Below are 143774 nucleotides of genomic sequence, written 5' to 3'. Positions count from 1 at the left end.
GTTGGGTATTTGAATCTACAATTGAATCAATTTTCCACTGACCAGTACCCAGGTGCATATGTGGATGCGAGCGAGGTTGGTGACCTCGACCTAGTGTCTTACACAGTTTTATGCGCTTACATCAATTTTTGAAAATAGTCCTCAGAATAAAACTCAGGTTGGGTATTTGAATCTACAATTGAATCAATTTTCCACTGACCAGTACCCAGGTGCATATGTGGATGCGAGCGAGGTTGGTGACCTCGACCTAGTGTCTTACACAGTTTTATGCGCTTACATCAATTTTTAAAAATAGTCCTAAGAAAAAAACTCAGGTTGGGTATTTGAATCTACAATTGAATAAATTTTCCACTGACCAGTACCCAGGTGCATATGTGGATGCGAGCGAGGTTGGTGACCTCGACCTAGTGTCTTTCACAGTTTTATGCGCTTACATCAATTTTTGAAAATAGTCCTCAGAATAAAACTCAGGTTGGGTATTTGAATCTACAATTGAATAAATTTTCCACTGACCAGTACCCAGGTGCATATGTGGATGCGAGCGAGGTTGGTGACCTCGACCTGGTGTCTTACACAGTTTTATACGCTTACATCAATTTTTAAAAATAGTCCTAAGAATAAAACTCAGGTTGGGTATTTGAATCTACAATTGAATAAATTTTCCACTGACCAGTACCCAGGTGCATATGTGGATGCGAGCGAGGTTGGTGACCTCGACCTAGTGTCTTACACAGTTTTATGCGCTTACATCAATTTTTGAAAATAGTCCTCAGAATAAAACTCAGGTTGGGTATTTGAATCTACAATTGAATAAATTTTCCACTGACCAGTACCCAGGTGCATATGTGGATGCGAGCGAGGTTGGTGACCTCGACCTGGTGTCTTACACAGTTTTATACGCTTACATCAATTTTTAAAAATAGTCCTAAGAAAAAAAACTCAGGTTGGGTATTTGAATCTACAATTGAATAAATTTTCCACTGACCAGTACCCAGGTGCATATGTGGATGCGAGCGAGGTTGGTGACCTCGACCTAGTGTCTTACACAGTTTTATGCGCTTACATCAATTTTTGAAAATAGTCCTCAGAATAAAACTCAGGTTGGGTATTTGAATCTACAATTGAATGAATTTTCCACTGACCAGTACCCAGGTGCATATGTGGATGCGAGCGAGGTTGGTGACCTCGACCTGGTGTCTTACACAGTTTTATGCGCTGACATCAATTTTTAAAAATAGTCCTAAGAAAAAAACTCAGGTTGGGTATTTGAATCTACAATTGAATAAATTTTCCACTGACCAGTACCCAGGTGCATATGTGGATGCGAGCGAGGTTGGTGACCTCGACCTAGTGTCTTACACAGTTTTATGCGCTTACATCAATTTTTGAAAATAGTCCTCAGAATAAAACTCAGGTTGGGTATTTGAATCTACAATTGAATAAATTTTCCACTCACCAGTACCCAGGTGCATATGTGGATGCGAGCGAGGTTGGTTGACCTCGACCTGGTGTCTTACACAGTTTTATACGCTTACATCAATTTTTAAAAATAGTCCTAAGAAAAAAACTCAGGTTGGGTATTTGAATCTACAATTGAATAAATTTTCCACTGACCAGTACCCAGGTGCATATGTGGATGCGAGCGAGGTTGGTGACCTCGACCTAGTGTCTTACACAGTTTTATGCGCTTACATCAATTTTTGAAAATAGTCCTCAGAATAAAACTCAGGTTGGGTATTTGAATCTACAATTGAATAAATTTTCCACTGACCAGTACCCAGGTGCATATGTGGATGCGAGCGAGGTTGGTGACCTCGACCTAGTGTCTTACACAGTTTTATGCGCTTACATCAATTTTTGAAAATAGTCCTCAGAATAAAACTCAGGTTGGGTATTTGAATCTACAATTGAATAAATTTTCCACTGACCAGTACCCAGGTGCATATGTGGATGCGAGCGAGGTTGGCGACCTCGACCTAGTGTCTTACACAGTTTTATACGCTTACATCAATTTTTAAAAATAGTCCTAAGAAAAAAAAACTCAGGTTGGGTATTTGAATCTACAATTGAATAAATTTTCCACTGACCAGTACCCAGGTGCATATGTGGATGCGAGCGAGGTTGGTGACCTCGACCTAGTGTCTTACACAGTTTTATGCGCTTACATCAATTTTTGAAAATAGTCCTCAGAATAAAACTCAGGTTGGGTATTTGAATCTACAATTGAATAAATTTTCCACTGACCAGTACCCAGGTGCATATGTGGATGCGAGCGAGGTTGGTGACCTCGACCTGGTGTCTTACACAGTTTTATACGCTTACATCAATTTTAAAAATAGTCCTAAGAAAAAACTCAGGTTGGGTATTTGAATCTACAATTGAATAAATTTTCCACTGACCAGTACCCAGGTGCATATGTGGATGCGAGCGAGGTTGGTGACCTCGACCTAGTGTCTTACACAGTTTTATGCGCTTACATCAATTTTTGAAAATAGTCCTCAGAATAAAACTCAGGTTGGGTATTTGAATCTACAATTGAATAAATTTTCCACTGACCAGTACCCAGGTGCATATGTGGATGCGAGCGAGGTTGGTGACCTCGACCTGGTGTCTTACACAGTTTTATACGCTTACATCAATTTTTAAAAATAGTCCTAAGAAAAAAACTCAGGTTGGGTATTTGAATCTACAATTGAATAAATTTTCCACTGACCAGTACCCAGGTGCATATGTGGATGCGAGCGAGGTTGGTGACCTCGACCTAGTGTCTTACACAGTTTTATGCGCTTACATCAATTTTTGAAAATAGTCCTCAGAATAAAACTCAGGTTGGGTATTTGAATCTACAATTGAATAAATTTTCCACTGACCAGTACCCAGGTGCATATGTGGATGCGAGCGAGGTTGGTGACCTCGACCTAGTGTCTTACACAGTTTTATGCGCTTACATCAATTTTTAAAAATAGTCCTAAGAAAAAAACTCAGGTTGGGTATTTGAATCTACAATTGAATAAATTTTCCACTGACCAGTACCCAGGTGCATATGTGGATGCGAGCGAGGTTGGTGACCTCGACCTAGTGTCTTACACAGTTTTATGCGCTTACATCAGTTTTTGAAAATAGTCCTCAGAATAAAACTCAGGTTGGGTATTTGAATTTACAATTGAATGAATTTTCCACTGACCAGTACCCAGGTGCATATGTGGATGCGAGCGAGGTTGGTGACCTCGACCTAGTGTCTTACACAGTTTTATGCGCTTACATCAGTTTTGAAAATAGTCCTCAGAATAAAACTCAGGTTGGGTATTTGAATCTACAATTGAATAAATTTTCCACTGACCAGTACCCAGGTGCATATGTGGATGCGAGCGAGGTTGGTGACCTCGACCTAGTGTCTTTCACAGTTTTATGCGCTTACATCAATTTTTGAAAATAGTCCTCAGAATAAAACTCAGGTTGGGTATTTGAATCTACAATTGAATAAATTTTCCACTGACCAGTACCCAGGTGCATATGTGGATGCGAGCGAGGTTGGTGACCTCGACCTAGTGTCTTACACAGTTTTATGCGCTTACATCAATTTTTGAAAATAGTCCTCAGAATAAAACTCAGGTTGGGTATTTGAATCTACAATTGAATAAATTTTCCACTGACCAGTACCCAGGTGCATATGTGGATGCGAGCGAGGTTGGTGACCTCGACCTAGTGTCTTTCACAGTTTTATGCGCTTACATCAATTTTGAAAATAGTCCTCAGAATAAAACTCAGGTTGGGTATTTGAATCTACAATTGAATAAATTTTCCACTGACCAGTACCCAGGTGCATATGTGGATGCGAGCGAGGTTGGTGACCTCGACCTAGTGTCTTACACAGTTTTATGCGCTTACATCAATTTTTGAAAATAGTCCTCAGAATAAAACTCAGGTTGGGTATTTGAATCTACAATTGAATAAATTTTCCACTGACCAGTACCCAGGTGCATATGTGGATGCGAGCGAGGTTGGTGACCTCGACCTAGTGTCTTACACAGTTTTATGCGCTTACATCAATTTTTGAAAATAGTCCTCAGAATAAAACTCAGGTTGGGTATTTGAATCTACAATTGAATAAATTTTCCACTGACCAGTACCCAGGTGCATATGTGGATGCGAGCGAGGTTGGTGACCTCGACCTAGTGTCTTTCACAGTTTTATGCGCTTACATCCAATTTTGAAAATAGTCCTCAGAATAAAACTCAGGTTGGGTATTTGAATCTACAATTGAATAAATTTTCCACTGACCAGTACCCAGGTGCATATGTGGATGCGAGCGAGGTTGGTGACCTCGACCTAGTGTCTTACACAGTTTTATGCGCTTACATCAATTTTGGAAATAGTCCTCAGAATAAAACTCAGGTTGGGTATTTGAATCTACAATTGAATAAATTTTCCACTGACCAGTACCCAGGTGCATATGTGGATGCGAGCGAGGTTGGTGACCTCGACCTAGTGTCTTACACAGTTTTATGCGCTTACATCAATTTTTGAAAATAGTCCTCAGAATAAAACTCAGGTTGGGTATTTGAATCTACAATTGAATAAATTTTCCACTGACCAGTACCCAGGTGCATATGTGGATGCGAGCGAGGTTGGTGACCTCGACCTAGTGTCTTACACAGTTTTATGCGCTTACATCAGTTTTGCAAATAGTCCTCAGAATAAAACTCAGGTTGGGTATTTGAATCTACAATTGAATAAATTTTCCACTGACCAGTATCCAGGTGCATATGTGGATGCGAGCGAGGTTGGTGACCTCGACCTAGTGTCTTTCACAGTTTTATGCGCTTACATCAGTTTTGAAAATAGTCCTCAGAATAAAACTCAGGTTGGGTATTTGAATCTACAATTGAATAAATTTTCCACTGACCAGTACCCAGGTGCATATGTGGATGCGAGCGAGGTTGGTGACCTCGACCTAGTGTCTTACACAGTTTTATGCGCTTACATCAATTTTTGAAAATAGTCCTCAGAATAAAACTCAGGTTGGGTATTTGAATCTACAATTGAATAAATTTTCCACTGACCAGTACCCAGGTGCATATGTGGATGCGAGCGAGGTTGGTGACCTCGACCTAGTGTCTTTCACAGTTTTATGCGCTTACATCAGTTTTTGAAAATAGTCCTCAGAATAAAACTCAGGTTGGGTATTTGAATCTACAATTGAATAAATTTTCCACTGACCAGTACCCAGGTGCATATGTGGATGCGAGCGAGGTTGGTGACCTCGACCTAGTGTCTTACACAGTTTTATGCGCTTACATCAGTTTTTGAAAATAGTCCTCAGAATAAAACTCAGGTTGGGTATTTGAATCTACAATTGAATAAATTTTCCACTGACCAGTACCCAGGTGCATATGTGGATGCGAGCGAGGTTGGTGACCTCGACCTAGTGTCTTACACAGTTTTATGCGCTTACATCAGTTTTTGAAAATAGTCCTCAGAATAAAACTCAGGTTGGGTATTTGAATTTACAATTGAATGAATTTTCCACTGACCAGTACCCAGGTGCATATGTGGATGCGAGCGAGGTTGGTGACCTCGACCTAGTGTCTTACACAGTTTTATGCGCTTACATCAATTTTTGAAAATAGTCCTCAGAATAAAACTCAGGTTGGGTATTTGAATCTACAATTGAATAAATTTTCCACTGACCAGTACCCAGGTGCATATGTGGATGCGAGCGAGGTTGGTGACCTCGACCTAGTGTCTTACACAGTTTTATGCGCTTACATCAGTTTTTGAAAATAGTCCTCAGAATAAAACTCAGGTTGGGTATTTGAATCTACAATTGAATAAATTTTCCACTGACCAGTACCCAGGTGCATATGTGGATGCGAGCGAGGTTGGTGACCTCGACCTAGTGTCTTACACAGTTTTATGCGCTTACATCAATTTTTGAAAATAGTCCTCAGAATAAAACTCAGGTTGGGTATTTGAATCTACAATTGAATAAATTTTCCACTGACCAGTACCCAGGTGCATATGTGGATGCGAGCGAGGTTGGTGACCTCGACCTAGTGTCTTACACAGTTTTATGCGCTTACATCAGTTTTTGAAAATAGTCCTCAGAATAAAACTCAGGTTGGGTATTTGAATCTACAATTGAATAAATTTTCCACTGACCAGTACCCAGGTGCATATGTGGATGCGAGCGAGGTTGGTGACCTCGACCTAGTGTCTTACACAGTTTTATGCGCTTACATCAGTTTTTGAAAATAGTCCTCAGAATAAAACTCAGGTTGGGTATTTGAATTTACAATTGAATGAATTTTCCACTGACCAGTACCCAGGTGCATATGTGGATGCGAGCGAGGTTGGTGACCTCGACCTAGTGTCTTTCACAGTTTTATGCGCTTACATCAATTTTGAAAATAGTCCTCAGAATAAAACTCAGGTTGGGTATTTGAATCTACAATTGAATAAATTTTCCACTGACCAGTACCCAGGTGCATATGTGGATGCGAGCGAGGTTGGTGACCTCGACCTAGTGTCTTACACAGTTTTATGCGCTTACATCAGTTTTTGAAAATAGTCCTCAGAATAAAACTCAGGTTGGGTATTTGAATCTACAATTGAATAAATTTTCCACTGACCAGTACCCAGGTGCATATGTGGATGCGAGCGAGGTTGGTGACCTCGACCTAGTGTCTTTCACAGTTTTATGCGCTTGCATCAATTTTTGAAAATAGTCCTCAGAATAAAACTCAGGTTGGGTATTTGAATCTACAATTGAATAAATTTTCCACTGACCAGTACCCAGGTGCATATGTGGATGCGAGCGAGGTTGGTTGACCTCGACCTGGTGTCTTACACAGTTTTATACGCTTACATCAATTTTTAAAAATAGTCCTAAGAAAAAAACTCAGGTTGGGTATTTGAATTTACAATTGAATGAATTTTCCACTGACCAGTACCCAGGTGCATATGTGGATGCGAGCGAGGTTGGTGACCTCGACCTAGTGTCTTACACAGTTTTATGCGCTTACATCAATTTTTGAAAATAGTCCTCAGAATAAAACTCAGGTTGGGTATTTGAATCTACAATTGAATAAATTTTCCACTGACCAGTACCCAGGTGCATATGTGGATGCGAGCGAGGTTGGTGACCTCGACCTAGTGTCTTACACAGTTTTATGCGCTTACATACAGTTTTGAAAATAGTCCTCAGAATAAAACTCAGGTTGGGTATTTGAATCTACAATTGAATAAATTTTCCACTGACCAGTACCCAGGTGCATATGTGGATGCGAGCGAGGTTGGTGACCTCGACCTAGTGTCTTACACAGTTTTATGCGCTTACATCAATTTTTGAAAATAGTCCTCAGAATAAAACTCAGGTTGGGTATTTGAATCTACAATTGAATAAATTTTCCACTGACCAGTACCCAGGTGCATATGTGGATGCGAGCGAGGTTGGTGACCTCGACCTAGTGTCTTACACAGTTTTATGCGCTTACATCAGTTTTTGAAAATAGTCCTCAGAATAAAACTCAGGTTGGGTATTTGAATCTACAATTGAATAAATTTTCCACTGACCAGTACCCAGGTGCATATGTGGATGCGAGCGAGGTTGGTGACCTCGACCTAGTGTCTTACACAGTTTTATGCGCTTACATCAGTTTTGAAAATAGTCCTCAGAATAAAACTCAGGTTGGGTATTTGAATTTACAATTGAATGAATTTTCCACTGACCAGTACCCAGGTGCATATGTGGATGCGAGCGAGGTTGGTGACCTCGACCTAGTGTCTTTCACAGTTTTATGCGCTTACATCAATTTTTGAAAATAGTCCTCAGAATAAAACTCAGGTTGGGTATTTGAATCTACAATTGAATAAATTTTCCACTGACCAGTACCCAGGTGCATATGTGGATGCGAGCGAGGTTGGTGACCTCGACCTAGTGTCTTACACAGTTTTATGCGCTTACATCAATTTTTGAAAATAGTCCTCAGAATAAAACTCAGGTTGGGTATTTGAATCTACAATTGAATAAATTTTCCACTGACCAGTACCCAGGTGCATATGTGGATGCGAGCGAGGTTGGTGACCTCGACCTAGTGTCTTTCACAGTTTTATGCGCTTACATCAGTTTTTGAAAATAGTCCTCAGAATAAAACTCAGGTTGGGTATTTGAATTTACAATTGAATGAATTTTCCACTGACCAGTACCCAGGTGCATATGTGGATGCGAGCGAGGTTGGTGACCTCGACCTAGTGTCTTTCACAGTTTTATGCGCTTGCATCAATTTTTGAAAATAGTCCTCAGAATAAAACTCAGGTTGGGTATTTGAATCTACAATTGAATAAATTTTCCACTGACCAGTACCCAGGTGCATATGTGGATGCGAGCGAGGTTGGTTGACCTCGACCTGGTGTCTTACACAGTTTTATACGCTTACATCAATTTTTAAAAATAGTCCTAAGAAAAAAACTCAGGTTGGGTATTTGAATTTACAATTGAATGAATTTTCCACTGACCAGTACCCAGGTGCATATGTGGATGCGAGCGAGGTTGGTGACCTCGACCTAGTGTCTTACACAGTTTTATGCGCTTACATCAATTTTTGAAAATAGTCCTCAGAATAAAACTCAGGTTGGGTATTTGAATCTACAATTGAATAAATTTTCCACTGACCAGTACCCAGGTGCATATGTGGATGCGAGCGAGGTTGGTGACCTCGACCTAGTGTCTTACACAGTTTTATGCGCTTACATCAATTTTTGAAAATAGTCCTCAGAATAAAACTCAGGTTGGGTATTTGAATCTACAATTGAATAAATTTTCCACTGACCAGTACCCAGGTGCATATGTGGATGCGAGCGAGGTTGGTGACCTCGACCTAGTGTCTTACACAGTTTTATGCGCTTACATCAATTTTTGAAAATAGTCCTCAGAATAAAACTCAGGTTGGGTATTTGAATCTACAATTGAATAAATTTTCCACTGACCAGTACCCAGGTGCATATGTGGATGCGAGCGAGGTTGGTGACCTCGACCTAGTGTCTTTCACAGTTTTATGCGCTTACATCAATTTTTGAAAATAGTCCTCAGAATAAAACTCAGGTTGGGTATTTGAATCTACAATTGAATAAATTTTCCACTGACCAGTACCCAGGTGCATATGTGGATGCGAGCGAGGTTGGTGACCTCGACCTAGTGTCTTTCACAGTTTTATGCGCTTACATCAGTTTTTGAAAATAGTCCTCAGAATAAAACTCAGGTTGGGTATTTGAATCTACAATTGAAGAAATTTTCCACTGACCAGTACCCAGGTGCATATGTGGATGCGAGCGAGGTTGGTGACCTCGACCTAGTGTCTTACACAGTTTTATGCGCTTACATCAATTTTTGAAAATAGTCCTCAGAATAAAACTCAGGTTGGGTATTTGAATCTACAATTGAATAAATTTTCCACTGACCAGTACCCAGGTGCATATGTGGATGCGAGCGAGGTTGGTGACCTCGACCTAGTGTCTTACACAGTTTTATGCGCTTACATCAGTTTTTGAAAATAGTCCTCAGAATAAAACTCAGGTTGGGTATTTGAATTTACAATTGAATGAATTTTCCACTGACCAGTACCCAGGTGCATATGTGGATGCGAGCGAGGTTGGTGACCTCGACCTAGTGTCTTACACAGTTTTATGCGCTTACATCAGTTTTTGAAAATAGTCCTCAGAATAAAACTCAGGTTGGGTATTTGAATCTACAATTGAATAAATTTTCCACTGACCAGTACCCAGGTGCATATGTGGATGCGAGCGAGGTTGGTGACCTCGACCTAGTGTCTTTCACAGTTTTATGCGCTTACATCAGTTTTTGAAAATAGTCCTCAGAATAAAACTCAGGTTGGGTATTTGAATCTACAATTGAATAAATTTTCCACTGACCAGTACCCAGGTGCATATGTGGATGCGAGCGAGGTTGGTGACCTCGACCTAGTGTCTTACACAGTTTTATGCGCTTACATCAATTTTTGAAAATAGTCCTCAGAATAAAACTCAGGTTGGGTATTTGAATCTACAATTGAATAAATTTTCCACTGACCAGTACCCAGGTGCATATGTGGATGCGAGCGAGGTTGGTGACCTCGACCTAGTGTCTTTCACAGTTTTATGCGCTTACATCAGTTTTGAAAATAGTCCTCAGAATAAAACTCAGGTTGGGTATTTGAATCTACAATTGAATAAATTTTCCACTGACCAGTACCCAGGTGCATATGTGGATGCGAGCGAGGTTGGTGACCTCGACCTAGTGTCTTACACAGTTTTATGCGCTTACATCAATTTTTGAAAATAGTCCTCAGAATAAAACTCAGGTTGGGTATTTGAATCTACAATTGAATGAATTTTCCACTGACCAGTACCCAGGTGCATATGTGGATGCGAGCGAGGTTGGTGACCTCGACCTAGTGTCTTACACAGTTTTATGCGCTTACATCAATTTTTGAAAATAGTCCTCAGAATAAAACTCAGGTTGGGTATTTGAATCTACAATTGAATAAATTTTCCACTGACCAGTACCCAGGTGCATATGTGGATGCGAGCGAGGTTGGTGACCTCGACCTAGTGTCTTACACAGTTTTATGCGCTTACATCAGTTTTGAAAATAGTCCTCAGAATAAAACTCAGGTTGGGTATTTGAATCTACAATTGAATAAATTTTCCACTGACCAGTACCCAGGTGCATATGTGGATGCGAGCGAGGTTGGTGACCTCGACCTAGTGTCTTACACAGTTTTATGCGCTTACATCAATTTTTGAAAATAGTCCTCAGAATAAAACTCAGGTTGGGTATTTGAATCTACAATTGAATAAATTTTCCACTGACCAGTACCCAGGTGCATATGTGGATGCGAGCGAGGTTGGTGACCTCGACCTAGTGTCTTACACAGTTTTATGCGCTTACATCAGTTTTGAAAATAGTCCTCAGAATAAAACTCAGGTTGGGTATTTGAATCTACAATTGAATAAATTTTCCACTGACCAGTACCCAGGTGCATATGTGGATGCGAGCGAGGTTGGTGACCTCGACCTAGTGTCTTACACAGTTTTATGCGCTTACATCAGTTTTTGAAAATAGTCCTCAGAATAAAACTCAGGTTGGGTATTTGAATTTACAATTGAATGAATTTTCCACTGACCAGTACCCAGGTGCATATGTGGATGCGAGCGAGGTTGGTGACCTCGACCTAGTGTCTTTCACAGTTTTATGCGCTTACATCAATTTTGAAAATAGTCCTCAGAATAAAACTCAGGTTGGGTATTTGAATCTACAATTGAATAAATTTTCCACTGACCAGTACCCAGGTGCATATGTGGATGCGAGCGAGGTTGGTGACCTCGACCTAGTGTCTTACACAGTTTTATGCGCTTACATCAGTTTTGAAAATAGTCCTCAGAATAAAACTCAGGTTGGGTATTTGAATCTACAATTGAATAAATTTTCCACTGACCAGTACCCAGGTGCATATGTGGATGCGAGCGAGGTTGGTGACCTCGACCTAGTGTCTTACACAGTTTTATGCGCTTACATCAGTTTTTGAAAATAGTCCTCAGAATAAAACTCAGGTTGGGTATTTGAATTTACAATTGAATGAATTTTCCACTGACCAGTACCCAGGTGCATATGTGGATGCGAGCGAGGTTGGTGACCTCGACCTAGTGTCTTTCACAGTTTTATGCGCTTACATCAATTTTTGAAAATAGTCCTCAGAATAAAACTCAGGTTGGGTATTTGAATCTACAATTGAATAAATTTTCCACTGACCAGTACCCAGGTGCATATGTGGATGCGAGCGAGGTTGGTGACCTCGACCTAGTGTCTTTCACAGTTTTATGCGCTTACATCAATTTTTGAAAATAGTCCTCAGAATAAAACTCAGGTTGGGTATTTGAATCTACAATTGAATGAATTTTCCACTGACCAGTACCCAGGTGCATATGTGGATGCGAGCGAGGTTGGTGACCTCGACCTAGTGTCTTACACAGTTTTATGCGCTTACATCAGTTTTTGAAAATAGTCCTCAGAATAAAACTCAGGTTGGGTATTTGAATTTACAATTGAATGAATTTTCCACTGACCAGTACCCAGGTGCATATGTGGATGCGAGCGAGGTTGGTGACCTCGACCTAGTGTCTTTCACAGTTTTATGCGCTTACATCAATTTTTGAAAATAGTCCTCAGAATAAAACTCAGGTTGGGTATTTGAATCTACAATTGAATGAATTTTCCACTGACCTGTTCCGTTCGTCACAGCAGCGACGCCCAATATTGACGCAGCGTCGACTTTGAGAAGACAGCGACCCGCAATGCTATTAAGCCGGCCGGCGAACGAGAGCGTGCGAGCGGAAAATTTGGAACGAAGTACAGTCGCGTATAAGATCTCGAACAGTGTAAAGCGTTTTCAAAAATAAAGTAGAATTAAGTGTTAATGTGTTAATTAATTCGAACCGGTCTTTATTAATACAGTCCACTTCCGAAGATCCATCCATCCAAGGGAATCGTAATCCAAGGACACTTCCGTGTCATTCCAAAGTTTACGACGATTACCCTCCACCAAGTCTTATGGTCCATTGTTACGGAACATAAATTGGTCCAGTCGAACCGGATCGGAATCCAGCCATCGAGAGGCTACCAACGGAAGGACCGGTATCCATCCACGAGAGGTCTCCAGTAACACGGAGGGCCAAATCCATCCCGAAAGAACACGTTACACATCTTGAATCCGGAAATCATCTTTTTCTACTGTTTTCTACACTACCCATTCGGTGGTTCGACAAGTGACGCCATTTTGAAAAATTCAAACAAGACGAACGTGGTTCGAAAAGTGACGCCATTTTGAAAAATTCAAACAAGACGAATCAAGAGGGTGCTTGCTCAAAGTGGTACAGTTGCGTCGGCGTTAGAGTTGCGAATCAGAACAATGTTTTCCGTCGCGATTATAGTGTGGTGAAAATAGCTTTGAACATTTCCGGAGCGAGTAACCTAAGAGTCTGGATACTAAATCCACCGCGAGTGCCTGACAAAGAGTTTGAACATTTCCGTAAAAAGTGATTGAGAGTGCCGAATAATACATTTATCGCGGGCTACGTTGCCGTTTAGAAGAGTAGCTGAAGACTATATCGAAAATGCCGTTGGAACATTCTCCGGTGAAGCAAGTGCAAGGAGAGCAGGTACAAGAAAAGCAAGTGCAAGAGGAGCAATCGGAAAACGTACCGATATTGAATCAATCGCAATTGCCTCCTCCTCCAAGCGGGCAAGGCTCAAGATCTGTTTCGTCCGGTTCATTTCATGGATTCACTTGGGAAGAGGGAGTGACACCGGAAACGATGCAGAAATTGAGAGGATTGTTCCGCCAAAGAAGCCACGCCGAGCAAAAGCTTGTGCGGATTCAACTCACCTTGCGAGACCAGAGAAATTTGAAGTTGGCCCAGCTGCAATGCACGAAGGAAAAACTAGTGGCGATCTATACCGAGTTCAGCCACTTCCATAGCGAAATCATGGCATTAATTCCTGACGAAGCTTCCGATGAGCAGGACGAAATATACTGTAGCTTCGAGGATCGTCACAGTGAATTGTCCAATCGTGTCCAGGAAATGATAAATTATTCTACTCCTCGAGAACCTACGAACTATTCCATTCCTCAACCACAAGTCATCATCCAGCAGCAACCGCTAAAAGCGCCAATACCTACGTTCGACGGCAATTACTCCAATTGGCCCAAATTCAAGGCGATTTTCCAGGACTTGATGGCGCAGTCGGGTGATTCGGAGGCGCTAAAACTATACCACCTGGATAAAGCGCTGATTGGATCCGCTTCAGGCATACTGGATGAAAAGATAATCAACGAAGGTAATTATCAGCAAGCTTGGAAAGTTCTAACGGATCGGTACGAAAACAAGCGTGTGATTGTCGAATCGCATATACGAGGATTGCTAAATCTAAAGAGAATGTCAAAGGGGACATTTAAAGAACTGGACAACCTGCTGAGCGAAGCAACCGGTCACGTTGAAAGTCTACGGTTCCAGAAACAGGAGCTGATTGGGATTTCTGAACACATCGTAGTGTACCTCATCGTAACTGCTTTGGACGATTCAACGCGAATGGCTTGGGAGCGCACCCAGCAGAGAGGAGAGCTTCCGAAATACGACCAAACTATTTTCTTCCTCAAGACGAACTGCCAAATCTTGGAACAGTGTGAATCATCACGAGCTCTATCTCAGCCAACAATTCCCAAGACAAAAGCCATGTCAAGCATTAGCAAGATGCCACCGCTAAAAACAAATGCAGCCACCACAAGCTCCAGTACCTATCAAGCGTCGTGTCAAATCTGTGGTGGTGGACATTTCAACTTCCAGTGTGAAACGTTCAAGCAACTAACTGCCACACAACGGGCAGAAAAGGTACGAGCAACTGGTTTGTGCTACAACTGCCTCCGCAAGGGTCATCAGTCGAGAGAATGTACGTCGAGCAAAACGTGTCAACGATGCAGCAAAAGACACCATACCCTCCTCCACGAAGAAACCGGACGGAACAACAGCCAAGAGGGCAAAACAAATGTCGCTTGCCCACAGTCACCTCGAATCGTCAATCAAGAAGCTGCTATTCAACCTCCTGTTCCGGTGGTGGATCAATCCGTATCCACTACTTGCTCAAGTAACTATGTTCCAGCATCGAAGACCGTTCTACTGCTCACTGCAGTCGTCCAAGCCATAGACAAACATAACCGACCACATCCGTGCCGAGTTTTACTTGACAGTGGGTCTCAAGTAAATTTCGTCACTGAGGAAATGGCAAACCGCCTTGGTGCTCCTAAGATGCAAGCTAACGTCCCAATCACAGGAATCAACGCTTTGAGAAGCCTAGCTCGGGATAAAGTCTTCATTAAATTTCGATCAAGCTACGGAGGTTTTCAAGCAAATATTGAGTGCCTGGTTACTCCCAAAGTGACTGGTATTATTCCGAACGTAAGGATCGATTTTGATTCATGGAAACTTCCAGAAGGCATCCAGCTCGCCGATCCACGTTTCTTCCATCCAGAAAAAGTCGACATGCTTATCGGAGGAGAGCTTTTCTTCGATATTTTGAAGCCTGACCACTTTAGCCTTGGTACGAATCTTCCTCAACTACGTGACACTCATCTAGGATGGGTGGTAGCAGGCGTGATAAACGAGCCGTACATTTCCAATGCGGCAATTCAACATGCCAACGTTGCGTCAATCAACACCATTGAGAAAATGATGCAACAATTCTGGAATATGGAGGAAGTACCGGATGTGTCTCCCTTTTCACCCGAACAACTGTCTTGTGAAGCACATTTTATGTCAACATACGAGCGTAATGAAACCGGCAGGTTCGTGGTGAGATTACCCTTCAAGGACAACGTAGATCTGCTAGATAATTGTCGTTCTCTGGCATTAAAACGATTTCTTATGCTGGAGAAACGCTTAGAACGCAATCCGGAGCTAAAGCAATCATACTGCGAATTCATCAAACAATATGAGGAACTTGGCCACTGCCGGAAATCAAGGAGGCTGACGATCCACCGAATTTGAGCACCTACTACCTTCCACACCATGCTGTTCTACGACCGTCGAGCTCAACCACCAAGTGTCGTGTGGTATTCGACGCTAGTGCCAAATCGGAGACGTCTAAATTATCGCTCAACGAAGTGCTACAGGTCGGTCCGGTGGTGCAAAACGGGATATTTTCCATTACGCTGCGATTCCGTAAGTACTTTTATGGTTTTTCAGCGGACGTAGAAAAAATGTACCGACAAGTGCTTATGGCGCCAGAGGACAGACGCTTTCTTCGTTGCTTCTGGAGATCTGATCCTTCCCATTCTCTACGGGTACTTGAGTTGAATACGGTTACATACGGTACCGCGTGCGCGCCGCATCAAGCAACGAGGTGTTTGGTGCAGCTAGCTAAGGATGATGGCGCTGATTTTCCTATCGGTGCTCGCATTCTGAGTGAAGACTTTTACGTCGATGATGCCCTGTCTGGTGCCAACACTATAGAAGAAGCCATCGAGTGTCAACGTCAACTAAAATTTCTTCTTGCTCGAGGTGGATTTCACATCCACAAATGGTGTTCAAACTCGAACGAATTCCTCGAACACATACCACCAGCCGATCGTGAAAGGAGGGTTCCATTAACCGAATATGGACCGAACGAGGTGATAAAGGTGCTTGGTTTATTGTGGGATCCTAACGTCGACGTCTTTTGATTGCTAATCCACCTAGCAGTTGTATTCCGAAAGATAAGCCAGCCACAAAACGAGAAATTTATTCTGAGGTGGCAAAGTTATTCGACCCACTTGGGCTTTTCGCGCCGGTTATCGTTATTGCCAAGCTATTGGTACAACAGCTGTGGAGAACGTCAGCAGGATGGGATGATCCAATCGACAAAACATGTCAAGAAAAATGGTCTGTTCTTCAAGTGTCGCTGCCAGAACTTCAACTTATCAAGGTTCCACGATGTGTTGCATTTCCTGATAGTGTCGCTTATGAATTGCATGGCTTCGCTGATGCATCAAATGTGGCTTATGGTGCGTGCATCTATTTGCGAAGCATTTTCGTTGATGGTTCTGCACGATTGCGTCTTTTATGCAGCAAATCAAAGGTCGCTCCATTGCACGATCTTTCCATTCCACGGAAGGAACTTTGTGCTGCCCTTCTATTGACGCAATTAATCGCCCAAGTGATTCCTGCGCTCCAGATGCCTTTTCGAAGAGTTGTCCTTTGGTCGGACAGTACAATCGTTTTGGCTTGGCTCAAGAAGCCATTGGATCAGCTTCAAACGTTCGTGAGGAATCGGATTGCGATTATACAAACAGAGACCAAGGAGCATGAATGGAATTATATTCGTTCGGCAAACAATCCCGCCGACATCGTTTCACGAGGGCAGCTGCCGGAGGACTTGAAACAAAACATCCTTTGGTGGAATGGTCCACATTTTCTGGAGGAGTGCACATACGAGGTCGACGAAGTTGAAGAAATTCGCGAGAACAATCTTCCTGAGCTTAAAGCTCATGTTGCAACGCCTGAAAGTAGCTGCGACCCTTTTCCATTCTTCCTGCATCATAGTTCGTTTAGGAAAATCCAACGTATCATGGGATATGTTTTGAGGTTTATCAGCAACTGCCGGGGTATCCGGACATCGAATCCGGTGAAACAAATTCATCTCACTATCGTAGAACTTCGTCAAGCATCAGAAGCAATCGTGAAGGTGATCCAGCGTTTGCATTTCGGCGATGAAATTCAACGAGTGGTTTCCAAACAAACATGTAAGCGTCTTGGCAACCTGAGTCCAGTGTATGATAACGGCTTACTACGAGTCGGAGGGCGATTGGATCGCTCTAAATTGCCGTTTGCATCGAAGCATCAACTCATTATTCCCGACAAAGATCCTGTAATAAAGAAAATGATAAGTGCGTTGCATGTAGAACATCTCCACGTTGGACAAACTGGTTTAATCAGTGTTATTCGCCAAAGATACTGGCTCCTGAACGCGAAATCTACTGTGCGACAAGTCGCTCGTTCCTGTGTCAAATGTTTTCGTGTTAATCCTGTTGAAATCAAGCAGCTGATGGGGAATCTACCGTCGTCAAGAGTCGTGCCATCACCACCTTTCGCTGTGACTGGGGTGGATTATGCAGGTCCGTTCCAAGTGAGACAAGGTTCACATCGTCCGATGCTGATGAAATCGTATGTTGCGGTTTATGTATGTATGGCGACGAAGGCTGTGCATTTGGAAATTGTATCGGATTTATCAACTGATGCCTTCCTGGCGTCATTAAGAAGATTTGTTAGCAGAAGAGGAATGGTACAGCAAATACATTCGGACAATGCTACTAATTTTCACGGAGCGGAGAATGAACTACATGCGTTATACCAGCAATTCCAAGACCAACAAGTGGTGAAGAAAATCCAACAGTTTTGCCAAGTTCGGGAAATCCAGTGGCAATTCATTCCACCGGACGCACCAGAGTTCGGTGGTCTCTGGGAAGCAGCAGTTAAGGCGACGAAATTCCACCTGAAGCGCATAGTGGGCAATGTAAAACTCACGTTTGAAGAAATGGCGACTATTCTGACGGAGATAGAAGCTATTTTGAACTCTCGTCCATTGTTCAGTTTGTCCAGTGATTCATCAGACCCACAGGTAATTACACCAGCTCATTATTTGATAGGTCGACCCTTGAATGCTCCAGCCGAGCCATCCTTGGAAGATATCAAGGTCAACCGACTTGATGCTGCCATCTGCATCTGCAACTAATGCGTGAGCATTTCTGGCGAGCGTGGTCTAGGGACTACCTCAATACTCTTCAGCCACGTAAGAAAAACCTACATGTAACAACAAATCTGCGGCCTGGAATGGTAATCCTTCTCCACGATAAGAACCAACCACCGCTCAGTTGGAAACTGGGCAGAATCACAGCTGTGTATCCAGGTGATGACGGCTTAGTCCGAGCCGTTGACGTATTCAGCAATGGAGCAACCTACCGCCGGCCCATCAACAAGGTTTCAGTTCTTCCTATTGAGGACAACATCGTCTCTTCTTCTGTGCCTAGTTCTGTTGATACGATGTCTCAACCGGGGGGAGAATGTTCCGTTCGTCACAGCAGCGACGCCCAATATTGACGCAGCGTCGACTTTGAGAAGACAGCGACCCGCAATGCTATTAAGCCGGCCGGCGAACGAGAGCGTGCGAGCGGAAAATTTGGAACGAAGTACAGTCGCGTATAAGATCTCGAACAGTGTAAAGCGTTTTCAAAAATAAAGTAGAATTAAGTGTTAATGTGTTAATTAATTCGAACCGGTCTTTATTAATACAGTCCACTTCCGAAGATCCATCCATCCAAGGGAATCGTAATCCAAGGACACTTCCGTGTCATTCCAAAGTTTACGACGATTACCCTCCACCAAGTCTTATGGTCCATTGTTACGGAACAGACCAGTACCCAGGTGCATATGTGGATGCGAGCGAGGTTGGTGACCTCGACCTAGTGTCTTACACAGTTTTATGCGCTTACATCAATTTTTGAAAATAGTCCTCAGAATAAAACTCAGGTTGGGTATTTGAATCTACAATTGAATAAATTTTCCACTGACCAGTACCCAGGTGCATATGTGGATGCGAGCGAGGTTGGTGACCTCGACCTAGTGTCTTTCACAGTTTTATGCGCTTACATCAATTTTTGAAAATAGTCCTCAGAATAAAACTCAGGTTGGGTATTTGAATCTACAATTGAATGAATTTTCCACTGACCAGTACCCAGAAGCATATGTGGATGCGAGCGAGGTTGGTGACCTCGACCTAGTGTCTTACACAGTTTTATGCGCTTACATCAATTTTTGAAAATAGTCCTCAGAATAAAACTCAGGTTGGGCATTTGAATCTACAATTGAATGAATTTTCCACTGACCAGTACCCAGGTGCATATGTGGATGCGAGCGAGGTTGGTGACCTCGACCTAGTGTCTTACACAGTTTTATGCGCTTACATCAGTTTTTGAAAATAGTCCTCAGAATAAAACTCAGGTTGGGTATTTGAATTTACAATTGAATGAATTTTCCACTGACCAGTACCCAGGTGCATATGTGGATGCGAGCGAGGTTGGTGACCTCGACCTAGTGTCTTACACAGTTTTATGCGCTTACATCAATTTTTGAAAATAGTCCTCAGAATAAAACTCAGGTTGGGTATTTGAATCTACAATTGAATAAATTTTCCACTGACCAGTACCCAGGTGCATATGTGGATGCGAGCGAGGTTGGTGACCTCGACCTAGTGTCTTACACAGTTTTATGCGCTTACATCAATTTTTGAAAATAGTCCTCAGAATAAAACTCAGGTTGGGTATTTGAATCTACAATTGAATAAATTTTCCACTGACCAGTACCCAGGTGCATATGTGGATGCGAGCGAGGTTGGTGACCTCGACCTAGTGTCTTTCACAGTTTTATGCGCTTACATCAGTTTTTGAAAATAGTCCTCAGAATAAAACTCAGGTTGGGTATTTGAATCTACAATTGAATAAATTTTCCACTGACCAGTACCCAGGTGCATATGTGGATGCGAGCGAGGTTGGTGACCTCGACCTAGTGTCTTACACAGTTTTATGCGCTTACATCAATTTTTGAAAATAGTCCTCAGAATAAAACTCAGGTTGGGTATTTGAATCTACAATTGAATAAATTTTCCACTGACCAGTACCCAGGTGCATATGTGGATGCGAGCGAGGTTGGTGACCTCGACCTAGTGTCTTACACAGTTTTATGCGCTTACATCAGTTTTTGAAAATAGTCCCCAGAATAAAACTCAGGTTGGGTATTTGAATCTACAATTGAATAAATTTTCCACTGACCAGTACCCAGGTGCATATGTGGATGCGAGCGAGGTTGGTGACCTCGACCTAGTGTCTTACACAGTTTTATGCGCTTACATCAATTTTTGAAAATAGTCCTCAGAATAAAACTCAGGTTGGGTATTTGAATCTACAATTGAATAAATTTTCCACTGACCAGTACCCAGGTGCATATGTGGATGCGAGCGAGGTTGGTGACCTCGACCAAGTGTCTTACACAGTTTTATGCGCTTACATCAATTTTGAAAATAGTCCTCAGAATAAAACTCAGGTTGGGTATTTGAATCTACAATTGAATAAATTTTCCACTGACCAGTACCCAGGTGCATATGTGGATGCGAGCGAGGTTGGTGACCTCGACCTAGTGTCTTACACAGTTTTATGCGCTTACATCAGTTTTTGAAAATAGTCCTCAGAATAAAACTCAGGTTGGGTATTTGAATTTACAATTGAATGAATTTTCCACTGACCAGTACCCAGGTGCATATGTGGATGCGAGCGAGGTTGGTGACCTCGACCTAGTGTCTTACACAGTTTTATGCGCTTACATCAATTTTTGAAAATAGTCCTCAGAATAAAACTCAGGTTGGGTATTTGAATCTACAATTGAATAAATTTTCCACTGACCAGTACCCAGGTGCATATGTGGATGCGAGCGAGGTTGGTGACCTCGACCTAGTGTCTTTCACAGTTTTATGCGCTTACATCAAGTTTTGAAAATAGTCCTCAGAATAAAACTCAGGTTGGGTATTTGAATCTACAATTGAATAAATTTTCCACTGACCAGTACCCAGGTGCATATGTGGATGCGAGCGAGGTTGGTGACCTCGACCTAGTGTCTTACACAGTTTTATGCGCTTACATCAATTTTTGAAAATAGTCCTCAGAATAAAACTCAGGTTGGGTATTTGAATCTACAATTGAATAAATTTTCCACTGACCAGTACCCAGGTGCATATGTGGATGCGAGCGAGGTTGGTGACCTCGACCTAGTGTCTTTCACAGTTTTATGCGCTTACATCAATTTTTGAAAATAGTCCTCAGAATAAAACTCAGGTTGGGTATTTGAATCTACAATTGAATGAATTTTCCACTGACCTGTACCCAGGTGCATATGTGGATGCGAGCGAGGTTGGTGACCTCGACCTAGTGTCTTTCACAGTTTTATGCGCTTACATCAAGTTTTGAAAATAGTCCTCAGAATAAAACTCAGGTTGGGTATTTGAATCTACAATTGAATAAATTTTCCACTGACCAGTACCCAGGTGCATATGTGGATGCGAGCGAGGTTGGTGACCTCGACCTAGTGTCTTACACAGTTTTATGCGCTTACATCAATTTTTGAAAATAGTCCTCAGAATAAAACTCAGGTTGGGTATTTGAATCTACAATTGAATAAATTTTCCACTGACCAGTACCCAGGTGCATATGTGGATGCGAGCGAGGTTGGTGACCTCGACCTAGTGTCTTTCACAGTTTTATGCGCTTACATCAATTTTTGAAAATAGTCCTCAGAATAAAACTCAGGTTGGGTATTTGAATCTACAATTGAATAAATTTTCCACTGACCAGTACCCAGGTGCATATGTGGATGCGAGCGAGGTTGGTGACCTCGACCTAGTGTCTTACACAGTTTTATGCGCTTACATCAATTTTTGAAAATAGTCCTCAGAATAAAACTCAGGTTGGGTATTTGAATCTACAATTGAATAAATTTTCCACTGACCAGTACCCAGGTGCATATGTGGATGCGAGCGAGGTTGGTGACCTCGACCTAGTGTCTTTCACAGTTTTATGCGCTTACATCAATTTTTGAAAATACTCCTCAGAATAAAACTCAGGTTGGGTATTTGAATCTACAATTGAATAAATTTTCCACTGACCAGTACCCAGGTGCATATGTGGATGCGAGCGAGGTTGGTTGACCTCGACCTGGTGTCTTACACAGTTTTATACGCTTACATCAATTTTTAAAAATAGTCCTAAGAAAAAAACTCAGGTTGGGTATTTGAATTTACAATTGAATGAATTTTCCACTGACCTTCTGCGTTGTTCTCGACTGAACTCCATTCGCTTATTGTTTCCATTGGTGGCGTCGATCTACAGTGAGATACTTCCAGGCACACTCCAATCGGTCTGCCACGGATGCAATTGGTGGCCATACTCGGCAGAACACCCGAATAATTCCCCGCAAATCCATGATTGTGTTGTAAAGATCCATCGTTTCAATGTTGGCTCGAAACTTCTGTCATTATCTTCTCGTAGGATTTCGGTTTGCTGCTCCAATGCGAAGGATTTTTCCTCCAGAAATCTTACCAACTCTCGCAGCTGCTGCCGTTCGGTATCTGCCGTATTGAATCGTTCTTCAGTTTGTTTAATTTTCAACACAATTGTCACGGAAGCGATTCCTTTTCTTTATCACTCGCGGGGAACCTCTTAATCACACGCGGGAAATCTCTCGCTGCTCCTCCACTAGATGAGACGGATTTCATACTGGAAGTGCTGGAATTTGCTGAGACCGACATCTTAACCGGAACTATTCTGGTTTTTTGGTCGTAGGTTTTCTACAGGGAGGTGCTGTATTACTAACCTTTCCCATGTTCCGTAACTTTGTGTTCTTTCTGACCGGGTTATACCAGGCACCTGCGAAATACCTGCTGAATTTAGATTTAGAAACTTCATCACGAAAAAAACCGTCGTAAAAAATTTTCTCTGGACTGCGGTGCAACGTTTTTTTTTTAAATTTACGATTTTCATATGTAAACAACAATTCGGAAATTCGAATTGCTGCACGAACGATTAAAAACAAAAAGTTCTCACATACACCAATGTACATCAGTGTAAGATTTGCAAAATGACAGAAAAACGATAAGTTATGCAGAATCCGAGTATGGGCGCCTGACGGCGCCCCCCCATTTAAAATACACGGGGACCAAAATCCGGGTGAAAATTTTCCCGAGGTGTAAAGTTGCCTTTAGGTTTTTATATGGGGTGGTTGCGTAATTTGTGAACAGCCCTTACTATAAAAATAACTTGAGAACGGATTCCAAATTATTTTTGTTAATTTTGACATTTCTCTCACATTCGCGATCTCGCTTTCTGCTTTAAAAAATCATGCTGAAGATTGTGCAACATTCGGCTTCAGTTTTTCAGTGAATAATACAACCTAATTTGCTACCAATTGAAACAAAATTTAATTTATAAGATTGTATCTGCTGTCCCCTTATTGAGTGATGCATTCTGACTTATCCCCACATTTGCATACACCCGAGTGCAATCGATTGATTGACCTGCTCAAGAATTGCCACACGGAGGTAAGATAAAACGCTAGTTACTAGTTGCGGCCGCCAAAGCTATAATGTTGGAATCTTGCAGCATAAATACGCCAAATTCGTCGGATTTTGTAACGATTTTAACGACCAAGTCCTCGATTGTCTGCGGAACGAGCGAAAAGAGCACAGCAGGAAGAACCGGGAGCAAGCGCAGGAGAAACAGCGTCTGGTACAGGAGCGTATGAGGCAGCTCAGAAAAGAGGGTGATTCCGGGAATACCGTGTAAAGATGATTGATTTGGAAGGTAGTGTATCATTTAAAAAAAAAAAGTTTCCGCGCTATTCACAATATAAAACGCCACAGGTTACTATTTTACCGAAGAGCCGCAAATCATTTGCGGCGAAACAGTTCGATCGATCGTCGCCGATTTCGTGGAAGATTATCCCTCAACTGTCGATCGCTTTTATACCCGTTATTACTATGTGCACCCGGGAAAGGAGAACGAACCGCATCAGGTGCTGTTCCACTCCAATCGCATCTGTTTGATTGGCTTGGCTCCGGAGCACGTAGCGTTCCAGAAAGGCATCAAGACGGTTACGTTCGAAGTGGGCAAGATCGATCGCAGCGAAAACCAAGTAAGTGGAAAGAAAAAAAGCGGGGGGATGATTTTGCAGATGGATTCCACATTGGCACTTATCACCTGTGAGGACGGCAGTGTGTACAAAGTGCGAGGTTGTGTTCAAGGGAAGTTAGTAGAAGTTAATAAGCGGGTGGTTGAAAATATAGATTTGCTCAGAGGTGAAGGAGATGGGTACGTTGCGATTGTTATGCCTAAACCGGAACAGTGCAAAGCGATTAGATGTAAACTATTGTCCAGAGAACAGTATGTAGAGAAATATCAATAGACGAATTATAGAGTTCTCATTTTGACACGATATATATTGTATTCGATAACAAAGAAAGCCAGTCTAATATGTAATAATATCACCCGCTCCTGAATGTATTCGATTATTCATCCATTACATTATGGTCTAAGGGGCCCTCCTTAGCCGTGTGGTAAGACGCGCGGCTACAAAGCAAGACCATGCTGAGGGTGGCTGGGTTCGATTCCCGGTGCCGGTCTAGACAATTTTCGGATTGGAAATTGTCTCGACTTCTCTGGGCATAAAAGTATCATCGTGTTAGCCTCATGATATACGAATGCAAAAATGGTAACTTGGCTTAGAAACCTCGTAGTTAATAACTGTGGAAGTGCTTAATGAACACTAAGCTGCGAGGCGGCTCTGTCCCAGTGTGGGGATGTAATGCCAATAAGAAGAAGAAGAAGATTATGGTCTAACACTCTAAAAAATCATCACGTCTTATTCACGTGAAAAATCACGTAACTCGTCTGTCTTGAACAAACGACGATTGTTACGTGACGTTAGTAATGCTCACCTGGAATTCACGTAACTTTTACTAAAAATCTTGGTGAATATGACTGTATACCCACGTAAACAATTTTAGTAAGATTGTGTTAGTGTGATTGCAGCTTCGGCATTTGCGGAAGACCTGCATTGTAAATAAACTAGAATGAATGATACATAACCTAAACATAATGAGGCTTCGCGGAGGTAAGTGATATTTTCCGTACCTGCATTTTTCCTCCTTGGAAAAAATCAACGGAGGTTGGATAAAATTTATTAGAATCGTGGAAAAATGATGTGAAAGAAATAGAAGCTGCTTGGAAGTCTAGAGCTACAGTTTTCCGGTCGCGTTAGTATAAAATTTGTAGTCTACTTTCCACTACTTTTTGGTTAATTACGAGCGGCAATATTAGCAATTTTCGAGCCAAAAATTGGTTTTAAAATTCTCAGCGATTCCTTTTGACATAATTTCTCAACAAATCTGATAAATTCCATTCAACATCCGCCGATAACTTTGTTTTTCTTCAACAGTGTTTCTGCAATAACTCCAAAGCGCAATGATCAAATGACGGCATTTCAATGTATCAATGCATCAACAACGTGGACAATATTCCCTTTTATAGGAAGTCCCTGTTCATGTTTGCATTCATTCCAAAATCACTATATTGCAATACATTTCCAAACATGTAGTGGTTACCTGCTGATTTGTAGCTTTCACTAAAATTTCACGTAACCAGTACGACCAAATCACGTCAGGTTCACCTGATCAAACACGTAACTGCTTTTAAGCTTCTCGTCATTAGTACTGGAAGATCCAGTCAGAGTCACCGGATAAATCACGTAACTCAATGGAACTAAAATTTGTTCAGGTTACTTGTCATTCAGGTCACTCTTACGTGAAAAGTATGGTGGATGAGAACCACATTTGTTTTCAGGTAAATATGACGTGAAGATTTTTCAGAGTGAAAGCAATCCAAACTGAAACAAATAATACAGTCAAACCTCCATGAGTCGATGTTCCATGACTCGATATCGACTCATGGAAGCAAATTATGCCATATTAAAAAATATTTTCTGGGCTACTCTGATGGTCCCTTCAAACAGCTTGCCAAGGATTTCCTATTCCACATCTCGATATTTCCATGAGTCGATGGTCCCTTCAAATTGGACTCATGGTGGTTTGACTGTATGACCGTATTCTTTGTTACTCCGCGATTGACTTAAAGATCTCATACAATTATTTATTTAGCAATCTATTTGCAGTGAAGGTACAAGTGAGGAAAGCTTATGCCTAGCGGTAAGATGCACGGCTACAAAGAAGGACCATGCGGAGGGTGGCTGGGTTCGATTTCCGATGCCGGTCTAGGCAATTTACGATTTGGAAATTGTCTCGACTACCCTGGGCATAAAGTATCATCGTGTTGGCATCATGATTTTGGATTTCCGTACAAGAATCTGCTACAACCTAGATTCCACAGAACGTCATTTCATATCACGTCATATCACGAGCCGGTTACAGCGTGCCTCCGAATGTTTACGCAGGTGGAGAACTTGTCTGATCGGGCTGACGAGGTCTCCTCCTCAGCAAACCCAAGCCCAAGAAGAAGAAGAACAGCACCGAGAGGTATTACAGCAAAAACTACTCAAGTGAGCAGCCAAGACGATAAAAGTGAGCATCAGCAGATAAAGGAGCAGAAGCAGCAACAACGTGACAAACCGCAACAGCGGTTGCCAACGAGCCACGGGTGGAACATGGCTAAACAACAGCCGAAGATTCTTATCGCAAAGAGGTGGGCAGAAGAGCTCCACGAGTTCGTCGATAAGGAACACAACGTGCACAAGAACATCAAGGAGCTGGTGTTTAAGATCCGGAAAGTCCTCGGGTAAGCAATGACAGATTGGAAGAATCTGACGCAGAGAGCAGAAAATGCCGAGAGCGAGCTGACTACAGCCAAAAACGCCCTTTTATCAGCGGTGCCATTACGGGAAACACCTGGAGGACTTGGCAATAACGGAGAAAAGAAGCTGGGGCGGCTGGAAGACACACCGGTCTGTGAGCCTAAGAGGAACAGATCCTCGCCAGGAGACGAGCGCCCAGGATGCTCCAAAAAACTAAGGGAGGCTCTATGCAAACAAATGGCTGCCGCACAGCCGGACCAAGCCGGTGACGGCAACTTAGAGACCTCAGGGACAGCCCTGGCAGGTGGTCCAAAAGAAGACGAATAATAGCCGCAGCAAATTAGACGAGCGGAAAAAAATCACCAAAAGGAGCGTGAAGAAGAACGGTGAAGCACTTGTGGTGAAGACTAGCGAGGAAGGGTATTTGGAGGACCTGCGAAAAATGAGGACAGCTCCGGAACTGAAGGACTTCGGCGCAGATGTACAGAGAATCAGGCGCACAAGGGCAGATGACATGATCTTTGAGCTGAAAAAGGACTCCAAGAATAAGAGCTCATCATATAAGGAGCTAACGGAGAAGGTTGTGGGCGATTACCACGGCAGACAGGTAACTATCGCAATGAAGGAGCAAGTCGAGTTAGGCGGTGGTGACATAACAATCCGACTAAGAAGGGCTCCATCAGGTACGCAGATCGCTGCTATAAAGCTTCCGACAGATGCTGCTACGCACCGCCACTTTGAACGATTGATCAATTTATCCGGATGCTGAATAAGGTAGAAGAGGAACTTATCGATAGGAGTCCAGTCGTCATTGCTGGGGACTTCAACGCCTGGGAAGTATACTGGGACAGCCTTTTCACTAACCCTAGAGGTTGGAGTCTACTAGAAGCACTTGCCAAGCTCAATGTAGACTTGATTAATGAAGGTTCGACGAGCACATATCGAAGGGATGGCAGTGAGTCTATCATCGATGTTACCTTCTGCAGTCCTGCCTTAGCAAGGAACACGAACTGGAGAGTCTATACGCATAGCGACCATCAAGCGGTCCTATATTGTGTCGGAGGGAGGGTACAATCGGAACCCCGCGAGAGTAGTATCAAGGAGTGAAAGTGGAAGACAGAGCGCAATCTGCAAAATCTGTATGCAACCATGCCGAGAAAGGTACAGCCACGATAAGCACGTAGGCCAATCTATTGGTGGAATGTATCGTATGATTGCCGAACTCCGTCGCAGATGTTTTCGAGCAAGGAGGAGGATACAGAGAGCACACAACGACGTAGAAAAAGAAGAGAGCAGATCAGTGTTTAGGGTGGCTAAAGCTGCTCTTAAGAAAGAAATCAGGCTCAGTAAGGCAGCTTGCATGGAAGAGCTCTGCCACAACGCGGATGCTAACCCATGGGGGGATGCATACAGGGTCGCTATGGCTAATATTAAAGGCCCAGCGATGCCGCTAGAGAGAAGCCAAGAAAAACTTTAAACAATTATTGAGGGACTGTTTCCGCATCACGAATCATCAGTCTGGCCTCCCACACCGTTTGGTGAGGCCAACACCAGTAGAGACGAAGCCCGTGTCACTAACCATTAATTGGTTACGGCAGCAAAAATAATAAACACTAATAAGGCTCCGGGACTAGATGGTAAATATCCCCAATCTAGTTTTGAAAACGGCGATCCAGGTTAATCCGGGTATGTTTCGCACCATATTCCATAAGTGCATAGACGAAGGAAACTTCTCCGATTGGCGATTGCGGAAAAGTTAGTACTGCTGCCAAAGCCGGGCAAGCCACCCGGAAAACCATCGGCTTACAGGCCTATTTGCCTGCTAGACACGGTTGGAGGGTCATCCATAACAGGATGGCGATCCACACAGAAGGTGTAAACGGATTATCAAGCATGCAGTTCGGGTTTCGGAAGAGCAGGTCCACAGTTGACGTCATTCGGATAGTCGTCGAAGCAGCTGAAGCAGCCAAGAAACAAAAGAGGAGAGGAATCCGCTACTGCGCTATGGTAACCTTAGACGAGAAAAATGCATTTATCAGTGCCAGTTGGGAAGCAATAGCCAGCTCCCTACACAAGATGAGAGTTCCATGGTACTTGTGCAGAATCCTGAAGAGTTACTTCGAGAATATGACGTTGCTCTACGAAACACATGAAGGGCTGAAGAGAATAGGCATAACAGCGGGTGTCCCCCAAGCCTCCATCATGGGACCGACGTTGTGGAACGTGATGTACGATGGACTATTATGATTACGGTCGGAGAAGTCACCATCGACTTGAAGCTAGAGGTAAAGCACCTTGGAGTAAAGATCCACGACTGGCTCAATTGCTTGCTTTGCGAGAAGGCAACTAAAGCGATCACAGCGTTGACCAGAATCATGTCAAACAGTTATGCGATTAGTAGCAGTTAGAAAAGACTCCTAGCCAGCGTATCTACGTTATAACGGGTCGGCCAGTCGCGTTTCCGGTTTAGAATTGGGCGGCTTATGCGCCACTCCTGGTAGGAGACCGCCCAACGAGTTTTTGTTGCCCGGCTTGAGACCTTCTTAGGGGAAGGGTCACTTTTCTTAAAGAGAAAGCTGACTGGCTAACCTGCATACGTCCGTCGTACTTCTCGTTTCCGAGCGGACACAACTAATTCCAAGAGATTTCCCAAATAAATTCTTCCGATATTCGGCCTGGAACCAATGTCATTCAGGCGGGGGTTTTCCTCATCGGACCAACCCAAAAATGTTACCCGTTTCACCCGTCCAAGATTGGAAAGCGGTCAGAAGCCAGAATCGGGCTGACTACCCAGTAAACACACCAAATATTCACTAACAAACTACAAACGACCGCAAAGTGACATAAATTCTTCACAAGACATCAACTAAATACATTCAAACAGCGGATTTTGAACCGGTCTAACGGTTTCGATCGAGATAATTCTTTCGGCTCTGATCCCTCCCATACATGAGGCTCCAATAAAGGTTTACATGGATTTTATTGCATTTATCTCTTCCCTCTGAGCTATCTGTGTGTGCTACGAATCTTCCTCCTCAAGCTGACTCCGACAATCTTCTCTGTACTCACTCTCGCTTCTCACATATACGGTGAGCTTCACACGGGAGCCATATCGAATTGGCTAAATACGGACTCACGAAACAAAAATTGTTGTGCCTCTACTGGGTCACATGGCCATGGACTACACAAACAATTACGCATGCATTTACTCACGGTTTTTACTAGCGGGTTTGGAGTGGACCTACGGATAGGACCGGAGCTGCATTGCGCACTACTCCGGGCCAGAAATCACGCCGACGGACGACGTATTGCGTCGATGTTGTGGTCACTCACTCCCTCATTCGGTGCGCGGGCTTACGCATGGGCGCGGTACAAGCGTCCGCTCGTCTCCTGGCGCGCAAAGCAAATTGTTGAGGCGCCGTCGGTACTCGCTGACGATGATGACGACGACAACGGCGATCTGCTGCTATGCGGTTGGAGGAACGATGCAAACTTGATTGATGTTGATTTGCTGTTGTTGCTTAACGGTGATTTGGCTTCGCCTGCCAAAGGTGCGAAAATGACGGTACGCAACCTTCTCCGGCCAAGTGTACCCCGGGAACTTTTGTAGCCGATGCGTGGGGTCAAAAGACGGTCTTATCACGGATGTAGTGTGTCGGCTGCCTTAGCTGCCACGGACCATTTAAAACAATTCACAAAAGCACATACGCACGAGGTTGGAGAAGTTGAAATTTGCGAACCCGAGCATCAAAAGAATTTATCCACGAAATCCCCCAAAATCGTGCATCTCATTCCCACAGACGATTCAAATTAGCCAGTAAGTTTGCTCGCTAAGAATCGTGCCAAGCGTGGAATGCCGGACAAGCCAAAGGTCAACGCAACTTCAAAAGACCGGCGTGCGGGTCGTTGGCCGCAAGCCACGCGCTACTTTGGCGTCATGATGCGCTATATGCTGGCTAAACCCCATGTGTTTCTTTGATAGCTGACTGTAGGGAACTCATAAGACTCAATTCTTAGCGTAGGTAACTCAATAGCGTACTTTTTCTAGACCATTCTTGCGGTGATGCAACACAAAGATTTATTTCAAAAGACGCAACTGGACAAGCAAAGTTTTATAATTTAAATAAATAACAAAATAAATATATTTACAAAGATAAACTAAATATTGAAATAAATAAATCTATATACATAAAAATGAATTTCTGTCTGTCTGTGCCTTATAGACTCGGAAACTACTGAACCGATCGACGTGAAAATTTGTATGTAGAGGTTTTTGGGGCCGGGGAAGGTTCTTAAGATGGTTCGAGACCCCTCCCCGCTTTGGAAAGGGGGGCTCCCATACAAATGAAACATCAATTTCTTCATAACTCGAGATCTAATCAGAAAATAAATCAATTTTAGGCGAAACGAAGTTCGTCGGGTCTGCTAGTAAATAAATAAATATGGCGTACTTGCTACAACGTCAATACTCAGATACCGAGCTCCTGCCTGGACGGCTGGTGTAATCACATTCACAAGGAGGAATCTGACTCGGCTCAATAGCACCTATAGGCTGATGACCATGTTGGTAGCAAGTGCATATCGTACCATATCGATGCATGCGGTTTGTGTCATAGTAGGAATGACCCCCATAAACATTTTATTGGAGGACTGTGAGTGCTACAGGCTGCGAGGAACGGTTGGTGCTCGCATGATTGCGAGAGCCGATTCGATGAGAAAGTGACAGCTAGCTTGGGACAGTAGCTCGAAAAGAAGGTGGACATATCGGCTCATTCCGAACCTGCCGTTGTGGCTGGACAGAAAACACGGGAAAGTCAACTTCTTTCAGACACAATTCATGCCACGGATGTTTCAGGAAGTATCTGCACAGATTCGGACACGCAGAGTCCGTCCTTTGCCCGACCTGTCCGAACTGCGAGGAGACACCGGAATACGTGTTTTTCGATTGTGCTCGATTCAGAACAGAGCGAAGTGTGATTTCAGCGGGCAGCACTTGTAATATAAACCCCGAGAACATCATGCAAGAAATGTGCAAGAACGAGAATACGTGGAACGAAATAGGCAGAGCGGTAACGCAGATCATGTTGCCGCTGCAGCGAAAATGGCGTGAAGACCAGAGGGCATCTGGAAGCGATCACAGTAGCACGGTCGGTTACGGGAAAGCTTCCGCCGTCGGGAACTTCCCGTCGGGGTAGGATGAATCCGCCGGCGTGGACTATCTGAGTAAATCGCGATCGAGCTGGGAGCCTAATGGCTCAATATTAGGTACAGAAGATTGGTTTCGACGAGTTTCCGCCGCCGGGGAATTTCTAGTCGGAGTAGGCTAGATCGATCGTCGGATACTAGACCGAGAGAACTAAATGCATCAATGATGCAGTGGTGCTGAATGGCATGAGGAAAAGAGACAGTGAGCGTGGAAGATCAAGAGACGCGCGAACCGAATAAAAAATGCTTCGATGAGAAAAAAGCAGCGAACTAGCTGTGCTTGCTAGAGGCTGAAAACATACAACAACAAACAAATACAAATACAGTTTTGAAAAACAGTTTTGACGAAAAAAGTTTTCGCGGGTAAAAGGTTCATGTACAAAACCACAAAGACTTAATTTCTTTTAGTTGAATTCGTCGCGGAATCCTGTCCTTTTGTTCCTTATTGAACAATAATATCGGACTAAGGGTTACAAATTATGGCCAAAATACATTTTTTTAATGTACCTATAGATGTGAGCCAGCCTAGGGCTGAAAGCCTCTGAAATAAAGACAATAATAATAATATAATGTACCAAAGACACCATCACCGCTAAGTTCATCAATCAGGGTTTTGTTAATCAATAAATAAAAGACCTGGTTTCGATGATATTCAATCTTTTATTTCTGATCAACTGGGCTGTTACAAGAATATTTGTAGTGTTACAGTAGCTCCATGCACAAATTGCAATTGTAAATGCTGACACGTTTTGACTGATGCGTTTTCATCTTTCTATACTGTTTTGTATACATATGTATTATGTATTTAATGGCTGATAGTCGGAAACAAACGTAGTTTCAAATGGCTGTTATGAACAAAAATGGCGTCTCCCTCGTTGATTATAGTGCACCAACACCCAGCATGTATGTTCATCAAATGAAGAGGTTATGTCTTGCTTATTATTTTTTCCTCAGCCTCTCGCAAGAAAATCAAATATGACTAGAATACGTTGTTCATGACACATGTTTCCAAAACATGACTAAAATTCGAGGATACCGTATTTTTCGTATTGTGTTTCCGTTTTTATCATGAAAATTCGAATGATGGGAATAAATCCTACGTTTCTACAGAACAAGAAAGTATTATTAAAATAACATAAGCTCGTTTCTCTAATGCGTTGCTTTGAATGATAGGTTGCAATTTATATAGATCAATCATTCGTTCACTTTCATGTGAGCAATTTGTATTCGTGGCACATATGTGTAATGCTCGCTTACTCGTGCACTACGCCTAAAGTTAAACAGATATATAGGTATCGCAACGAAACAAATGTGTATGACAATTGGAAACAAAAATTCAACGATTGCACGTGTATGAAAGAAACAATAACATCGAAAAGGTAAACATGGGCGTAGGGTGGAGTGGTGGGTGTTTTGGGCGAGATACTCGCCACCCACATCCTCGTATCACACTCAACTGCTTGATTTTCCTCGACCGAAATCAGTAGTTGGCGATGGGATTTGCAGCTTCTCCAACGCTGCATCGGCCATCTTCTTGTACTTGCCGACCAGCTCGGGCAGGTCGTACGCGATGGCAATGTCCAACTTGTTGATCGGACACCCACGGAAGTACGTGCACGTCTCGGACAACTTCTGGAACTCGTACAGCGGGTTCAGGTGGAAGAAATCACGGTATACGTCCGGATCCGGCAAGTCGTAGCGGGAGATGTTGGTTAGCGTGGACAAGCCCTCATAGATGTGGTACTGTTGCGGGTTACCGATGATCTGCTCGGAGATTTGCTTTTTGTTCGCGAATAGGGTCTTGTGGTTGTAGTAGGTCGTAAGGTAGCAGTCAACCATCTTGGCGTGATTGCGCACACGAACCTGAAAAAAATATGTTTGTTTGTTAGTTCAAGGCTGTATGTTAAAATGGTGGAGATCTTACAGCAAAACGACGTGCACTGGCGATCTTATTTTCGATTCTCTTATCGATGGCCTGGCCTAAGTCGAGCAGGAGAGAACGTTCCTGAGCTTGCAGAAGACGCACTGGTGCTCCGGTTTCGTAAGGATTGGACCACAAGGAGACGGTGTACATCACTGGTGGCTGCGCAGAGGACATCAGCGGCGAAATGTTCCAAATCAGGGCACCCTGGACACGGAGCAGCTCTTCCGGTTTCACTTGATCAGCCTTATTGAGTAGAATGCGGGTCTGTAGGGGAAATTAAGTATTGTTATACAAAAGTGTTACGACTGGAGAATTTGATGCTATGTTGTATGGCTTTCTCAGTCTAATTTAGTCAAAACGGTTAGTTTTGTTTTGTAGTCGTGCGCAAAAGCAAGGTTTTCTAAAGTCCCTAGTCCAGAGTTTAAACAAATCAAGTAACGCAAAACGACAGATAGCTTCACCCTTGAAAAAGGGCAAAATGTACAGGCCGAAACGTCGGACAATACAAAACTAACCGTTTTGACTAAATCAAACTGAGAAAGCCATACAAAATAGCATTATCTATAGTGTAGAATAGTTTATACTGTTTCGTTTGTACTGAGTCTTACCTGATATTCTCTTCCCTTGAGTTGATCCAAAATGGCTTCAGTTTCAGGTCCGACATCGAGCTTGGAAGGATCGTATACCAGGAAGATAATGTCAGCCCTATCAATAAACCACTGGCAGGCATCGTTGAACGGGAAGTACTGGGAAACCTGCTTACGTACTTCAAGAATTCCAGGAATTTCAACAATGTTGACCTGTAAGATAGTTAAAGTTCTTTGTTAGAATCTCTACATTAGGTCTACAATTGGCTTCCTTATAAATTGTATAAAGTGTTTTATACTAGGATCGCTTACAACTAGTTTAGTAACGCGGTTTTTTACATATAGATTTTGATCTTCGCAAGCGGATTTTTTTTTGCACCGGTTCTTTAATCGTAGGAATAGGAACTTAGAAGAATTACCACGAATAATTCTTTTGATTTTCAACTGCAAACGCGAATACTGGAGTCTGCGCGAATTATGCTGCCCATGATTTCATAGTTGACGTAATAACCTTTGCACTTTGGGATGTATTTCGAATAATTTAAGGTCAAACTTTGTAAATTTTGAACATTTCAATCCGTAAACACTTAACCCTTTCAGGCCCAAATTTTTCTAAGCGATATTACGTAGTAAATAACGGGCTTGGTGGTCATATGGCTACCGCTTCTGCCTCATACGCAGGAGGTCGTGGGTTCAATCCCAGGCCCGTTCCATTCCTCCTACTTTGTATCTTATCATATATTTCTCATGTTCTAGCAATCGCTAGAACTGGAAATGGGCTTTCATACCGTTTCCATCTTCTATCCATATACCTACAACAAGTTCTAGCAGGTAACTGTTAGAATTCGGAATGAGCTAAAAAAAAAGCTCGTTTCGGCATCCAATTAGAATATACTCCACCCTTTCATTACTATCACATTGGCAACCCGTTAACCAAGACGAACCTCTGCCGTAAAACCTAACCCCAGATTCCAATAAAAATCCGCAGGAACTCGTGGCGAGTGCAGAGGTGTTCTCGGCTTGCAGTGGGCGAGTGACTGCATCATCAATTCCTTCCCATTCCCGATGACCGTGAGGACGTGGCCAGCGCCGTTATCGACCATCCAAAATACTAGAGCTCTCGGACTGTGCACATTGAGGTTGGAGAGCAAATCCCATGCTTCCATCCATTGGTTCCCTGTGCAATTGCGATTGTTCTGGTCGATCACGGAGTAGCAACTACGAATTGCACGGTCATCATGCTCATGCTCAAATTTTTCTAAGCGATATTACGCAGTAAATTTGATATGTTCCATTGGTTTTTGTGAATAATAAAGGAGAAAAGACAAAACAAGTTGAAACATATTTTTTCGGGATGTACTAGATCATCCAAACTGTCCTTGAGTTCAGAACTTACGATCTACAGCCACGACACTAAATTTTTTCGCCACTAGAAGCTTGGATATGTATTCAACTATATCCATAATATATTTTTGTAGATCAGGAGACATGGTTTTGGGATATTCTGGGTCATCCAAACTGTCGTTGAAGTCAGAACTTGCGATCTACAACCACCACTCAAAGTTTTTTCGTCGCTCCAAGCTTGGATATTTATTCAAGCATGTCCATAACATATTCCGGAAGATCAGGAGACATGGTAAGCTGGTTTGGGGACATCCTGGATTATCCAAACCGTCCTTGAGTTCAGAACTTGCGATCTACAGCCACCACTCTAGCTTTTTTTGTCGCTTCAAGTTTAGATGTGTATTCATCCATATCAATGATACATTTCTGAAGATCAAGGGACATGTTTAGATGGTTTTGGGATATACTGGTTCATCAAAACCGAACCCACCCACGCAATGCAAAACCACATATGGAAGCAGCGAGCCCCCTTCTTTCATTAAATTGCGCTGTTTGCACGTTTGTTTGAGAAACTACATAGGTGCATGCACTTTGAACACCTAATATGGAGTACTGCTTACAGTTTCCGGACTGGAAGTGCCGAGGTGTTGAGTTTTACAAAAGACTATTGAATTGTTTCGAAGAAAACGAAAGATTCGTTGCCTATTTGTTCAAAAACAGTTTATTGTTGTTATCTCGAAATTGTGTAAAATAAATATATGCAGTTTCTCAAACAAATGATTCATTTAGAAACTTTGTGTGACGAAAGAGCTAAAATTGCATCTGTAGATTTTCTCGAAATCAAGAATAGCTTGGAAGCCTCATATAATCTCAAAAAATATCTTACGATATCCGTAGGTGTAGTGGATATAATTGAATTCATATTGAAGCTTTGAGTACCGCAAAGAGCTTCTAAGAAACTGTCAATCTCAAGTCACGAACTCAATGACAGTTAAGATTGCCCAGAATATCTCATAACTAACTTACGATATCTGTTGACCACCCAAGAGAGGTAATGGATATAATTGAATGTATGTTGAAGCTTTCAGTACTAAAAAAAGGTTTTTTTTTGCAACTGTAGATCTCAAACCCCGTTTCCAAAGACAGTTTGATTGTTCAGATTATCTCAAAACTATTTTACGATATTCGTTGACTTGCCGGGAAGTGTAATGGATATAACGGAATGTATATTGAAGCTTTGAATACCGAAAAAAGCATCTAAGCAGCTGCAGATCTGAAGTCCCGAACTCAAGGACGGCTTGAGTTCCTGGGAGGTGTAATTAATATAACTTAACGGTTATTGAAGCTTTGAGTATCGAAAAGAGCTTCCAAGCAGCTGTAGATCTCAAGTCAAGAGTATGATGTTCGATTTTATACAACCATTTTTCAGTTGGGGTCATATATGACCTCATGGGGCTGAAAGGGTTAAATGATGGAATGGAATATGCAAGGATTCGATGTTGCAGCGGTTGATTTACCCTAATAAACGCTTTATAAGTCAAATTCGCTAAAATTTTAAATAGTTGTTGGGCAGTATGCGATCTATGTATTTTTTTAAAATTTTCGACGCTTTTTCTTTAGTTGAGAACTAATAATAAGGTAAGACAACCCTATGGTGAATACCCTCATACATTTCATTCACGATTCATGATATGCTCAGTTCAACTCCGGAGCAAGGGAATATACCTAGCGCCGGAAGAAAGACGCATTATCTCCCAAAGGTTACTCAGGCTTGACCTTTCCGGACACCTCCGAAAGTAACCTAATTGACTCCCAAAGCGCTGTCTCTGGCATGAAGGAAAGAGCTGGCACTCCACTTCAGCCACCACAAATGGCTCCAATGCGCAACGTTTTCACAGAGGAGACAATTCTGCGGCAATGAGAATGTTGGTAGCAGAACTCTTAGCCAATTAAGGTTCAAATTACCGTCATTCAGTCATTGACGAGAAAGACAGCCACGTGATCGTTCCACTCCCAGTAATAAAACCACCCACCGAGGAGAAAAAGCATTCTGCAGCTGGATGGGGGAAGTATTTCTGTTTCAAATCTACATCATCCAATAGCGAAGACATAATTATATCCGGTGAATGCTTCATTTGGTATACAACCAAAATTCGCTTTAGTTTAAAAAAAAAACTGCCTTTTGCACCATTTTTTTTCCAAGAGGGTAAGTCGACGATTTACTCTCGCACGCTCTGTTATATATAAGAGAGCATGAGAGTAAATCGTCGATTTCCTCTCTTGGGACAAAATATTGCAAAAGGCAGTTTTTTTGAAAACTAAAGCGAAATACAACCAAATGAAGCATCCACCGGATATAATTATTAACGCATTTGCCCAAAAGTACACGCGGCGCTCCCCAAAGGAAACGGCGCACCGCGCTTTTTACTGCCCGTATACTCGCTTCTTATGGGGAGATTGCATTGCGACGTTTCCTAAGGTGCGGTTGTTGCTTTCGAAAGGGAAACGCCGCGTGGAATCTTGTGCAAATGCGCTTTTGGAAACATTACAACAGCCGCGTGGTGTATCGTATTAATAGCACCCTACAATATGTCTTCGCTATTGGTTTGTAGTTTGGTTGTCTTCGCTATGATGTAGTTTTGAAACAGAAATACTTCCCCCATACAGCTGGAGACTCCTTTTTCTCCTCGGTGCACAGTGTTTTATTTCGTCATTTTCACGATCGAAATTCAAAAACTCGAAAAGTGTTGATTTTGGATATAGGGTTTGTTCACAGAAGTTTCAAGATATTTAGGAGCGCATCTTTCGATAAAAACAGTTTGATGATTAATTCCCCTGAAAGTGAGTTGAGAAAATTATTTTTCCACCAGAATGAGATAGACACGTAGTGTCTTCGGCAAAGTTGTAGTAAATGTTAATACGAGCAACTTTGCTGAACATCCCGAGTTTCTATCTCTTATATATAACAAACTTAAGTCGTTTTATGTAAAAACCCTTAAAATCTTATTTTTCATTCTAACTTTTTCCAATGATTTTTCCCATTTTCCGTCTCTTCTACAAAGTTGTTAAACAAGCAAAATTACATGTTTTTGCTGAACATTGTAACATTTCATCTCACATACAACAAAAGTTATCTCTAAATAATACATATTTTTAGAGGTATTTCCACTTGTGATTACAGTAATATCCCGATTTTGTCACCCCCTGGTGAATTTTGGGGTGATAAAACAGGGTATGTGACAAAATTAAAAAAAAAAAAAAAATTTCATTTTTTTCAATTCATTCCACAAATATGAATCATTTTATGCCTTGGAAAGGCCAAATGCGTGAACGGTACCCATTATTTCTTGTCGAAATTTTTTGAATTTCGATCGTGAAAATGACGAAATAAAACACTGTGCGGTGGGTGGTTTTATTACTGGAGTTCAGTGCGTGATCTCTCTTGTTTCGGACAGCAGAACGATCGCGAACGGTCGGCCGAATTATTGTGTTCTGTATTGCGCGGCCTGTAATAAAATTAATCAGTTCAGTGCGTGATCTCTCTTGTTTCGAAGCGGGCTTGGTAGTCATATGGCTACTGCTTCTGCCTCATACGCAGGAGGTCGTGAGTTCAATCCCAGGTCCGTTCCATTCTCCTACTTTGTATCTTTCTCTTTATTTCTCATGTTCTAGTAATCTGCTAGAATTGGAAATGAACTTATAGAGCTCGTTTCCTTCATCCTTCATCCAAATTCCATCAGTTACCTTCTCTATCACATTGGCAGCTCGTTCACCAAGACGGACCTCTGCCTCTCCAACCTAACCCAGAAATTCCAACAAATTCCGCATGAACTCGTGGCAAGTGCAGAGGTATATTCGGCTTGCAGTAGAGATGGGCAAAACAGCTCATTGCAGTGAGCGGATCTGATCCGTTCAGCTCATTGAAAAGAGTCAGCTCCTTAGATCAGCTCTTCAGTTCTTTAATGCTACATATATTAAAACATAATTGTTAATATTATTAATTTAATTTTAATTATCGTTGAAAAATTTGAAAAATTTATGTCATTCATTTATTTATTCATTCATTCATCATTTATCTATTTACCTCACTTTGAAATTTTTAAAATGTTAAGCTATAGTGAGGTAATAATTTCTATTGAAAAACCGACAATTTTAAACTAATAACATTTATTACGCTTTTTCTGACCTAGACGGTCTTGAAGTCTAGGAGTTCATTTAGAATCATCACATTTATTTCTATACAAAAACTAACTCAACATTATTTTCTATTCATAACTCTAAGTTACATTTTGTTGATAACGTTTCTCAAATCGGTAATTTGAATAATTCAGTCCCTAGTCTCTGATATGTATATGAACCATATCACGTGTCATAAGTTTTCTCTTCATACTGGGTGCAGTAGCCTTGTTTGCGCGCGCGGTTATAACCATGCGTAGTTGACATTTCCATACAAGCGAGCCCATTCATCTATATTGGTTCCCGAAATGCGAGAGAACTTAGAACAAGAGAGTAAAAAAATTCAGAGCACAATGCTACAAACAAACCGAGTGCACATGTAGCAGTATGCTGGCGGGAAAACCCGTCGCAAGCAAAAGATCCGCTCCGCGCAAGACACAGCTCCCAGTTCGGTTCGTTTGAACCATACGGTTCGCTCGCTAGAATGGGTCGCGACTGATCCGAATCTAGATCCGTGTCGCACGGATCTGAGCTGGTAGCGCAGCTCTCGCTTCCATGTCACAGCAACTTCGAGCTGGACGACGACATGAGCGGAACTGAGAGTTGTCCGGATCTTCGGATCTTTTGCTTGGTACGGTTCGTTCGCAACCGCACTACTAGGTATCTTTGGTGTGTCTGTTCGTAGCGCCGAGCATGTGGGTATGGGTTTAGAAATAGATGGCAAGCTAGATTATTTTTGCTTGTGTGTTTCTTATTCCTCTCTGCAGCAGAAATGATTTCTGTTGCTTGGCTAGATGGTGCTGTCGCTTGGCTTGATGGTGCTTGAGGTACAAATAATAAACGATCAGCACGTGCGCGGTACTGGACTGGAATGCTCATGCAAGCTCGCATGTGTTGTGTACCGCGAGCGTGGTATTTTCGTTTGTGTTGTACAAAATACAACAGCGCGCGTACTCGAGTACGTACGCTCGAGGGAGTTTCTCTAGGCGCGTGTTTGACAATGATTTCATCAATTTAAAGTGAGCTGCTGAGCTGGGGTTCTTTAAAAAAGATCCATGGGTCATCAGCTCAATGTAAGGAAGCGAATCTTTCGAACAGCTCCTGAGCGGAGCGCCCATCTCTAGCTTGCAGTGGGCGGGCGAGTGATTGCATCATCATTTCCTCCCCCTTCCCTACATTGACTTGCATTCTGACGTGGCAGGCGCCAGTATGACCTAACAAATGAGATCACCAGCACTTGTACATTGAAGATGTGTGCTAGTCCCAAGCAAACAACTGTTGGTTCCCTGTGCAAGAACAGCTGATCTGGTCATAATGGAGTAGCAACTACGAGCAGTCAATCAAGCTCAAGCTCAAAGCTCGGTGGGTGGTTTTATTACTGGGGGGTGGAACGAGCACGTGGCAGTCTTTCTCGTCAATGACTGAATGACGGTAGGGGAAGAGGCCCCAAAACGCCCACCATTCCCCCCCCCCCCCCGGGGGGCAAAACGACTTTCGGGTATTTACTTATACAGGGGTTAGACAAAAAGGTTGAGATAGGCAAAGTTTTCTCGAAGTTCAAGTCAGCATAACTTTGCGTAGAATGATCCGATTTTGATTAAAATGAGACCATCGGACGCGGGAACTCTTCTAGTAAACCTGAGATTGATTCTTAGCCACCGGAGATGTTCCGGGAGATTTCCTAGGGTACGTTTAAGATGCATTTTTTCCACTGCAAAATGATAGTGTCGACTGCCACCCGTATAGCAGGTTCCAAGGGCCTTCGAGGAGGAGCCGGTTTTGACATCATCTGGAACCATGCTGGGTGTCAAAATTCATGTTTTCCCAAGACGATGAATATAGGATCATTACTAAAGATATATTTTGAGAACTGTTAGACTCTCTGGCCAATTTGTAACCCTTAAATGCGCAATGTTGTTTTAAAACAACAAACCGAAAATATGTTTAATGTTAATGATTTCAATGATTATTAACGTTAAAAATATTTCCGGCGATTTCTAAAAAAATCGCTTTGCGCCTTGATAAAATCCAGTTACAACATTTGAAAGATAATGGCTACTAAGAACAAAAATGTATCATAATAAGTTATAAATATCACAATATGTTTAAATTATGTTAACTTTTTGTTATGCTTTTCTAGTCGGGTTCCGCTTATGGGTCCTGGGTTTATTTTCGCCGTTGACTGCTTTGGGGACGTTGTAACGTAACTTTAGTCAGCATATTAGTTCTAGTTTCTGGGGAAAACATAAAACATGATGGCAGTAAACGTCCAATCAAATGACAAGCAGAAGAAAAAATGCATTTTTAACATACCCTTGGAAAACCCGGAACGTCTCCGGTGGCCAAGGACCTATCTCAGATTGTGCATGGGGATAGTATACTTGAAGAGTTTCTACGCAAAATTATGCTGATTTGAACTTTGACAAAATTTTGCCTTTCTCAACCTTTTTGTCTAACCCCTGTATTTACCATGTTTGAGATAGCCTTAATAAAACTAGACGTGATATTATGTAGGTTAGGCGAAAAAAGTGTCAAAATAATAGATAGGAATGTAGGAAAAACTGAAATTTTCCATATTTTGATGAAACATCTAACATTTCGGCAAGGCAAAACGCCCTAGTGGAACTATCCTACAATGTACTCGCGTCTCCACGCACTGTCCATACCAGAATGCTGATGCGCCGACGCCTGGTTCGTTGTTCCCTAAGAGCTGCCGGCTAAAAGGCGTTTTGCCTCATGGGTTTTCCGGCAACGAAATATTACCACTTTTTCGAAATGAGAATATTATCAATACGATTGAGATTTTCTCTAATTTTAATATGGCATCAGCTAGCTTTATTGTTTAACTGTTTCGTGAGGTAGAAACACCCACGAAAATCGTTATAGTTAAGGCATAAAAGCAGTATATGCTTAGCTAGGGAATATTGCCCCTCCTTCCCCTAATTTGAGCCTAAATGAACATAGAAAGCATGAACGCAGGTTTACGAATGACATCACCACCTCAGACAGCCTTCTCAGCATCTGCAATATCTTCTCTGGAAATCCTGCCGCAGCTTGTACCGCTACCACGTACCCACCGAGAAAGCCGCTTTTGGTCCTGACCGATTCAGCCAGTGTCATATTCTCACTGCAGAGCGAGTAGACTAAGCTCCTCTGGATACAGTACATTCTGGTGAACCAACGCCAGTACACGACGTTTGCTTATATTCCATGCCAACGGCGACGTTTCGCGACGATTGTTCCTCTGGTGGACACATGTAACATGCTCGCAAGATTGTAGAGGAGTTAAGCAATGGATTTTTCAGACAAACTGTCAAACAACCATGGCTCCGAACTTCCCGAGCAGTGTTGTTTTTGGCCACAGAAGAAATAACTATCAAAATGTAAATTTTAACTTGAAGCTACTAACGAGACGAGCTACCCTTGGGTTGAAAGTCTCGCAATAAAGGCAAAAAAAAAACTTGAAGTTAATCGAATCGGTGAAATGGTTCGCAGCTTTAATTAAAATTAGTCATTTCTGACAGGCAAACGTTTTCAAAAAGGAATAGTTAAAATCAAGGAACGAAAAGAGTGAAAAGTTGTTTCAAGTGGAATCTGGAATCCCAGTCCCCCTGTCCGAGATATCACAAGCAAGCTGGGAGTGTCATCTAAAGCGGATAGCTTTCTGCACAGTAATAAAGGAGATTCGGATCCCCCGATGCTATCTCGGCCGTGCGAGGTCCGCCGAAGTTGATCCGCTGGAAGTGCATGCATATATCTTCACCGATGCCAGCGAACACAGCTACGTACGGCTGCATCGTATATCTACGAGCGGTCGCGTAAGAAGAAATGCACTGCAGTCTGGTGATGTCTCGGGCAAAAGTGGCACCGATAAAACGTCAGCCGATTCCCCGTCTTGAGTTGATGTGAGCCAAGCCGTGCTGGGCACTCACTCCTACAACATTAGCCGAACCGTTTTCTGGACCGATTCCAGCACCGTGTGCAGCTGGCTCAATTCCGACCAACACCGCTACAAGCAATTTGTTGCTTTCCGGGTCGGAGAAATCCAAGTTGACGAAGGTGACAGATTGGCGATGGATTCCAACGCAGCTCAACATCGCAGACGTGATGATAAAGTGGGGGGAAAGGAGATCCGCCGTTGCAAAGCGAAGGTATTTCTTTCCTGTATCGGTTGCAAGAAGAGTGGCCATCGCAAGAACCAAAGAGACGGAGGTAGAAGCGAGATTGGTTGTACTGTTCCACGAGGTGATCGACTCCGAACCGATTTCCCGCTGGACGAAACTGTTGCGGGTGACCGCCAGCGTATTACGGTTTATCGCCAACTGCCAACGAAAGAAGAGGGGAGAGCCGACAGTGACCAAATGAGCAACGGCAGCTGATTGAAGCGACTGCAGTAAACTACGCGTCGGTGATGGCTCCACTCGGGCAAGAAGAGCTCCAGTAAGCGGAAACGATTCTCTTGCGACAGGCACAACGGGATAGTTTTGCGGACGAGATGAGTGCGCTAACGAACAACCTAAAGCGCCAACTGGGAGAACGAATGCAAAAGCTTAAAAAGGGTAGCCCGGTATGCAAAAGCCGGTACTGGACGACGAAGGCGTTCGGCGAATGAACGGCCGGCTTGCGAACTCCGAGGAGAGTTCCTTCGACAAGAAGCACCCGATCATTCTGTCACGGTTCCGGTGTCCAGCAATACAGCAAATAGTGAGCAAATGCGTCTGGTGTAGAGTGAACAAGTGTCGGCCACGTTCACCGAGGATGGCTCCACTTCCCGTCGAACGAGGCACGTCTCATCGTCGGCCATTCAGCTCCGTCGGCGTCGACTGCCGACTATTTGGGCCCGGTGGAAGTTACAGTTGGGCGGCGTAAAGAGAAGCGTTGGGTGGCAGTTTTCACTTGCTTGGCTGAGTCGTGTCAAATGGGCATCACCAGTTTCCAAAGTAAGTTTGGCAGCCCAAGTCAAATATTCTCAGACAATGCCACTTGCTTCCGCGGAACGAACAATAAAATGATCAAGATGGAGCAGCTCGACTAACGCCTGGCATTTCATTCCGCCGGGAACCCCACACATGGAAGATGTCTGGGAACGGATAGAGCGGTCGGTGAAAGAGGCAATGCGGACACTCGACGATACAAGAAAGCTGAAGGACTAGATCCTGGTGACGACAATGACAGAAGCGGCTGACATGATCAACACGCGTCCACTGACCTACTTGCCGCAGGACTCGAACGACAAAACGGAAGCACTAAAAAGGGAGAAACGCAATGGAGTGCGGCAACGGAAAGGCAAAACGGCAAGCGGTTTGTCGACGGTTTGTACTAAAAAATTCCGCATCATTGCCGCAGTTGCAAAACGCAATGCATGCGGATTTGCCGGACAGGTTTCATATGACGTTTCAAGTTTTGAAGAAATTCTTATTTTTTTAAAAGATGATTTTAATTATTTCTAGAGACGATTTAATTTCAATTATTTAAATAAACTTTTAAATTAATTCTAGTTGATTCAGTGACTGCTTTAAATATATCAGAACCTCGATCAGAACAGTAGGAATACTATTTTTTGATGTCTTGAACCGCCGGAAGTTCCTGCAGGAATTCCTCCGGAGGCTCAGAAGTGTTGTAGAAAATTCCGATAAGGAAGCTCCATCACCAATTTCTCCAGAAGATCCACCACAAATCCCTTCGAAAGTTCCTTCAGGAATTGCACTGGAAGTTCATCAAGCAATTATTCCGAAAGTTTTTGCTGAAATCGCTCTGGATGTTCCTCATCCAGAGAGAAATCCATAAATTCGGAAAACTTCGGAAGTTCCTACATGAAGATTCTCCAGAAATTTCTTCGGAAGTTCCTTCAGGAATTCCCCAGGAAGTTTGCCTAGGAATTCCTCCGGAAAATCCTCCAAAAAGTTCCCAGGAAGCTTCGTTTCGTTGTACTTAATTGCGATGAAAAAAAAAAACACTAATTTAAGTACTCCGGAAGGTTCTCCATATTCTACAGAAAGTTCCACCAGGAATTCATTTGGAAGTTTCTCCAGCAATTCCTTCGAAAGTGCCTTCACAAATTCCTTCGGGGTTCCTCCAGCCCTTCTTTCGGAAGTTTCTTCGGAAGTGGTTCCTGAAATTGTTCCAGGAATTCCTGCGGAAGTTCTTCCAGAAATTCCTCTGGAAGTTCCTCCATGAATTTCTCCGGAACCTCCTCCAGGAATTCCTCCAGAAGTTCTTCAAGATTCCTTCGGAAGTTTCTTCAGTAATTCCTTCGGAAAATCCTCCAGAAATTCCTTAAAAAGTTCCTCCACGAATTCCTCCGTAAGTTCCCCCAAAAGTTCCTCCAAGAGTTCCTCAAGAAATTTCGCATGGAGTTCACCAGGAATTCCTTCGAAAGCTCCTCCACGAATTCCTCCAGGAATTCCACTGGATGTTCCTCGAAATTCTTTTGAAAGTTCCTCCAATAATTCCTTTAGCAAATCCTTCAGAAATTCCTCCAAGACTTCCTCCGGAAATTACTACAGAAGTTCTTCCGGAAGTTCCTCCAGGAATTCCTCCGAAAGTTCCTCCAGCAGTTCATCCGGAAGTTCCTCCAGGAATTCCTCCGGAAGTTCCTGCAAAACTTACTTCCGAAGTTCCTTCGTAAGTTCTTCCAAGAGTTCCTTCGAAAGATCCTCCGGAAGTTCCTATAACAATTCCTCCGAATGCTTCTCCACGAATTCCGCCAGGAATTCCTCCGCAAGCTCCTCAAGATTCTTTCGGAAGTTCCTCCAGTAATTCCATCGTACATTCTTTCAGGAATTCCTTCAGAACTTCCTCCAAGAACTCCTCCAGAAGTTCCTCAAGATTTCTTCAAAAGTTCCTCCATTTTTTTTCTTCGGAAGTTCCTTCAGGAGTTCCTTAAGAAGTTCCTTCAGGAATTCTTTCTGAAGTTCTGCAAAAATTACTTCGGAAGTTCCTTCGTAAGTTTTCCCAAGAGTTCCTTCGAAAGTTCCTCCAAGAGTTCTTCTGGAAGTTCTTCTAAGAGTTCCTCAGGAAATCCCTACAAGAGTTCCTCAAGAAGTTCCCAATGGGGTCCACCAAGAATTCCTCCGAATGCTCCTCCACAAATTTCTCCGCAAGATCCTCAAGATTCCTTCGGAAGTTCCTCCAGTAATTCCTTCAAGAGTTCCTTCGGAAATTCCTACAGAAGTTCTTCCGAAAGTTCCTCTAGAAGCTCCTACGGTAGTTCCTCCAGAAATTCCTCCGGAAGTTCCTCTAGATTCCTTCGGAAGATCATCCAGTACTTCCTTCGGAAGTTCCTTCAGGATTTTTTCAGAGGTTCCTGCGAAAATTCCTTCGGAAGTTCCTTCGTAACTTTCCCCAAGAGTTCTTTCGAAAGTTCCTCCAGGAGTTCCTCCGGAAGTTCCTCCAGGAATGCTCCAAAAGTTCCTCCAGGATTTCCTCTGGAAAGACCTCCCGGAATTCCTCCGGAAGTTCCTCCTGAATTTCCTTCCGAAGTTCCTCCTGAATGTCCTCCGGAAGTTCCTCCAGGATTTCCTCCGGAAGTTCCTCAAGGAATTCCCCCGGAAGTTCCTCCAGGGAATCCTTCAGAAGTTCCTCCAGGAAATCCCCCGGAAGTTCCTCCAGGAATAATTCCGAATTTCCCTTGGAAGGACCTCCCCATATTCCCCCGGAAGCTCCTCCTGTATATCTTTGGAACTGTAAGTTATCCTTGGAATTCCTTGAGGAACTTCGAGAAGAATTCCTGGGCCATTTCAAGTTTGTATGGAAAATAGTATGAGAAATTAAGCGGAAAGAGAACCCACATAGCTAAAAGCATTAGTTAGGAGCTTTCACTCGCTATACGAGATATTTCTTTGCAAATTCGACAACTTAATGTTCTTGAAAATCTCTGCCACCTTTCCTCTTCAAGTTGCTGTATAATATTTTTTTCCCGAAGGGAATCCAAAATTTCAGAAGCAGCACAATGTTGCAATTGCAAGAACATTAAGTTGTCGAATTTGCAAAGAAATATCTCGTATAGCGAGTGAAAGCTCCTAACTAATGCTTTTAGCTGTGTGGGTTCTCTTTCCACTTAATTTCTCATACTATTTTCCATACAAACTTGAAATAGCTTCTGTTCTGTCAGTTTTTAACCAAATCAGCTCAAGTTTCCAGACGACATTAAGAGCACGTAATATAGGTATCAAATGAGCGTAGTAGAGCAACATAGATTTTTCAAACCACCCTAGCTCGGGTAGTGCCCAAGGACATGGACCATCCCACCACTCCAGAGTTCCGCTCAATAGAAAAATATTTGGCCATCGTCAAGAGAGTTGATTCATATTAAGTAATAGCTATATGTACCCGGCTTTGCTCGGGACTGAAAGTTAAATTATGCAAATAAAATGTCTAATGCTGAAGCACGAAACCGACAGAGGTAGATTTACCGTGCATCGAATTCTATCCATGTGTCGATCTATTTTTATGTATTTCTATGGCCCTTCTACCTTTTCAATAAACATCTTTCAAAAACAGAGAATGTGTGTGCCAAATCTGGTTGGAATTGGTCCTGGGGGTTGGAAGTTACACTGAATTGCTCGTTTTCCAAAGACAGCCCCTCCCCCTTTCCCAATGACCATCCAGTTTAGCCGCATTACACATTTTCATGTATGACCAATTTTTGATTGCAGTGACGTCGCGTAATACAATTTTTAGCTGTTATTTTTATTTTTAGCAATTTACAGCTTAAATGAAAAATTGAATTAATAGAGTCGTTGAAGCTTATGAAAATCTATAGTTCTTCTTCTTCTTCTTATTGGCATTACATCCCCACACTGGGACAGTGCCGCCTCACAGCTTAGTGTTCATTAAGCACTTCCACAGTTATTAACTGCAAGGTTTCTAAGCCAAGTTACCATTTTTGCATTCGTATATCATGAGGCTAACACGATGATACTTTTATGCCCAGGGAAGTCGAGAAAATTTCCAACCCGAAAATTGTGTAGACCGGCACCGGGAATCGAACCCAGCCACCCTCAGCATGGTCTTGTTTTGTAGCCGCGCGTCTTACCGCTCGGCTAAGGAGGGCCCCAAAAAATCTATAGTTATTCTATGCATTTTCGTACAAAAAATCCCTAAATTTAAACCCAGTGCACAGGTAGATTGAGGTTAGGGAAACGCCACTGTTTAATTGCAATACCTGGCCTTAACGCGAAAAGTATATGAAAATTAGTGAAACTTTAATGGAATTGATGGAGTTCCTGCCTATCATGAGCCTGGATAGGCGTTGATTCATTCCAGTCCTATTTCTATAAAAACGAATGCCAAAATCGTGAGTTCTACATGGGATCCAAAATCTGAAGTAGAATCAATCAGAAGTAGAGACTGCCTTTAATGAATTTAGAGTTTCTGAAACCCACCTGATGATTATACTTTATTGCATCTGTACATATGACATGTCAACTACTTGTACGGCAAAGAAATTTTTAATCGTTTTATCTCTTGGGTCGTCTGTAATATATTTTCAATTTCTTTCAAAAGTGCTTAAAAATAGATGCTCTTGTGCGGCAAAGCTATTTTGGTTTCGTTTGGTCTTTTCCTTGCGTGTACCGTGCGCCGTAAGTGTAGATGACCGCCATAGTGGAAGTGTAAATGCCAACGTTCGCCTCCCAGACGCACGCCACAACAACAGCTGCTGCTGGCATGTTACTACACAATGTTGAATTGCGAAATCTCGCATAACATTTCAAGCAATGTAGAATAATCTTCATGTAATAATATTCATTAGAACCAGACCAAACTGGCGGCGCGTGACATTCAGTACCTGAAGCATTTTATAGGTTAGATGGCTCACGACACCATTGTAACATATTATACTTTGTTTTGAATTTTTCTAAAGCGATCCTAATGTTGGATATAGCATTCGCCCTACTTACCCGTTCAAGAAGTTTGTTTGGCAGCTTATGACCTCGCAGACGGTCCAAAAGTCCTTGGCCGAATTTCTGCAATCCGGAGAAGGTCCAGTCGGCAGCCAGCTGAGTTCCATCCAGCACTTCTGGTTCGTCACCGTGCATTAGAATGTTGAAATAAGCTGGGGATGGCTCCGCACCTGCAATGATAATACACACAGTTTACTTTTCATGCTATTTCGAATTATGTACAAAGTTACTTACCAGTTCGGACTGAATTCGGAGTGTATTCGTTGTGAGTAAGATAGTTCAGAATAGTGGACTTTCCACCGCTCCATGGGCCCATGAATAGAACAAGCGGCTTGGAGAAAATTTCTGGATCGCCAAAGTGGCGATTACTGAGATCACGGTATTTGTACAGAGTTTCCAGCGGTTTGATGGCGGTGTCATACGTTTTCTTCAGATCGCGCAAGATAACGTCAGCGACTTTCTGGAGGGCTTGTTCCTTTTCGGTAGATTGGTCGTTGATGTGTAGCAATTCGTAAATGTGCGAAGTATCTCTAAGGTTCGATGGGATTTCGTACTCCTAGTGAGACACGAAGAACACACAAACATAGTTGAGGAAGGAAGTGAAACAGTTATTCGACATTATTGAAAAGAGCGTGTTTATGAAAAAGATAGAGAATTATTTTCATTACCAGTAACAGGTCTTCCTCTGGGAGTGGTTCCGATTCTTCGACACTTTCTTGTGAAACAACTTCCACAGTATCATCCGAAGCTGGCACGGCCTCTTCAGGTGTAGTTTCTACCTTTTCTGCAATTTCTTCGCTGACTTCTTCTGTGATTGGCTCGGACACAGCCTCAGCTTCCTCTGCTGATTCTTCTGCGGTAGTCTCTTGAACTAGTTCGGCACTTTCTGGCACGACTTCTGCAGTTGATTGGTCATCTTCAGTAGATGCAATTTCGTCAACTGCAGCTTCTTCAGAAGCAAGTTCTTCCACCGGTACAGTTGGCTCTTCAACAACTTCTTCTGCCGCTTCGGTGCTTTCTTCGATAACTTCTTCACTCGGTGCAGTTGGCTCTTCTTCAACTTCTGGACTAGCTTCATCAACGACCTCTGGGCTTGCTTCAGTTTCTACTGCAGCTTCATTATCAACTTCGGTCAACGGTTCCTCCTCGCCTTCCTGAAATTCATTGTCAACTTGTGATGTAAGTTACATTGTTTTGAATGGGGATGGATTGGTTGTACTATTCATGGTTTTGATTCCCCACCCCGCCAAAATCGTTCGGTGACAGGTTATTCACAGGTCGAGGTAAGGTAACATGGTCAAGGTTTTTAATCGAGTATCGGGGTTTAATTCTATACCTCTTCCTCGGCACTAGCTGTTGGTTCGTCGTCATCATCGATATCTTGTTCCGTTTCTTCGCTCAACGTTTCGGACTCATCCTCTTCATCTTCTGCTGTTCCTACTTCTTCTTCCTCATCATCGTCATCGTCGTCAGTCTCATCGTCATCTCCACCCTCATAATCTTCGTCTTGTTCAACGTCCTGCACAATTGATCGCAGTCATCAACACAATCCGAGTTTTGAATTGTGTTGATAACTGTACCTGATTATCATCTTCATCCTCATCTTGATCCTGATCCGTTTCGCTACTAGCCTCAATATCAGCGTCATCTTCTTCCTGAGTATTTTACAAGTAATTTCATCGCGTTGTTTCTACCACAAATATTGCAGAAAGCTTTACCTGTTCTACACTCAATGTATATTCCCCATCTTCATCATCTTCCTCATCGTCTTCAGTGAGGTCTACATCGTCTTCCTCATCTTGATCTAAATCTTCGTCGTCTTCCTATGCAACAAAACATTGACAGTAAAGTCCTTTAACAAATTTATCAATCCGATCATCAGTGTATGATCGTATTGATTGAATTTCGTTAAACAACAGTACCTGTTCAGTGCTCAAGGTTTGATCATCCTCTTCCTCGTCATCTACCTCAGTTTCTTCGTCATCTTCAGTCTCATCATCTTCCTAAACAACGTAATATAAACTATAAGTTTTCCCATACAGTCCACCAATTTTTCAAACCGTATTATGAAAATTAATCTTAATTCGTATTGAAAAACTTCACCTGTCCATTTTCGTCAAAATCATCTTGTTCCGCGTCATCATCCTCCTCTTCATCACCTACCCCATTTTCTTCTTCCTCCTCTTCTTCTTCCTCTACCTCTTCTTCTTCTTCATACTCTTCCTACACAATAAATTTCAATCAGATCTTGTTCGCAAGTTTTCCACCAGTAGTCTTGTTGGTAAACATGTGAACATTCTTTACCTCTTCGCCGCTCAATGTCGTTTCATCGTCTTCTTCGTCATCGGCATCGTCCTCAGTCTTGTCTTCGTCGTCTTCATCCTGTAAGCATAGCATAGATGTCACATTATGTCCAGTTCACAGTAATTCTCGCTACCATAATTTGCCGCACAATACCAAACATGCTGGACGAGCTCTCACGATTCCTTGCCTACCTTGGCTTCCCCGTTTTCGTCGTCGTCTTGTTCTGCTTCGGCATCGGCGTCTCCATTTTCCTCGTCCTCAGTGGCCTCTTCACTTAGGGTCGCATCTTCTTGACTGGTTGCTGTGTCGTCATCCTCTTCGACAGCTTCTTCGCTAAGTGCGGCCTCTTCATCAGCTTCCTAAAGTTTACAGCGTCGAGTCAATATGGGAAACATTCTTGATCGTCAAAGTCAAACAGTAGCACAACATTGTTCCTTGGTCATGTTATATATCAAATTAACAATTGATAAAACTTTGATTGAGCGTTAGATGAGTTGATAGATAGAGGCACACAACACGGTTTTGGCGGGGTATGGAGTTATCAGAGATGGCTAAAGATAGTTTACGCGTCAAAAGTTAAAGCAAGAAGATAGTAATTCGTGGAATGACATCCGGGATTGTAACCTGGAAGAATCGTGACTCAGTACAATGCAGAAGGAGTAAAAAGTTCAGACTTAGGACACATGAAGGGACAAAAAGTACAGAATTACACTAAACGAGGATCACTGGTAGAAACGGTTTGCAACCATTTTTTCAAATAAGTTACCTCAACTTCGGCACTTGTTGCTTCATCCTCTTCTACTTCTTCGGTGACGTCTTCTTCGGCGGCCTCAGCTTCCTGTTCCTGACTCTCGGTTACAGCTTCATCGGCTTGTTCATCATCTTCTAGTTCTTCTGCCTCCTCTTCAGCATCCGCTGTTTCTTCTTCAGTTACTTCTTCTTCTTCTTCCTCGGCATTTTCCTCACTTCCCTCGGCGGGTTGTTCGGTGGAATCATCGAATAATGCTTCTTGCACCTCCTCCGATGGGGTCAGCAGTTCGGGTTCGGGAACGTCTTGCTCAATACTGGTCTCCTCGGCGGCAGTGTTGTCTTCCTCTTCTTGGCTAGTTACGTCGATCGGTGAATATGTACTGCTCGCTTCTTCTGTCGCTAATTCCTCTTTACTCGTCGGCTCTGTTTTGTATTTAGAACATATATATTATAAATTCAAGCAAAAACTTTCAAACTTTGTTCCGTACCTCCTGTCCTTAGTTCGTGTAATGCTTTTTCGATGTATGGCCGGCATTCATATTCTGTTGGGACTTCTGCTTTAACTTTGTAGTCTGTTTGAAACATTAAAAACACGTTAGCGGGAAAATTAAAGTGTAACAAATCAATATTATTCTTGATTTAAATCAGTGAATGCGAAACTTTCAAAAAGTTGTTTTTTAGGTCCATCCCATTTGGATTAAATAATCTATTCCTTCCATTTCCAATATTTCTACTTACATTGTAACCACTACATGTGGATCCTAAAATTAACCCTACGAAAAAAATCAAAGAAAATTCAGGTGGTACCGTGCTGCGCCCTTTTTCCGTTCATCTAAGACACTGCGCTATGTTCAAAAACTCTAAAAAATAGCCGTTTTGTATTTTGAAGCTGCAATTTTGCTACATAGTGTAATTTTCTGGGGCCCTCCTCAGCCGTGCGGTAAGATGCGCGGCCACCAGGGTTTTCAGAAATTGCTCTCACGAACAATGATAAAAGAGAGGTAAAAACTGTTCCGAATCATAACAAGCCATGATAACAAATTTATAAAACTTGTATACAAGGGCGAAAAAACAGAATCGGATAGGCAGCCCCCACAGAAAAATGGTGATTCTCGCTTTGTTTTTGCCCCTTTCGTGTTGGTTACTGCACAGGTGTGTAGAACAAGTTGAAATGCATCATCAGAGTCCGTGCTCCCCGCATTTGGAGCTTTCTAAAAGAAATTTATCATGGGGTATAGCATCCCGGATCAGTTCTCTATCATGACAGCTTGCGAAAAAAAGTTTCTCGCGGTATGCTACATATCGTATATGTATACAGAGATGATAAGTGAGAGACTTGCTCTTTCTCTTTAGGATTCAATCCCTGGCGGCTACAAAGCAAGACCATGCTGAGGGGTGGCTGGGTTTGATTCCCGGTGCCGGTCTAGACAATTTTCGGATTGGGAATTGTCTCGACTTCCCTGGGCATTAAAGTATCATCGTGTTAGCCTCATGTTATACGAATGCAGAAATGGTAACTCGGTGAATGGCTTAGAAACTTCGCAGTTAATAACTGTGGACGTGCTTAATGAACACTAAGCTGCGAGGCGGCTCTGTCCCAGTGAGGGATGTAATGCCAACGAAGAAGAAGAAGTTTCATTTTCTATATACAATTGAAAATAAAATATGTTGGGATGCATTCATAAACTGCATAAGGTTAACCGCTTTTTACAAAGATATGGAAATACTAATATATTTCAAAAACTTTCAAGTCGAGGCCATGTATACAGATCTCAAATCAGCCTTTGGCAAAGTTAATCACGACATACTGCTTGCTAAATAGGAAACAGTTGGATGTTCTTCAAGGTTCTGCAACTGGCTTCGTTCCTACCTAGTGCAACGTCAAGTAACCGTAAACATAGGAAACCACTCATCTCGTTGCTCCGGCTCCGGAGTTCCCCAAGGAAGCATGTTGGGTCCATCCTTTGTGCTTCAAAGCACTTTACTGCTCATTGGTGTGCTCTCATTTGGAATTTGCTTCTGTTGTTTGGAATCCTTATCAGGCCGTTTGGAAGCTGTTCAGTCTCAGGCCTGGTAGCGGGTCACTTTTTAGTGACTTGGACATTTTGTCGGGTAAGTCACTAAAAAGTCTCTTTTTTCCGACCTCAAGTCACTAAAGTCACTTTTTCTCGCAAAAAGTCACTATTTTCAACTACAGTGAACGTTCGCTAATTGGGGGTTTTCTAGTTGGGGCGCTTTTTAGTTGGGGGTTCGCTAATTGGGGCGAAACCCAATTAAAAAGCAGCTAAACGTCAGAATGTGATGTCAAAAACGCGTTGACGTTTTGTTTCCGTGTTTGGCGGGATCGATATTTTCTGGCGCGTAAAATTTTCTTTTGTTCAATGCAAAAAGTAAACAACATTGACGCTTGTCAAACCGCCCCAATTAGCGAACGGCATTCGCTAGTTGGGGTGAGGTCGTGCCCCAATTAGCGAACGATCACTGTATTTTGGTACTATTGACTATTTTTGAATGAAGCTTAATGTATAAGTCGGATGATGCTTTGTTCATGGCGGAAATGAAATTACGGATCTTGGAAAAAAGATCGCTCTGAAACTTCGCCAGCCATTTTACTCGCTGCTCTTACTGGCATTTCACCAGTAGCTAATTGACCTTTACCGTCAAAAATTTTAATTTGCTCTATCGATTCTTTATTTTATTTAAAGTCAACTTTTCCAAAGAACCCCAATTTTTTGACACCAGTATTTTTTTAAATTTAAAACAAAATATTTAAAAATTGCTGTTTTTCCAGATTGGGCTAACATTCGCCCGATTTTGAACGAACAGCGGGAGAATTTTTCAGACCGGTTCACACGTGCAGCATTTTTTAACTTTTGTTTTGGATTTTTAAAATAGAGAGAATTGAAAGAGAGAGAAAGTTGACCTTAAATAAATAAGCCAAAGAATCTATTGAGACAATAAAACGAGATGCAATTTTTGACGGGAAAAGATGTAGATATTATATAAAGAGAATAAAGTCTCCTTAATTTTGAAGATTGCATGCGCTGAGATACATCGAAAATGAGAAAAGTGGATTAAGTCAGTCCAATCTCCTCTATCAATTGCTCTATTGCGGTTCAGATTAATCTTTTCAATTTTAGATATTCTTCCTGGTGCTTCGGGAAAACCAATAGTTGATGTAAGGCTTGTTATTTAGTGCATACCTAAAACAAACATGCTTATCATATTTTTTTTATAACAAAAAATTGTTTTATCACAAACCTCGTGCATATCATAGAGACGTAACTGCATTAATCCATTGCTCTTCGATGTTTTCTTTTCATCATTGTAGCGAATTGCGGTAGTTTGCCGAAGATTTAATGGTTTGGTGTGATAAAGGATGATTGTATCTTGCACCAGAAGGTCGAGCGTTCAATTCCAGGTCTGTTGTAACTGAATTTTCATAATTTTTGTTTCGTTTTCTACCAAAACGATCGGTACTGATGTTCCTTCCGCACTAAAAATTCCAAAAACTTCCTAAACCTATAGCAAATCTGATCGTTCAGGCTAATCCAGTGATCGTAATTTTCACTCATTCTCACGAGAAGAGAATGCTCATTCACGCAGATTTTTGCCTAGAAATCATTTTTCGGGGAAGAAAAACAGGTGTTATGAGTGATAGATAACCATGTTTCGCTCACATCCAGTGGCGTAAACGTTTGATTTGCTCGCAGGACTACTCATAGTTTCGAGTAGTCCTGCCTTTGACTGAAATTTGATGAAATTTCCTTGGGATGAAAAGAGAGGGCAAAAGTTAGCGTGCACGATTTTTGTTTCTTTTCTGAGTTATGAGAGAGTGGTGAGTGAAAGATGGTTTCCGCCACAAATTACGGAAAAAAAAAACTCTCCCTCGACCCAAAAACGCTTAATTTCGATTAGACGATTGCAACTGAAACTATGAAAGTCACTAATTGAAAGTCACTATTTGGTCTTTTTTTTCGTCAGCTTTGGTCACTAAAGTCACTATTTTGGGCGGCATTGGTCGCTACCAGCCCTGATTCAGTGTTCAGCATAAGTTGGTCCGCAACGCACTGCGCCAGCTGCCTTGAAGGGACCCGCTCAATTTGCGTATCGCTGTCGCCTGGTGGAACTGGATACCCTTAGTAAACGAAGACATGTGGCGCAAGCAGTCTTCATCGCCAAAATTTTGCTATCAGAGTACGACGTGCCGGACGTGCCCGATTAACTAGCCAGGATTCAATTTTACGCACCTTCTCGAACACTTCGGCCTAGAGCTTTGTTATATGAGCCAGTAAAAAGCACAAACTACGCTGCTAGTCGCCATGATTCGCTGTTTCAAGGTTCCGTTCAATTCGATTTCAACATCAGCGCTCCAGGATTTCGGCAACGTTTGCTACGATTTTACATCGAATGACGCATCTTTAGTTTTAATTCTTAATGAAGACTACTAAATCAGAAAAATAAATTATACAAATAAATAAATAAATAAAATATCATCTTCCAAACTCAGATGTACAGGCAAAAGTACAGATTGATAGTTTATAGTTCCATTGAGATACGGCAGAAATTAAAATATTATATATAGGAAGTGGATTTTAAAAAGCGAGCGGCGGACAATTTTCGTTACTATTTGAATCAAACTAACTTCTGTCATTTGAAGAGAAAGGGAAGAGTATCAGCATTGAAGAGAGATCAGTTTCTACGCTGATACTCTTCCCTCCCTCTCCTTTCCATTATGAAAGCAATCTTGAAAATTTTGTTTCTGGTCAATCATTGACCGAGATTACCATTGCCTAAAGCTCAGTAAAGAATCACAGTGAAAATAATTCTTATGCGTGATCCATTAAGCTTGTTGCAAATAACCAATTCATTGAAGTCGAACATCTAATTTGAATTATTGAATAACAATAATCCTGCTCGAAGGACCATTATATTGAATTACCGAACCCTCGTCAACATAGACAGATAAAATTAGAGTGCGCTGCCATAAACGTAATTAGGCTCAAGCAAACCTAGTCGTCTGGAATCTTGACTGCACAATTCATAAAACAGCTCAAAGTTTTATTAAACATGTTATTACAAACCTTTTTGGTTAAAAAATTTATACTGGCAGAGTTCAACTGATGCACAATAGTACACGCGACCCACCAAACTGAATAGATGGCATTTTTCGTGTAAGTTAATAAAATAATTTCTGCATTAATTCCTGTGGAAACTTCTGAAAATATTACTAAAGGAATTTTTGGAGGAATTCCTTTAATAATCCTTAGAAGAATTTCTGAACTAATTTCCGGAAGAAATTAGAAATTTCCGAAGGAATTTGTGATATGTTAGTGAAATTGGAAAGCAACTCCCTTAGGAGGTTTCGAAGGAGTTTGGTAATTCTTTTGCGGAGGACTTTCCAAAAGAAGTCCTGTTGAAATTTTAAAATGAATTCCTGGCATAGTTTTTGATGGAAGGATTTCTGAAGGAATTCTAAAAAATAAAGGTGTGCCTGAAGAATGTTTTGGATGACTTACTGAATTAATTCCTGGGTTTTTTTTTCCATAGAATTGTTTAAAGTATTTACAAAAAATGTCTAGAAGACTTTCCAAAGAATTATGGATAAATTTATGAAATAACACCAGGATGATTATTTCAAGATTCCCTGCGCATAAAAGTATCATCGTGTTAGCCTCATGATATACGAATGCAAAAATGGTAACCTGGCTTAGAAACCTGGAAACTGTGGAAGTGCTTAATGAATACTCGCTTAACTTTTCAAAAGGACCTAAGTAACATTTTTTTCATGAATTAATTTGAATACTGCAATCAATAGCTTTCATGTTGTTCTGTTGATTGCGCTATTCAAATTAATTCATGAAAAAAATGTTACTTAGGTCCTTTTGAAAAGTTAAGCGAGAACGAAAAGAATTCCCGGAGGAATTTCGAAACGAAAGAAATTTAAGTTAAGAGTTTCTAAAGGTATTCTCGAAGTATCCAAAGAATTCTTAAAAACAAAATATCCGGAAAAACTCCTCCAGGTGTTTTTTAAAAGTTTTCCTCAAGGTACTTCTGAATGAGTTCCTAAAAAATTCTAAGGAATTTCAAAAGAATATCCAAAGCGTTTTCCGAAGGTTTTTACAGTAAAGCAGTAATAGAACGCTAGTGGCGCTGTAACCACAGACAAACAGACGTAACAGTTAGAACAATTTCCTGAAAAATTCATCGCCCAGTTACTTTATCACCATCTCGCGTGCATGTTGCACGAAATGTTATTTAGTACGACAATGTCAACAGAAGGCGCTAGTGTGAGATGTCAAATCCAAAGGTAAACGATACGCGCGCCTCTAGGTGTGAAACGAGTAATCAGTTTAGTTTAAAACGACCGTTCAAAGCATGGGCGATGGAAATTTCATCAGTGTTACGTCTGTTTGTCTGTGCTGTAACCATCGAAACTATTCTGCGAAATTATTCAGATTACAATTAGATTATTTATCGTAATAAATATCGTGTTGAAGCTGAGAAAGAAAATTGAATGTATGGGGATGACATCAGGTTGTTGTTTATCATGATATTTATGATCACAAATGGCGTAATCTGAATAGGCTATAACTTGGCCGTTCGACACTTAAAGTACCGGTACCTTGGCTGCTAGATCCAAGCAAACTAGATTTTGGTCACAAACTAGGACAAACTAGATGTTGGTCACGCGAACAGGTATAAGGACGTTAGGCATGAGTACGTTAGGCATAAAGGATGTTAAGCATAAAATGCCCAAAAAAATAGCCCAAGACATTAAGAAGGTATTATGCCTATCGTCTTTATGCCTAACGTCATGGATCCAGCAATCTCATATTTTTGCATCAACACATTTGTTGAAGGAGTTTTCGTAAGAAGTTTTGAATATTTCCGGAACATTTCCTTAAGAAGTTTTCTTAAGTTTCTTTAAAAAAAAAACAGCTGATATAAAATTCTAAGAAATTTCCGAAAGAATTCTTAACCAAATTTCCAAAAAAAAATCCTAAAAAAAAATCAGAGCAATATCTGAATCAATCTGCAAAGTGTTTTATAAAGGTATTTCCGAGGGATTTTCACAAAACATTTTCGAACAAACACCTAAAGGAATTCAAAAAAAATCGTAAAGGAATCGCCAAACACATCTCTAAAGGAATTACCAGATCATTTCCTTGAGATGTTTTCTAAAGTTTTAGCAAAGAAATTAAATCCTGAAGGAGTTCTGAACCGATTCTCAAAATCCGAAGGATTTTCCGATGGAATCAATGGAGAAATTTTTAAAGGAATATCTGGAGAAATTTCTTAAGTAATTTACAACATTGTTTTCGTGAGGCCACCAAAAAAATCTTTAAAAAAATATTTTTCGCAATTTTTACTTTTTTGAGGTAAAATCTATATATGGCACGTTTGTTTTTACCTGGAAATTTATGTAAAACACCTGGAACAAGGAAATTCAGTGGATTTAGGCCATCCAGAAAAAAAAATTGAAGAATATCCACGTGAAACAAACCTTATAAAAACCGCCATGTGGATTCAAGCCACCGCCAGCTGAAATGGTATATCTATTTTGACACTTTTCGTAAACTATCGAGAACGTTTTCTTCTATCTCGAATTGATTTTCATTTGTATTTCGTATAAACTAATACGTATACCCTTACTGCACCAATATTCTCAACTCACCTTACAAATGAATAAAGAAGCAGAAAATGACTAGATTTTCACAGATCCAAAAAAATATTGGCAAGAATGGCGCTTTCGTTATAATATTGCCATATGTCTGTCTCAATAATTCTTATTTATATTAAAAATGAATTTATATACAATCTCGAAAAAAAAAGAAATATCACATAGCTTAACCGCTATAAACCCTAATGAGATGAAGACAAACCGTTAATTCTTCGGTGACATTGAAATCGAGGCAGATCATCAAATTTCCATACCAAGCGAACAGAGCGTGTGAAAATAGATTCAATAAGCTACACCCTGTCACATTCTCGAAGCTCACAGACGACGATGTGTTCATCCTCATTCTGCTCCGGTAGCCGATGAATGGATCCCAGAATTAAACGCGGATCTATGTCAAGAGCATGTTGCACGTAAGCGACGATTTTGTGAATTTTGCTAAATCCGATGGAGTATCTACGGACGCAGATCATGAACCGGTGACCTTGACAAGGCTGTTGTAGCTGCGACGTATGCACCGCACCGGATGCTGGGCCGCCCACGTGGGCTTTGGCGCTACAAAATATAGAACTTCAAATGGATTGTCAACGTATTAGGTAATTCGAACACAAGTCCCGTCGTACAATGCGGGTGTTTTTAGATTATAAGATTGACAGTCCGTATTTTTTGCCAAGAACTTTTTATTTTTAAGTGGCGTCGCATTCAAGAAATGCGCCCAAAATATTTGACATTGTGCCGTAGTCAAATGCATCCTTTCTGCTGGCTGAGTTTCGTTCGTTTTCCCGATTTTTCACGTGGATGTGGAACAAAAGAAAGTGAACAAATTGTTTGGATGTTGCTCACAGAACGAAATGAAATCTGCGAATGCTAGTTTACGGTGATCATAGCCATACTTCGCTGGTTGACGGTTTGTTAATTTTAGAAATGAGCTGTTAAATGAGCAGCACATAAACGTATTTTTTTTTAAAGATTCGATAATATCAAATGTGCTTAATTGACAAATACTACTATTTCCAAATACCAGTTGCGGTTTATCAATCAAAATATTACAGTTCTGCTTTTAATTTTACTAACTTAGAGTAGAAGATTGTAAGGAAAACAGAGCGTAAGAGAATAATTTAGTATCAAACGGTACTTTGCCAGCATATGTAGCTATGTAGGTAATCGCAAATCTTCTTCCATTTGGTATTGTACCAGAGTCAAAATAAAGAACCATTTTCGCCGGAATAATGTCCGACATTATGGATAAAGTTTTCACTAAATGATTATGACACGAAAAATTACAAAATAAAAAAATGTGACACGGACTGTTTTGAGCTTCAACATATGGTCCAATGTGGTAAATAAGGTGCTGATAAAGTGGATTCACGCCTTCTTATTTAACACATTGATCAAAATGCTCAGAACGGTGGGTGCAGTTGACCTCCACAAACGGCAAATCAGAGAGTAGCTCACAGGCAAGCTGGCAGTCATTACCGCTCGCGGAAAACTCGATACCGAAAGACACATCAGTGCTGTCCAATGAGCAGCTCGAAGTAGCTCGAAGTTGTTCCCGTCCTGCTCGTTCTTTTTTGTCAACAAATGGACATGAGCAGGACAGGGAGAAACTTCGAGCTATTTCAAGCTCTCATTGGACAGCACTATCAAATCACCACAAAACATGTTCAGATAATCCATAGGATTCGGATACGATAACTTCTTCATTCTCCACCAAGAAACATAAAAGATAATTCTCGCGCTTAGGATAGGGTCGTAACTGCATTGATCGATAACTTTTCTTCGGTGTTTTCTTTTCATAAATGAGGCGAATCGCGGTAGTTTGCCGAAGATTTGAAGGTTTGATGTGACAAAGGATGATTGCATCTTGCACCAGAAGTAACAATTACGGTTGTAGCTTTTGAAACAGTTGAGTTATTGTCGATGAGTTAACCCTCTCCTGCCCATGGTGTCTGTGGGGCACCATCGAATTTTGCACCTTCTAACCTACATCGAATTGTTTCAACAACAAAAAGGAATATTTGACACATCTTTATGGTTCCATTAGACTGCAAATATAATCAATTTTGAGTACAAATAGTGAAAATATTGAAAACAATCAATTAACTATTGGTTTATAATCAAAAACTTTTTTGTTCGTTTTCCACTAATTTTGGCTATGCCAAATAACTTTTGTTCTAGCATTTTTCTCAAAGATGATTCCTTCCTATTGAAATCTTTGAAAAAAGTCGTGGGTGGGAAAGGGTTAAAGTTAAAATGGATGAAGAGAAATCGATCAATACAGTTACGCCATATGATTTTAAGAGCGAGAATTGAAAAAAAAATCATTTTATAAAATTTTCAACGTCCTTCATTGTTGTCACATTATTAGCTAATCTTATAAGAACACCATATAGCCTTTGCCATAATAGGAAACAAAATGCTAATGCATGCGACATGCGTTTCTATTATGGATTTTGCGATTTTGAAGGTTTTCACTATTGTTTCAGGATCAGAAAGGGGAACCTTTAGTTTGTAATAATAACACCATTCATATGCCTTCTATTTTTTAAAAATTAGTTGTTCTCAAGGCACACCAACCCTATCGACTGTCCTGCTCTGCTAACTAAGCTCAATCTGTACGCTCCAAAGAGGCCACTCCGTCGACGCGATTTTTTGTACCTGAACCCACGAAGCACAGACTATGCCCGAACCCATTCATGAAATCAGCCAACAACTAAACAAGTTCTTCGACCTATTTGATTTTAATGTATTTCGTCAACAGATACGTATTTCGAGCCCATTCATTAAATCAGCCACCAACTAAACAAGTTCTTCAACCCATTTGATTTTAATGTATTTCGTCATCAGATACGTATTTCGTCAATCGTCTAGACTAGCACATGCGTCTAGAGTCTAGACGCATGTGCTAGGGAGTGTGGGTTCGATTTCCGTCTCGATAAGAAGGAAACTTTTCATGATCGGAAAATTCTCCACTGGTAGCTCACAGGCTGTTATGTGTCATGTCCGTTGTGTCATGCTAGGTGTTCACTCTGTACGACCTCTGGTCGAAGACGGTGTTCCTGTCTTTTTGCCTTTAGCGTATACTAAGTATACGTAAAGGCTATAAATCACTCCAAAACCGAACTTTTGATAGAAGGCTCGGAGACCCATAGTGTTATCGACTCAGCTCGACAAATTGAGGTGATGTCTGTATGTGTGTATGTATGTGTGTGTGTACAAAAATGTGAGACACACTTTTTTGTGCTCAGCCTTATCCGATTGCAACAGGTTGCATTCGACGCGGAATCCGTCCTAATTTTTCGCTATTGGAAATTGGCCCAATCGACCATTGCGTTCCGGAGTTATTGACAAAACATTGTTTTTTCCCCATTTTCCCAAGTCCCTTGGATAAAAAAATTTCAAAATCGATTTTTTTTTCAAAAACTGCTGCAATTTCAAAATCTGCTAAGAAAAGCCCGTTCGTTCTTTTAATCTGGACTTGATCACAGCAATCTTGGATCATCGTTCAGAATTTTCATTTGGCTCTTGAACTCTGCGTTCAGTTCTTATTTTTGAACGCGTTCTAAATATCACGTAAGTGAAATTGAACAATCTGATGCCTTTATAAAGTCTTATTTTTTTAAATATTGACGTATTATGTTTATATAACAAAGACTGAAATTAATCATAATTCAATTAAAGTAAATAGACTTATAATTGAGAGGCTTCAGTCAACGGTTAATTCAGAATTTCAAGGGAAATTAAGAAAATGTTATGTAGCTTTGTGCTTTTCGTAATAAGATTATGGAAAATGACTCAGAACATGACGTAGGCCAACGTTCTCGTGGTAAGGCGGGGCTTAGAATTTGAGATCATGGAATTTTAGCTGCTCATCCGAAAAATTTTTTCCCGATCCTTAATACACGAAAAAAATGACTCAAAAGGACTACAAACAGTGGAATTGAATTGGATAGGACTAACTCGTGTCAACGACAGGTAAAATAGCTTCCATTTTTGAACAGCAGCCCTTCTTCCAGTACTTTGTATTGCTGTCTGAAGTACTTTATCTCTACACATGGCTGTAAATACCAAATTGTTTCGTAGAAACTTTGGCAGCTTTAATCGACCTATTCCATCGGTAATTATTGGCTGATTGTCCTTGGATTATGAGATTTGTAAATGGCGTGGGTCAATTATTCGCCCTATTAAATAGCATTCCGTCGAAACATGGTCACCAATCCGTAAGCAATCGGTACTACCGCCTTAGTATAGTGATTGATCAGTCAAATCCTGAGTTGAATTCTATAAGAGAAGACGAACGAGGATGTTGTTCTAATAACAATAGTGTTTTTTGGTCAAGGATGGCGGATTCTCATTTTATTTCTATCTATCTTTATTTGTATAATTGAAAATTGGCAACGTGTTAGTTAAATAATATCTATACACTATAAACGTGTCTTATGAAAGCTTTTCCTCAATCTTATTATTTGAATCATGATAATAAGTTTTGGGAAATCGTGGAACTATTTATCTGAAAGAAGAGTATATATATTATGTTTTCGTCAATGAATAGATGCATGATTAAAACCTGTAGACAAAATGTAGACACTTGCTCGCGTTAATTTTTCATATGTATATTATTGAGTTCGATAGAATGCGGAAATGAGCCGAAACCTAATAGTGGTACCGATATCAAACTTACAAACCGCTAAAATGCGTAAGAGATTCAAAGCATGAAAACTTTACAATGGCATCTAAACAAATCATTTATTTTCTGTATTAAAACATGAATTAGATAAAATCAGAAGAACGCAACGGGTTCTTTTTCTTCACACATTTTCTCGAATCTTGACTTGCAGGAAACATAAATTTCCACCAAGTTCCTAAACTATTTATTAAATAAAAAAGTCAATAATAGTTTTTTTTGTGCAATTATTAAAAGATATATGGTTTAAATGGGAAGACACATGTTTATGGACTCTACTTGAATTATTTGGTTTAATCTCAGGGTTTGATTACATAGCGGGCGAACAGAAGACCGGAAGCAGTGGTGTGAACGAACTGACAGAGCGAATAACAAAGTTCATACTGTGTTCAAGCAAAGCCTCCTTGGAGTTCAATTTTTTGAACGGAACACGCGTGCTGTTTTTATGATCACGGGTTCAGTTCAATATTTTTGAACGCAAACTGAACGCGTTCAAATGCAACACTGATTGAAACATCATGTCTGTAGAATAGATTTAATGTATCTGAGGATAAGAAAACTGAATTATAAGCAGGGCAGATAATAGTCATTTTTGTCGTACGAAGAGAGCGAAAAAAAATACAGTCTTCGTCATAACATAGCACGACGTAATACCTATTCGGATTCTTCGCACCGCATGCCTGCCACGAAGATAGTCGCGCAGCCAAACGTCATGACGATTTCCGCCGTCGCTTCTTTACACAATTGATTACACGTCATTATTGATGGATTGGTTGAAAACATGATGGCGTCCCAAATATACAAATAGTGGGAACCTTTGTAATATAAATGTCTTCTTCTTCAGGGGCATAACATCCCCCACTGGGACATTGCCGCATCGCAGCTTAGTGTTCATTAGGCTCTTCCGACAGTTATCAACCGCGAGGTTTCTAAGCCAAGTTACCATTTTTGCATTTGTATATCATGAGGCTAACTTTTATGCTCAGGGAAGACGAGAAAATTACTAACACGAAAATTTCCTATACTGGACCGGAACCCGAACCCAGCTACCCTCAGCATGGTCTTGCCTTGTAGCCGCGCATCTTAACGCACGGTTAAGGAGGGCCCTCATAACATTTATAACGCCTTCATACGTTACTTCAAATTCATTATTTCAAATGATTAATAAAAATCTTCGCATGACAGCTGCCGCTTGAAGAATAATGGTATGAAGTCTTTATTCTTCGATGTTGTCATGACGATTTGGTTGCACGACGAAAGCTAATACAGTGCGCGTCATCGACAATGCATCGAGTAGCAATGAAGACACTACAACTCGTCGCTACTGTGGCATTTGTGTTGCGACGATGGCTATTGTCGGCCCTTTTTGAGCGATTTTGTTACACTAGTCAACAACGTTTCACTCCCTTCAACCATTTTCCGTTTACTTAAAAGATTTTTCCAACACGTCCAGTTTTTGAGGAAAACGTGTTTCACAAAACTACGTATTTCCTTAGAAATTTGGTTTCTTTGCTCTGCAAAGCTGGATTTTGGCTTCTCACTTTGAGCATAAAGTTTAAATATCGTAGAATAGGCTTTGCAGAAGTTATATGGTTTATTAGATTTGATTTGGCACGTACATTTGTTGTGAAAATTAATTTTATTTATTTAGTGGCGGAATTGGCCTGTGCGGTATATAAGAGTCTTCTCCATTCGGCTCGGTCCATGGCTGCACTTTGCCAACCACGCAGTCTACTGAGGGTCCGCAAGTTATCTTCCATCTGATCGATACACCATGCCCGCTGCACACCTCGCCTTATTGTGCCCGTCGGATCGTTGTCGAGAACCATTTTCACCGGGTTACTGTCCAACATTCTGGCTACGTGCCTGGCCCACCGCAGTCGTCCGATTTTCGCGGTGTGAACGATGGATTTCTTGTAAAAAATCGGAATTTAATTCACAAAAGTACGTATTTTCAAAGAAATTTGCTCTGCAAATCTGAATATTGGCTTCTCACTTTGAGAATAAAGTTTAAATACGTAGAATATGCCTTGTAGAATGTATATGGTTTGTTGGATTTTATTTGGCAAGTACGTTTGTTGTAAAAAATGGACTTTTTTCACAAAAGTGCGTATTTTCAAAGAAATTTGGTTTCTCTTCTCTGCAAAGTTAAATTTTTTGATTCTCACTTTGGAAGTTTGGCTTGTTGGATATTCCTTAGCACATAGATTTGTTGTGAAAAACGGAATTCAACTAACAAAAGTACGTATTTGCCTAGAAATTTGGTTTATTTACTCTACAAAGCTATATATCGGTTTTTCAATTCGAGAATAACATTTGAATTTCATAGAATAGACCTTTTAGAATGCATGTGGATTGTTGGATTTTATTTGGCACGTACATTGATTGTAAAAAACGGAATTAAATTCACAAAAGAAAGTATTTGTTTCTCTGTTCTTCAAAGCGGAATTTCGGCTTTTCATTTTGGGATTAAAGTTTGCATTTCATAGAACGGGCCGTGCAGAATGCATATGGGCTATTAAATTTTATTTTGCACAACTCTTGTGCATTCTTCAAGGCTCATACTTTGATATTCAAACTTTGTTCAGACAGTGAGATACTGACATTCAGCTTTGCAGAGCAGAGAAACCAAATTTCTATGAAAATAAGCACGTTTGTGTATTAAATTTCGTTTTTCACAACAATTGTACGTTCAAAAAAAAAATCCGACAAGGCCCATTCTATGAAATGCAAACTTCATTTTCAAAGTGAGACGACGAAATTCAGCTTTGCAGAGGAGCGAAGCCAAATTTCTACGAAAATACGTTTTTTCGTTTTTCGCAAATGCCGAATAAAATCTAACAAAACATATGCATTCCGCAAGACATATTCTACGATATTCAAACTTTTTACCCAAAGAGCAAAGCCGAAATATTGCTTTGTAGAGCGGAGAAAACAAATTTCTATGAAAATACGCACATTTGTGAATTAAATTCCGTTTTCACTACAAATGTACGTGCCAAATAAAATCCAATAACCCACATGAATTCTGCAAGGTCTATTCTACCAAATTCAAACTTTATGCTAAAAGTGAGGAGCCGAAATTCAGCTTTTCAGAGCAGAGAAAACAAATTTCTATGAAAAAAAGGAACTTTTGTGAATTGAAATCTATTTATCTAAAAAACTGTACGAGTTACAGAAATCTGAATATGTATCTGAATTCAGGCTAAACAAAATCTATTGAATACATTTAAAATGGTTGAAGGGAACGAAAAAAAATATCGTTGGATAGTGTTATGTTGCTATAGAAACTGCACACATGTAGGGCGAACTTGTTGGAAAAGATCCATGTACGCAAAAAATAGTGTAATTTTCCGCGTCTCGGACAAAGAATCGAACTCACCTCAGCTGAATTGGCAATCCTACGCCTTTGCTCGCAAGGACCCAGTTATATTATTTCAGAAAATATTTCCAGATTATATTATGGAAGCCTGATTATATGGTTGATCACTGCGAGTGACATTCAACGGCTCGATTCTCCCAAAGTGTTATAGAGATATCGAGAATTTGTTATTTTCGGTGCGTCTTTTTGTGCCAAATGCATACAATTGTACCAACTGCAAACAGTTGGGGCAAATGTTTTAACAAGCAGATAAAGAAGTGCTGCCACCAACAGGCTACAAAATGTGCTTATTGTGGTATGGATCTTTCCAATGGTTTGCGAGATTGTCCAGTGTACAAATAGCGTACACAAAAATTGAAGCGCTCCAAGCAGTATGCGGAAATGGCAAAGTCGCAAGACACAACCGCAACTGCCAACGCAACGGTCGCTATTTCAACTGTGATTTTTATGATGTCTTTTTCATTGATGGCCATGGATGATACTGCCCAAGTAACAATTTCAAGACTTCATTGATTTATTTAAGTTTTTTAACGGCTTTATCGCAGCTTTGATCAATACTGCGAGATTAGCCTTATTGGAAGACTTGTAGCTATCTTCAAAATCATAATAAAAAGTTCAATAAAACCACAAATGTCAAATGCTGAGCTTATTAGGGGCCTAATGATTATCTTGAGGACTCTAATAAAACCAATTTTGAAAACTGTCATAAAACCGAATATATTGGTCTAAGACTTATCTTACGCATAACCTAAATAAAACTTAGTAGTTTTAATTAGGTTTATAATGGTATTGAACAAGAACATAATGTTTATGTTGAACTTGGTGAACTATGGTCAATCGAATGGCTAAAAACAGATGTTTCTGTTCCATGTTCCCCAAATATTTTAAACAAAGAACATAAAAAATACATAAATTTTCCTAACTGAGCATTCGCATATTTAAGATTTTGTTGTTTATTGGTCAAATTCCACTTCTGAAAATGAAACAGATATTATGATTCCAGTTGAAAATCAAATTTCGAAGTCGCGAAAACCGATTTTATTCGCGTTCAACTTATAGCGCATCATTGCGCAACTGGTGTACATTATTTGCAACCAGATGCGCTGTGATGAAACTTGCGACTAATAGGAGAAAGATTGATTGTCGTAAGTTCAAAAATTCGGTTCTGAGCTGCATATATAATAATAAAAATCAAGCGAATATAGAACGAACATGAAAAAAACTAATCGTAAGGAATCGATTGCAGCAACTTTCAGCAAAATACTTATTATATTTGAAAGTTATGCAAAATGTTATTTTGGCCGTCAAAATTGCCCATAGTGTAGTAGCAGCCATGCTGGTAAGAAAAAATAATTTTATATCGGCGTAAATCTTTTGCAAAATCTCTTGAAATGCAGCGATTATTATTAATGACAATTACTAATAATCGCTGCATTTCAAGATGATTTTCACAATTTGAAGCACGAGAAATGTTTCCTTGCAAATCGGAATGCCACCAGAGGAAAAGGCAGCATATCAATTTATTATCTACACTAATTAATTGGTCGTAAATCACAGTATTACGACGGCGCACTTGAAAAAACTGATTTTCTTACCTGTTTTCACCAGAAATTCGAACGCGCAGAAAAATTTGCAAGCACGCGAACGAATTCTGGGCATCCAATTTCCAATAATTGAATACCTATTATTTTCATCCATGCCCGTGATGTTGTTTTTAATTTCATTCTTCCATTTCTATGATTATCCTTTTTCTTCAAAACAATAACAAATAGCTCCACGGAAAAAAAATTCCCTTTTTTGACAGCGGTTTTATGGAACTCTTATGAATAACCTTAAACTTGTTTCTAAGACGATCTCAAGAGTGGTCCACTTAGTCATAACATAATCTTGTAGCGGTTATCAAGAGGCTGTCATGTAGATTTGAGTTTTATTGCTAGTCTTGAAAATTTACTCTCCAAAACTGCTAATAGAGTATGATAAAACTCAAAATGTTACTTGGGTGCGGAGGTACACGTCAAGGATGTTATCGATCATTTAGTAATTTGCGTTCGAACATTTATTAGTTTGTCAATAACTCATTCCAGAAGCTGAATTTTAAAATGTGTTGTATGGTGTATGGTAGTTGCAGCATCTTAAACTAAATGATTGGAATTTTGTTATCACTTAAGTCTGAAATTATAGATATAATCCGTTGCTAGTGGAATTCAAACAACGCAACATCAGGCAGAGTTGTAGAAAAACCTTCGCACTACAAGTCCACCATACAACACATTTTGATATTCAGCTTTTGGAATGAGTTATTGACAAACTACTAAATGATTGAACGCAAATTATTAAATGATCGATAACATCCTTGGTACACGTACATAAAAGAGGAAGAAACCATCTTTCCCGGGATTGCGTCATAAGAAAACAAAAGTCGTACCTAAAAGCTTGCAAAAAATTGACTGTTTCGAAATCGATACTGCATTGCTTCTCTTTAGCTCTGGAGTAATTCAACATGAGCTTATACATTAAGAATACGGGTAATAAAGTCCAGTCTTGGAGAAGAATTTTATTTATTGCGCAGGGCACTCCAGTCTTAGCCCGAGAAATAAACTAACATTATTATTTAGGGAAGATGCATTAATTACATAACACAACCATTGAACCAGTGGAGAATTTTTCGTTTTACAAAAAGCTTGGATACAGGGTGGCCACCGAACCGGGAAAAACGGGAAAAGCGGGAAAAAGACGGGAAATTGAAGTCACCGGGAAAAAAAGCGGGAAAAACCGGGAATTCAGGACATGTACCGGGAAAAAAGAAATTTTTCGTCAAGTTTAATTCAAAGCTCTTCGAAGTTTTCATTGAAGCTGATAGAACAAAGTGATTTATCGTTTAATATTTATTATTCTGTCGCATTCGAGCTGAATGATTATATTGTAGATCCAGTTGAAAACCGAACTGAGCTCTCGCGATAATCGCATTTTCTCCCATTTCCAAGTGTCGCAACTGCATCGCGGGTGGTGCGCAGGATGGCGCACGGCTATGGCATAGATGCGCACTACTCGCGATGCAGTTGCGACATCCAGAAATGGGAGAAAATGCGATTGTCGCGAGAGCTCAGTTCTGTTTTAAACTGGATCTTCAATATGATTTTAGTGCATGGCGTGTGTGTGTAAGGTACAAAAATTAAGTACACAGGATTCTGTTTTTATACGATTTTTTTGCTTGTAATTTTGATCGTATGAGTTCAATTTTCCACCAAAGTCTTTGAAACATGTTTCAAAAAATCCTAAGTAATTCAAAGAAAAATCACATGGTAATTAATATGTGTTAAACATTTAGGATGAGTGCAAAATTGAGAAAATGTAAATTGTGTAAAAACAGAATCCATTGTAGATCTTTTCCCAAATCCAGTTTATGTTGTCAATGGATCGTTTTAATATCAATTTCGAGTGACTTATATTTAAAAATTTGGTATTTTTTTGATATTTTATGGTTTTTTCTGTAATATTTCAAAAAGTAAAACATCTTTATTTTAGTATTTTTGCACAACTATCCTCGCAACTAATTTTATAAAATAGATGGTTATGAAGGTAAAGGATATCTCTATGATATTTTTCAATTTGTTCCACGGAAAATAAGGAATAGGTTCCTAAACTTACTTCTAACTGTGTAACTTTACTATGTGCTGAAAAATCATATGTGAATATTTACATTATGTGGAAGATGTTGAATTGAAAATTTAAAAGCACCAGTCTTGTGTACTCAGGGTCGTGGGTACATAATGTACATATTCACATCTGAGTTTTCAGAACGAAATAATTATGTTGATCAGAAACAAGTCTTCAAGTGAAGCTGTGTTCAAATTAGTTGTTGTATTATTCTGTTTTTCTTAGAAAAGCAATACCAATCACTCTGGAGATGTTATACACTGCTTTACTTCTTAATTGCTAAGTTAGTTCTCTTAGTCCTCTAAGTTAAATTATCGATTTAATTTTTAAGAGAGAATAATGTCTTTGCTCACATAATTTTGAGATAATTTGAATATTCTCATTAGTTTCTCAGGAAGATATTTTTTGAAATAGTCTGTATAAGGTCAAACCGAGAATGCATTTCGCATAACACGTTGTTGGTAATTTAATATATTTATTTCAAAGGTTCGATACAAATGATCAGTTGCTTCTATACAAAACTAACCTCCGGTTTGGTTAGAGAATAAAACACCTAGTTAAAGTTCAAAAACTGTTACCGTATTCTTTTCAAGTAAAATAAAAACCAGGAAAATTTGACGAAATGTATCGGGAAAAGCGGGAAAAAACCGGGAATTTGAATATCGAATTTCAGTGGCCACCCTGGGATAGCTAACCGCGGCACATCTGATAACTTGTCGCAGCGGCACACCCGAACAGGAATAAAAAAAGCTACATGTTATTAAAAAAATCATAATTGTAAATAATTTTTGAAAGAGCAAATTTTTAGCAAATTAGTCCTATGACACCTAAATGGCATTTTTCAACACTGGCATATTGGATTCTGACATACACCCGATTCTGTTTTTACACGGCCGTGTAAAAAAAAAATCCCATAATTTTTTTTGCAAAGTTGCTCCATTTTGCATAATTCGTCTAAAAATAATGTTAATGTTTGACTCCATTGGTAAACTGTGTCTGACATTTCGACTATACGAGTTCTCCAGTGTAGATAAAGTAGGCATAGATAACTGAGCTATTAATTCCAGACGTCCACGTGATAATGCGTCTTTATGTACCCGTAAGGATGTATGAATGACGGTGCTCGACCTTAGCACACTTCGCGGTCTCAACGCGATACGTCTATGGTTGCGATTTTTGTGCGTCACTTCCTGTTGATTTCGACCGGAAGCCCGCTCTTGTAGGCTTGTACTTTATGACATATCGAGTCCCACACATATTGTAGAGAAGACGCATCTCATACACAATCAAACATGATCACATTTGAGGTTGCTGCAATCAAATCTATTTGAGGTCTGCTGCTGGGGAGTAGTGGATGCCGTCCGCTTTCAAAACCATCCTCAGAAAAAGGATATTCTTCAGCGGATATTTTTTTTTACCATTGTGACACAAATTCCGAACACTCGATTTTAAATGACCATTTCAGTTTCATTCGCGTAATTCTTTGCATAGGATCATTAGTTCAAATCATTGAAAATTTCAGTTTTAGGGTGCTAAAAAGCCATAGTGTGGAATATGAGTCATGTTTGAAATTTGAGTCAAAACGGTATCTTCGATTTTGTGCAACATATTTCGAACAAAATGTGCAAAATGAACAAAATAAAAATGAAAAAATGAATAAAATAAAAATTAAAAAGATAAACTCTGTTTTCAAAATATGTAAAAAGAAAAATGTGGCATTTTTTCCATATAAGACACAGCTTTCATATGTGCTATAAAATTAATAATTATTTGTTTAACAAGTGGTCCGGGTTCAGCCAAATCACACCAAGCGCCAATGAAAAATGTCCTATTTTTTGCCAAACTTTACATGTAACATATTCACTTCATCATAAATCCCATCGGACATCGCTCAACGCCATAACTGAGGATCTCCTACAACAAATGTACAGCAAATTCGTTCCGTTTTCCGTCAGTCAAAAAGCCGCTTGGTGCGGTTTGGCTGAACCCTGACAAAGCGCCAAAAAGATTATTTTTCAGCACGTGCTGTGAGTTTACTCGACGAAATGCATTATTTAGCTAATAAGAAAACCTTTTGAATAAACACATAATAATCACTTGTCATAAGACGAGTTTGTACAATCCCATTTAATTCCACCACTTAATTCTACCTTGACAGATACGTATTTCGACCTCAACAGTAAGGCCGTCTTCAGTGTCTCGTACTTGACTCGACTTAGTCGAGTGGGAATGGAATGGGATTGTACAAACTCGTCTTATGACAAGTGAAGACATTCCACTAAAAAGCTCAAAATAATTTTCTTAACATAATAATCCTTTTTTGATTAATTCCGCAAAACATTGTGTAAAATATTAAACTCTGGATAATATTTAAATATTAGTTATATTTTGGAAAAAAGCATCAGAAACATGTCATTGAAATATGTCAGACAAACGACAATGTCAATATGAAAATGAGTGTTCGGGATTTTAATCAATATAGTACTATATTATTATAGATATATTAATAATAAAGTTCGCTTAATTCAGATAATTACTATTGCTAAATGGCTTGATAGTCTAGTGGGTTTCGCTTCTGCTTCGTAAGTTCAGGTCTTGCCTCATCATTTTCCTACACCCAACCAGCGCATGGCTGATTTTAATGCAGTTCTTACAGAAATTGTAAAAACTTTTGGTATCTACAATTTTGGAGGATTTTAAAACATCCAGTGTTTTGAAATCTAACATTTTCTTTTTTTTTTGATGCCGTATCTGTATAAAAAGCTTCAATTTTTTTGCATTAAAATCTTGCCGAACTATATATGCCAAAGTTTTATATGTAAAATAATTGCAAGACTTGTTTTCTTGGATTTAAATGACACTTTAATCTATCTGGATCTTATTGTTCTACCTATTGTTTCCTATTGTTATACCTTCCCTACTAATTATTTACAATTTATCTTTGACAATCGCAAGGACAAGGCAGAATAGATCTGGGCTGTTATAGAATGTTTTGCTTCCATCTAAGAGGGCAAAGTTCCTCTCAAAATCATTAACTATTGTAACGAACGTGACTTGATGTTACCACCATACAGTTACATACAGGTTACGAAATTGTGTGAACCGCATAATGCCAATATTTCTTTTTCATCACGGGTACACCCTACTAACAGATCAAAAATAAACCTGTTGATCACCTGTAGAATAACGCCACCAGTTGCCTATGTAACCCTTCTGGCATAGTCGGAGCTCCATTGGTTTCATACCAGACATAAGTAGTTTTAATCTTGACGACAGACGAATCCAACAGCAAAGTCGTCGCGGGATGTTAAAAATAATTCGCTAACCTTACTCACTGTCATTGGTTAAAAAGGAAATCACCAAACCCATACGTACGTTCCGTTGCTATTGAGTCTCGGTCTTTCGTAGATAGCGCCCACCAAAATTTTATACACACAACGTTGCGATCTATCTTCTAAGAAGATCAGCTGAATTTTTCCAACCATTGCATAATTCGATTATATAACGTTCGTGGCTTTTCATACGTCCATACTTCCGTTGCACTCTTAGTTGCGGGTTCCTCGAAGGACGAAAGACGAATCCATCAATATCTGTTTTATCTTCTTCCCCACCAAGATGGTCGTCGATGCACCGACACGATATTTTCGAATCGCACTCACTGATTTACTATCGGAAGAATTTCACTTTTCTTATGAACCTACCGTGCACCGACAGTGTGAATAGTGCAAGTCCTAAAAGGACCCACACCGATAACCGCGCCATGCTGGAATTCCGTTTTTGCTATCCACCGTCCGTGCCAGTGCCTTATGAGGAAAGGCTTTTTTCCTATTTAAGGGTTCAGCGTGAAGAAAAATCAGAGGAAAATCAGTATTTTCATCAGATACCCGAGTCACACTGCCGAGATTTTCAGGCTCAAAACTCTCACACTGTCCTCCGCGCGCGCACACACCAGCGCGAGGTAGGAAAATGGTCAAGAAATAAACGGAATCGTATCGCAAAAAACACTCTATTTTTCTCTCAATCGTCGTTTTCTTCTTATATTTTCAAGATTTTTCCGTTATAATTTTTCGTAATGTCGTTTTCTTGTTCCTGAAAGGAATTCGGCTCCATTCGCACTTTTCTTCTCTCAAAATAAAATGAAACCATGCAAGAAACACATCAATCGGATCACTCACTATCACATTAGCGTTTCGAAGTTCCGTTAATAAATTAATCAGTCTATTGGAAAAGGTTCGTTGTAATGCTGCACACTGCAAAAATAAATTTCCAGAAAATCAAAAATCAAATATATTAATTATACTATGACAAAATGTTCACTAAATCTAGCGGACGAATCAAGTGGAAACTCCCGCACGACCTCCACCTGGCAGAAAAGCTCGGCTAATTGTTGGTGCGGTGCAGATATTTGCTCTGGCTCAAGTCACTTTTGCAGAATTACGTGTACCTGCTCGGTTTGGGGAGGAAAAATAGTGAGAGCGCGAGAAAACCTCAATTCGGCAACCGGGATCTTCGTGAGACTTTCAAATTTACTGGGAAAAATATTATCTCCACCGCATCATATCTCACAGAAGATACCAACTGCGATAGGGTGGTCGAACCATGAAAAGGTTGTTATTGATGGCGCAAGGAAGTGAATAATAGTTCGAGTCCTGAGGAGTTCTTTCAAAACTCGTTATGAACTAAGAATGATTGATTATTGTTCTTGTCTGTCGTTTAAGTTGGTATTGAAGGGTGTCATGTTAACAGCAGTATTGACTAGCCAAGTCTTTACGCGATCTTGTCAATACGTTGTGGGTAGCTTGTTGGGAGGACATTTAATAGCTGAATTGTGTTTCAACCGAGAATAATAATCAGAAAATTTAGGATTTGGTGTTACAGAAGTTGTACCACGAACCGTAATACATATAGAACTCTACAAGAAACTATTGTCAGGGATCTAAATTACAAGTTTGTAACCTACACATTTGACGAGTGCATTAGAGATTTTAAACATAAGCTACTTCAACCTTTTCAGTTCAGAACCACCCTGATTTGCCACGCAATCCATCCAAAAGATTTGTTCGTAACTCGGGAGGAGAGCAAATAGTTATTTTTAACTGAACACATCACCCTCCCAGTGCGCACACTTTCGCCCTCGCACATTTTCCTCCTTTATGCGAGATTTTCATATACGGCCAGACAAACTTTGCGATGATCTTATCGATACGCTCGAACTTAGCTGAGAAGGGTTTAGGTCCGCCAAGTACAAGCATTTTTTTATATTGACCACGTCTTTCTCAAACTCAATCGCGCTCAAACTCTTCATGCGTGTTCGAAGCGTATCAGCATTTAACAACCTAAGTGCACACTGTCAATCAACCTGTTTGAAAACGGAACCACAACACGGCCGAAGTTACTAACTGTATGTACACACCGAACGACGAGGAGCGGATGATGGTCTATCCCGGTCCAATCCTAAAACGAAACAGAAAAACTCTCGGGAAATTGGAGGGCGCCTGCTGACCAAAGTATAAAAGTGTCATTTCCTAAGCTACGCTTAGTAAAGAATGTGTCTGTGGGCACTACGTGCGTTACGTTACGAGTAATCATACATAGGATGCGCGCCGGTTGAGAGCGGCTTCCTGTGATGACTTGTTTGATGACGTCCCTCAAAGTATCGTCCTCGGTAGAACTGCGTGGGTGATGTGTCATTCTCGATCAATATGATCGCGAAAAAGACCATCTGCTAGGAATGTGCTTATGTACGATAAAATTTGTTGTGTCTTTCTTTCGTTTTACAAGGAGTGTAATGAAAGGTTTATCTACGATCCAATTATGATCATTCGTAGGGAAACGAATTTGAGATGCCGCTTTTCAATGTGTAATAATTATTATAATCTGTTTTTTTTATAGAGTTTTGGCACTCCATAGTGAAAATGCTGAAAACATTAACCTATTTCTTGCGATATTGAGATAAGGAAAATTAGTCGACATTCATCCAGATTTCATTTCGTGTACTCCGATGATTATTATCTACACTTTAGTAGCTAAAGACCCCATTCGATTTTGGAAACACAAAAGCACATTTTACTGAAGTCGTTTTTTTACACGGGTGATGCATACCGCGGAAACCAGGCAAATTGAAAAACCGTGTATAAAAAATCCGCCTGAAATAAAATGCGCTAATCCAAACCTGTCTTCAATGGCTCATATTCCAAATGGAACTTGGCCTGATTTGGCATTTCTTCGGTTGTTAATTCATTTGTCGTAAGACGAGTTTAGTACTGTTCCATTTAATACCACCGCGTTGTTAACTTCACAGATACGTATTTTAACCTCAACTGTAAGGCCGTCTTCAGTGTATCGGACTTGAAGTCGAGTCGTCAGTCGGTAATTCGTTTTTCAACCGATTTTCTTATCCATCTCTTCTAGTTTCTGGGCATTACAAAATATTGTGTCTAGGGGTGTTCAATTTTTCGCTAGAACTGTGGGAGTAAAGCAACGGATTTTTATAAAAAGCAATTTTCATGATATACTCATAATCTATACATCTAATGATGATGGAAATATGGACATAATATATGAAAGACATCAACTGCAACATAGGAACATATTTTGAGCATCACTTATATGCATACGGTGGTAATTCGGTGCTTAATGAAACCGCCTTATACTACAGGGTGTATGAAACTACAGAAAATATTTAAAAGCATGTTATCTTCTTTGAACTCTGTGTGTAAACTATACAGGAAAAATGTATTATAATAAACAATGATGTTCTAGGATCTCTGAATTGTCCTGGATTTCTTATCAAATGTTTTTCCGAATCAACCACGACTTCCGTGATGTCCTCAGCCGCGGATCAACCAAATCATGTCCTCCGAATAGTTGTCTTTCATTTGCGTATCAAATCCTATCATATGAGATGTTGAAGGATCTCCAAATTGTCCTGGAGTTTGAATCAAAAGGTCTACCGAATCAACCACGACTTCCATTATGTCCACAGCCCCGGTATCAACCCAATCGTGTCCTCCGAGTATTTGTTTATCATTTGCGTCTAAAAACCAAACCATATGAGAAGTTATAATATCTCCAAATTGTCCTGGAGTTCTTATAAAATGTTTTACCACAACATGGGTACATATACACCTGGGGATACCTTCGCTGACCCCAGGGGGTACCCCGGACAAAAATGCGTAATGACGGATATATTACAATTCCAAAAAAAAAAGTTTGATGAAGTTTTGATAATTGTATAAGTTTTTATTTCAAAACTTTTTATCGTACATAATATGCACGACAATCTGTATATTATTGAATCCTGCCCACCACAACCACACAACCGCACAGTGTATGAATGGCATCGGGACAAAAATGCAAACTAATTTTCAAACACAATCTACCTGATCGAAACAAAATGTTAAATCATATATTAAGAATATGTTTTTTATTTGATTTAATCTTGAATTTAAAGGTTCGGAAGTCTTCATTTAAGAGACATGAAGGCTTTTTCCAAAAATCTCAGTTTCTTCATTGCAAGAGGCTGGAAGCCTCCTTCTATGCGTCTCGAAAGACTCTGTAGCAATTTCGAATTTGAATTGATTGTGCTGCGATTTTGTTGGAAACGATAGACGACGAGATTTATTGCTCTACTGAATATACGCGACGATATTACAGTACGATGCGTTCGAATTTTTATTTGCGACTGACTCTCTAATTCTACAGCAGGTAATTTATATAATCAAATGGAATGATAGGGACGAAGATTGATATCGATCGGCTTTCCGATCGAATGCTGCTAATGCTAAGAGCTGATAAGAAAGAAGAGTTGAGAGTGAGAGAATCAACACACTATCGTTTTCTAGCAGTTTGTGCTTCCACGGACTACGATACTACTTTAGATTTTGAATTCAACATGCCGGCCACCGTGAAAATGTTAATTTTAACGACTCCGGATTATTTCATAACCGGCGGGCAACACATGCCAAAGTCTATCCTTACTTGCTATCGAATTCACTAGTAAATATTTCTCTATAATTTTAATTTGATCACTTCGTTGGGTTCTCCTTCTGCTTTCGATGCGATTGTTGCGGCTTCGACGACAGGCTTCGTTTTCGTTCGGTTATATTCGTATCAGGATCGTGTGTTTGTTTACGCCACCACGTGTTACTTCGGCGACATCTCGGGACTGAATGGGTCAAAGCCATGTGACTTCTCGGCTGACATGGTCGATCCTTCAGTTTGCTGCAGCTCACGGTAACCTGGATGCTGACAGGGTTTCTGTTACTCATCCGTCTCCTTCGTCGGCTGCGTCGTCCTCGCCTAGACTCCTCATTCTGTAATCAAACATAGACGGCTTTTTCAAACAGTAAATGAAGAAAATAAGAAACACTTAACTGGGACGGAGGCAACCGGCCTCCACGGGTCCGTTTCCGGACGATGACCGTTGGCAGCGAAGTACTGAGCGTACTTGTGCGGAATGGAGAATCGAGTTACCAAGCGACGGCATCCTTCGAGCGACGATGTAACGAACAATACTTCCTTCGAGCGACGACTTGGCAAGCTAGACATCCTTCGGTTGGCGGTTAAGCGAGCGAGGCTTCCTTCTAGGTTGATTTTGATTTCGATGGCGATACGAGGCAGTTGCTGAGCTAGCTTCCTCAGATCTATGCATTTCACCTAGCAAATTCACAAGTCTATCGGACATACCGTGAATGCATTGGATCAGATGCAGACCGTTGAGAAGCCGCCAACTGGAACCTCGGTGGGCGGGTTGATGCAAACGATGCCATCGCAGACGCAGGGAGACAAAACATTCCATTAGTTTTTTGAAATACAATTGAAACAAAACGACATACATGGACGGGAGTTCTTTCGAGATCCCGGTGGTGCGCAGTAGAGGACTGCGATTGGTGGAAGGATTTCAGTTTCCTTCAGGTGGGTCGACAGCACCGCCATCATCGAGTTGATTAGGCAACACAGATTTTGGATATTCCTCGGCGGTATTCGCCGTCTTTCGTGCGCACATCGACGACTCGAATGCAATTGTCATCTCCCATGAAGATCTTCGTGATCCGCCCTATTCTCCACTTCAGTGGAGGAAGGTTCTCCTCCTTGACCAGAACCAAAGTTCCGACCTTTATGTTGTTACGCCGCTGAGTCCAACGCGTACGGGGTTGTAACCCGGACAAGTATTCGGACTGCCATTGGTTCCAAATTCTTCGGACGTACTCCTGAGTCTGTTGGTATCGGTCTAGTCGGTTTGTCGGGATGCTGTTTAGACTGGGCTCCGGTATAGCAGTAAGGGACCTATGCACCAAGAAATGCCCCGGTGTGAGCACCTCCAGATCATTTGGATCGGATGTTAGCTGTGTCAACGGACGAGAGTTTAGGCAGCTCTCGACTTGGGCTAAAACAGTCTGAAATTCGTCCTGGTAGAGGATCACATTGCCCACAGTTCTGCGTAGATGGCTCTTCATAGACTTTACTGCGGCTTCCCAGAGTCCTCCGAAATTCGGGGACCTGGGAGGTATGAATTTAAAAGTTATTCCGTCTTCCGAACAGCTGCGAGAAACTTGGTCCTGGTGCTGTTGCGACCGAAACAAGCGAGCTAGCTCTTTTAGCTCTCGCTTAGCACCTTGAAAGTTGAGGGCGTTGTCGCACTCGATCATTTCGGGTTTGCCCCGACGTGCCACGAATCGTTTGAGTGCCGCAATGAATGCATTGGTGGTCAAATCGGATACACATTCCAGATGCACTGCCTTTGTTACGAGGCAGACAAACACAGAGACATAGCACTTGATGGCAGTAGCACGGCGGGTTGGGCGATATGAAAATGGACCACAATAGTCCACTCCAGTATGAGCGAAAGGGAAGGTGGGTGTAACACGTTCTACCGGTAGTTCTCCCATTAGCTGCTCTAAGACCTTGGGTTTGCACCGGAAGCATGTGGTACATGCGTGAACTACTCGACGAGAGAAATTCCGTATACGAAGCGGTCAAAACCGTTCCTGTATGACAAGAAGAAGCTGCGATCCGGTGTGTAGGAGTTTCCGGTGGTAGTGCACCATTACTATTTCTGTGAGACGATGCTTGTCCGGCAGGATTATAGGGTGGCGTTGGTCATACGGAACAGGGGCGTGACGTAACCGGCCACCTACACGGATCACACCATCTACGAGGATTGGGAACAGTGCCTTCAAGCGAGAATTGGACTTAACTTGTCCATTTCGAGAGATCTCCGCCAAGTCTTGGGCGAAGTGTTCCTGTTGAGCGATTTTGACGAGTAGCAGCGTAGCATAATTGATTTCCGCGGTCGAGAGAAATCCAATGCGACGGTTTATTCTATCTTTGGCTCTTGAGTTGTGAGCAAATCTTTGTAGCCAAGCTACAGTTCGAACGAGTTTAGAGTACGTGGAATACAACAAAAATAACTCGTTTGGTACTTGTATTTGCATAGGAAGCGATACCGTTCGTTCTTCAAGCTCTTCGGGACTGAAGTTTCGGTTTGTCGGCCGCCCCAGTGGCGGCCAAAAGCGTGATGGTTGCGATAACCAATCTGGTCCATGCCACCAGCCTGTGTAGTTTTGCAGCTGTTCTGGACACATTCCTCGGGAGATTATGTCTGCCGGGTTTTCCGAGCCAGGAACATGCGACCACATGCCATCCGCCGTGATACGCTGGATTTCGGAACACCTGTTTGCGACAAACGTTTTCCAACGTGAGGGACTGGCTGTAATTTGGTAAAGCGTGATTTCCGAATCCGTCCAGAAGAAGTTCTGGGCCTTAAGTTTCAGACTGAACTCGACCTTCTCGAATAAGTGGCTTAATAGCAGGGCTCCACACAGTTCCAAACGTGGAAGACTGACGATTCCTGCTCTTTTGCTTTTGCCATTTGGTGCTATTTTGATTTAGCGGTAAGCAGGTTGACATGGATGCTGCCTGTCGACGACACAGCACGGAGATATATGCAGGCCCTGTACGCTCTCCGATGCATCGGAGAATCCATGGACTTCTAAACTCACAACTCCGGTAGTTGCAACGACCCATCGAGGGATTCTGAGGGCCGCCAGGTGCTGAAAGCTATCCCGAAGTTCCAGCCACTGATGTTGACGATTTTCGTTTAGCGGTTCCTTCCAATCACAGCCATCTCGCCATAGATCTTGGAGAAACAACTTTGCTTGTACCAGCACTGGCCCAGCTAGACCCAATGGATCAAACAGGCGGGCGATATCCGAAAGTACTATCTGCTTGGTCACTGGCAGCTGTGTGTTGTAATTTGGAACATTAAACTGCAACTCATCCGAAATAGTATCCCATTGTAATCCTAACGCCTTTATGGGAGCAGCAGCAGAGTCGAGTTCGAAAAGGGTGCGCTCATCTCTCAGGTGTGGTGGAATGACTGCTAAAACAGCCGCGCTGTTCGACGCCCATTTCCGCAGGGGTAGACCAGCGGAATTAGTCAGGTCGATTAGCTGTTGACAGAGCTCCTGACCTTCTTCGATACTATCTGTTCCAGTAAGCATGTCATCCATATAAAAGTCACGCCCAAGAACCAATGCTGCCTCTGGATGACTACCGGACCCATCTTCAGCTAATTTCTGAAGACATTTAGTCGCGAGGTACGGAGCCGAAGATGTTCCGTACGTAACCGTTGTAAGTTGAAACGTTTGCAGCGGTTGGGTTGCGGAATCTCTCCATCGAATCCGTTGTAATTGATGATCACACTTCCTCACCCTGATTTGCCGGTACATTTTTCAATGTCGGCGATGATTGCAAACTGCGGCATCCGGAATCTCAGAACGATAGACAACAAATCATCTTGGATGACAGGACCAACCAGAAGCGCGTCGTTGAGTGAGACACCGCTGTCGCTTGAGCATGACGCATCGAAAACCACACGTAATTTCGTGGTGATACTGTCAGGTCTGACGATGCAGTGGTGAGGCAGATAGTACGATGGAAGTGTATGGGTTTCCGCATCCGATATAGGCTGCATATGTCCGAGTTGCACGTACTCGTGTATGAAAGCAGTGTATGCTTCCTTTAGCGCAGGAGTAGCGTTCAACCGACGCTCAAGCGAGTAGAAACGACGATCTGCAATATCTTTAGAACTCCCAAGCATGGAAATCACTGAAGACTTCGTCGGTAGAGCGACGATGAAACGACCAGACGGATCCCTTTCGACTGTTTTTCAAAAACTTTTCACATTCATCCTCTTCTACAGAGTGAGTGCTAAACGTGCGACACGATTCAATTTCCCAGAACCGTGATAGTTGATCTTCAATCGTTGGGCTAGGTGCCACGTGTGCAAAATTCGATACCGAGGCAGAAGGTATCTTTGCTTGAACCTTCCCGGATACTACCCATCCTAAGGCAGTATTCTGCAACACAGGATCTCCGCCTCCATGCTTAATTTGACCATCTCGTAGAAGGTCGTAGAAAATGTCAACGCCGAGAATCAGATCGATTGTGCCAGGTTGATCGAATGTGGGATCTGCTAATACGACGTCTGACGGCCATCTCGATCGGCAAATATCAACAGCTTGATTTGGCAGTTCTAATGTCAACTTTGGAAGTACATGGAACTTCCAATTATCCTCGAAATCAGCACAGTGAGACTGAATGCGAATGATGGTTGTGTGTTTGGAAGAAGTAGACGAAAGGCCTACACCGCTGATTGGGACGAACTCCTTTGTGCGACGAAGCTTCAGTTTTTGTACAATATTCTCCGAAACGAAATTGAGCTGCGATCCGGAATCCAACAATGCGCGGGCCCACAATGAGAAGCCAGATGAAGAGAATACTTTCACCAGAGCCGTCGACAAAAGAACAGTTGCAGGAACGATATGCTCGGCTTCGGTGACAGGTATCGAAAAGTGGCTGGTTTGTGGGGCAGGGACCGCGTAGGCTGGGGTTGGCTTTCCGGTTGCAGAGGCTGTTTGCTCGATGAAGCAGACTGCTGACGGTTGGTCTGAGTGTACGAGAACGAAGTCTGTGGATCTGTTGGTTTGGTAGGTGGAATCGATTGGCTATTTGGGACGATGGGTCTTTGATGCAGCATTGTGTGGTGTCTTTGCTGACAAACACGACAAGTTCCACTCATACAGGCTTTGACGAGATGCGAAGGTGACAAACAGTTAATGCACAGAGCGTTTTTCTTAGTGGCTTCAAACCGTTGAACAGGAGTCATTTTTCGAAACACTTCGCATTGATAGGGTGAGGGGCCAACTGTTTACAGAAGGGCATGATTTCTGAGGGGTTACGGTTGCGTGAGCGACGTTCAGCTTAGTGGGATGTGAGGGGGAGCGGTGTGTGGATGAGCGAGAAGAATCGGTCGGTCGACCTTTGGACGCGTCAAGGGATTGCAGTACCAGACTATGATTGCGCAGGAAATTCACGAGATCGGTGTAACTAGGAACCAGTGTAGATTTCCGGTGGGTTTCCCAATGGCGGAGAGTTGCAGGATCCAAACGAGAACTCAGCATAAACACCAACAATGTACTCCAGTTGGCTGTTCGTTCTCCCGTCTTCTCCAGCATTTTCAAATTGCGCTCGAACGTATCGATCAAGCGATTCAAAGACTCGTGACACTCTTTTTTGACAGGATCGGCCGTGAAAAGCGCTTCAACGTATGACTTTACGATCAGGTATTTATTTTCAAAGCGCTTCTCAAGAAGTTCCCACGCCACAGCATAATTATCGGAGGTCACTTCTATCACCTCAACTACGCGCTTCGCCTCCTTCGAGAGGGACGAAAGAAGGTAAGAAAATTTGTCCACGTCGCTAAGATGGGTATTTGACGCAATCAGCGACTGGAACGAGTCTCGAAAAGAAGGCCACTCCCTAATAGTGCCATCAAAATGGGCAGTTTGATCTCCGGCAGCTTAACCTGAATTTGCTGCGCCGGAATAGGTACGACTCCTCTGGATGCGTTACCCTTAAGTTGAATTTTGGACAGAATGAATCCTCTTGAATGGCTCTTGCCTCTCTATTCGCTTGTTCAATTGATTGAGGTTCAACTGAAGGCCCCTTTTGCGATTGTTGTAGTGCGTCTGCCTCCAGCCTTTGCTTAAGATCATTTTGGAATTCATCTGAAACCTCTAGCTGCAACCTAGTATCTTTATAATCATCAAAAATCTCCTCGAGACGCTCTTTCCACCCCTCGAGCATGACACTGTCCCTTTCATCTTGGTACTCGTCAACCAGATGAGCCAGATTCCGCAAAGAATCCCGACAGAAACGTTCTCCCTTTGCCAACCTTCTTAAATTCGGGGCCATAGCGCGCACTAAAACAATCGCAGATGATGTGTATATGCAGGTTTTTGCCAAGTTCCACCCAAAATGCCAAAATTCCGTGATTTGTATCCAATCAGATCATGCAAAATTCTCGAAAACTTCAGCGATACGGGAAATCTTTCAAAAGTGATTATTTCCTCGCGATCGGATTACATACAGCATGCAGTACTTACAATCGTCGATGATGTACCCAAGCCAACCCACGCGGTAATGCCCAAGCCACGTCTGCTCACTGTTGCTATAGAACGCCACCGTCAAAGGTGATCGGAAACAATGCAGCAATAGACCAGCTTCACAATCGAGAGATGGCTTCGATGATTGCACACTATCAGCGACCGTTAGCACCAACAACTATGGTTTCGCAATAACTACACTGTACGCGGAGGTAATTGTTCGAGATACGTTCATTTATTCACAGTTCGCATATGCTTGATCTTTAGTTCTTATCACTTAATTCCACTTTGCCAATCCGAACCGACGTAGACAAAATCGCGAACACAATATCCAACAGCAAACAATCCGGTTCGAAGGACCATTTTTTATGTAGCAATTTCGAATTTGAATTGATTGTGCTGCGATTTTGTTGGAAACGATAGACGACGAGATTTATTGCTCTACTGAATATACGCGACGATATTACAGTACGATGCGTTCGAATTTTTATTTGCGACTGACTCTCTAATTCTACAGCAGGTAATTTATATAATCAAATGGAATGATAGGGACGAAGATTGATATCGATCGGCTTTCCGATCGAATGCTGCTAATGCTAAGAGCTGATAAGAAAGAAGAGTTGAGAGTGAGAGAATCAACACACTATCGTTTTCTAGCAGTTTGTGCTTCCACGGACTACGATACTACTTTAGATTTTGAATTCAACAGACTCCTTTCAAAAGGTTTAGAAGCCTTCTTCCAAGAGGCACCTTTCAAGAAGCTCGGAAGCCTCCTTCTACGCGTCTTGGAAGCCTTTTTCTACACGTCTCGAAAGCCTCCTTCCAACACAGAAAAAAAACTATGCAATAAATTGTAATGCGCTGATCTATCTGAAAAGCGGCTTATTTTCTTTAAAATGAGAGTAAAAATCGTCTTCGTAAAAAGTTTGTATTTTATGTAAAAGTATTTTGTTTCGATGCTGTGTGTAAAATTAAAAGTACGCGCTTTCGTCATAGATGTTCAAAAAACGTTAAATCACTTTACGTAAACAACACATAAGTGCTGTCCAATGAGAGCTTGAAGTAGCTCGAAGTTTCTCCCTGTCCTGCTCATGCCCATTTATTGACAAAAAAGAACGAGCAGGACGGGAACAACTTCGAGCTACTTCGAGCTGCTCATTGGACAGCACTATAGTCGGTGCTGTGACACCGAACGATGGAAAGAGAAAACAAATGTTTGTATTTTTCTTCACTCACAAACAAACAGTTTGTTTTCTTCTTTGAAAATTCTCAATCGAACAAAAATTGTGCAGCCGACTTAAATCGCGCTATGGTCAAGGTTTTGGTGGTAAGTATCACTTTAATCAAGACTTTAATACATTAAAAAAGTGTCACTTGAGATGTTGATTATGAAAGTTATGAAAACTTATGAAAGTTATCAAAGACGTTATTAAAAATTTATTCACAGCATCTTTCCGACTCTTTTATTCTTCCGGCGCAGCAAACTTCACCCGATATGGTGATGGTGAAACCTCGGGTGAAACCGAGCGCCCAACTTTCCTGCAGTGGCCACCTAATCAGCATGGTCTTAAATCAACATATCGGGAATAATCTATGGAAAACTGACGTCGCCTGGATATCAATTCTCACCCAAATTAGTAAATTAATTGTGCTAATGTAAAATAAAAACTAACAATTACCAATAACAAGAATCCATAAATTTTCCCTATTAAATTCTATAAAGGATTGACAATATTAAAAAATTATAAGTTAAACTTACTTTTTACGAATACTTTTAATTCGTACTTTTATTTTTCATAGTTTCTATTTGACAGTTCTACAATTGTGGCTCGGTAATCTCCTTCCAAGAGGCTCGGAAGCCTCCTTCCAAGAGGCTCGGAAGCCTCTTTCCAAGAGGCTCGGAAGACTCCTTCCAAGAGGGTCGGAAGCCTGTTTCCAAGAGGCTCGGAAGCCTCCTTCCAAGAGGCTCGGAAGCCTGTTTCCAAGAGGCTCGGAAGCCTCCTTCCAAGAGGGTCGTAAGCCTCCTTCCAAGAGGCTCGGAAGCCTGCTTCCAAGAGGCTCGGAAGCCTGCTTCCAAGAGGCTCGGAAGCCTCCTTCCAAGAGGCTCGGAAGCCTCCTTCCAAGAGGCTCGGAAGCCGCCCTCCAAAACGCCCGGAAGCCTCCGACCAAAGATCTCGGAGGCCGCCGTCCCATAAACACGGAAGGCTCCTTCCAAGAGGCTCGGAAGCCTCCTTCCAAGAGGCTCGGAAGCCTCCTTCCAAGAGGCTCGGAAGCCTCCTCGCAAGAGGCTCGGAAGCCTCCTTCCAAGAGGCCCGGAAGCCTCCTTCCAAGAGGCTCGGAAGCCTCCTTCCAAGAGGCCTGGAAGCCTCCTTCACGCGGCTCGGAAGCCTCCTTCAAGAGGCTCGGAAGCCTCCTTCCAAGAGGCTCGGAAGCCTCCTTCCAAGAGGCTCGGAAGCCTCCTTTCAAGAGGCTCGGAAGCCTCCTTCCAAGAGGCTCGGAAGCCTCCTTCCAAGAGGCTCTGGAAGCCTCCTCCAAGAGGCTCGGAAGCCTCCTTCCAAGAGGCTGGAAGCCTCCTTCCAAGAGGCTCGGAAGCCTCCTTCCAAGAGGCCTCGGAAGCCTCCTTCCAAGAGGCCTGGAAACCTCCTCCAAGAGGCTCGGAAACCTCCTTCCAAGAGGCCTGGAAGCCTCCTTCCAAGAGGCTCGGAAGCCTCCTTCCAAGAGGCCTGGAAGCCTCCTTCCAAGAGGCTCGGAAGCCTCCTTCCAAGAGGCTCAAGCCTCCTTCCAAGAGGCTCGGAAGCCTCCTTCCAAGAGGCTCAGGAAGCCTCCTTCCAAGAGGCCTGGAAGCCTCCTCCAAGAGGCTCAGAAGCCTCCTTCCAAGAGGCTCGGAAACCTCCTTTCGAGAGGCTCGAAGCCTCCTTTCAAGAGGCTCGGAAGCCTCCTTCCAAGAGGCTCGGAAGCCTCCTTCCAAGAGGCTCGGAAGCCTCCTTCCAAGAGGCTCGGAAGCCTCCTTCCAAGAGGCTCGGAAGCCTCCTTCCAAGAGGCTCGGAAACCTCCTTTTAAGAGGTTTGGAAACCTCCTTTTAAGAGGCTTGAAAACCTCCTTTTAAGAGGTTTGGAAACCTCCTTTCAGGAGGCTCGGAAGCCCCCTTCCAAGAGGCCTGGAAGCCTCCTTCCAAGAGGCTCAAGCCTCCTTCCAAGAGGCTTGGAAGCCTCCTTCCAAGAGGCTCGGAAGCCTCCTTCCAAGAGGCTCGGAAGCCACCTTCCAAGAGGCCTGGAAGCCTCCTTTCAAGAGGCCTGGAAGCCTCCTTTCAAGAGGCCTGGAAGCCTCCTTTCAAGAGGCCTGGAACCCTCTTTCAAGAGGCTCGGAAGCCTCCTTCCAAGAGGCCTGGAAGCCTCCTTCCAAGAGGCCTGGAAGCCTCCTTCCAAGAGGCCTGGAAGCCTCCTTCCAAGAGGCCTGGAAGCCTCCTTCCAAGAGGCCTGGAAACCTCCTTCCAAGAGGCCTAGAAACCTCCTTCCAAGAGGCCAGGAAGCCACATTTCAAGAGGCCTGGAAACCTCCTTTCAAGAGGCCTGGAAGCCTCCTTTTAAGAGGCCTGGAAGCTTCCTTTCAAGAGGCTCAGGAAGCCTCCTTCCAAGAGGCTCGGAAGCCTCCTTCCAAGAGGCCTGGAAGCATCCTTCCAAGAGGCTGGAAGCCTCCTTCCAAGAGGCTCGGAAGCCTCCTTCCAAGAGGCTCGGAAGCCTCCCTCCAAGAGGCTCAGAAGCCTCCTTCCAAGAGGCTCGAAAGCCTCTTTCCAAGAGGCTCGGAATCCTCCCTCCAAGAGGCTCGGAAGCCTCCTTCCAAGAGGCTCGGAAGCCTCCCTCCAAGAGGCTCAGAAGCCTCCTTCCAAGAGGCTTGGAAGCCTCCTTCCAAGAGGCCTGGAAGCCTCCTCCAAGAGGCTCGGAAGCCTCCTTCCAAGAGGCTCGGAAGCCTCCTTCCAAGAGGCCTGGAAGCCTCCTCCAAGAGGCTCGGAAGCCTCCTTCCAAGAGGCTCGGAAGCCTCCTTCCAAGAGGCTCGGAAGCCTCCTTCCAAGAGGCTCGGAAGCCTCCTTCCAAGAGGCTCGGAAGCCTCCTTCCAAGAGGCTCGGAAGCCTCCTTCCAAGAGGCTGGGCAGCCTCCTTCCAAGAGGCTTGGAAGCCTCTGTCCGAGGGGCTCGGAAGCCTCCTTCCAAGAGGCTCGGAAGCCTCCTTCCAAGAGGCTCGGAAGCCTCCGTCCAAGAGGCTCGGAAGCCTCCTTCCAAGAGGCTCGGAAGCCTCCTTCCAAGAGGCTCGGAAGCCTCCTTCCAAGAGGCTCGGAAACCATCTTTCACGAAGCTCAGAAGCCTATTTTCAAGAGGCTTGGAAGCCTCCTTTCGAAAGGCTCCGAAGCCTCTTTCTAAGAGGCTCGGAAGCCTCCTTTCAAGAGACTCGGAAGCCTCCTCCCAGGAGGCTCGGAAACCTCCTTTCAAGAGGCTAGGAAGCCAACTTTCAAGAGGCTCGGAAGCCTCCTTCCAAGAGGCTCGGAAACCTCCTTCCAAGAGGCTCGGAAACCATCTTTCACGAAGCTCAGAAGCCTATTTTCAAGAGGCTTGGAAGCCTCCTTTCGAAAGGCTCCGAAGCCTCTTTCTAAGAGGCTCGGAAGCCTCCTTTCAAGAGACTCGGAAATCTCCTCCCAGGAGGCTCGGAAACCTCCTTTCAAGAGGCTAGGAAGCCAACTTTCAAGAGGCTCGGAAGCCTCCTTCCAATAGGCTCGGAAATCTCCTTTCAAGAAGCTCGGAAGCCTCCTTCCAAGAGGTTCGGAAACCATCTTTCACGAAACTCGGAAGCCTACTTTCAAGAGGCTTGCAAGCCTCCTTTCGAAAGGCTCCGAAGCCTCTTTCTGAGAGGCTCAGAAGCCTCCTTTCAAGAGACTCGGAAGCCTCCTTTCAAGAGACTCGGAAGCCTCCTTTTAAGTGGCTCGGAAGCCTTCTTCCAAGAGGCTCGGAAGCCTCCTTTCGGAATGCCGATGCTTCTTTCTAAGAGGCTCGGAAGCCTCGTTTCAAGAGGCTCAGAAACCTCATTTCAAGAGGCTCCAAAACCTACTTTCTAGGGGCTTTTATTAGGCTCGGAAGCTTTCTTCTAAGAAGCTCTGAGTCCTCGAATAGCCCTGAATGTAGAGCTCAAAATATTCATCTTCATGGAGCAACTTCGGTCCGAATTTTGACAAACATCGTAAATATAGAATGACATAGTCAAACGACTACTCCACCAACTCATTCATTCGACTGTCAGTGAGTGTGCTTACTATGTGCAGAAAAAAAACATAATTAGGCTTGTTTACATTGATCTTTACCGTTTAAAGTACCTCGCGGATGAAATTCGGATTCAGTTCTATTTAATAAACTAATTTACTCATTTAAAACGTGTTCAGATTTCAGATTATTTATAAATTTGTAGAAAGTGCCTAAATATTCAATGAGTAATATTCAATCAAATATTGACAGACCAGAACCGACTATGAATGTGTTTGAAAGTGAGCTGACAAGTGACGAAAGGTAGACTTTACCAACAATTTTCGATTATTTCACACTCTGCCTGAATGTCTTGTAGGAAGCTTGATGTATAAACTGAATTTGAATTAGAAAGTTTCACGGAATAATGAAGATTTCAGATAACTTTTTGGAGAGCCTTACATTCCGATAGTTTTCAGATCCCTTTTTCATGTATCTTATGAGTTACGTTACGCTTATTTTCATTTATACCGATATAGTGTTACCAGATTCGGATTGACTAAAAAGAGTACATTTACAAAAAGTGAAATAGAGTACAAAAGAGTACAATTCGTGATTTTTTTATCTATAATTCAAGTTTGATATTGTACCGTTTTGACTCAAATCCCGAACATAACTCCTATTTCGAGCACCTGGATATTAATGACCATTTCGTCATTAATCGCGTGGTTCTTTCCATGGGATGGATGTTGAATTTGATTGTAATCTTAATCTTCCGTACGGAAAACCGATGAAATTTTGAATTCTCGCACGCTGAAACGCCAGTTTTCGGAATATGAGTTATTTTCGGGATTTGAGTCAAAACGGTATAGTTTTGTTAATATTTGTAGGATGAAATTGTATCGTAAATTGTGTATGAATTCAGCAAAATTAACACCGACAGTTATTGTGACAAAATAGCGTGTCAACTGCTTTCGTGAGTTATAAAAGCCATTTTCATTTCTTAGATATAAGTGAAAAAGTTGAAGAGCTATTTATAGAATAAATCCCAAAGAAACTATCTAATATTTTCAAATTTATTGGGGAAATTGAAAAGATCAACTCTTCATAGGAAAAATGGTGTATCGTTTTGACTCAAATTCCGAACATGGCTCATATTCTGATTGCTCACTTTTAAATGACCATTTTGGCTTTATTCGTATAATTCTCTCCATAAGATTTTGAATTCATTTGTAATCTTGATCATCAGAACTGAAAACCGAGTTTTAAGGTGCCAAAACGCCAGTGTTCGGAATATCAGTCGTGTTCGGGATTTGAGCCAAAGCGGTATGAAACAGTCCGATATCTGAAGAATAGGTTTAAAAGCTTGAATGAACGCAGTATGATAACGAACGTTTAAATAATGTTCCCAATTTCCATGCATGGTTGGACAATGTTCTCGGTCCAGCTTGCAGTTTGTCAGTGTCATATTTGATTGTCATATGATCGTGTTGGCTTCACAAGTTTTCAAACACTTTATTAAAGAGATTTTCAGCCTAGGGCTGGCTCATCTATTACTTTCCAGAATTTTGTTATCTAAATTTCTCGAAAAAAACTGAAGACCTATCTTAAATTTCGCCGTGTCTAGGAACAGTTAAATAAATTAAATATCATGAAAATAATAAATACGTTCAATTCAAAACGTGACATACACAATCTTAGGGTACTTTTTTGTACCAAGTTGGTACTGACAATATTTAAAAAGAGTACATATGATCATTTTCTCCGAAAAAGAAGAGTGCGTAATTTTTCTGCCCCAAAAAGAGTACATGTACTCTTAAAAGAGTACGTCTGGTAACACTAATACCGAACCAAAAAAAAAACAAGACAAGTGGGTGGTGCTGATATTACAAGTGCCCCTTAGAACAAATGTGAAAACCGCATTCAATTTCGTCATAGTCCCCAAAATTGCCCAATTCATAAGTTCCTATTGTACCAGTTGTGGCACTATTCTTAATTTTGGTTCCTATTGTAGCAAACCCCATTGTTTTCTTATGGGATTCGTTTTAGTCCCACCACTAACTCCCACACTAAAGAGCTCTATGAGAGGCTTCTGGCCCCGCGACTAAAACGGTCAAATTACACTGTCGCGTCGCATCGCGCCGTCGCGTTTACTATAGCTTCACCCTTATAATCAAATAAACAATCGCGGGAAAATAATACAAGCAATGGTAGATCCCAGTGAAACTATTGTTTCTGTGGCTGAAAATTATGAACATAGCGAACATATAGCTTATAGCTGCATATAGCTGCATACTTAGTATTTATACGAGAAAGGCAAAAACATGTATATGTACTATAGTCTACTATACTGCCGTGAATCGCATATTTGTCCCATATGAATAGGAAACCCAGCAAAGATGGGACAGATATGCGATTCACGGCAGTATAGTAGGTTGACGAAATAAAAGACAATTCATTTCATTTCATTTCATTTATTTAGTTAACATCTAAACAGATAACACTGAATCAACAATTTGACGCCACAATACACGGTTCGAGGCTGCATCTCTCCATCCTCGGATACGCCCCACGCTCGCCAAGTCGTTCTGCACCTGGTCTGCCCATCTCGCTCGCTGCGCTCCACGCCGTCTCGTACCTGCCGGATCGGAAGCGAACACCATCTTTGCAGGGTTGCTGTCCGGCATTCTTGCAACATGTCCTGCCCATCGTACCCTTCCGGCTTTAGCTACCTTCTGGATACTGGGTTCGCCGTAGAGTTGGGCGAGCTCATGATTCATTCTTCGCCGCCACACACCGTCTTCTTGCACACCGCCAAAGATGGTCCTAAGCACCCGTCTCTCGAATACTCCGAGTGCTTGCAAGTCCTCCTCGAGCATTGTCCATGTTTCATGTCCGTAGAGGACAACCGGTCTTATAAGCGTCTTGTACATGACACATTTGGTGCGGTGGCGAATCTTTTCGACCGCAGTTTCTTCTGGAGCCCGTAGTAGGCCCGACTTCCACTGATGATGCGCCTTCGTATTTCACGGCTAACGTTGTTGTCAGCCGTTAGCAAGGATCCGAGGTAGACGAATTCCTCGACCACCTCGAAGGTATCCCCGTCTATCGTAACACTGCTTCCCAGGCGGGCCCTGTCGCGCTCGGTTCCGCCCACAAGCATGTACTTTGTCTTTGACGCATTCACCACCAGTCCAACTTTTGTTGCTTCACGTTTCAGGCGGGTGTACAGTTCTGCCACCTTTGCAAATGTTCGGCCGACAATATCCATGTCATCCGCGAAGCAAATAAATTGACTGGATCTATTGAAAATCGTACCCCGGCTGTTACACCCGGCTCTCCGCATGACACCTTCTAGCGCAATGTTGAACAACAGGCACGAAAGTCCATCACCTTGTCTTAGTCCCCGGCGCGATTCGAACGAACTGGAGTGTTCGCCCGAAATCTTCACACAGTTTTGCACACCATCCATCGTTGCTTTAATCAGTCTGGTAAGCTTCGCAGGGAAGCTGTTCTCGTCCATAATTTTCCATAGCTCTACGCGGTCTATACTGTCGTATGCCGCCTTGAAATCAACGAACAGATGGTGCGTTGGGACCTGGTATTCACGGCATTTTTGAAGGATTTGCCGTACAGTAAAGATCTGGTCCGTTGTCGAGCGGCCGTCAACGAAGCCGGCTTGATAACTTCCCACGAACTCGTTCACTAATGGTGACAGACGACGGAAGATGATCTGGGATATCACTTTGTAGGCGGCATTAAGGATGGTGATCGCTCGAAAGTTCTCACACTCCAGTTTGTCGCCTTTCTTGTAGATGGGGCATATAACCCCTTCCTTCCACTCCTCCGGTAGCTGTTCGGTTTCCCAGATTCTGACTATCAGTTTGTGCAGGCAAGTGGCCAGCTTTTCTGGGCCCATCTTGATGAGCTCAGCTCCGATACCATCCTTACCAGCTGCTTTATTGGTCTTTAGCTGTTGAATGGCATCCTTAACTTCCCTCAAGGTGGGGCTGGTTGGCTTCCATCGTCCGCTGAACTGACGTAGTCATCTCCTCCGCTGCCTTGACTTTCACTGCCTGTACTCTCAGCGCCATTCAGATGTTCCTCGTAGTGCTGCTTCCACCTTTCGATCACCACACGTTCGTCCGTCAATATGCTCCCATCCTTATCCCGGCACATTTCGGCTCGCGGCACGAAGCCTTTGCGGGATGCGTTGAGCTTCTGATAGAACTTGCGTGTATCTTGAGAACGGCACAGCTGTTCCATCTCCTCGCACTCCGCTTCTTCCAGGCGGCGTTTCTTCTCCTGAAAAGGCGGGTCTGCTGTCTCCGCTTCCGTCTATAACGTTCCACGTTCTGCCGGGTACCTTGCTGCAGCGCGACCGCCCGCGCTGCGTCCTTCTCCTCCAGAATCTGTCTGCACTCTTCGTCGAACCAATCGTTCCGTCGACTTCGACCCATATACCCGACGTTGTTCTCCGCTGCGTCGTTAATGGCTGCTTTGACTGTATTCCAGCAGTCCTCAAGAGGGGCCCCATCGAGCTCACCCTCTTCCGGCAACGCTGCCTCGAGATGCTGCGCGTATGCAGTGGTGACATCAGGTTGCTTCAGTCGCTCTAGGTCGTACCGCGGCGGTCGTCGGTACCGAACATTGTTGATGACGGATAGTTTTGGGCGCAGTTTAACCATCACCAGATAGTGGTCCGAGTCGATGTTAGCGCCACGATATGTCCTGACGTCGATAATGTCGGAGAAGTGCCGTCCATCAATCAGAACGTGGTCGATTTGTGATTCTGTCTGCAGTGGTGATCTCCAGGTGTACCGATACGGGAGGCTGTGTTGGAAGTAGGTGCTGCGAATGGCCATATTCTTGGAGGCGGCGAAATCAATTAGTCGTAGGCCGTTTTCGTTCGTCAGCCGGTGAGCGCTGAACTTTCCAATAGTCGGTCTAAACTCCTCCTCTTGGCCAACCTGAGCGTTCAAGTCTCCTATGATGATTTTGACGTCGTGGCTTGGGCAGCTGTCGTACTCACGTTCCAGCTGCGCGTAGAATGCGTCCTTATCATCATCAGTGCTTCCGGAGTGTGGGCTATGGACGTTGATTATGCTGAAGTTGAAGAACCGGCCTTTGATCCTCAACTTGCACATTCTTTCATTGATCGGCCACCACCCGATCACGCGCCTTTGCATATCGCCCATCACTATGAAAGCTGTTCCCAGCTCGTGTGTGTTGCCGCAGCTCTGGTAGATGGTATGATTACCTCTAAACGTTCGCACCATTGATCCCTTCCAACAAACCTCCTGCAGCGCTACGATGCCGAATCCACGGTCCTTGAGCACATCGGCGAGTATGCGTGTGCTCCCGATGAAGTTGAGAGATTTGCAGTTCCACGAACCGAGTTTCCAATCGCTAGTCCCTTTTCGTCGCAGTGGTCTTCGCCGATGGTTCCGGTCCGTACTCTCTTGTTGATTGTTGTTGATAAAAGACAAATAATATGCAAAAAACTGATTCTGAGGTCGTGTATAACCTCATAGCTGGGATTGAGGCCAAGGTTCGCCCATTACGATATAAAAGCGAAATACATTAAATTAATGATGCCAAAACTAACTTTTCACTCAAAATTTGGTAATGATCGGATAAAAATTCGAATTTTGAGAATGAATTTTGTGTGTACGGATTTTATACGGAACAGCCTTTAGAACAAGAAAGTGAGATTCATGATAGGGGTTGAACCGTTAAAGGCAACCGAAAGATAGGACCAATAGTGCAAGTGGTTCAAATTACATTCGCTACTCTGATGTTTTGGTCATCGGTCAGCAGTGCATGAATTGTCATACTATATTCTCGCTGTAGATAGTATCAAACGAACAGTTTAAGTGCCAAAAAGAGAATCCTCTGAGCGTGCATTTTGGTTATTATTGTCATCTCGTTTGTCGTAGTAATTGGCTGGGATTTATTTTTAGCTCGTAATTATATAGTTTTCGTCGCACTTGTTGGTAACATGTAGAATAAAACATAACAGAGTATAAATAGGATCACATTTTTAACACACCTCAATTCGTTCAAGGCCATACAACGAGAGTATCCTTTTTAGTTTCTTCATAATACTTATGGACAACCCTGGTCAAGGGATATGGTTTTCCGCAATGTCCGCGATAGTCGTCCAAATCGAGCGAGAAAGCATATATTCCAGCCAGGCGATTTTGCACCGCCCAATCTATTTTAGCCCTGAGTGATCGTTCGTCTTCGTAACCAACCCACTCGATTGTATTGAAGGCATAAGGGCATTGGGCTTTCTCATCCCACTGAACTGTCATATTCGGGAGCATTGTACAAATTTCACAATATCCGAGGTATCCTGGTTCATTGGTGTATTCTCCAGCAGATCCTGCGCCAATGGTTGGGGATCCGACACTATTCCCCTCCGGAGTATCCAGAAGATATGTTCGACCGAACAGCGGGACGCCAAGAACTACTTTACTGGGGAGACAGCCACCGTGTAACCAATGATTGACTCCATTTTCAACGTTAAGTCCTACGAAGTTACCTTCGTCATGTTGACGATCCGACATTGGGCTGTGCACGTCTGCAAAATTATTCCACCATCCACGCAAATCGTAGCCAATAACATGAATGAAGTCCGCTGCCCTGTTAGATAAGTTCATCGTGTCGTGATAAATAATAAATTATTTCAATCTTGTCGAGCATACTCACTCGCAAAGGGCATCGATCTGGTATCCGACATCGAGTCGTGACTTATCCGCCGGTACCTGCACGCTTACTTCCCAATCCCGTCCTGCGTCCGTAAATGCTTTTTGAAGCTCTCGCACCAAATAGTAGAAGTTGTCCTTGTCATTCACACTACCGCCGCGCTCAAAGTTTCCTGGGTACAACCAAACCACTTCTAATCCATCAAATCCGTATTTGTGTAAAAATTTCACTGCACTTGCCACAAATCGCTTTCTCCTATCCCGGGTTTCAGTCATTTTGCTGAACTTCTCACCCCCATGACCCCAACCGCCGATGGCAGCCAGCAGTTTCAAGTTCGGGTGCTTATCTTTCAATGCTGCGAAGCGGCGGAAACCCTTTTCTCCAATATCGAAATCGGGTTGCATTGCAGTTACTTCGTAGGTTTTTTCGTGCACTGCCACAAAGTTATAGACCACGTGAGAACAAAGGTCCCCCGGGATGTCTTCGATCGTGTATGCCCCGTCATTTTGCCGCGTACGGGACCATGTCGTATAATGGCATATAAATCGTCTTCCCTTGACGCTATCGTCAACTAGACCTCTGATTGAGACGATCAACGTCGTGCACAACAATGCGCATGCAAGCGTTCGTGATAATACTGCAAATGAAGCAAATAATTAAAGCAATATACAACAGACTGATCTCTCGCGTTTAAGCTAATGCAAATGAGCACATTTGTTTTATGAACTAAATTAACTGTTGAATCTGAAGGGAATGCGTAACGTGTAGATATATGCGATTGGACAAACTAGTACCTTGGTTGAGTCTCATGATGAAGAAGATTCGATGGTTTACCGGCCGTGTTGGAAATGCAACTGAACGTGAACGACAACAGGTCTTGTCATCCAGACACGCGCTTGACGCGAATGTAGAAAAACTGGAAATGCCACCGATCAGTACTGTTTATAAACATGTTACTTATGGGATTAGTCATTTATAGCTTTAGGGTGCGTGGGAAATAACGGAATGTGAGAATAGTGATTGATCCTTTAAATAAACGAGCCGAATTAATTTATCAGTGAGTGTGAAAAGAGAATCGTGAATTCTCGTAAATGAACATTTTTTAGTGCATAGATTATAAGCAAGTTATAACCACAATTATTGCCAGAATAATTCCTATTCCCTTCACAGGCTTAAAAACCAATGATATACTGGGGTCGCGCGTTTTTTTTTTCAAACGGGTCGCCTTTCTCGCGACTTTTTTACACGAGTTCTGGGATTTACGTGTTTTTACGCGGATTACGTTTTTTTACGGTTTGTTTTCCAAAAGCTCGGAAATCAAAATGTCGAATTGTCAATACAGTCGTTTTTTTTACGTGGATTTCGAACGTGTAACGTATTTACGTGGTATTATGTGGAACGTTTCCTCCGCGTAAATACTGAACTCAGTGCACGCCATAATTGTTTTGCAGATTTTTCCGTCAATTTTGATAAAAGCTCCGCCCTAATCACTACGTTTAACTGTGCTCCTTTTGCGATGTAATTGTCGGATAAAGCAATTGATAAAAGGGCGACCAAACCATATTGATTACATTAAAAATCTATTCTATCTGCTGTTATAATCAGTTTGAAGAACTGCTTTCTTAAATTAATACTGATCTTTTCAAATTAATCGCTCACACATCTAATTTATGAATGGAGAACTACATTATAACTAATATCGATGTCGATTATGGATGATGTATTCATTCAACAGAAGCAGAATAGTTGATGCGTCGCTGACCTGCTCCAAACCGGATTTTATTATGACGCAATTTATTGTCTCGCTTGTGATTAAGCCCTTCTCATTCATGTGAGAGTGCTAGTTAATGGAACAACAAACTTTGAAACATTAATTATGCCTCACATAAAACCTTATGAGAAAGTGATTGGGTGTTTAAAATTGCCAAATTTAGCGTTACCTAATTTGCGAATGAACCTTTATATTGTGTGGTAAGAACAATAATACCCTGGACCCAGAAAATTTGCAATCCGGAAAATCCCCTGGTGGAAGGTGGAGCCAGGAATCGACCCCACAGCATTAAACTTAAAAATACCGTGCCTTTACCTACTAAACTCCACAACTTATGCACAACTTAAACTGAATCACATCAAAGAAACTTGTGAATTGGATCCCGATTTGTCCAATTGTTAAACACGTATTGAAGGGTTACGTGAAACAGAAGCAAAAATTTTCAAAATGATTGGCATATTTCTTTCATTTGAGAAAAGTAATAAGATGATTGCTATTTTCATTGTGTTTTAATCTACATGCAATAAAGATGAAGAAAATAAATACCAAGTCTGACATAAAACAGGAGTTACATTAATGCTGTAAGCCATAAGTACATCGAATGAAATATGATATATCTAATAATTATTATAATCACACTTTTGTGTTTTCTCTGGGCCACGTGACCAAAGTATCCTTCTTAGTTTCTTCGTAGTATTTTGAAATAAGTCTAGTCAATGGATATGCTTTTCCACAAGTACCGCGATAGTCGTCCAAATCAAGTGAGAAAGCATATATTCCAGCCAGACGGTTTTGCACTGCCCAGTCGATTTTTGCTCTCAGTGATCTTTCATCCTCGTATCCAATCCACTCAACTTTGTTAAATGCATATGGACATTGTGCCATCTCATCCCACTGCAATGTCATCTGAGGCAGCAACGGGCAGATTTCACAATAGCCAAGGTATCCTGGTTCGTTTGTGTATTCGCCAGCGGATCCTGCGCCTATAGTTGGGGATCCCACACTGTTGCCTTCCGGTGTATCCAACAGATATGTTCGACCGAACAGCGGGACGCCAAGCACTACTTTACTAGGCAGGCAACCTCCATGTAACCAATGGTTGACTCCATTTTGAACATTTAGCCCTACGAAATTACCTTCATCGTGTGAGCGATCCGCCATTGGGCTATGCACATCTGCAAAATTATTCCACCAGCCGCGTAAATCATAGCCGATAACATGAATAAAATCTGCAACCCTGTTAAATTACATTTGAACAATTAAAATTATTCCTACAAAAAACACTCAAACTTACTCGCAAAGCGCATCGATCTGGTAACCGACATCGAGCCGCGATTTATCCGCTGGGACTTGCACACTAACCTCCCACCCCCGGTTAGCGTCGGAGAAGGCCTTCTGCAGCTCCCGGATTAGATAGTAGAAATTGTCCTTGTCATTAGCGCTGCCGCCGCGCTCAAAATTTCCCGGATACAGCCAGACAACCTCTAACCCATCAAAGCCATATTTATGTAAGAATTTCACAGCACTTGCCACAAACCGTTTCCGTCGATCACGTGTCTCAGTCATCTTGCTGAACTTTTCGCCGCCATGACCCCAACCGCCAATGGCAGCCAACAGTTTCAGGTTCGGAAACTTATCTTTCAACGCGGCGAAACGTCGGAAACCATTTTCTTCAATATCGAAATCGGGTTGCATTGCCGTCACTTCGTACGTACTTTCGTGTACGGCAACGAAGTTGTACACTACATGAGAACACAAATCTCCTGGAATGTCCTCGATCGTGTAGGCCTTCTCACCCTGCCGCGTGCGGGACCATGTCGTGTAATGGCAGATAAATCGCCTTCCTTTCGAGCTATCATCAACGAGGGCGTTCACTTGAATAATCGTTTGCAATAAAATCAAAACTAAAGTTGTGAATGATACTAAAATCGAATTCCGTTTAGTAGACATCTTTTGCACTGAATCCGAATCGCTATGGAATTTGAACAACGTACACGTTTTAATCAGCATTGCGATCTTCCCGAAACCGCGTTTGAAATGCAACTAATTCAGACGACTCGAGCTACAGGACTAGTTTTATGTTGTTATCAACGTATTCTGAAACAGGAAAAACCGGAACGGTTTTGTTGTCAAACAAAATCAAGGCAATGGCGCTTGATTGTCTTCACAGTTGAATAACATGATTTCCCGTTGGCAGAGTATCGAAACCCATCCCCATGGGAATCGTTAGGGGTCACTGTTCGGAGTATATTAGACACATTGATTAATCCTTATTGAAAACTCAAGTTTTGCACATGTTTTAACTATGTGCACCTACTACAAGTTGTTTATTCAAATAAAGTGCATAATATTCAAAGAGACAATATATGCGATACACAAATTCATGTCTCAAATTGAAGTATGATTGTTAAATTGATTAATTTTCAATGCAGATCATATTTCGAGCATGATTCTGGTGCTGGTGCTAATGATAAGAGATGCTAATATTTTCGATTAGGGTTTATGTGAAGCTCTATAATGTGTGCCTTGAAAATTTGTTCACTCACACAAAGCATTACCTCCATTAGACAAACTATGTCGAGATGGGTCGCGCGCCTCTAATAAAGACATTTGATGATTCAAGCCTTTTATTAAATATTGAACAAATAGTTTTTTATTTGACACGCTAGTATTTCGGTAGAACTTAGAATGTAATTAATATTTGTTTAGATGTACGATTTGTATAATAAATGCTGTTATTAAAATACATTGATTTAAAAAAACATGAAATTTGCTACTTGATTGTGCAAGTAATATGTCAATTGAATGGTATTCCACAGTTTTGACGTGAGTATCAATTAGGGGGCTTGTATTTGCTAGAACCGGTTTCAAATAATTTTACGACTATTCTCGAGAGGTTGTTGTGGTTTTACAACACTTGCTAATGTTGGGGCCTTCTTATTCATCAATGGCTCTACATTCCTTCTGAAATTTGGCCTGCTTTCAACTAGCGTTTCCACAGATAATAATAAAAAAAATCTATGTCTGCCATTGTATAAATATGTGGCAAGCACAATGAATACGATATGCTCAAGGAGCTAAGAATGCTTCCCACCTGGACCGAGAGTCGAAATCACATTTGCTCGCATAGGTAACTTGGGACCCGGGGAAGTATTTGCGCGTTCGGTTAACTGGGGGACTGGAGGTTTCGGGATTGGGATTATTCTTTATTGCAAGTATTTTTTACCTGAGAAGTTGTCATGTAGATATACGTATAGAGAACTATAGAATGGTCGGTTTTATTCTTCTACTAATTGACGCTTTTTGGTAGCTTAATGCGTATCAAGTATTTCATCAATCATTAACTGTAGATCATGTACTATGTCTTCTTCTTTTTCTTCTTATTCTATGGGTCTACATTCTAACTGGAACTTGGCCTGCTTTTCATCTTAGTTGTAATAGCATTTCCTCAGTTATTAATTGAAAGCTTTTCTGCACGCCATTGTATGAGTATTTATCTTGTGTGGGAAGTGCACTATGCCCAGAGAGTCGAGAATGTTTGCCACCCGAAAACATCCTAGATCCGGAACAAGAATCGAACTCGCCATCTCTGGCAAACCTACACCTTTGCCCGTAAGGCTAACTGGAGACCCCGTATGTACTATGTATGAATGTGAATAAGGAAAGAAGGCAAGAAAGGAAGAAAAAAATGAAATAATAAAAAACGAGCCGGGATTTCAACGCATCTTATCGTTGAGCTATGGAAAACCCTATAAAGTGGCTGTATGGTTCAGTGTTGAGAAATGTCAACAAAATAACAATGGATTGCTATTGTCAATTTGCTGAAAAAAATTAAAGTAATTTGCGATTCGGAATTACTGATGAATATGTAATCCTTCAAAGACGCCACCGATTTCAAATTTAGAGCAATGACATTATATTCAATGTTGTATGAACTCTTAAGCGTTACATATTCATATAAAATTCTGAATTATAAATAACTTTTGAAAAGAGTCCCACGATATCGATGTTACTTTTTCTAACACTGGTATGGTCACCTAAAAATATTTTTTTTTCAATGTATGATAATATTCAACTTCACTCGAACTTAAAATGATATTAAATTTTAGCCGTTTTTGTCATCTTTAGCGATATGTTTAAATTGTAGTAGGGGAACTGCTCTGTTTTCCATCTCACTGAACATATATTTATCTCATCAAAGGAACAAAGAAATGCGGCGCCAGTTTCGTCTCTTTTTTTTGCTAACAGGAGTGCTCACCGCTGAAAAAACACAAAAATAAGAAACAAATCAAATACCTTCTTAATGCTTAGTTTTGCGTGGGATGAATATCGGAGCTATGAGATGAAATCCAGGGACAATAACCCTATATATTACAAGGGCCCTATAAGATCGCATTAGGCAGGTTCAGTACTTGAGTGTATTTTTGAGATAATCTGACTTTCTATATACGATAAGTTTTATGAATCATATAAAAACCCTGGGAAATGTCATTTTTAATCCGGACAGTGTGACCACAAACGTATTAAAATCCCCCACAAATGTCATCAAATGATTCAAGTAGTTTTATTGGATTGATTCATTTGAATTCCCCCAGCCAGGGCTGACAATAGTCATTTTTGTCGTATGAAGAGAGCGAAAAATGAAGTCTTCGTCATAGCATTGCACGACGTAATACCTATCCAGATTCTTCGCGCCGCATGCCTGCCACGAAGATAGTCGCGCAGCCCAACGTTATGACGATTTCCGTCGTCGCTTCTTCACACAATTGATTGCACGTCATTATAGATGGACTGGTTAAAAGCATGAAGGTGTCTCAAATAAACAAATGGTAGGATCCTTTGTAATATAAATGTCTTCTTCTTCTTCATTGGCGTTACATCCCTCACTGGGACATTGCGGTTTCGCAGCTTAATGTTCATTAGGCTCTTCCAAAGTAACTACCAACTCGTAAATTTCCTATACCGGATCGGGAATCGAACCCAGCCACCCTCAACATGGTCTTGTTTTGTAGCCGCGCTTCATACCGGACGGTTCAAGACATAACATTTATAACGTCTTCATACGTTGTATACGATGCATCGAGTAGCAATAAAGACACCACAACTCGTCGCTACTGTGGCATTTCGTGCTGCGACGATGACTATTGTCAGCCCTGCCCCCAACATAATTCATTCGTTCTAATATGACTTTTGTAAGGAAGCTTGAAAAAAAATCAGGAAAATAGATTCCTTTCCAAACACTTGCTTATTTAAATAAGAATATTGACCATTGATTTATTGAATATTTTTTCCTTTAACCCTTAAAGGCGCAAGGCGATTTTTTTAGAAAGCGTCGAAAATATTTTTAACGTAAACAACCATTAAAACCATTAACATTAAACGTATTTTAGGTTTGTTGTTTTAAAACAACATTGCGCATTTAAGGGTTAAATATGTGGTGGTGGCTGGTCCATGATTACTTCGGGTCTTTTACTATACTTAGTAAAGTAATAGTCAAGCATTCGTTATATGGTGGGGTTAGCATGATGAATTGTTACTTACTTTATACTTGATATGCTACAGCTCTTCGATGAACCTACGCCGAATGGAGTATCCTTCTCCACTGGACTCGATCCTGGGCCAATCGCTTCCAGTCGCCCTGAAAATTGAGCGCCCTCAGGTCCACTTCAACTACAAAAAGCCATCGTGTACGCGGCTTTCCACGAAGCATGCGGCCTCTTCCGGGTTCTCTACTAAATATTATCTTCGCTTGACGTTCTGCCGGCATACGAACAACGTGACCAGCCCACCGTTGTCTGCCGTGTTGTATAAGCTTAATAATATCCAGCCCTTTGTCGCCAGATACCGTTCTCCTGTTTACCACCGAGTATTGTCCGCAGCACTTTACGCTCAAACACTCCGAAAGCTCTCCGATCAGCCTCCTCTAACGTCCATGTTTCATGGCCGTATAAAGACACCAGAAGAATCAAAGTGGTACACAGCGCGAGTTTTGTTTTCGTTTGTAGACTACGGGACTTAAGCTGGTTACGAAGTCCGTAATAAGCCCTATTTGCAGCTGCAATACGCCTTTTGACTTCGCGGGTAACATCATTATCGCAAGGCACTAATGTTCCAAGATACACAAATTCTTCTACCACTTCAAATTTTTCATCATCCAGCACCATTTCGCTACCACCACCACTAATGAACCCACGTTGATTACCAGCGACCATGTACTTCGTTTTGCTGGTATTGATCGTGAGTCCAATCCTCGCTGTCTCCCTCTTAAAAGGCACAAAAGCCTCTTCCACGGCACGATAACATCGATATCGTCCGCAAATCCCAGGAGCATATGTGATCTTGTGATAATGGTACCGCTTCTTTGCACACCAGCTCTCCTAATCGCTCCCTCGAGCGCTATATTGAACAGTAGATTCTAGAGCGCATCGCCCTGCTTTAATCCATCTAAGGTAACAAATGACGTCGATATTTCATCCGCAACCCTTACACTTGATTTCGATCCGTCCAACGTTATACGAATCAGCCATATCAGTTTCGCCGGAAAACCATGTTCAAGCATAATTTGCCATAATTCATTTCGTTTCACTGAATCGTACGCCGCATTGAAACCAATAAACAGATGATGTGTCTGTAAACATCTGATCCGTCGTTGATCGTTACGAAAACCTGCTTGGTATTCGCCGACGAAGGACTCTTCAAGCGGTCTCAATCTGTTGAACAGAATACGGAACATAATTTTGTACGTCGAATTAAGGAGGGTTATTCCTCGGTAATTGGCCCACTCCAGTCTGTGCCCTTTCTTGAAGAGAGGGCAATTGAGGCCATCCAACCAGCTAGCAGGCATTTCTTCGTCTTCCCATATTTTCGACACAATATGGTGCAGAACTTCTTAAAGCTGCTCACTGCCATGCTTGAGAAGTTCAGCCGGGAGCTGGTCCTTCCCCGCAGTCTTATTTTTTTTCAGCTCTTTAACAGCTTTTTTAACCTCATCTAGTGTAGGCGACTCCACAGCTTGTCCATCGTCGCTAATATTTATTCTGTTCACCGATGTACCGTCACTTCCACTATTCAACAAAGTCTCGAAGTGTTGCTTCCACCTGGCAGCCACTTCGGTTTTATCTGTCAGCAAATTCCCTTGTTGATCTTTGCACATGACGGGAGATGGCGCTGTGTTTTTCCGCACGCCATTGACATACTCATTGAACCTCCGCATATCGTTCTGCTCCATTTTTTCCAGCACCTGGTAAATCACTTGTTCTTCATATTCTTCCTTCTTCTTGCGGTGGGTTCGTTTTTCGGCTGCTCTTGCTTCCTTATACCGATCTCTATTCGATCGGGTACCCGACAACTACATCGGGCTTCTGGCAACGTTCTTCTCGTCTGTCGCTCTCTGACACTCCACATCGAACTAACCCGTCCTGAGTCGCCTCTGTGCAGTGCCTACCACTTCTCGTGCAGTTGTGCTCACCGTTCCATGGATCGACTCCCATAGATCGTTGATGTTGTAGCTAACGTTGATTGCACTCATCCGTTCGTCGAGCTTCTGGCGGTACTCAGCCGATACTCCTTCCACCGGCAATCGCTGGGTATTGTAACGCATCGTTTGCTGTGATCTTTCGTTCGATCCAGTTGACAACCGTGATCGAATTTTACTGACAACGAGGTAGTGATCAGAATCAATGTTCGGACCTCTGAATGTCCGCACATCGATAACATCCGATAAATGGCGCCCATCCACCAGAACATGGTCTATCTGGTTGCAAGTTTCACCATTTGGGTGTCTCCAGGTGTGCTTTCGGATGTTCTTTCGTGCAAAGTAGGTGCTGCTGATGGCTGCTCTGGCAGCAGCGAAATTTACTAGCCGTAGGCCGTTGTCATTGGTAACGGAGTGAAGGCTCGTCCTACCAATTATGGGACGAAAAAAGTCCTCTCTACCGACCTGAGCGTTAGCGTCTCCGATTACAATTTTCACGTCATGCTTTGGGCACTCTCCATAGGCTTTATCAAGACATTCATAAAACGTGCCCTTCGCGTCATCGGATTTATCGTTTGTCGGTGCGTAAACGTTGATTAGGCTGTAATTGAAGAATTTGCCCCGTATCCTCAACACACAGATTCGTTCGCTAATGGGTTTCCACCGCATTACTCGCTTCATCTGCTTGCCCATCACTACGAAACCAACTCCATGCTCTGCTTTTCCGCCGCCGCTGTGATAGATGTTATACTTGAATGCACTGTTGGTGTTGGTGGACCCCACCACGGCTCGGAATTCACGTTCTTCGGATCTAGGCCATCGGACTTCTTAAATAGCGGCCACGTTCACTCCAACCTTCTGCAGTTCACGAGCCAGAAGGCTCACCCGTCCAGGGTCATTTAGGGTCCTGACATTCCAGGTACCGAGTTTCCAATCATAGTCCTTATTTCGTTGCCGGGTCGGTTGCCAAAAATAACGTTCTCTTTTGCTTCTATCTCCATTTTTCGTGGTATTTGAAAGGCTTCAGTAAGCTACCTTACCGGGGTCGCGTTACCTACATCGCGCTAGTGGGGCTGCCACCTTAGGTATAACAGGCGCGATACAGCATTTCGTTGATCAACCGCTGGGTACCAGGCAGACGCTGTTTGAGCCGCACCTCCTAGTGAACAGACGCTCGAGGCGTACCTTCTCACTCTAGCTGATGTCAGAAGGACAACAGTGCCCAGGCTGCACTACCAGCTAAGTACACAACCCTTAGCTGGCGGTCTTTTGTCATCGGACGACCCGTGGAAGCGTGAGATAGGAACTTGTGGGGACCAGAGCTCTGTTGGGCGCTCCTTCCAAGATGTCAACTCACCATTTTGTATATGCTTACAAGATTCCCAGGGTATAAGGCATGGGTAAAACAAACTATAGAGATAATTAAATTTTAGTCTGAGTCAGAAAAGAACATTTTAATCCTTATTTCTATGATCCATCTGATTGCCTTACAAAACATTAGTCTTAGTCAAATTTCTGAATTCAAAAAATCTAATAATTTCTTTTAAAATACTAAGTAATAGCTATTAATGTATTATATTTTTCTGGATTTCGCGGGACATTAACTAGAAATAAGTTGAATGCGGGACGTATCGCGGGACGCTTTTCAGAGCGGGACAAATAGTGAAAATGCGGGACGTATGGTCACATTACCATACGTTTATACATTCTTGGTCCTCTAAAATGTGATGAAAGTAATAATGATGCTTATAGTTTGTTCAGATTACGAGCTTTATAACTTGACATAATAATCAACTACAATGAAATGTGGTAACTTTGACATCAAGATACTCCTTATCTATATAATAAAAATGAAATGGTCTGTGTTTGTATCCGCATAACTCAAAAACGGCTGGATGGATTTTCTTCATTTCTTCAGCAAATATGTTCGTAATCCTTTCCGACTGGTTTATATGATATTTTCTTATGTTAAAATCACGGGTAAGTTGACTAAACAACGAAAAACTAAAATAAGGAATCGTATGGACATGCGTAGTTCACAACGCGCATTTTCGCCTACTATGCAGGACAACGTCTGCCGGGTCGACTAGTAAAGTAATAAATAAATCTTAATGGGCTCTCAAAATATTGTTATATTATTGCATTATACATTGCGTTGCATATTGCATTCTCAATTTTTTTCAAGTACTGTGGATTTAGTTTAGATTTTAAAACAATATGTAATTTAAAATTTCCACTATTTTTGGCTTCTAATCTGTCAAAAATGAAAGACTTATGATTGATTTTTACCCTTCTTACACCCTAAGAAGGGTATAAAGATCGCTTGAAAAACCGACTTTTTATCCGAGGCTCGGAGACCCAAGTCGTATATACCAATCAACTCAGCTCGACGAACTGAGCACATGTATGTATGTGTGTGTGTGTGTGCGTATGTGTGTGCGTTACAAAAATCTCACATCAAGATCTCAGCCGTCCGTGGACCGATTTGCACGATTTTAACACTAAACGAAAGCTATGACTTTGTCATTGTACGAGTTCAATTTTTTTTGCAATCGGACATTTGGTTCCAGAGATATGTGAGAAATACGAACTTGAAGTGTATTTTCAGAAAACTAACAAAATAATGTCGCATGAATATCTCAGCCGTCTGTAAACCAATTTGCATGATTTTATCTTTAAACGAGAGCTATGACTTTGCTATTGAACCATTGTATTTTGTTTTTGCAATTAGACATTTGGTTCCGGAGATATCTCTGAAATACGAACATAAAGCATTAGACGTATCAACTTCACACATTGGTAAAATATGTCCCATCAAGATCTCAGTCGTCCTTGGACCGATTTGTGCGATTTTATCTTTAAACGAAAGCTATGTTTTTGTCATTGGACCCATTCATTTTTTTCTGCAATTGGAAATTCGGTTTCAGAGATATCTGTGAAATACGAATATGAGACATATTTTCAGACTACTAATGAAGAATTGTCACACCAATATCTCAGCAGTCTATGACCAGATTTGAACTCTTTTGGGCTTAAACAGAAGCTGTAATATTGCCATTTAAGGCGGCAAATCAAATCTGCAGTCTTTTTGTATTTTTTAAAAATTGTTAAATTTCCAGAAATATCCCTTTTTACCCTTCTTACACCCTAAGAAGGGTATAAAGATCGCTTGAAAAACCGACTTTTCATCCGAGGCTCGGAGACCCAAGTCGTATATACCAATCAACTCAACTCGACGAACTGAGCACATGTATGTGTGTGTGTGTGTGTGTGTGCGTGTGTGCGTATGTGTGTGCGTTACAAAAATCTCACATCAAGATCTCAGCCGTCCATGGACCGATTTGCACGATTTTAACACTAAACGAAAGCTATGACTTTGTCATTGTACGAGTTCAATTTTTTTTGCAATCGGACATTTGGTTCCAGAGATATGTGAGAAATACGAACATGAAGTGCATTTTCAGAAAACTAACAAAATAATGTCACATGAATATCTCAGCCGTCTGTAAACCAATTTGCATGATTTTATCTTTAAACGAAAGCTATGACTTTGCCATTGAACCCATTGTATTTTGTTTTTGCAATTAGACATTGGGTTCCGGAGATATCTCTGAAATACGAACATAAAGCATTAGACGTATCAACTTCACACATTGGTAAAATATGTCCCATCAAGATCTCAGTCGTCCTTGGACCGATTTGTGCGATTTTATCTTTAAACGAAAGCTATGTTTTTGTCATTGGACTCATTAATTTTTTCTGCAATCGGAAATTCGGTTTCAGAGATATCTGTGAAATACGAATATGAGACATATTTTCAGACTACTAATGAAGAATTGTCACACCAATATCTCAGCCGTCTATGACCCGATTTGAACTCTTTTGGGCTTAAACAGAAGCTGTAATATTGCCATTTAAAGCGGCAAATCAAATCTGCAGTCTTTTTGTATTTTTTAAAAATTGTTAAATTTCCAGAAATACAGTCCCATCCCGATTTTGGCAACACCCGTTTTTGTCTACCCCCGATTTTAGCAACACCCGTTTTTGGCAACATTTTCTTCCCGATTTTGGCAACAATCTCGAAAATATTTTTTTTATTACTTTTCAGAGCTAAAACCTTTTAATCAATATGTAGTAGGATAAACAAAACCAACAATGAATATCATTAAGGTTTATATGCGTATTATGGGCTCTGTACGAATAGTGGGCACTTTCACTGAAATAATAAATCACCACTCGTATCACCGCTCATTGCAAACAATTTCTATTGAAACTTTTCTGCTCTTTTTATCCACGTTTTCATGTTCCTATTAACACTAACCCTAATATAACCAGCCCACCGTAGAATGTCGAAATTTTTGCATTATCACTGATTGTGTCGTCGACAAGCTGACTCACACCGTTGTACATAGTACAGCATCTATTAGGCGAAGTCCGCTGTTTACATCACAATGCAACCGATACTGCATGAGTGATCCAGGAGCAAACAAACCCCAGTAGGTTTAATTGCTAGTGATTAGCACATTCGATTTTCTAAATGCGCTATATAGCCATCAAGCCGCTTTGCTCATGATGCGCCTCTTTTCTGATATCAGCCGAGAAACTGCAATTTTATAATTTTATCCGTCTTTCTGCTGCATTCCCGTACAGATTATAAGCAACAATTTATTTTAAAGAGTCTTATTGTTTAAAATTTACGCAAATTTGTCTATCGATTAATATTAGAAAACAGTTAGCTTTTCCAGTTTCCTGATGTGTCAATTGCATAACGAGCCTTTTGATTCCAGCATGTTTGCCAACAGTTCAACAGTAATGGTACGAGTTTGGTAACATGTAACCGTAAGGCTCAAGAGAAAAAACCAACTTGATGCACTGCCGCGTGGCAAGTTATGAGCTTCTTAAAATCTTTGAAATTGGACGTTCAATTATTCACCGTTTATTGATCTTCAACGCTCACCAATGGAAGTCTATTAAGTGAAACTTGGTAACACAACAATGAGCGTCGTTACGGTGCGCTATTAGAAGAAGCCATTCAAGAAAGCGGGGTACTAATGCAAAAACCGTTGCTTACATGGATACCTTATCATGGCTTGGCTTGTTAGACGGTGTTGCTCATTGTTTATCACAGCAACAATTGCTCCTACTCGTTGTTTGGCATCCATTTGAGCGAGACAGTTCACTTATTGGCTATAGATGCTACGATTGCAATAGATCAATGCTCACTCACACTTCCAATGCCTGCTTTCGAGTGTTCTGTTTGTGATGGCGAAGTATCAGAAGTGGAGTACCTCCTGTGAAGTTTCCATGAGATCGCAGGTGTAATTCTATCTGCTTCGATAGGCGAGTGATGCGTCACATGTGGTTTTATTATTATTTATTCAGGCTAAGGCCGGAGTGGCCTCTACGGCACATAACAGTCGTCTGCGTCTCCGTCTACTGCTGTACGTTACCAGTCACGCAGTCTACGGAGGGTCCGTAAATCGTCTTCCACCTGATCGATCCACCTTGATCGCTGCACACCTCGCCTTCTTATGCCTGTCGTTGTAGAGAACCATTTTTACTCCAAGTGCGCGTTGGTCCTCCACAAGCATTGTCCGGATATCGTGTCCAAGGAGAACTTCCGTCACCGGTTTAATAGGGAGTCTGGTTGGTACGGCGGCGAACTCTATTCGTTCGGAGTGTTTTCCAAAGTCCAAAGTACGTACGCTTTGCTGCCACGTTGTGTCTACGAATTTGTCTGCTGGTATCGTTTTCGGAGGTCAAGTGAGCCCAAGTACACGAATTCTTCAACAACTTTGATTCTGTCGCCATTGATACAAGCTCGTGGTGAATGGCCGTTGTCTTCTCTTGAGCCTACTTCGTCTTCAACGTGTGGTGCGGCTCAAAATTATGTTAGGGCAATAAATCTTACGATTTGGTTCGAAAACCCAAATCCATTAGACAATAACATCGACGGCGGGCAAGATATGGTTCCGTCAATAAATATAGAGTAATTTGCCAAAACTAGACTCAAGAACGAATGCAATCATTAGCATAATATTTACCCGTCGCAACGATGCGAGAAGCAGGAAAGGAGTAACAAACCCATACGGACATCATTGCGTGCAACTGCATTCGTTTTATCGGCACGACCATCATGGTTTATTATCAGTTTTCGTTTTGTTCCTCGTCCACTACGCCGTTACGAATATTTGGGCAAAGTAAACAAGGACGAATACAGATTAGGACGATGTTTACCACTGGCGGCAAGTGAAGCCGATCATTGCTGCCTGCAACAGGATTTTGGTTGCTATCCGTTGCTGATCGTTGATTTGTTTATTTGCTACCCAGGAGATGTCGTTGCGATAAGAAATGTTTTGTGTTGGTGTTGGTAGGAACCGAAATAGGTCGTTTCAGGATAATGATTTATGTTAGTTGTAAGATGTTTTGTATATATACCCTCTAAGACCAAATACATCATGCCACTATTCAACTTGCGTTGGTCTCGTTACCTTCATCCGAACTCACGCTTTGGAAAGTAGTTGCTACCACAGGGTAAAAAAGCCTTCCACACTGAGAAGGAACTAGTTACCCCTAAGTTCTGCTACTACCAAACATCAATTGTTGGTCGGCGCACCACCAACGTGTTTATGACTAGTCCGATCTGCTTTGCTTCCCTCTTCAGTCTGATTTAGGATTCCATCTTTTCAAAGTTATAATAAAGAAAGTAGTGCATGGAGAACTGTAGTCCAGTGTAGTTAATCCATACTCACACTACATCGGATTCGCCGACCAATGTGCAGAATGCAGATTTCCGTTAGTGGTCGTACACATATTACGTAAGCACTTATGGGGGGAGGGGGATCTGTCGTTTTCTTTCTATATAAATTAAAATCATTTGTATGAAAAAAATCTTACATGGTGGGAGGGGGGTCGAAAATCCCATGAAAATTGCTTACGTTCCGTCAAGTCGCCATTCACCGTACATTTTAGGCATTTAAGCAAATCTTAGAGCTCTCCAAATAATTTAAATTGAAAATTATACTCTCGAACACCGTCACGAACCTTAAATAATTACTTAATTCGAATGAAAATCGAAAACTATCTGTTTTTGGCAAGATAGATGGTTGTAGATAATTTCTCAGTGATATATTAGGGTATCCTTTCGCCGTGTTAGGGCACCATTCACCGTGTGGGTAGGTACCCATTCACCGTGCATAAGAACTTTTCATTTAAATTAATTAAAATATGAATTTAAACATTGATTTTAAAATGTTATTCGTGTTTTTCATTTAGTTAAACATAAACATGTGAAGTTTATGTACATAAATGACATAATCAAAAGAATTATATTGGAGATGCAGAAATTAATGCTCATTAGCGTCACGTAACTCTTATGACCAACAAGTCATCCCCGGAAAACCATTGCTGCTCAACCTGTACAACATAATGGCGGTATCATTCATAGTACTCACGATTTCGATGGCCGGTGAATAGACACAGTTATTTTCTGGGGGATCCATTCGCCGTGCATTTTTATTTGGTGGAGAATGAAGTGTTACCGACATTTTCGGCTTAATTTTATACGTAAAATAAAAAAACAAACCTGACACTTCAATTGCATGGATATTAAGAGGTAAAGAACAATAAAACATTCACTTTTTCCACTGATATTGGGCGAGCGCAGATTATACTTGATGGTTGAAAACAAAGGTGGAATCAGACAGCCGCAGGATGTTAACAAATTCTAACGTCATAACAGCTGTTGGAGCAGTTATATTTCACAGTTATTACTCTTTTGAACTTCTTTAATGGTGCTGATGTTGAAAAAAAGTATTTCCAATATTTTCGTAAACATAATGACAATTACTTTGAACCCCACGGTGAATGGCGACCTGACGGTAATTAGTGTACGACCCCTTACATTTTTTTTTAATAATGGCATGTCTTACGCCTTGCGTTCATTTTTTCCATAATGTTATAGAAAATTGTGCACAGAACTTCACTCTTAATCACACCGACCACAAGAAAATTCGCATACAATAGAAACGTTTTTTTATCACCACAATTTTTGTAAGGACGTGGCCGACGCTATTGTTAATTTCAAATATTATTTATTATTCAATTTGTATTATGAAATTGGCTAATTAGTTACATTATCGTTTGATTACCATTCTTGAGTTTGTATCAATTTTGTTTGAACTACAATCTCCGAGTTATGAATAATGTCGCAAAAATGTCAATTATGATGCACGTGCATCACTAAACACACTCCACATACTTTGTTGTACATTTTCTAAGTATTTAGCTTCAATCATGCAAACAAAAAAAAATTGAAATTTTGTATGAAATTTTTTTCCCGTTTTTGGCAACATCCCCATTTTGGCAACATTAAAATCCGGTCGTGTTGCCAAAATCGGGAAGGGACTGTATCCCTTTTTACCCTTCTTACACCCTAAGAAGGGTATAAAGATCGCTTGAAAAACCGACTTTTTATCCGAGGCTCGGAGACCCAAGTCGTATATACCAATCAACTCAGCTCGACGAACTGAGCACATGTATGTATGTGTGTGTGTGCGTGTGTGCGTGTGTGCGTATGTGTGTGCGTTACAAAAATCTCACATCAAGATCTCAGCCGTCCATGGACCGATTTGCACGATTTTAACACTAAACGAAAGCTATGACTTTGTCATTGTACGAGTTCAATTTTTTTTGCAATCGGACATTTGGTTCCAGAGATATGTGAGAAATACGAACATGAAGTGCATTTTCAGAAAACTAACAAAATAATGTCACATGAATATCTCAGCCGTCTGTAAACCAATTTGCATGATTTTATCTTTAAACGAAAGCTATGACCTTGCCATTGAACCCATTATATTTTGTTTTTGCAATTAGACATTGGGTTCCGGAGATATCTCTGAAATACGAACATAAAGCATTAGACGTATCAACTTCACACATTGGTAAAATATGTCCCATCAAGATCTCAGTCGTCCTTGGACCGATTTGTGCGATTTTATCTTTAAACGAAAGCTATGTTTTTGTCATTGGACTCATTAATTTTTTTCTGCAATCGGAAATTCGGTTTCAGAGATATCTGTGAAATACGAATATGAGACATATTTTCAGACTACTAATGAAAAATTGTCACACCAATATCTCAGCCGTCTATGACCCGATTTGAACTCTTTTGGGCTTAAACAGAAGCTGTAATATTGCCATATATGGCAGCAAATCAAATCTGCAGCCTTTTTGTATTTTTTAAAAATTGTTAAATTTTCAGAAATATCCCTTTTTTTATTTTGAAATCATTAAAAGCATGATAATATCAGTTATTTTACATTCAATTGAAGGTCATATGCATTGAAATTGTAATATGCACTGGGCACACACAACCATTCAAAAGTGTAAGAAGGGTTGCGTTCACTGTAGGTGGATTAAGTCGGGTTTTTTAAATTTAATTTGAAAATTGTTATTGTCAATATTTTGCAATGTAATTGTCATAATCATCAATTGTCAAGATACAGTGATGACCAGATTTTTAACATGTTTAAATTTTGACTGCCCGGGCAGGGTTTTGCGGAAATCGCTCTGAATAGATAACGAACAATGATAAAGGTAAGCCAAAAACTGTTCCGAATCATAACAAGCCATGATAACAAATTTATCAAACTAGCAAAAATGTGCGAAAAAAACGAACAGTGGGTAATATCTGTAACATAACCGCTAAGTGGATGCAGGACTTGACTTGACCATGCCTTTAAGATACATAATATGTCCAAATTTCTCACATTAACTATTTTGGATAAATAATCGGCGTTGCATACCAATGCTTGGCAAAATCTTCTCATCAAACCGACACAGAAATCAAATCTACCTCGAACAAGAATCATCAAAAAAATTCAGGAAGTATCTGTCCGGTCACGAAATATTAGCCTCGACAGTGGCAACCTTCTCACTGAAGGACTGCCTGAAATAAACCACAAGTTGGCTCAGCAGGGGATGTAGACTGTATCTCAGCCCTTCCACTGAAGAGCCTTCTAATCCGTGCGATAGCGTCTGAAGGAGAACATTATTTTTAACTCTTAGAGCCTTGAAAAAGGCTGTTTGCTTCGGCTAAGTGCAAAAAGTAAGAAAACGATCTTTTCAAATAACCGCGAATTTCTAGTGATGGTATAAAACTCATAGATGCAGTCCAATCGGGTTGTACGCAAAGGTGACGTAGGACTACGTAGCTATTCGAAATTGATGGTATTTGCCATAATAATTTGTGTCGTTTTATTAACATTGAGCAAACTGCTCGGAGGCCAACTGAATCAAGAAGTTGAATAGTTGTTCCCAGTTGGATGGGCTTTGAGTCTCTAACCGTGGAATTAACATGACTCATCGGCCGCTGAAGCCACTCGACTGGCTTTCAGTCGGGGACATCACAATCCTTACTTTGCCACGTACGCTTACATCGCGGGCGAAAACCAAACGTTGCAAATAAATATATTTGCGTTTGGTTTCACGCCACTTCTGATTCTGCTTATTTCTCCTTTATTTCAGCCATTTTTGAGGATGGTGTCCTCCAAAAAGGTCTTTATGCATACAAAAGAAGGTTGATCCGACAATCCGATATGAACTTTCTTTAAAGTGCAAAACTCAATCGTAACTAGCAAATTTGATAGCGCGACGGAGGGAGATGATGCAATTTCAAATTAATTGCATGGAATCACTAACATCAACCATCAAACCTGATGCCGCCCAAAACAATCCATTTTCGCAATTAACTCTTTCTTTCCATAAAATGCTGGTCCTGAGAAGAACCAATTTTCTTTTCCCAATGCGTCTTTCCAATGACTAACTGCATCTAATCGCTTGTCGAACCCTTGCGTTGCAACTGTCCGACCGCCACTTGATGATTTTTCGCTCAGCCTCTAAAATTTGAAATAAATTTTCAACATTGCCACACTGCCACCCACTCCTTCGTGCTGCTGTGTCCGTTCCGCTACTCGAATGTCAAACCGCTCGAATCAAAATGGCTCGCGCGCGCCGGACAGCAGCTTTCTTGTATTCAATAGATTAAGCCCGTTAGCCCCTCCCCCTTGTGTGCTGATATGGGTGTGAATATAATGTGCACTCATAACGATTAATGAAGGGGCGGGGCTAATGGAATTAATTAGATATAAGAGAGCTGCTTTTCGGCGCGCGAGCCATTTCGATCGGGATTCCGCAGACAACGGAACCGTTCGGAGAATGACAAATTCAAAGAATCCTATTAAATGTTCTCGCAAGATTCTGAATTTGGTTATGAGATCAATCGTAAATAGCGAATTTGATAGCGCGTCGGAGGGAGATGATGTAGTGAATTTTAATGAATGGGATCACTAACAGCAACCAAGCTACCACGTCAAACCCAATGCCACCGAAACAGTCCATTTTCGCAATTAACTCTTCCTTTTCGTAAAATGTTGGTCCTGAGAAGAACCAATTTTCTTGTTCCAATTCCCATTCCAATAACTAACTGCATCCAATCGCTTGTGCAAATTTGCAGCATTGCCACACTGCCACCCACTTCGTGCTGCTGTGTCCGCTTCGCTGCATCGAATGTCGAACCGCCTTCTGTGGAATCTCGATCAAAATGGCTCGCGCGCGCTGAACAGCAGCTTTCTTGTATTTAATAAATTAAACCCGTAAGCCCCGCCCCTTTGTGAGCTGATATGGTGTAAATATAATGTGCACTCATAACGATTAATGAAGGGGCGGGGCTAATGGGATTACTTCATTAGATATAAGAAAGCCGCTTTTCCGCGCGCGCGAGCCATTTCGATCGGGTTTCCACAGACAACGGACCGTTCGGAGAATTATGAATTCTAAGAATCCAATAAAACTTTCTCGAAAGATTCTGAATTTGGTTATGAGATGTTGTTTATCTAAGATGCGTATTGTTGCGAGGAATGACAACAGAAATTTGACTCAAGATGAAGTTTCTTCATATTACCAAACATTATCTCTTGACATCTGTCTGTCCAAGCGACGTTCACTAATGGGTAGTTGCTGTAGGTAGATAGTTTTCACAAAAGTGGCGTCTTCATGGATTTTATACAAAAGAAAGTTGATCCGAAATAAACTTTCTTCAAAGTTCAAAACTCAATCGTAAATAGCGAATTTGATAGCGCGTCGGAGGGAGATGATGTAGAAAATTTTAATGGATGGGATCACTAACAGCAACCAAGCTACCACGCCAAACCCGATGCCACCGAAACAGTCTATTTTCGCAATTAACTCTTTCTTTTTATAAAATGTTGGTCCTGAGAAGAACCAATTTTCTTTTCCAAATGTTCCTTTCCAACTAACTGACACCACAATTTGTAATAAATTTTCAGCATCGGCACTGGCGGTGCGGGATCGCCACAGTGCTATTTTTATGGTCAACCTTTTCTTCATATGAAATTCTGGTTCGTTGAGGTTGAATGATCTGCAGCAACACATCGAGCACCACCACCAATGCGATGGATTTTCTTTGAAAATGTTAATAGCGTCTACGTGATGCTGTGTTCTCTCCGCTAAGATCGCTTTGATGCGTCTGCTATGCGTAAAATCTTGTTCAAACTGAGGATTAGATCCAAACCCGCAAGTGATCGATTTTTGATGTCTGTGCTAGTGATGCATGTACGTGATTGGTTAGTTTACCTATTTCTAAACTTTTTATCAATTATCGATAATAAATAGTTAAAAATCAGTATTTTCAAATAAATACAAAGAAGCGTTGACTCATCCTTGATCGAATGGTCCAAAAAAATCCATCGAGAAACGGCTTAGATATTAAAGTTTAAAGTCTATCATATTTTCGTGACGGTCCCAGATTTTCGCAATCGTAAAGTGTACCCCAATATAGAAAACACAGACGTAGTCCTACGTCAAAAAAGACTGAATGCTCTGCTCTGGGTATTGAAAGCATTGATATTGATCTCTATTATTGGCTCTCTGAAGAACCGTTTGTTTTTTGGACATAATGCTGCATCATGTGGCTTTTCTTCAGCTTGTCTCGGCTCAGCGCCGATGCCGGCCGGTCTCGGCTCGACTCTGCTGCTGCTGCCGGTATCTGCTCAGCATTGCTGCTTTGTCGGGTCTGTAGGGTGGACTGCCCATGTACTGGCTAGGTTTCGGCTGATGATGGTCGCTTCGATGGTGTCGAGCCGAAAAAGCGGTCGGTGCTGTCTTCATTCCCTGCTAAAAGGTGTGAGTGCTGTTCAATCGATGATGCGATTGCTACGCTTGTCCCGGTCAGAATGAAAGGAAAAAATCGCGTTGCGCTATTTTATGGCTTCTCGGCAGACCCAGCGGCCAGAAACATAGCTGTGTGTCATCCGGCTGTATGCATTGTGTGCAGATTAGGCATAGGGAGTTCAAGTGGAGAGGCGAAGTTGTGCACATCAAGTGCCAGCCTATTGCCCAGTAGTCACTCTCCGAAGTATTGCTTGATTGTAGGGAAATCTGACTGGTGATAAGGAAGTAGATTTTAGTAGGTCGCGTATGAGATATTATCACGATTCAACGTCACACTATAACGATTGCATTGTAGAGCGCAAGACACCCTTTTTGAATCAAACGACGGATAAGACAAATGGATATTTATCGCTGGCATATGCCTCACGCAACAAACAACAATAATCGAAAATAAGGGAAAAAATACTAAGACAATGCATGTGGATGGATAACGAATTCGTGGAAATCATACAAAGATGAAAACGATTAATCAAAGATAAGAAGTTTAATTCCAGAATAAATAAATTCACTAGCATCTTTAAAAGTGCAACATTGTTGATGATCAATCCAGTTTTTATATTAGTGCGCTTTTCCTGAATTTCAAACTTCGTGTCGATGATGCAGCTAGTTAAAAGTGCAATTGATGGAAAATGTTCCTTTTTGGTGTGGTTCTTTACATCAAATCTTTAGGGAGAGAGAGCGTTTGTCTTTTTTTACGCTTTATATACAAAATGTACGAAGATATCTTATTTCAGTGGGAGGGGCTTTTCCGTTATTAGTGTATCATCCTTTTAAAGAGAGGTGTCATAGTAGGGAATACTAGCTGCTTCCTATACCTACCAAAATAGATTTTTTCCGGTGGTGTACGTAGGGGCCTTCCGTTTCTATGTAACAAACACGTGGCCAAAAAGCTAACCACGTTGAAGATGGTTGGGTTTTCACCAGTCTATGCTTAGAAAACTTCACGACTTTTTATTCCTGCTAGCTACATAATTCAGATGCAGAAATGGTACTAGGATTTCGAAACTCCTTAAGTTCATAAATTTGGAAGTGCTCTAGAGTCGAGAGACGTCCATTACTTTCTGAGATTTTTCAACCCCTTCCCTTCCCACGTTTTTTGTATAGATATTTGACGTTCTCATTTTTAAACTTCAGGCATCTTTTTTTAATGATCTTCAATACCGCGGTTCCAGTAGTGGAGAAGAATTTTTTTTATGGATTTGCTGAATAAAGCCTGTCTACGTTAAATTTCGGACACTGAGAGAATTACCAATTGATTTATAGCCAATTTAACAATTTGGTCAAGAATGAAAACATGCTAAAAGTATCACATAAAGCGGAGAGATTCAGCTGTCATGCAAATTGATCTTCTCAGTAGTTTGTGAAAATTTTAAAAATTCGCATTGGATGATGGGTGTCCGAAATTTAACGTGGACAGGCTTTAAGTGTTTGATATTCATATTGGTATAGTCATCTCACATTTAGCCGTCCATTCAAATCATTCATTTGTTTCTAATAAATTTTTTTTGCTAACAGTCTATTATTGTAGTCATTTTTTATATTTAGCATTCATCTCTGTGGAAAAATCCATCAATATTCCCACATTCTTTCGTCTCTTTGATATATTCGTACAATTTTCTGGTCAACGGGTAGGGTTCACTAGCGCAGTCGCCCAGATAGTCGTCCAGATCCAGTGAAAACGCATAAATTCCAGCCAGCTGCTTTTCTTTGACAAAATCGATTTTCACTTGTAGAGAACGTTCATCCTCATAGCCTATCCACTCGCGCCCACGGTAGGTATATGGACACTGACCTATGTCATCCCAAAGTTTCGGCCATAACGATGGCGCACCTGATGAACGTGGACGGAACTTGACACATATTTCACAATATCCGAGGTATCCATCATCTTGAGTGTAAATGCCTTTCGGTCCAGAGCCGGTTGTTTTCGATCCAATGCTATTTTGTTGCGGATTGGCCAAATTGTATGTTCTACCGAACAGTGGAACGCCTAGAATCATTTTACCCGGTTGACATCGATGCGCAAGCATATGCTGGACACCGTCTCGAACATTGATGCCACGAAAGTTTCCTATATCGTGCGATCGGTCTCCCATAGGACTGTGAACGTCGGCGAAATTGTTCCACCAACCTCGTAGATCGTACCCAATAAGATGAACAAAGTGGACAGCTCTAAAATAAAATACCCAATATAATGGATTCAACAGTATCTAGTATTAATTATTGCTACTCACTCGCACAAATCTTCTATATCGTATCCAACGTTTAGTCTAGTTTTGTCTAGCGGCACCTGTACTGTTACTTCCCAACCTCTTCCTCTGGATTGAAAAGCTCGTTTCAGTTCCTCCGCCAAATAGATAATGTTGTCCTTGTCGTTACTGTTCCCACCTCGTTCAGGATTCCCTGGGTATAACCACGCTATTTCGAGTCCATCGAAGCCGTACTCCTCCAGGAAATTAACCACACTTTGCACAAAGATTTTCCTTCGTTCCCTGGAAGCAGCCATCTTACTGAACTTGGCTCCACCATGTTTCCAACCACCAACAGCGATCGTTGTTTTCAGTTCAGGATGTGTTTTCTTCAGATCGGTGAACCGCCCAAACCCATTCTGAACGATATCGATTTCTCGCTCCAGGGGCACCAGTTTGTATGTGTCTTCATCAATGCCGATGAAGTTGTACACTACGTGTGTGCACAGATTTCCCGGTATATTCTCCACACGATAGGACGCTCCACCGGATCGACCCTGCGACCAGGTCGTGTAGTGGCACACCAATCGGCGCGACTGACCTATGGATGTTTTGATAATAATGATAATTAAATCTAATGCATAAACTTTCATTGATCGATAACTACTTTACCATTATCTACCGCTCTCACGACAACGGCACTGAAAAGTAGAGTAAACAACAGCACATTATCTGTAGAAGAAATGAAACCTAAGGTCAATATCACTTCAGCGATCAAGTGAAACAGATTGATGGGATTCCCCACACCAAGCCAATAAAATGAATACAAACAGTATACCGAATATCTATGCGGCCGAACTTCTGGAGTATATCAGGTTTTCCGTTAGTAAACAAACCGGCTTGTTATGCGACTACGATGTATCAGTTAGTCACTACATTGAGCTACAAGCTACACTGCGAAGCTACTTACCCCCAGCTAACATCTTGTCCGACTGGAAATCCTGCGCGAACTGTGATCGTAAACGATCGAGACGCCTATTTTAAGAGATCGCTTCGACTTGTGAGATGTATTAATGCATCTACATTCTACATATAGCATCAGTTTAAATAAGTTTGTGGAATTATTCTCGTGGAGTGGATTGAGAATGTTGTTTTTGGTGAGAACTTTTTCTCCCTCTCTTTGATTACAGTGCAATTCTGGAGAGTGAGTGAGGAATTTCGCTAGCCATTCATTTTTTCAGCGTTTAATAGTCATTAAACGATTAGCGTTTCACGGTGTACCTGACATCGATATATTAACAAATTATCGACCGGCACTTGAGAATTTCTTGTCGAAGAAATCAACCCTAATACCGTTCACGAACTTCGTAGAAACTCTCACCGTGATTTATAAGATAGGATATTCGCTGAATACTTACCCATTCTGAACTCTGTTTATCGAGTAGTGTCAAGTATCAACGTACACCCAATTCTGTTTTTACACGGATTTTTTACACGAATTTGTTTTACATATTGGATTGGATTACTTATAGATTACACCAAGTACATATTCTTCTTCTTCTTCTTATTGGCATTACATCCCCACACTGGGACAGAGCCGCCTCGCAGCTTAGTGTTCATTAAGCACTTCCACAGTTATTAGGTTTCTAAGCCAAGTTACCATTTTTGCATTCGTATATTATGAGGCTAGCACGATGATACTTTTATGCCCAGAGAAGTCGAGACAATTTTCAATCCGAGAATTGCCTAGACCGGCACCGGGAATCGAACCCAGCCACCCTCAGCATGGTCTTGCTTTGTAGTCGCGCGTCTTACCGCATGGCCAAGGAGGGCCCACTAAATCACTGCTGATTTAGAGAGAGTGAATCCAGAACAAAATATGATCATAAAACATCGAGATAGAGAGATATCGAGATAGGGAGGTTATCGAGCAGTAGAATGCCCAAATGTATGTAGATTTAAGGGGCAGACCGAACCATCGAGAAAGGAAGAGATATCGAGATACAGAACATCGAGATGTAGAGAGTTGACTGTATTTAAGTACTAACAAGTACGAGGCACTGAAGACAACTGTACTGTTGCGGACGAAATACGTATCTGTTAAAGTTATCAAGTAGTGGAAATAAATGGGATAATCGATCGCGCGATTAATTTTTCGACCGCACACAGCAGAACATAATAAATCGAGTCTTGAGACTGTTCTGCTCATTCAAATCATGTTCGATCGCATATCAAATCTTTTATTACCTATGTTACTGGTTTCGAACAAAATTGACGTAGGGGAAGGAGGGGCAATATGCCCTAGCTAAGCATAGACTGCTTTTATGCCTTAGTTATAACGATTTTCATGGGTGTTTCTACCTTATACAATAGTTAAACAATATAGCTAGCTGATGCCATATTGCAGCGGTTCTCAACCTGGGGTACATGTACCCTTGGGGGTACCTTCGCCGGGCCCAGGGGGTACCTCGGACAAAAATTCATAATGGCGGATTTTAATAAATTTAACTCTAAACTTATTGATAAAGTTTTAGTTATTTTTTTTTTTTATTTCAAAATTGTGTACATAATATGCATGTCGATCAGTAACTTAAAACTATTGAATCCTTCTCTCCACAGCCACCACAGTGTGGGACAAAAGAGAATTGCAAGTATCCTTCGACGCTTCTCAAAAGCCTCCTTCTAAGCAGCTCGAAGGATTCCTTTCAAGAGGCTCGGAAGCCTCCTTTCAAGAGGCTCGGAAGCCTCCTTTCAAGAGGCTCGGAAGCCTCCTTTCAAGAGGCTCGGAAGCCTCCTTTCAAGAGGCTCGGAAGCCTCCTTTCAAGAGGCTCGGAAGCCTCCTTTCAAGAGGCTCGGAAGCCTCCTTTCAAGAGGCTCGGCGGCCCCCTATCAAGAGGCTCGGAAGCCTCCTTTCAAGAGGCTCGGAAGCCTCCTTTCAAGAGGCTCGGAAGCCTCCTTTCAAGAGGCTCGGAAGCCTCCTTTCAAGAGGCTCGGAAGCCTCCTTTCAAGAGGCTCGGAAGCCTCCTTTCAAGAGGCTCGGAAGCCTCCTTTCAAGAGGCTCAGGAAGCCTCCTTTCAAGAGGCTCAGGAAGCCTCCTTTCAAGAGGCTCGGAAGCCTCCTTTCAAGAGGCTCAGAAGCCTCCTTTCAAGAGGCCTGAAGCCTCCTTTCAAGAGGCTCAGAAGCCTCCTTTCAAGAGGCTCAGGAAGCCTCCTTTCAAGAGGCTCAGAAGCCTCCTTCCAAGAGGCTGGAAGCCTCCTTTCAAGAGGCTCGGAAGCATCCTTCAAGAGGCTTGGAAGCCTATTTTCAAGAGACTCAGAAGCCTCCTTTCAAGAGGCTCGGAAGCCTCTTTCTAGGAAGCTCGGAAACCACCTTTCAAGAGGCTTGGAACCCTCCTTTCAAGAAACTCAGAAGCCTCCTTTCAAGAGGCTGGAAGCCTCCTTTCAAGAGGATTTGGAAGCCTCCTTTCAAGAGGCTCGGAAGCCTCCTTTCAAGAGGCTCGGAAGCCTCCTTTCAAGAGGCTCGGAAACCTCCTTTCAAGAGGCTCGGAAACCTCCTTTCAAGAGGCTCGGAAGCCTCCTTTCAAGAGGCTCGGAAGTCTCCTTTCAAGAGGCTCGGAAGTCCCCTTTCAAGAGGCTCGGAAGTCCCCTTTCAAGAGGCTCGGAAGCCTCCTTTCAAGAGGCTCGGAAGCTTCCCTTCAAGAGGCTCGGAAGCCTCCTTTCAAGAGGCTCGGAAGCCTCCTTTCAAGAGGCTCGGAAGCCTCCTTTCAAGAGGCTCGGAAGCCTCCTTTCAAGAGGCTCGGAAGCCTCCTTTCAAGAGGCTCGGAAGCCTCCTTTCAAGAGGCTGGAAAGCCTCCTTTCAAGAGGCTCGGAAGCCTCCTTTCAAGAGGCTCAGAAGCCTCCTTTCAAGAGGCTCAGAAGCCTCCTTTCAAGAGGCTCGGAAGCCTCCTTTCAAGAGGCTCGGAAGCCTCCTTTCAAGAGGCTCGGAAGCCTCCTTTCAAGAGGCTCGGAAGCCTCCTTTCAAGAGGCTCGGAAGCCTCCTTTCAAGAGGCTCGGAAGCCTCCTTTCAAGAGGCTCAGAAGCCTCCTCTTAAGAGGCTCGGAAGCCTCCTTTCAAGAGGCTCGGAAGCCTCCTCTCAAGAGGCTCGGAGGCCTCCTCTCAAGAGGCTCGGAGGCCTCCTCTCAAGAGGCTCGGAGGCCTCCTCTCAAGAGGCTCGGAAGCCTCCTTTCAAGAGGCTCGGAAGCCTCCTTTCAAGAGGCTTGGAAGCCTCCTTTCAAGAGGCTATGAAGCCTCCTTTCAAAAGGCTTGGAAGCCTCCTTTCAAGAGGCTTGGAAGCCTCCTTTCAAGAGGCTTGGAAGCCTCATTTCAAGAGGCTCGGAAGCCTCCTTTCAAGAGGCTCGGAAGCCTCCTTTCAAGAGGCTTGGAAGCCTCCTTTCAAGAGGCTTGGAAGCCTCCTTTCAAGAGGCTCGGAAGCCTTCTTTCAAGAGGCTCGGAAGCCTCCTTTCAAGAGGCTCGGAAGCCCCCTTTCAAGAGGCTCGGAAGCCTCCTTTCAAGAGGCCCGGAAGCCTTCTTTCACGAGGCTCGGAGGCCTCCTTTCAAGAGGCTCGGGAGCCTCCTTTCAAGAGGCCCGGAAGGCTTCTTTCACGAGGCCCGGAGGCCTCCTTTCAAGAGGCTCGGGAGCCTCCTTTTTAGAAGTCCGGAAGCCTCCTTTCAAGAAGCTCGGAAGTCTTCTTTCAAGAGGCCCGGAAGCCTCCTAAAATTCACATTTAAAAAAGTGGTGATATTTCGTTGCCGGAAAACTCGTGAGGCAAAACGCCTTTTAGTCGACAGCTGTTAGGAAACAACGCACCACGCGTCGGTGAATCAGCATTCTGGTATGGACAGTGCGTGGAGACGCGTAGTACATTGTAGGTTAGCTCCACTAGTGCGTTTTGCTTCGCCGAAATGTTAGATGATTCATCAAAATGTGGAAAATTTCGGTTTATCCTACACTCCTATCTATTATTTTGATTCTTTTTTCGCCTAACCTACATAATTTTACGTCTAGTTTTGTTTAGGCTATATCAAACATGGTATATACCCGAAAGTCGTTTGGGGGGGGGTTGTAGCGTTATAAGGCCTCTTTTCCTACCTAGACTGAGGCTTTATTGTTGTACGATTGGAATAATCTTGTTGTATTCAATTCATAAAATTCAAAACGTTTCTCGGGGAGGATTCAAATCCACCGGAAATTATTTTAGTTGACTTCGAGATCTGATTTATAATAAAAAGGATTTGAATAACTAAATTTCTTCACACGTGATTGATTTCTATTTTATTCCGTAAGAAATTAGACAATTAACTCTGATTGCATTAAAAATCAGGTGAAAATCACATTAGTGAGCATCCATAAATTACGTAACGCTTAGAGCGGGAGGGGGGTTACCTGGAGTGTGACAACCCATACAAAATGTTTGGATGCTTCATACAAAAAGTGTGACATAGGGGGGATGGGGGTTGAAAATGGCCAATATTTGCGTTACGTAATTAATGGAGCTTCCCTTATCATTGTTCAAACAAATAGGCAAACATTTGTCAAATATCAGTAACTTGAAATGTTTATCATTCGGTCATTCGATGGGCAGTAATATCTTAATAATTAGTATTGTAATAAATTAAAAATAATAAATTTCTACTGAGTAGCTCAGTCTGTTTGACACCTATCCTACGCCAAAAATCAGTATCGATCTCTAAGGGGCGTCCGCCTTCGCATCCAGCACGAAATCCTTTACCGTTTTCACTTCGCCTCGACATTCGGCTCGGTCTGCATTCTCGATCCAATCGCAAACATTCGACATCGTGTGGAAAGCTGTGCCTGGTTTGCAGCTAAACTCTATCGGTTGCCCATGTACGCAACGGTAGTACTTGCTACAGTCCACAGACGCTACGTAATCCTGACCATCAGAGCAGTCGATGTCGGCAGCATCTTCAACGTCGCCACCCTCAGCGGGAGCTGGTGCAGGGGCTGGTACTGGCACTGGCTCAGGTTGTCGATCTTCTTCCTCTTCGGAAATATCCGGTTCCGGAGTTGTGGTAGTTGTAGTTGGCTTGCGGGAGGTCCGTTTAGCGGCCGTCGTAGTTGGTTTCGGACGACGAGTTGTCGTCGTCGTGGGACCTCCTGCTAAGGTAACTTCTTGAACAGACGATTGCGTCGACGGTGGACGATTCCATTCCGGCTAAAAAATATAATAATTTCAGAACAATTTCTTTTGACATACAATCCTCCTAATTTAATACTCTAGGTGTAGTGGTAATTGTAGGTTCTGGAACGGTGTAGTCCTTCATGCTATCGTAGAGTACTTTCATCAGAGCATTCTCTGGGCCACAGAGTCCACGAAAATCATCCATGTCAATAGCCCATGTCATAGCACCAGCATAACCTTTCTGTTTGATCCACTGCATTTTATGCTGCAGCGATTCTTCATCTTCATAACCAACAAACTGGGTATCCTTGTACGTATATGGACAGAGACCAACATCATCCCATTTTTTGGTCCATCCCTTTTCTTCATCTTGTACTTCCGTGCAGATCTGAAATAGACTACTTAATAAACTCATGACAGAAAAATGTATAGTCATAACAACCTCATAATAGGCTAAGAAACCACTGGCATTGGTATAGGGACCTGGAGCACCGCCACCAGCTTCTTTGTTGATGTATGATCCAAGAGTGGGATTTTTCGTACTGGCGCTCAACGTAAAAGTTCTACCGTAAAATGGAACGCCTATCACCAACTTGTTCGGTGGGCAGCCATAGTTGACCCAAAGTTGAACCCCATCGTTCTGCAAATTAATGTATATAAAATTTCTTATAATAATTCATTTGTATAATACATTTTCCAAAAAAGGAAAACTTACGACATTCAATTTCTCGTATGCCCACTGATCATGGGGTCGTTTATAAAGAGGACTATGTACATCAGCAAAACCGGCCCAATTGCCCCTCAAGTCGTATGTCATGCAATGGATGGCATCTAGATTCTCACACAACTCTGGGACGTGATATCCCTCCTGCAACCTGAAATTCGCCACCGGAACGGCCATTGTAATCTCCCATCCGCGGCCTTCTCGATCGAAAGCCCTTCGTAGCTCCTCGACAAAGTAGAAGAACTTGTCCTTATCGCCGAAGCTACCGCCCCGATCGGCCGCGCCGGGATATTCCCAGTCCAGATCAAACCCATCAAAGTCGTATGCCTTAATGAACTGTACCACGCTATCGATGAACGAATCGCGCCTCTCTTTCACCGCAACCATCTGAGAATATTTTTTACCACCTTCGGCCCAGCCTCCGACGGCAATCATGAACTTAGCGTTGGAATATTTGCTTTTCAAATCTGTAAAATTCCTGAACCCATTCTGTTCCAGATCAATTTCTGGATCGATCACCAGCACCTTGTAGTTACTGTCGTCCACACCGATGAATGAGTATATGATGTGGGTGCACATCTCTCCCGGGATATCATCGATAGTGTATCGGCCAACGTCCGGTCGATAAATCGCCCAGTTGCTAAAGTAGCATACGATACGTGCCTGCTGTTGGCCTTGTGCTTCCGCAATCGGAACTACCAGTGTCGTCGTCATTAGTGCGACGCCCAGCGTCGTTAGACAAAGAAGCGTTTGACGCGTACCTGTAATGAATTTCAATTGAGTTTAGAGATTGTCCTTTAGTTCTTTTGTTTGTAATTTGGATTGTGTGGAATTAAAGTACGGGAAACATGCATGCACGTATTAGAGCCCTTCTTCGTTCGAAAAGCTGTTTGTTCCGTAGGAGAAAATGAACAATTGCAACTCGCTATCGATCATTTGGAATCAACGATTGTCGATGTTGCGGCTTATACTTATATATGATTATGATATGTACTATCATCATTGTTAAAGTTCGGATAGTTTCTGGTGTCGCAATATCTTCCACAAATCTTCAGTATTTGACTACAATGCATACTTGAGTAAATTATGCTATGGAAATGTTTCAATCAAAAGCTGATTGTTTTCTAGATGTCGTGATGCACATAGCCAGCCTCCTGTTTCTCGAGCTGTTCACTATCTATACTGCCTTCTTCTTCTTCATTGTGCCAACAAGTGCTTGATAATCATATTTAATTGACTGTAACTATCAATACTAAATGATTTTATTCTACCAAACTTTGTCTCAAAAGCCGAACACGCATAGTAAAAGTTGTCTCAAACTCTGAACACTTTCCGAGCAGAAGCGACGACCTCGATAACAGAAGTTGGTATGAACTTGACTTGCATAAGAGGTAAAATACCTAAAAACGATATCAAAAATTAAAGATATGCTAAATTCTTTAAGCACAACATACTCATATAACATATGTTAATACCAAACGAATACTAATTTGCTACGCGTTCGGTATTGTAATAACAAAATATGTTATGCCTGAAGTTTGCATATTAATTTTTAATATTATTATCATTATTTTTTTATTTGTTAATTTTTTTTTATTTATTTATTTTTTTTGCTGCAAAATCAAGGAAGGAACGCCCAACAGAGCTCTGGTCCCCACAAGTCCCTATCTCACGCTTCCACGGGTCATCCGATGACAAAAGACCGCCAGCTAAGGGTTGTGTACTTAGCGGGTAGTGCAGCCTGGGCACTGTTGTTCTTCTGACATCAGCAAGAGTGAGAAGGTACGCCTCGAGCGTCTGTTCACCAGGAGGTGCGGCTCAAACAGCGTCTGCCTGGTACCCAGCGGTTGATCAACGAAATGCTGTATCGCGTCATCTTTACCTAAGATGGCAGCCCCACCAGCGCGATGTAGATAACGCGACCCCGGTAAGGTAGCTTACTGAAGCCTCTCATATACCACGAAAAATGGAAATAGAAGAAAAAGAGAACGTTATTTTTGGCAACCGACCCGGCAACGAAATAAGGACTATGATTGGAAACTCGTACCTGGAATGTCAGGACCCTAAATGAACCTGGACGAGTGAGCCTTCTGGCTCGCGAACTGCAGAAGGTTGGAGTGAACGTGGCCGCTATTCAAGAAGTCCGATGGCCCAGATCCGAAGAACGTGAATTCCGAGCCGTGAACCCCACGACCAACACTTCATTCAAGTATAACATCTATCACAGCGGCGGAGGAAAAGCAGAGCATGGAGTTGGTTTCGTAGTGATGGGCAAGTAGATGAAGCGAGTGATGCGGTGGAAACCCATTAGCGAACGAATATCTGTGTTGAGGATACGCGGCAAATTCTTCAATTACAGCCTAATCAACGTTTACGCACCGACCAACGATAAATCCGACGACGTAAAGGACACGTTTTATGAATGTCTTGATAAAGCCTATGGAAAGTGCCCAAAGCATGACGTGAAAATTGTTATTGGAGACGCTAACGCTCAGGTCGGTAGAGAGGACTTTTTCCGTCCCATAATCGGTAGGGAGAGCCTTCACTGCGCTACCAATGACAACGACCTACGGCTAGTAAATTTCGCTGCTGCCAGAGGGATGGCCATCAGCAGCACCTATTTTGCACGAAAGAATATCCGAAAGCACACCTGGAGACACCCAAATGGTGAAACTTGCAACCAGATAGACCATGTTCTGGTGGATGGGCGCCATTTATCGGATGTTATCGATGTGCGGACATTCAGAGGTCCGAACATTGACTCTGATCACTACCTTGTTGTCAGTAAAATTCGATCTCGGTTGTCAACTGTATCGAACGAAAGATCACAGCGAACGATGCGTTACAATATCCAGCGATTGTCGGCGGAAGGAGTATCGGCTGAGTACCGCCAGAAGCTCGACGAACGGATAAGTGCAATCAACGTTAGCGACAACATCAACGATCTATGGGAGTCGATTCATGGGGCGGTGAGCACAACAGCACGAGAAGTGGTAGGCACTGCACAGAGGAGACCCAGGGCGGGTTGGTTCGATGTGGAGTGTCAGAGAGTGACAGACGAGAAGAACGTTGCCAGAAGCCGATTGTTGGTGTAGGGTACTCGATCGAGTAGAGATCGGTACAAGGAAGAAAGAGCAGCCGAAAAACGAACCCACCGCAGGAAGAAGAAAGAGTACCGTCAACTGGGGGGAAGATGATCATTTTTAAGACAAAACATGCAATAACAATGTGTGTTTACATTTTAAACCGAAACAAATATTTTCAAAACATGTACTGCTATACGTTGCAATAATCAACATTTTTAGTTTTCTGAAATGCGTTCGCATTTATTAAAATAAACTAAATTATCACACATTTTTTGAGTAATCTGGTTTGGGGTGAAGTTGATCAAGACAGCTCTACTAAAATCATTATGACCTAGCCGTCAAAATACTCCAGGTTATTTGTATGAATGTTGAATTTACTACGTAAAGAAGTCTACGAAGTCAATATTTGAAACGAAAATAGCGTCATTTATGACTATCTCTCTCTTTCTTCCACAAAATACATTTTCATGATTATAATCGAAAAACTCGGATTTCTACCTAGCGGTATCATTACTTGAACGGAGAATATTGTTGACTACCGTTTCATAAAAAAATTTGGCACTTTTGACTGACACATCAAATGATCATCTTCACCTCAATGATCATCTTCCCCCCAGTTGACGGTACCAAGAACAAGTTATTAGTGAGGCGCAGGAAAAAATGGAGAAGAACGATATGCGGAGGTTTTATGAGTCTGTCAATGGCGTGCGGAGAAAGACGGTGCCATCTCCCGTCATGTGCAACGACCAACAAGGGAATTTGCTGACAGATAAAACAGAAGTGGCTGCCAGGTGGAAGCAACACTTCGAGACTTTGTTGAGTAGTGGAAGTGACAGTGCATCGGTGAACAGAATAAATGTTAGTGACGACGGACAAGCTGTGTGAGGTTAAAAAAGCTATTAACCCTTTCAGGCCCAAATTTTTCCAAGCGGTATTACCCAGTAAATTTGATTCCATTTGTTTTCGTGATTAATAATAGAGAAATGACAAAACAAGTAGAAACATATTTTTTGGGATGTGCTAGACCATCCAAACTGTCGTTGAGTTCAGAACTACAGCCACAACAAAAGCTTTTTTCATCATTCTAAGCTTGGGTATGTATTCAACCATCTCCATAACATATTCCTGGAGATCAAGAGACATAATCAGATGGTTTTGAGATATCCTAGGTCTTCCAAATCATCCTTGAGTCCAGAACTTCCGATCTACAGCCACGAAACAAGCTTTTTTGCGTCACTCCAAGCTTGGCTATGTATTCAATCACGTTTATAACATATTTCTGCAGATCAAGAGACATGGTGAGATGGTTTTGGGATATCCTGGGTCATCCGAACTATCCTTGAGTCCAGAACTTGCGATCTACAGCCACCACACAAGCTTTTTGCGTCACTCCAAGCTTGGCTATGTATTCAATCACGTTTATAACATATTTCTGCAGATCAAGAGACATGGTGAGATGGTTTTAGGATATTCTGGGGGTATCCAAACCATCCTTGAGTCCAGAACTTGCGATCTATTGCCAAGACACTTGCTTTTTCGTCACTCCAAGCTTGGAGCCGATTGTTGGTGTAGGGTACTCGATCGAGTAGAGATCGGTACAAGGAAGAAAGAGCAGCTGAAAAACGAACCCACCGCAGGAAGAAGAAAGAGTACCAAGAACAAGTTATTAGTGAGGCGCAGGAAAAAATGGAGAAGAACGATATGCGGAGGTTTTATGAGTCTGTCAATGGCGTGCGGAGAAAGACGGCGCCATCTCCCGTCATGTGCAACGACCAACAAGGGAATTTACTGACAGATAAAGCAACACTTCGAGACTTTGTTGAGTAGTGGAAGTGACAGTGCATCGGTGAACATAATAAATGTTAGCGACGACGGACAAGCTGTGTGAGGTTAAAAAAGCTATCAACCCTTTCAGGCCCAGTTTTTTTTCCAAGCGGTATTACCCAGTAAATTTGATTCCATTTGTTTTCGTGATTAATAATAGAGAAATGACAAAACAAGTAGAAAAATATTTTTTGGGATGTGCTAGACCATCCAAACTGTCGTTGAGTTCAGAACTACAGCCACAACAAAAGCTTTTTTCATCATTCTAAGCTTGGGTATGTATTCAACCATCTCCATAACATATTCCTGGAGATCAAGAGACATAATCAGATGGTTTTGAGATATCCTAGGTCTTCCAAATCATCCTTGAGTCCAGAACTTCCGATCTACAGCCACGAAACAAGCTTTTTTGCGTCACTCCAAGCTTGCATATGTATTCAACCATGTCCATAACGTATTCCTGAAGATCAAGAGACATAATGAGATGGTTTTGGGATATCCTGGGTCATCCGAACTATCCTTGAGTCCAGAACTTGCGATCTACAGCCACCACACAAGCTTTTTGCGTCACTCCAAGCTTGGCTATGTATTCAATCACGTTCATAACATATTTCTGCAGATCAAGAGACATGGTGAGATGGTTTTAGGATATCCTGGGGTATCCAAACCATCCTTGAGTCCAGAACTTGCGATCTATTGCCAAGACACTTGCTTTTTCGTCACTCCAAGCTTGGATATGCATCCAACCGTGTCCATAGCACATTTCTGAACCTCAAAAGACATGGTGAGATGGTTTTGAGATATCCTGGGCCATTCAAATCGTCCTTAAGTTCAGAGCTTGCGATCTAAAACAATTGTAATAATCGCATACATATAGCAGCGTTGGGAAAAGATTTATTAGCAACTGTAGATCTTTAGTTAAAAGTATAGTTTAGATGAGCTAGAATATCCAAAACTATATAACGATGTCTGTAGAATTCCAGGAGATGCAATACCCAAGTAGCATTTTAAGTTTTATTACGCTCTTGAAGACCATAATTTACTCTTCAAGAGTGTTATAAAACCAGTATAAAACCAAAATGTTACTATGGTACATATAGTTGAATACGTATCAAAAGCTTGAGTAGTGGAAAAAGCCATGGCTACAACTGTTGACTGCACCTCAAGGATAGTTTGGATGACCTAGAACATTTATACTATCTGCCGATCCGTTTTATACTTCAAGGAGATGTAACGGGTGTGGTTGAACTCGTATCAAAATTTTTTGTAAGGGAATAAGCTACTGTCACAAATAATGATCGCACGTTATGAACACAAGAACAGTTTGGATTATCTCAGATCAATCTAGCGGTTTTTTCTTCTACCAATAGAGGTGATGAACAGAGTTGAACGTAAATCAAGACATTTTATGGCAAAAAACGCAAAAAACGCTAAAGCTTAAGAACGTAGATTCTGTGCTACAAGATAGTTTGGATGACCTGGAATTTTGCAAGTATCGTAATTTTGAGCCGGGAGATCTCCTAGCAACTGTGATGGATATAACTGAATATACATTGAAGCTATGAGTACCGAAAAAAGACTTTCTTGTAGTTGTAAATCTTAAGTCACAAACTCAAGGACAGTACGGATTACCCAGAATATCACAAAATCACAAAACTATCTTACGGTATCTTTCGCCCTCCCAGGGGCTGTAATGGATTCAACTGAATGCATATTGAAGCTTTGAGAGCTGAAAAAAAGACTTTATTGTAGCTGTAGATCTCAAGTCCCAAACTCAAGGACAGTTTGGATGATTCAGAATATTTCCAAACTGTTTAACGATATCTTTTGCCCTCTAGGAGCTGTAATAGATATAACTGAATGTATATTGAAGCTTTGAGGACTGAAAAAAGACTTTCTTGCAGCTGTAGATCTCATGTCTCGAACTCAAGGACAGTTTGGATGACCCAGAATATCTCAAAACTATCTTACGACATCTGTTGACCTCATAGGAGCTGTAATGGATATAATTGAATGTATATTGAAGCTTTGAGGACCGGAAAAAGACTTTATTGTAGCTGTAGATCTCAAGTCCCGATCTCAAGGACATTTTGGATGACCCAGAATATCTCAAAACTATTTTACGATATCTTTTGCTCTACCAGGAGCTGTAATGGATACAACTGAATGCATATTGAAGCTTTGAGGACTGAAAAAAGACTTTCTTGCAGCTGTAGATCTCAAGTCCCGAACTCAAGGACAGTTTGGATGGCCCAGAATATCTCAAAACTATCTCACGATATCTGTTGATCTCCTAGGAGCTGTAATGGATTCAACTGAATGTATTGAAACTTTAAGGACTGAAAAAAGACTTTATTGTAGCTGTATTTTTCAAGTCCCGAGCTCAAGGACAGTTTGGATGGACCAGAATATCTCAAAACTTCCTTACGACATCTGTTGACCTCCTAGGAGCTGTAATGGATATTATTGAATGTATATTGAAGCTTTCAGAACTTGAAAAAGACTTTATTGTAGCTGTAGATCTCAAGTTCCGAACTCAAGGATAGTTTGGATGGCCTAGTACGTCCAAGAAAGATTCAGATAGTTTGTGTATATCATGGTAACTCTACGGTTACGTTTGAAAACATGATCATTTGCTACAAATATACCTAATATTTATCTTTTCCTAACTTCACCGTGTTCAGGACGTTCTAGGCTGTAAGGCCTTAATCGCCCCTGTCTGATATTTTTCTCTGATAGGGGAGTTAATTTCGAGCAATTTTGCTGAAGACAGTGTGCATTTTCATCCATCGTGCGATTTCATACATCTATTTTTCTTTTGTGGTCATATATGACCCCGTGGGCTTGAAAGGGTTAAAGAGCTGAAAAACAATAAGGCTGCGGGGAAGGACCAGCTCCCGGGTGACCTTCTCAAAAATGGCAGTGAGCAGCTTTATGAAGTTCTGCACCATATTATGTCGAAAATATGGGTAGACGAGGAAATGCCTGCTTGCTGGTTGGACGGCCTCATTTGCCCTCTCATTAAGAAAGGGCACAGACTAGAGTGCGCCAATTACCGAGGAATAACCCTCCTTAATTTGGCGTACAAAATTACGTCCCGTATTCTGTTCAACAGATTGAGAACGCTTGAAGAGTCCTTCGACGGCGAATACCAAGCAGGTTTTCGTGAGGGCCGATCAACAACGGATCAAATGTTTACCCTGAGACAAATCCTTGATAAATTCCGGGAGTACAACTTGCAGACACATCATCTGTTTATTGATTTCAAGGCGGCGTACGATTCCGTGAAACGAAATTAATTATGGCAAATTATGCTTGAACATGGTTTTCCGGCGAAACTGATACGGCTGATTCGTATAACGTTGGACGGGTCGAAATCAAGTGTAAGGATTGCGGATGAAATATCGACGTCATTTGTTACCTTAGATGGATTAAAGCAGGGTGATGCACTCTCGAATCTACTGTTCAATATAGCGCTCGAGGGAGCGATTAGGAGAGCTGGCGTGCAAAGAAGCGGTACCGTTAACACAAGATCGCATATGCTCCTGGGTTTTGCGGACGATATCGATATTATCAGGATTGACTGCCGTGCCGTGGAAGAGGCTTTTGTGCCTTTTAAGAGGAAGACAGCGAGGATTGGACTCACGATCAATACCAGCAAAACGAAGTACATGGTCGCTGGTAATCTACGTGGGTTCATTAGTGGTGGTGGTAGTGAAATGGTGTTGGATGGTAAAAAATTTGAAGTGGTGGAAGAATTTGTGTATCTTGGAACATTAGTGACGTGCGATAATGATATTACCCGCGAGGTGAAAAGGCGTATTGCAGCTGCAAATAGGGCTTATTACGGACTCCGTAACCAGCTTTAATCCCGTAGTCTGCAAACGAAAACAAAACTCGCGCTGTATACTACTCTGATTCTTCCGGTGGCTTTATACGGGCATGAAACATGGACGTTAAAGGAGGCTGATCGGAGAGCTTTCGGAGTGTTTGAGCGTAAGGTGCTGCGGACAATACTCGGCGGTAAACAAGAGAACGGTATCTGGCGGCGTCGCATGAATCACGAATTGTACCAGGTATATAAAGGGCTGGATATTATTAAGCTTATACAACACGGCAGACTACGGTGGGCTGGTCACGTTGTTCGTATGCTGGAAGAACGTTAAGCGAAGATAATATTTAGTAGAGAACCCGGAAGAGGCCGCAGGCTTCTGGAAGGCCGCGGTCACGATGGATTTTTGCAGTTGAAGAGGACCTGAGGGCGCTCAATGTTCAGGGCGACTGGAAGCGATTGGCCCAGGATCGAGTCCAGTGGAGAAGGATACTCCATTCGGCGGAGGTTCATCGAAGAGCTGTAGCCCATCAAGTATCAAGTAAGTATTATTTTTTGATATTTCACTCCTTGTGCAAGCCAAGTTTATAACCGCGTAGGGTATCAATAACTGATTTGGTGTTATTTTCTCCTGCTCTGGTTTGATTTTTAATTCCGAACACCATAATGCACCAAAAAGGAAAATCTCAACGTTATATCAATAGTGGATAATTATTATGTCCTTGATATGTAAGCCTTCCGAAAAAAAATGTTTATTTATGCAATAATAACTAAATATCTGTCGGGATTTGAGTCGAAACGGTATTACAATTCTTAACTTATAGAAAACTGTTGTGAAAACTCAGTACTGAGGGTCGTGGGTTCGAGTCCCATCTAAGGGAAAGTGGTTACCTCCAATACATTTTTGAAATCAATATCTTCCATTCTCATATGAGTTTTCAAAACATTTTAAATTAATGTCCAAATCGGGTGGTTTAATCCCCGGAATATAGGCAATTGACTTTGATTGAGCTTATAGAGAACTTTTATTTTTTAAATTCAAAAATTAACTAGCGATTCGATGTTTGCAAAAAATATATTTATTATCATTTCCATTCAGAGGCTTCCCTCAAAACCGGTCAACTCTTTTATGATATAATTTCTATGTAAATTTTTAGCTATCTTCAAAACCCTGCAGTTTCACCTGCAAAACTGGCGAACTAATTATTATTATTATTATCACGATTTCGGCGTCTTCAAGATGAACTGTTCCCATTTTTTGCATCCGATTGATCCAAATCCTGGATATACCGTTATCACGATAACTTTAACTCTTTTAAACTCCATTGATGCAAAGCCCGTTAATTATTCATATTTTTGTTCCTCTCCATTCTTGGAGAGGTTGGACATGGACACTTGTAATCAGGTTTTGGCACAAGCACTTTTGGATTTTTTTTTCATATTCACATATAAACTTCAAACTTCGTTCCTCTTTCTCTTCTTGATCACCGAATCACCCGTTGAATCTTTCCGGAACACGACGCATGCTTCCCACTGCATGTTCACAAAAATTTATTAAAAAAAATTAAACGAATCGATCGACAGTGCGCGAACTTACACTTACCCATCTTGTTCGATCGAAGACCTATCCGCGTTTAGCCGATTCCAGGCCCATCGTAAGGTGTATTTATACAATTAGGCCAAGCCGGCTCAGGTGCGACGAAGAAATGTCGCGCGTTGATGGCGTATTGTATATGTATTCAAATTGGCGTAGTGTGGCCGGACCCGGCTGGAGCATGGGATTATCTCCTTGCGAATTTTCTCGGTTTTGTTTTGAGTTTGAGCTTCTTTGAGGCATTCTGCTGATGGCTTGTGTGGGGTAAATATTGGATGACCATACTGAAGAATTTCACCTGTATACAACAACTTGACCCCAAAAATCAAGAATCAGTGTTTTTACCTTCATTTACCACTTACCATCGTTTGAATCACAACCATAAAATATTATTCAAACGAAATTCCATATCTGAATTAGTTTAAATTGCATAACCAAACATTTTTTAAGTTTTTAAACAACCCAAATTGTTGTTAATTCAGTAAAACGTGCTTAAAATCTGAGCATAACGGAAAGGCTCGAAGTAGTAGTTCAAGTGTTGGTAGGAAAAATCGAAACAATTGAATCGAAGAAAGTAACTTGAAGTACTTCAATAGCAAGTTGATACAATACGAGTAAGTTGATGGTGTTTTGTTGACAACAATCCTTAGATAGTTAGATGAACTTTTTTTAGGTTATTATTTCAAACTAAAAAAAATCCTTTTGTTTAATTCAGTAAAGTATATATCTAGTACGAGAATGTTTTATGAAAATTGGATGTTTTGCCTTAAGCGCATTGCTGAAATACATACAAGAACGAAATTATTTTTTTCGTCCCGCGCTGACATCTTGTCACTTTATGTTAAATGGCACTGCAAAACTTATAGAAGTGTTGCTGAAGATCGATACCAGAGTGCTCAAATCTTCCCCGTTGATCAATTTGCCTTCGGATCACGGTGCATGTTTTCCCATATTCACATTATGAATACAGATGGATTTAAAGAGTTATAATCGCGTATACGATTGTTATTGCGGCAGACGAATGTTTCAACTTATTGTTCTGCGTACTTTCATCACTCTTTCCGCGAACGATCATTATTTAGTTAGACGCACACTTGCCAATAACAGTATGCACGTGATAAGAATTTCGAAACGGGAGACAATCGGGAGCCAACAGCCTGCAATCACTTCACTAGTATTTATGTAGGTAGAACTCCCCTGAGCACCTACCACATTCTATGTTTGATACGGCCGCTCATTATAATTCCATCCATAAATCGCATGGGCTGAAGGTACATAAATAGTTCTCTGTGTTTTGCATCAGACGTACGAATCATTTTCAACTCGACTCATCCCAGTCAGGAAACAAGATAGCAAAACCGCCTTGTTACAATATTAGCATTGCAAGACTCATGATGGATAAGGTATCGAGTATAAAAACTGAAGATTCAATAGATCAGCAGAATTAAATAGTTAGAACATTAGCTTTTAAAGAATTTCCAACTTATGATTTTATGAATTAATCTACATACTTGAGTTGAACGCGAATCGAACGTCTAATATCTCTTGAATTGACTTGAAATGAAAGAAAGTTAAACACGTTCATCTTTGGCTATGTTATGTACTAGTTAGTTTAAGATTTCCGCAGTTCAATGCAACCATGCTTTCATCACCTCATCAAATCATTCCATGTAAAAGATCCACGTGATTATTTTCAGTTAACTCTAAGCTATGTGCATTCATCTGATTTGAACAGTTAACTTGCCAAAACTCAACTTATTATAAACGACAACTCGCTGACTGCACTCGTATCTGAATCAGCTCGTCTCTATTATTTACAGTCTTTATAGGATGTGTGGACTCGATGGAACTGAACGACAGATAAAATGTACTCTTCGTGATTGGTTCGGCTATCAAACTCCAGTTGATAAGATAATTGAACAGTCACTTCCGAGTTCTAAGTACCGTCAGCTTGGCACGAAAAGAAATTAATTAGGGGGAGGTCCCCCCGCGCCGGACACATCCAAACACTGGACACTTCTGAAAATGATACTAGCAGAGATCTCTCTCTCATATTATGTAGTACAAAGGGAAAAAGGCTTACAAATATTTTTTTAATTTAAACTATTTCCATTATTTTTTTTAGTAAGTAAATTTATGAATATATTTTAATAATTTTTCACTATACATTTTAATTGTCAGAATAGAGCTCCTTATTGTTTACCCAAACCACTAACAAAAGAAAAATCTTCTCGGGACATCTATGAAGTAAATGGTAACAGATTTATATCAGAACTTATTATTCTGTTACACCATTTTTTTGGGGTCTCCAGTAGCCTTGCGAGCAAAGGCGTAGGATTGCCAATCCGGAGATAACGAGTTCGATTCTTGGTCCGGTCTAGGATGTTTTCGGGTTGGAAACATTCTCGACACCCTGGGCATAGTGTATCCATTGTACTTGCCACACAAGATACATACATACTCATGCAATGGCGGGCATAGAAAAGCTTTCAATTAAAAACTGAGGAAATGCTAATAGAATACTAAGTTGAAAAGCTAGGCCAAGTTCCAGTTGGAATGTAGAGCCATTGAAGAAGAAGAAGAACCATTTTTTTATAACAAAGGTGTGTGTGTGTGTCCAAACTAACCCCCACTGTCTGGCAGTGATGTTATGGAACAAAGCTGTCTGTATTGCATGATTTTACAGTCAGATTTAATCCGGGAGTTAGAAAGTACTAGCTCTATTGCAGCGCCAGTGACCCGTTTCAGACTGCCTGGTATTTCATGACCAGTCCGAGGTCACTTTTGCTTACAATAAGCCCCGCCTGTTTATGCTACCATTATCAATTGGATAATGTACCCATAAACAAACTTCCGGATTATCTAATCCAGCGCGTAT

At 41.7% G+C, this 143774-nt stretch overlaps 9 protein-coding genes across 17 annotated transcripts; 3 read left to right on the top strand and 6 right to left on the bottom strand.

Annotated features, from left to right (window-relative positions):
* The first annotated feature begins 13170 nt into the window (after positions 1 to 13170).
* Positions 13171 to 18319, top strand: LOC134206142 (uncharacterized). Its single transcript, XM_062681833.1, has 3 exons — positions 13171 to 15395; positions 16397 to 16592; positions 16763 to 18319. The coding sequence occupies exons 1-3, from the start codon at positions 13171 to 13173 to the stop codon at positions 18317 to 18319; spliced, it is 3978 nt and encodes a 1325-aa protein (XP_062537817.1).
* A 5193-nt stretch (positions 18320 to 23512) lies between these two features.
* Positions 23513 to 23969, top strand: LOC134208359 (COX assembly mitochondrial protein 2 homolog). Its single transcript, XM_062684349.1, has 2 exons — positions 23513 to 23725; positions 23787 to 23969. The coding sequence occupies exons 1-2, from the start codon at positions 23645 to 23647 to the stop codon at positions 23967 to 23969; spliced, it is 264 nt and encodes an 87-aa protein (XP_062540333.1). The 5' UTR covers positions 23513 to 23644.
* Positions 23849 to 24618, top strand: LOC134208357 (protein Abitram). Its single transcript, XM_062684348.1, has 2 exons — positions 23849 to 23987; positions 24047 to 24618. The coding sequence occupies exons 1-2, from the start codon at positions 23972 to 23974 to the stop codon at positions 24586 to 24588; spliced, it is 558 nt and encodes a 185-aa protein (XP_062540332.1). The 5' UTR covers positions 23849 to 23971; the 3' UTR covers positions 24589 to 24618.
* Positions 24619 to 32833: 8215 nt separating this feature from the next.
* On the bottom strand, positions 32834 to 78134 carry LOC134225218 (serine-aspartate repeat-containing protein F). Of its 9 annotated transcripts, XM_062705119.1 has the most exons (18): positions 76919 to 76933; positions 76763 to 76837; positions 76289 to 76412; positions 53672 to 53755; positions 53200 to 53606; positions 52625 to 52792; positions 52434 to 52511; positions 52233 to 52352; positions 52052 to 52132; positions 51848 to 51952; positions 51710 to 51784; positions 51466 to 51648; positions 50798 to 51283; positions 50364 to 50685; positions 50127 to 50299; positions 34726 to 34917; positions 34118 to 34381; positions 32834 to 34056 (listed from the first exon to the last, which is right to left on the bottom strand). In XM_062705119.1, the coding sequence occupies exons 3-18, from the start codon at positions 76347 to 76349 to the stop codon at positions 33646 to 33648; spliced, it is 3210 nt and encodes a 1069-aa protein (XP_062561103.1). In that variant the 5' UTR covers positions 76350 to 76412; positions 76763 to 76837; positions 76919 to 76933; the 3' UTR covers positions 32834 to 33645. The 9 variants fall into 9 exon arrangements, with proteins under 9 accessions (XP_062561103.1, XP_062561093.1, XP_062561128.1 ...); XM_062705109.1 differs by lacking the exons at positions 76763 to 76837; positions 76919 to 76933 and adding an exon at positions 78001 to 78134; XM_062705144.1 differs by lacking the exons at positions 76763 to 76837; positions 76919 to 76933 and adding an exon at positions 77988 to 78070.
* A 3401-nt stretch (positions 78135 to 81535) lies between these two features.
* On the bottom strand, positions 81536 to 82477 carry LOC134206141 (uncharacterized). The gene has a single exon (XM_062681832.1). It carries the CDS (start codon positions 82475 to 82477, stop codon positions 81536 to 81538), a length of 942 nt encoding a protein of 313 aa, XP_062537816.1.
* Positions 82478 to 98095: 15618 nt separating this feature from the next.
* LOC134208356 (endochitinase-like) lies at positions 98096 to 99903 on the bottom strand. The gene is made up of 3 exons (XM_062684347.1): positions 99765 to 99903; positions 98974 to 99607; positions 98096 to 98907 (listed from the first exon to the last, which is right to left on the bottom strand). The coding sequence occupies exons 1-3, from the start codon at positions 99778 to 99780 to the stop codon at positions 98322 to 98324; spliced, it is 1236 nt and encodes a 411-aa protein (XP_062540331.1). The 5' UTR covers positions 99781 to 99903; the 3' UTR covers positions 98096 to 98321.
* Positions 99904 to 101235: 1332 nt separating this feature from the next.
* LOC134208355 (endochitinase-like) lies at positions 101236 to 102844 on the bottom strand. Its single transcript, XM_062684346.1, has 2 exons — positions 102036 to 102844; positions 101236 to 101978 (listed from the first exon to the last, which is right to left on the bottom strand). The coding sequence occupies exons 1-2, from the start codon at positions 102749 to 102751 to the stop codon at positions 101375 to 101377; spliced, it is 1320 nt and encodes a 439-aa protein (XP_062540330.1). The 5' UTR covers positions 102752 to 102844; the 3' UTR covers positions 101236 to 101374.
* Positions 102845 to 122953: 20109 nt separating this feature from the next.
* On the bottom strand, positions 122954 to 124778 carry LOC134225211 (endochitinase-like). Its single transcript, XM_062705089.1, has 4 exons — positions 124629 to 124778; positions 124331 to 124390; positions 123704 to 124259; positions 122954 to 123641 (listed from the first exon to the last, which is right to left on the bottom strand). The coding sequence occupies exons 1-4, from the start codon at positions 124639 to 124641 to the stop codon at positions 123011 to 123013; spliced, it is 1260 nt and encodes a 419-aa protein (XP_062561073.1). The 5' UTR covers positions 124642 to 124778; the 3' UTR covers positions 122954 to 123010.
* A 4159-nt stretch (positions 124779 to 128937) lies between these two features.
* On the bottom strand, positions 128938 to 141057 carry LOC134225202 (endochitinase-like). Its single transcript, XM_062705079.1, has 5 exons — positions 140906 to 141057; positions 130552 to 131321; positions 130279 to 130476; positions 129931 to 130224; positions 128938 to 129869 (listed from the first exon to the last, which is right to left on the bottom strand). The coding sequence occupies exons 1-5, from the start codon at positions 140907 to 140909 to the stop codon at positions 129384 to 129386; spliced, it is 1752 nt and encodes a 583-aa protein (XP_062561063.1). The 5' UTR covers positions 140910 to 141057; the 3' UTR covers positions 128938 to 129383.
* Between the last annotated feature and the right edge of the window lie 2717 nt (positions 141058 to 143774).

This window comes from Armigeres subalbatus, chromosome 1 (genome assembly GCF_024139115.2).
Source record: "Armigeres subalbatus isolate Guangzhou_Male chromosome 1, GZ_Asu_2, whole genome shotgun sequence".
In the NCBI taxonomy this organism is placed as follows: Eukaryota; Metazoa; Arthropoda; class Insecta; order Diptera; family Culicidae; genus Armigeres; species Armigeres subalbatus.
The sequence above is the reverse complement of the archived record's forward strand: the minus strand, read 5'-3'. Positions and strand labels throughout refer to the sequence as shown.

What these genes read in the sequence shown, in the direction of transcription:
- LOC134208359 (XM_062684349.1), top strand. Translation starts at nt 23,645, where the DNA reads ATGCATTCTGACTTATCCCCACATTTGCATACACCCGAGTGCAATCGA. An exon ending in TCAAGAATTGCCACACGGAG is followed by an intron (nt 23,726 to 23,786) that starts GTAAGATAAAAC and finishes GGAATCTTGCAG; the next exon opens with CATAAATACGCCAAATTCGT.
- LOC134206141 (XM_062681832.1), bottom strand. Translation starts at nt 82,477, where the DNA reads ATGGGAGAACTACCGGTAGAACGTGTTACACCCACCTTCCCTTTCGCT.
- LOC134225202 (XM_062705079.1), bottom strand. An exon ending in GTTTCTTAGCCTATTATGAG is followed by an intron (nt 130,225 to 130,278) that starts GTTGTTATGACT and finishes AGTCTATTTCAG; the next exon opens with ATCTGCACGGAAGTACAAGA. An exon ending in CAATTACCACTACACCTAGA is followed by an intron (nt 129,870 to 129,930) that starts GTATTAAATTAG and finishes TATATTTTTTAG; the next exon opens with CCGGAATGGAATCGTCCACC.
- LOC134225218 (XM_062705109.1), bottom strand. Translation starts at nt 76,349, where the DNA reads ATGGCGCGGTTATCGGTGTGGGTCCTTTTAGGACTTGCACTATTCACA. An exon ending in ACACGAACTAAGGACAGGAG is followed by an intron (nt 53,607 to 53,671) that starts GTACGGAACAAA and finishes AATACAAAACAG; the next exon opens with AGCCGACGAGTAAAGAGGAA. An exon ending in CCAGTGCACGTCGTTTTGCT is followed by an intron (nt 34,057 to 34,117) that starts GTAAGATCTCCA and finishes TATTTTTTTCAG; the next exon opens with GTTCGTGTGCGCAATCACGC.
- LOC134208356 (XM_062684347.1), bottom strand. An exon ending in CAGATCGATGCCCTTTGCGA is followed by an intron (nt 98,908 to 98,973) that starts GTGAGTATGCTC and finishes CTTATCTAACAG; the next exon opens with GGCAGCGGACTTCATTCATG.
- LOC134208355 (XM_062684346.1), bottom strand. Translation starts at nt 102,751, where the DNA reads ATGCTGATTAAAACGTGTACGTTGTTCAAATTCCATAGCGATTCGGAT. An exon ending in CAGATCGATGCGCTTTGCGA is followed by an intron (nt 101,979 to 102,035) that starts GTAAGTTTGAGT and finishes GTAATTTAACAG; the next exon opens with GGTTGCAGATTTTATTCATG.
- LOC134206142 (XM_062681833.1), top strand. Translation starts at nt 13,171, where the DNA reads ATGCCGTTGGAACATTCTCCGGTGAAGCAAGTGCAAGGAGAGCAGGTA. An exon ending in GAGCGTAATGAAACCGGCAG is followed by an intron (nt 15,396 to 16,396) that starts GTTCGTGGTGAG and finishes GTTATTGCCAAG; the next exon opens with CTATTGGTACAACAGCTGTG. An exon ending in TGCATCAAATGTGGCTTATG is followed by an intron (nt 16,593 to 16,762) that starts GTGCGTGCATCT and finishes CCTGCGCTCCAG; the next exon opens with ATGCCTTTTCGAAGAGTTGT.
- LOC134225211 (XM_062705089.1), bottom strand. An exon ending in CGTGAGAGCGGTAGATAATG is followed by an intron (nt 124,260 to 124,330) that starts GTAAAGTAGTTA and finishes AAACATCCATAG; the next exon opens with GTCAGTCGCGCCGATTGGTG. An exon ending in GATATAGAAGATTTGTGCGA is followed by an intron (nt 123,642 to 123,703) that starts GTGAGTAGCAAT and finishes ATTTTATTTTAG; the next exon opens with AGCTGTCCACTTTGTTCATC.